Genomic DNA, 120,702 nt, shown 5'->3' on the forward strand with positions numbered 1-120,702 from the left:
TTCAATGATGCTGCTCCCAGAAGGCAGAGACAGAGAGAGAGCTGCCTGGTGCCTTTCTGATCGCTCGTGTTTCCTGAATGCATCTTGGAGTCTGACTGTTAAAATAAATTACACTGCTTTTTAATGTCAAAAATGCTGCTAGCAGAGGATGGTTTCGATCCATCGACCTCTGGGTTATGGGCCCAGCACGCTTCCGCTGCGCCACTCTGCTGCTCTTATTTCAGCTTTTGTGGATGAATAAAATGTACGTCAGCTGTATTTTGCTGTAAAGTTACACTTCTACTTTTTTTTTTTTTTTTTTAAATGATCTTGTTGATTTTGAAAGCAAAGTAGCCATGAAGGTCCACCTTCAGACATTTTTTCTCAACTTCTGTGTTTCATCATGATTTTGTATGAATCCAGACAGATGTTTGGAAACACTGTAAAAATCTCAGACAAGTGAGCAATTCCTCTCCCTTTACCATGACTGATCAGGAGATTCAAATAAACCATAGCAACAACTGTGTAACGTTTTGCAGAGAGTGTTATTGAGACATGATGAAAATATTTGAAAAATGGTATTTTACATTTCTTGATGCTAAGCCTAGTAAGATAAGTGCACTAAATGTAGTCCTTCAATAATTTTATTCAGACATGCGTAGCTGAATGTGATAGGGAAATGTATATCCAGTAGGAAAAGGAATGCTTCCTATTTATCCACATCTTTTTCTTACTAATCTAATTTCCTCCATAGGATGACTGTGTCTATATGAAGAAGAACCCTATTGAACAAGCAGGGAAATGGAAAGATGAAGATTGTAAAGCAAGCAAAAGTTACATATGCCAGAAAAATGCTGGTGAGTTTTCTGTAAGCACCTTCTAGAATGGTTTACGTGTTATGGTTATATAAAGCCCATGGTAAAAGTGATTTTCCCATAGTCAGTGTCATTTTAACTGAAATTAATTTGCAATTTTGAAATATCTCTTGTGTTAGGATCCTTTTCAACCAGCACGCATACTGTTTCCTGCAAGAAAAAATTCTTCCTGTTTTAAGGACCAGACCAGTAAATTAAAAATAATGATAGTAATAATGATAAACTATGGATCATCATGTATTTTACAGTCATGACTTCTACAGTACAGCAGCCAGGATGGAGATAGAGAGAACCATAAAGATTATTTCTGATATGAAAATTTTGTCAGAGAACATGAAAACATGGCCTCATCACTGCAGTGCTAACTGGGAATCTTAATTTGTTATTGCAATCTCTCTCAGTTACTTGATTACTCTGATACACTAGGTCCTCTTTCATTGTGATAATACGTCTAGCCAAGATAAAGCTTCCAACTTACATTTCTGCTTATTTGTTTGTTTGTTACAGACCCTAAATTGCAAAGTTCCCAAGCCGTGGTTCCAGTGTTTGGGTTTAACAACTATGGTGATGACCGCTATGCAGTCATCAACTATAAAATGAACTGGGAAGAAGCACAGAAGAATTGCAAAGACCAGTATGCAGATCTTGCCAGCATTTTAGATCCTTATGTTGAAGCTTACCTTTGGTTACAAATACTAAAGCATGGAGAGCCCGTATGGATTGGTCTTAACAGCAACATGGTAAGCCAATAAAATGCTTGTGATAAACACAGCTGTACTCCAGATCAGCATAGATTGACCATATTTCTTGCTCAGAGGTTGGCAGAATCCACTACTGTGACCCCCAAAGAGAGTGCTGTCTATGAGATCCATGAATGCTTGACAGACATCAAAGTCTTGCCAAGATACTTGATTTCCCTTCAATTCAGAAGTTTTAAACATCTACATTTTTGGCCATAACATAAGCAAGAAGTGCCACAGCCTACATTTCAGAGGCCACCAAGGCTGTAGCTGCAGTAGCTAGTGGCTTCAGAGGTAAAAGAGGTTATGAACTTCTGCTTCCTGCGCTCTTATATGCATGTGGGAGGGCACAGCTCTTTCTAAGAACACTCTGTGGAGCATACCACAGAAACAGCTTGGCTTAAAAGTAGTTTTTTTCTGTGTCGTAATTTTGAGCATTATTTCAAGTTAAAGCCTAGCATTTACTTCTGTCTCAGTAGAAGGGGAAATTGTAAGGTGCAGCATAAAGAAAGGAGCAGGCCCCTGGATGTGGGAATCCTGTAGGGTGGTTTTCAGAGCTGATGTCAGTGCCCTGCAAAAAAGCTGCCACCAGCTTCAAGTCAACAGAGAGTGTGAAGGGCTGAAATGAGAAGCATTTGCTAAGGACATATAAAAAGAATATAAAAAAAGATGATGCAGCTGGATATTTGTGGGAACAGAGTTATAAGGAAGTCAAGAGCAGAGTGTTAGAGCTGGAGCTTGGTGGGAGATTAAGGCACAGTTCCTGATGTGAGATGAACAGGAGCTAGATTTTGGTGAGAGCAGGCGTGGGGGAACCAGGATTAGATACAAGACTGGGATGGAACTTGGCCAAGGAGGTCAAAGGAAAATGGACAGGAAAGAAACTGGTATGAAGAACTAAAAGGGAGCCTGCCTCCAAAGACAACAGGAAGAAGGGATCAGGCTGCACACGGTGGGGTTAACAGAGCCATAAATTCAGCTGCTGCAAGTCATGGTCTGCAAATAGTGGTGAAATCCACTGAAAAAAGTACATGTTTAGAGAAAAAAATACTATATATAATATAGTATTATATATAGTATATATTATATATAATACTATTATATAATATATAATAATATTACATATATGGTGTGTATGTATATATATATAGATAGATAGATACTATATATATAGTATATATAAATATAGTATATATACATATATATATATACTATATAAAATGTTAAATAGCTGGTCCATGCAGTGGGTGGCAGAGGTCTGTGTATGTGTCCCATGAAAATTTAATCAGTATTTCTTGTTCCAATCGAACTGCTATTTTTTTTCTTTCTTTCTAAAAATATAGAAAAACTTGTGTTAGAAGAATGTTAAGAATTCTTTCTCTGCAATTTTTGTTTGATTTCTGTGTTTATTTGGACTCCTTTAATAAGATCTTCAGTTATATAATCACATTTGCTACCACAAGGCCCTTTGTCCATTATGCTATACAAACTGTATACTGTGAACTGAATAATGCAGGTTGAGTGTGAATGAATGTCTTTAGGACTACCATTCTATCTGCTGCATAGGGCTGAGGTTTGGTCATGACAGAGGAAAAACTAATTACTGTCACGGAGTTAACTAGATCATGATCTATGCCCCCCCCTTTCCCCCCGCCCTCCGGCCCTACAAAATGGGAAGGCAAAAGGAAAAGGGATAGGGAGATGGGACCTGGGCTCAAGGAAGGAAGAAAAAAACCCACAGCAAAGATCTATGGAGGAAAACTTATTTTACTAACTATGATATCAGAATTCAAGGTAACACAATATAATACAATCTAATTGAAATTGAGCTTAATAAATCAAATAAGATAGGAGAGAGAGAGTTCCTGGGACCGAGTAAAACCTCAAACACTTGGAACAGCTAGGAAAGCACCCTCTAGCACCCACTGCAAGGCAGTAAGAGACCGCCCCACCTAGAAGGGCCAGATCCTGTGATTTCCATAAATGTGTAGGGGAATAGGTACCTGGAATTGGAGCATTAACACTATAACTCCCAGGGCACTACATGATGTTATGATGCAGAATACTGAAAGCCAAAAAACATAAAACCATGACAATTACGTGTAAGTAACTGTGATTCTGACCTGTCCTAACTTTTACATACCTTCAAGTGCAGTCTTCATTTTCTTTTAATCTAATTCATGTATGTGACATGATCTTTACTGTCATTTGCTTTTAGACTCGTGGCGTTTACATGTGGTCGGATAGAAGGAGGAGCAGATATCATAACTGGGCCAGTGGAGAACCAAATAAGAATGCAGCCTGTGCCTATTTAGATTTGGATGGTTTTTGGAAGACAACATCTTGCAATGAAACATTTTTATCTCTCTGTAAACAATCTGATGGTAGGTCATGAATAGGAGAAGTGCATTTAGAAAGGCTGGAATTTCAAATCCTGTCTTTATTTCAGCATCAGCAGACCATGTTTTTCGTGGCTTTTAAAAACCCACTGAAAGTTGTACATCTCCTTAACAGAGTTAATTCCTACCGAATCGCCACAGCTTCCTGGAAAGTGTCCTGAACCAAAGCACGGTAGATCTTGGATTCCCTTTCGTGGCCATTGCTACTATGTTCACACCACTTCTGAAGTAAGCTGGCCAGATGCTTCCATGATGTGTATTCAGATGGGTAAGTGCCTTTTTATGAGAGCTGCTATGAAAGTAATGCCTTCTATTTTACCATGTCAACCCATGATGTCAGAGGTGGATATTGGTAGTATGTCAGTAGAGGTTGAACTTTCCTTTTGTTCAAGTTCACAAGTTCACATTTTGTTGTGAACTTGTGATCTAATAATTGAAAACTCTTGGGCTTTAAAGGATTCCTTCACTCCTTCTCCCTCCTTTCCCCCACCCCTCCCCATTTTCTTTTTTCATGATTGTTTACTGAAGTAAAAAAAATGTATAGTGAGAAATATTGCTGAAATTTTTGTACTGTTTATTTGATATGTTAGGTGCTTCTCTGGTTTCCATAGAAGATCCAGCTGAAATGAACTTCCTCTTACTTTACTTGTCTCCACTTGCAAGTGATTTCAGAAAATTTTGGATAGGATTGTTCAAAAATATTGAAGGTAATTATTTCATAATGGTCCAGAAGGGTTAATGTGTTGACTTCATCTGTGTACAGCTTGTGAGCATTTACATTTGACAAGTTCCCATCTAAACATCCCTATCTGTTAAAAGAGTGAAAACAGAATCTTCTGCAAAGGTAATTTATTTAATCAAATAATAAATTCCATATGCAATGTCCTTGGGCCTGGTAGACTAGAAATATTCTCCCACTTCATCCATTTCCTATTTAATACTTCTAATTTTAGGGGAATGGATGTGGACAGACAGAAGTGTGGTAGAATTTGTCAACTGGGAGAAAGGAGAGCCTACAATGATTTATGATGAACACTGTGTGGACATGGATGTCTCAAGTGGATCCTGGAGGAACTATTACTGCTCTGTTGACCGCAATTTCATTTGTAAAATCCCAAAGAGTGAGTTCTAAATTCTATCTACTGACTTATTTTGTAAGTAGTTGTTAACTTGCATCAGACTTAATTGTACATGCACTGGATACTCTTTGTGGATGGATCTCGATGCATGTGCTTCAAAGCTAGGAAAAATAATGCAGGAGAAGAATCTCAATCATATTTTTATCTTCTCAGTTTAAGAGCATTGTTTTTTTGCTATTTGCTGTGCCAAGAACAGATCAGTTGGTGAGAGCGTGGAGGAAGTTACATTAGGGTACAGGAGGCATTAGATGAAGAATAGATGACTAGATTAGTGATGAGAAGACAGACAGATGGCTAAGCTGAGAGGTGGCTGGGCAAATCACTGAGCTTCTGGAGGATGAAAGCAAGAGCTGCCAGTGGGATTAGTAGAAATGAAGTGTGCTCAGTTGAACTGAATGGCTAAGCAGAAAGTGTCAGTTGAGGGTGGGCAGTGGGGCCCAAATCATTTCTCTGCTGACCCAGGCATAATGAGACATGCCAAGACTGCCATAGAAAACAATACATTTTATTATTAATGGTAGCCTTGCGGTTTTTAGTTGAATATATCACAGCCTGAGATGACGTTCTCTGGCATGCACAGCAGTGTTTCATAAAGTGTGGAGGATGCAAATCTGCACATGCATACATGGAGTGTGCCACATTTTCTCACATCAGCTGGGAAGTGGTTTGAAAAGGCAAACAGATCCACTTCTCAAATAATTCACACAACTTGCAACTAATTGAATCTTCTTTTTTTGGATCTCCACATGTTGGCAGTAGAACCGTCCATGAGCTCTCAAGGGCTAGCCAGCCAGGCCTGCAGAGAATTTACTGTTTCCCAAGCAAAAGAGAAAGGAAAAAAGAAATGCCTAAAAATACAGCTTAAATACTTTTAAGTAAAAATGTGCTTTTCAGTTATTCAAGTGTAAAAAATTAAATTCTTCAGAATGAAGGCTGGGGACTGTGGAAGTATGAAAACTTTTAACATCTGCCTCCCAAAACAATAAAAGTGTTCGAAGCAATATAAAGTGAGACATCAGTTTGGAGTTTTTAGAACAAACACGTTTAACAAAAATCGTTGATAAAATCATCAAGAGTTTTCGATGACAGTTTTTTCATATATAGTTTTTCATCTCCGTTAAGTAAAATGTAATAGGAACACAAAATAACAATTATGTTTATAGTATGTATTTTGTATTTGAATGACTACTTGCAAACTATGTATAATATATGTATTTTTTAATTTTAAAGTTATTGAAGTTGAACCAACCCATGATTCATCTGTCAATCAAGGTAGGTTTTATAAGCACATTAAAAAGAAATTTCGATAAATTATAGACATTCATTATTTAGAAGTAAATGAGTTTCATTGAAATATCCATTTAACTATCAGTAGTGATTTCATTTTAAACCTGTTTAAAAGGAGAACTTTTATCTCAAACTGGATGGCTTATTGATATTTTTGTTGTTTTGTGAATAAACTGTGGTACGTTATAATGCTGCTTTTGAAAGAAATGTAGGAGAGATTGAGCACATTTTTGCTCTGTCTATCCAAAACGGGTGTCAATTTTAAGTATAATTGTTCAGTACTCTTCTAGTTTACCTGGCTGATTTACTTAGGGAAATGTTTGTTATATGCAGTAGTAATCTCTGGTCATTTGTAATAATTGTTCTGTTTCGTTTTTCTCAGCATCAAAAAGAGAAGCTACTGTTTCATCCTCACATAGTCGAGGTGTGATGATTGTTACGCTAATCTTCCTTCTGCTAGCAGGCACTGGCCTTATAGTATATTTTTTCTACAAGAAGAGACATGAACAGACAACTGTTACAGCGAGTTTTGGCAATGCCATATACTGTGGTAGTCCTGATCCTGGAACTCATGAATCAAAATGTCTTGTGACCAGTATTGAAGAAAATGAATAGGCAATGGGTAAATAGGTAAATGGGTAAATAGGGTAAACTTGGGCCTGATTGAAAAGGAACTAAGTACTGGAATACCAAAATTCTGAACTTAAACTGATTTTCTCCTATGGGAATTCTTGTTTGTTTTGCACAGGATACTTCTTGCTTATACTAGCAGGAACAAGCAATCTTGCAACATTCTAAATCTACTCACAAGCAGTAGTTCTTGGGAGGACTGTTGAACATACATAAAACCTGGAGCTACACTGTGTAAAGGAACACTCAGGATGTTTCAGTTGATGCATGGGTCCTGCATCACCCTTAGATACCAGGATAACTGTACTCATCACAGGAAACAGTCAGAGTAAGTGCCTTAGCGTTCTTCAAAAAGTACATCTAGGTCTGTAGGAGTCCTGGTGATGCCACGTCTGGTCTCCAGCGCAGACTGGCAGAATTGCATATATTGCATGTCAGCTCCGAGATCACTTGGTACACACTCATGCTCGAGTAGCCAGGTAGCCTGCTACAATGCTTATAAATGCTTCTTGGTAAAAATTCTTTTCTTTCTATCACATCTGAACATCCCTTGTCTTCCCACTTTTGTATAGCAGAAGTCTGCACACCTTTGTCAAGATTTTGGCTGCACATTTTCTATAAAGACCCATTTAGCTAATTGAATGTGACAGTCAGGTCTCTCATAAGCCTATTCGCCCCTTTGCTCTGAGACTCTTCTTATATATCAATACATCAAATCTCCCATCCCTCTCAGTGGCCCTTGGCTGGACTTCAGTTCTTTTCTATCCAGCTCCAGCACATACTGATTCATGGAGTCAGACCATCTTAGACAGAGCCTGGACTTTGAATCATTGATTGTTACCCTTTCAGCTCCCTATTACAAGCAATTTTTCACCAACATCGCAATACATGCACTATAGGATGAGAGGGGATTTTGAAAGTCCTGCTAAAATCAAGGTAAATCACATTCACTTTTCTCCCCTTCTTTGGGATTTGTGAGCCAGTTATCTTTTCATATGAAGTAATCAGTTCAGCCAGGCACAATTCACCCTTTGTAAATGTGTTCTGACCACTTCTTCTTTTTCTTGACTTATTTTGTTTCTGGAAATGGCTTCCAAGAGAATTGTTCCATAACCCTCCTAAGGACTGAGGTTACCTCCTTCAGTCACTGTACCTTGTCAGAGGTGGCACAGTGTAGACTCTCAGTGACCACAGCCAGTCCCCTCAGTGTCCTCAGATATAACCTTTCAGGTCTCATGGACTTCTTTATACGCAGCTAACATTAGTCCCTAACTTAATCCTTCTGTGCCATGCATAGCACTTTTCTCCACTAGCATCTCCTGCTAGCTATTAAAGACCTGTAGAGTGTGTGAGGGGTGATTGGTGGCTTTGGATACCTCAGTCATGAACTTTGTAGGACTCCTTTTCCTTTATCTATGGAACCATGTCTTCCTTTTGCTGCTGAAGTAAATACAGAAACCCTTTGTGTTGCCCTTCCTGGCTAGTCTCAACCCCAGCTGAGTTTTCATTTTCCTCAGCCTGTCTTGGTGTGCCCAGGACATGTCCATGTTTGTGTGGCTGAGTAGCTCATGCCTTTTTCACCTTCCATACACTATCCTTTGAGTTTCATCTCAATCAGAAATTTCCTATAAAGACAGGCTTGCTTTCTTCCCTGCCTACTTTGTGCCTTGTACATTGGGACAGGCTGTTCTTGAGCTTTAAGGAGGTTTTTCTTGAAGATACAAAAGCTATTCTGGGATCCTTGGCATTTCAATTACCACATCTGGACTTGATCTTCCTTTCAGTCACCACTGTGTAAATTCAGGTCAAAAACCTCCAAAATGCAGCTATTACATATTCTCATAGTGGGATTTGTACAGCACATATCTGTAATACAGGAGTGATACAATGCTTCAGAGTATTTCCTCAAATAAAGTGTTATTTAATCTTATTTTACTGGTCATTTGTAAAATGTCTGTCTTTCCTGAATTAACATATTTTCCTCTTCATATGACTAATATGAGGATTGAAAGGTCAGCTAAGTATGAATATATTGTGAATAGAAACATTTTCTCTTTTAAATAACATAACAGGAATTTCAAAGGTTTCCATGAAAGGAGAACAGACAGGATTCATTATACTAAACTCATAGATGACAAAATTATTTAAAATTTCTCATTGAAATTACTAATACCAGTGAAGATTTTATATCTTTTTAGTCCATTTCTTCAAAGTCTGAAGCTTGTTATTAGGAAGGCTTTCATAATTTCAAACCAAATTCTCCCTCTCAAAGTCTCTCAATTCTATGAGATTTGTTCAAGACTTCATGACCAAGCCTACATTTCATAGATGTGTACTGTCTGCTTTCAGAGAGTCTAAAAATATACATTATTCCCATATAGTCTTTTTTTTTTTTTTTTTAACTTTTCCCATGGATCTTATGCTAAATGTAAACAATCAAATGACTCGAAGCTCCTAGTTTCAAGAAGGTCTTTATTTAATTTTTTTTTTTTGATATTTCAATCTTTTGATAAACTTTAATCATGTTTAAGTTAAAATATTTTAGTTGTACATGAAATATATGTAAATATTTTTGTACTACTTTGATTCACTAAATAATCATTAAATGGCTGGTTGTAAGTAAAAGTTTGTGTCTTCTTAAATAGAGCAATTTATCATAAAAGTTAAAGTAACAGAAAAAAGGAGCAGGATTCTTGTAGTTCTACTGAAATAAGCATCTAATTTTCCCAATCTAACATGTTCTTAAACTCCAGTAATGATTTGTCTCTACCATCCCACGAAACAGTATGTCTCATTATTCTTTATTCCTGAAAGTTTACCCTAATAAATATCTGATATTCTTGTAATTTAAGACTATTCACTTAGTGTACTGCCTTAACAGTTTCTGAATAAGTTTCTTTCATATTTAATAGCTCTTATCATGTCTCCTCTCCATACTTTCTAATATTAACACCTGTTTTTCCCTTCTGACTTCACTGGCTATATCTTCTTCATCTTCAGTTCTTTTAATATTTCTACCTAGAGAAATGGTTACCAGAAATCAATAATCCAAAACCAGAAAATATATCTAATAAGAAATTAGATTGCGACAATTTACAGAGGTTGATAAGCTTCATAAGGTAATAGTCCTGTTGCATTTGTAAGAACTGATGAACTCATGACACCAAGAGTACGCTGTGACTGTAGAAGGCCACGAGTACACACAGGAACCAGCAGTGGATTGTAAAACCTGGACCACACCCAAGACAGCAGTGAGTGGTACCTGATTATGGAGTGGCACCTGATAATGAAGACTGTGATCCTCTAAAGGATGTTCCAGGCACTTTCTGAGAAGCCCCAGTATGGCCTCTGCATCTGAGACTATGGTTGGGATTAGTTGCCAAATATAACTTCAACCATGCAGCTGTGAGGGACCATCTGTGAGTGAATTGCTTAAATGAAGGGGTCACCAGTAATCTGCTATTCGTAACTTCTTGGTGAAAAATAAATCAAACTTGTTCTAAGATGCTGGTTATGATCTGCATTTCCTCCCAGATTGATTCTGTGTCAGTGAAAATGAACTTTACAAGAAACTTTGGTCTATAAAGTCAGTTACAATAGACAAAGAATTGTGAAATGAACTGATGCCTTCAGGCCAGATTCCAGTCGGCAAGAGCCAGAATTTCTGTGGTCAACAGGAAAGGTTTGAACTGCTCCATAAACATGAAGTTGTGATGTCACTGAATCTGGACACAGGAAAAGCTAAAGTTCCTACTGTCTCTCCTTTGTTGTGTCCTTATCTGACATATCCAGCTTTCTCTTGTGGAGAAGCCTCTGGGGTAATGGAAGAGAAAAATCTCCCATAGAGAGGTATAGAGAAAACTGCTTGCAACCTAAGAACTTATAGAGAGAAAGTTTAAAGGCAATCAGTTTCTCTGCAGATACCATGGACAGTGGAGAGATTTGTTTGTAGGCAGCCTGGTAGAGAATGAAGAAAAATCCACCTGCTGGATCTGGCCAGTTTGGATCTACCTGCTGGGTGTGGAGAAAGCATGACAAACAAGGAGGAAAGAGGGTATATTGAGCGTGTGATTCCTGTGATCAGTGGGGAGAAAAAGGGAGAGGAATCAGCCACAAAGAGGCAAGTGGAATAATAATGAGGATTGATTGCACATTCCCCAACCTCCCAAAGATATCTCCTGCACCCCATCTTGCAAGAAAATTGTTTTTTATTACCAGGCAGTGGGAACAGCTGCCTTTTCTCCTGGCGATACTACAACATGTGATGGTGATGGCTGTTAGCTTCCTGTCTGAAAACAAGTGTCTGATAATGTGTATGTGTACTGTGACTTAATGTTGCACTTAAAAACAAGCAACATTTAGGATCTATTCAGAGTGAAATCTGTTTACAACAAATTTTTAATAGGAAATGGGAAAACAGAAATATGCAATCTCCATACATTGCAAAAATAACAAATGTCTGGGAAAGAAGAGACTGACTTGCTTCTGGCTGATTATTTCCCTACATTTAAATTGCACAACATTAAAGGTGTTCATTCTTGTTGGATTAAAACTAAAATAGAATTGATTGTGCCACTAAAAGCTGTCTGCATTATAATTACTTTACTGAAGATGTGAAATTTAATTAGAAAAAAATGTAGCAGAGTGGAAAAGTAGGGAAGGGGATTTAAATAAAGGAAGCAAGAAATAAGATAAAAAGGAAGGACTTCTTTGCATGAAAGCTATTTTTATTCAGCTAAAGAGTCACAGAAGACAAGAATATTCTATGAATTGTTTTCCTTTATTTTCCATTGCTTTTTGTGCGCTTTCATACACTGACTAGAATTACAATGAATACTTGAATTATTTCAGTTCCAAAAGCTTAATGTTTAATCCCAGACATGCTAATTATTCATATGCTGCTTTTAATTGCTACCACAAGCAATGAAAGTGTCATATAAAGTCAATTTTGAAAATAGTCTGTGTGTGTTCTCATTTGATATCATTGTAGGTGAAATGGCCACAGGAATGCCATTCTTGGCAGTGGAATCTCCATCTGTGGGAATATTCAAAACTCAGCTGGAAAAGGTCACGAAGAAGCTCTGAGAAGGGACATAGCTTTGAGCAAGGCATTCAACCAAACAACTTCCAGTGGTCCCTTGCTGTATAGTTCTGCAGTGAGCAGAGGTTTGTACAGGACTGTCAAACAGGAGCCACTTCTGCACGTGGTGTGATCTGCACAGTGCTCCATCCACCTGGATTCTGGGACAGGGAATCACCCTGGAACTTATGTTGGATATGCTGTGTATGTTCCATGAACAGCCAAAGGCTTCTTGAAATGGCTGCAAACTAATGTCTATAGTGTGTCCCAAAAAGTGGCAGAAAGGGTTGATTGAAAGTATGGATATGATATGCAATGAATTATTGAGAATGTGGTGACAGTGTCTCACATAAAATAGCAAAGAAAACATATTCTTCATGGAAGATTTTCAGAACAGACTTGAGTTTGATAGACTGTGTTGCTGCCAAGAAAATGGGCAAGATTACTAAAAATGTAGGCAGGAGCCCAAATTGAGCTTGAATTCACATGGCATCATATATATAGAAATTCAGAGAAGTTAACAATACTCTGTACCTGCAGTGATAAGAACAGCATCTACAAAAGTATGCCCTGATGGACACTGTGCCCACTTAGGTGAATGTTTAGAGATGTTAGCTGGAGGCGTTGGCTGCAGAGGATGCTGCCTTGCGTAGTCCTGTAGTTGGGAACTGGCTGTGACTCAAATCTAAAGTTTTACCCAAGGCTTTCCAGCTATCTACAGATATCTCAGATAAATTGACCAGTTTTGCAATCCTGTGAGTCATGACATCAATAGCTGAAAACATTTTTACAAGTATCAGATTTTGTAACAACATCGTGTAGTTCAGGTGTGGGAATTAGAGGATGTGTAGTTTGCCTGGGATGGAGAAGAGCCTGACCTATTGCATAAGCTGGGAATGAAAGACTAACCTTTCACTTTTCCTATGTCCAGAAATCATAGGACCTTTGTGCAGCGTAGAATTTTCTAACTCAATACAGAGATTCTGGTTAGTCCACAGAAATCTGGCTGGAGACTGTTGGTTCCTTTCACAGGTGTCTGTCAAACTGATGGTTTTACACACTGCTTCTTAATTATTTTTCACTTTCTCTTCCATCCTCTTAACTTTCATTAGTTGCAGAGATGGGAATGGCAAGGTTCAACTCTGCAAATTTGCAAGTTTTCTCTGTCTCTAGTATGTGTATATATTAATGAAGAATTATCTAGTGTTTGGTTAATGATGCAAAAGAACACCTGGTTATTCTGTGTTAGATAACTCCATGAGATATTGACACTAGTAAGTGTAATACAGTCTTCCTGCCTGAAAAGTCCAGGTTGGGCACTTTTTCCTCAAACATATAGGTGCCTGGAGTAGGTTTAAAGTAGAAAACCCTGACAGAGATTGCCCTAACCTGTACGTTACAGTGGGGCCAATCTAGCCCTGGGGCCCTGGTCCCAGCTCCATACAGCTTGTGTGGATAGCAGTAAGCCTACACTGTGCAAATGAAATGAACTAAACTTGCCCTGAAAATCTGAGCCATATATCCTAAACATGAATGTCACCTGTGTAGCTTTTTTCAGGCTCATTACTAGAGAGCAGATGCCAAGCTGCCTAAATATGGACAGCTTTAGGTATGGATCCTAGGTTTGCTTCAGTCTCTTTCTCCCTAAAACAGACAGTTCTGCACAAATGGAGCAGACAAAGTTGCATGCCTAATACAAGTTCAGGCTAAGTAAGGTGGTATCTTCAGTAGAAAACAGTCTTGAAAAGCAGGTAAACTGTGCTGATTGATGGCCGAGCCTAAGGCAAACCAGCTCCTCTTCCCAGACAATTACAAGTTCAACCCCAAAAAGAAATCAAAGAAGAAAAACCTGCATAATGCCCAGACTATGCCTGGAAGGGCTGTGACAGATTTAGAAGCTCTTCATAACAAAGAAATCAGGAAACTATTTCAGACTGAAGTCGGTTCTTGAAGCAATTCACAGAGCATCTTTCACTCTCTGAGAACTACTGTGTGTAACTGCTCAGGAAAAAACTGAGGCATACAGATTTTTAAATCGTTTTTCAGTTAAAAGATTTCTTTAGTAACAGTCCATATGAACATTTGCTCTATCTCCTTCCGTGCTGTTAATTATGAATGGGACCTTGGTGTACGGATGGACAGTCAGCTGAATATGAGCTAGCAGTGTGCCCAGGTGGCTAAGAAGGCCAACGGCATGCTAGCTTGTATCAGGAATGGTGTGGTGAGCAGGGCTACAGAAGTCATCCTGCCCCTGTACTTGGCGCTCGTGAGGCCCCACCTTGAGTACAGTGTTCAGTTTTGGGCAGCTCAATACAGAAGGGACATTGAGGTGCTGGAGTAGGTCCGAATCACAGAATCACAGAATCACCCGGGTTGGAAGGGACCTCAAGGATCATGTAGTTCCAACCCCCCTGCCTAGCAGGGCCACCAAACACACACATTCAGATCAGGTTGCCCAGGACCCCGTCCAACCTGGCCTTAAACACATCCAAGGACGGGGCATCCACAACCTCCCTGGGCAGCAAGGTTTGTGAAGGGCTTAGAAAATAAGCCTTACAAGGAGAGACTGAAGGAACAGGGGCTGTTTAGTCTGGGGAAAAGGAGGCTGAGGGGAGACCTTACTGCTCTCTTCCAATATTTGAAAGGTGCTTACAGTGAGAGCGGGGTTGGTCTCTTCTCACTGGTGACAGGACGAGGGGAAATGGCCTCAAGCTATGCCAGGGTAAATCTCTACAGAAAGGGTTGTTAAGCACTGAAATAGGCTCCCTGGGGAGGTGGTTTAGTCACATCCCTGGATGTGTTTAAAATCCATTTGGATGTGGTACTCAAGGGCATGATTTAGCAGTGGGTTGTTAGAGTTGGGGAAGTATGGTTTGGTTGTGGTTGGACTTGGTGATCTTTAAGGTGTTTTCCAAATGGAGCAATTCTATGATTCTTTGATTCTATGAAATTTCTTTTCTCTACCAGAAAATAGATTTGATACAATAGCAGCTGACAGGTGTATGAAGAGGGGATGAAGACAAAGACTTCCTTCTAGGTTGATGAAGAAAGAAGAAACTTCAGTTTCTTCAGAAGGAAATCTTTCACCTTCATACAGACTGACAGACTGGTCAGGCCCCAAATATCAAATATAAAGTTTTTGGAGTTCATTAGTCTGCGGGGTGGGGGAGAGGAGAGAAATTTTTTTGCCAGCCTTTCTGCTTCAGTAAGTTTCTATTGCATCTTTAAGTCAAATCTCGCACTTGACTGTGGTAGAGAACATGAAGAAAGGGATTTAAGATTTATAGAAAATTGAAGTACTATTCCATGGAAAATATTTTGAAGCATTTTTTTCTGGAATGTGCTGAGGGTTTTTTTTTTTTTTTTTTTTTTTTTTTTTTTTAATAAGGAAGGAAAAAGTGATAAAGCAAAGGAAGAAAACAGTGACCATCATAGAAATAACATAAATTACAGTTATTTTTATAACTGCATACTGATATCGAGGAAGTATGACTGGACAAGTTATTTTATCTTACAGACGTCATGCATGTTAACAGCAGTCTAAATTTGTGTTTTGATTACTTACATCAGTTACTGAGGATCAGTTAATTAGGAGCAAATAAAACGTAGTACAAAATGTGGATGAGTGTAGCTTAAAATCAGCAGTTGCGGAGCATACATTGGCCTGTTGTACCTCAGCCAAAATACTGAGGTTCAAATGCTCTTGGATCATCTTGCCTAGGGAATGTTTGCAGCTGTGATATGACTTTCAGGTGCAAGCCTCCCAGATCGGCCCTTCATCTCCTGGAAACGTGGTGTCTGTGGCTCCACTGCTGGAAAACCTTGTGTTGTAGTTTAACCTGGCAGCAGCTCAGCACCACTCAGCTATACAATCACTCCCACACACCCCTCCAAGAGTTCAAAACAAAACGCCACCTAGAGACTGAGATTAAAAAAAACAAAAAAGAAAGAAAAGAGAGCTTACTGAGACAGAAGAGGAAAAATTTAAATAAACATGCAATTATCATCACCTACCAACCAATTCACAGCAACAATACTATGCCGCTTCCCTGGGCTTAATTCAGGCACTTGTCCTGTCCCCATCCCACCCTTGATTCCACACCATAGAGGCAGTGGCTCTTCTCCCACAGATCGGTCTGCTTCTGGATGTGTTCCCATCACTCAGCAGCGGTCTTAACAGCAGTGTGCTATTAATGGTGTTTTGGCTCTTATCAGAATATCCTGGAGATTAATTTTGCTGAAAGAGAGACAACTGAGTTTAGCTGACTTCTGATAACTGCTTATCTCTTTTGTTTTTATAAAGTGTTTCACTAAATAATCTGTCCAAGTACTTAATTCTCAATTATTTTTTCCCTGATGCTGAACTCTCCCTTGTTAAACAGTTTCCATTGTTTCTTTTTCCTGTACTTCCTGTCATTTCCTGAGTAGGAGAGTTTATGACCTTTCCCCATATAGTGATGATTTATATCTTTGAAGTTTGTTATTTGGCTCTTGTCTTCCCTCCTCTGGACAAAGTTCTTTCTGCATCTCCTCAGAGGCTATGTAATTATTCTGTATTTCTGGGCTTATAGTTTTCCTTTCAAGAAGAAAAATTAATAGCTTTAATGTTATTTCTACTTGAAAATTCTTCTCCCTCTATTATAGTTCTCTTATTATAAAAAGAAAGCAGATAGGTTTGTAAAAGGCTTTGTAGAACATGATAGAGTAATTTTAGTTTATATAACAGAAGTAAGGGAGGATTTTTGAAAACAGAAGACCATGTCTGATTTCATGGATAGGATAATAAAGTGGACATGCAGAGTGTTGAGCTGTTTAGAGTTTGCAGAGGCAAGTTGTAAAGATGGTTTAGCTTCAGAGGTTTTTTTTTTAAGTAGGCTAGGCTGGTAGTAAACATTTCAAGAAGTAAAGCTCTGATAATAGTCTGGTCACAACTTCTGTTGAACTTGCAAATATCAGCCACATGGGTCAGTAAAATAAGTTACTCAAAGCGTGGTTTGGGTTGTGTCTCCTTAAAGAGTTCAAAAAAGTAAGTAGATTAGATATTCCTATCAGATTAAGAGAACTTCTTAATTCTTGGAAACATTTCCTGCACAAGACAAGGTCACTGGCATTTGTTGCTTGTGCTTGACAAATCTAAGAAGAAGAACAAGGGGATTCTCAGGATTTGTATGTTAGTGAAATGCTAAGTGTAATTTTAAAATCTTGCTTCTTTGAAGCATACAGCATACGTAAGTCTAACAACTGTCTTGTTACTCATAATAACAAAGGCTAGAGAAGTAGATATTTAAGGAATATCTCCTTGTATCGGACAAAATCCTATGCTATTTCTCGTTATTCTTCTACTGAAATTAGTGTAATACAAAGTTTCTCCCTCTTTTAACAATTTAAACTTATTGTTAAATCTGATTTAGGCATTCTTCTCCAGAATTCACAGACCTTATGTGTCATATCTTGGATATTACTGTTAGTGATTTAATGTTACTACATGAAATATTTCACTTTAGTCTTAATACAAGTGTAGAAGGTAAGGCTTATTTAATTTCAGTATGCATCTTTTTTCTTTCTGTTCGTTGTTTTTCTTTCTTTCTTTTATTTTTTTATTTTTTTTATTTTTTTTGTTCTCAATATAGTTAACACCACTGATCGTTCTGTCACAAATCACTTTGCTTGTGAAGGTTCAAATAGTGAGAACTTGTATTTTTGGCTTCTCCGTGTCACTGCAGTACTTAATGGACCTCTATTTTGTTTGCATTTTTCACATCATATTCATGGAGCACAGGACTTTTCCTTAATTTGTAATAAATTTTAGATTTGAAAAGACTGAGGTTTTCTTATTATTAACTGCATTGTATTGCTGCTAGCATGATACAGGCCAGGTCATATGGACTAAGTAATCAATCTAACAACTGACTTTCACAGCATTTTTTTGTAGAAAATGTGAGGCAATTTCATGACAATAAGGTGGCTGATTTTTCACTACTCCAGAAAAATTTGCTGTCTTTTCAGAGCTTTGTCTACTGAATTTAATATTTCCTACTCTGGATAAAAATGAACCAAAAAACTTTTAATGATTTCACTTTCTAATTGGTGAAGATTTAACTTCACAATTCCATTTTAAATTTCATTTTTTATTTATGTATTGCTAAATGTATTTTTAAAATGTCTGTTGTCTGTGTAGTGCCCACACATGCAGTCTCCGGCTGTGCATAATGTACTTAAGATGAGAGGATGTTTCAGTTATTCTCTTCTGAGACATTTTGGTAACTATTTATATATATAATGACTCTTATTCAGAAAAAGCAGATACAGCTTTCTACTTCTTTAGAAAAAGTCAATAGTATTCTTTCTCAAACAATGTTTAAACTCATTTTTCCCCAAGGAAACTTCTGATTCTCTCATTCATGTTGACATTACCTTTCTGCTTTTTCTCTTCTTGCTTTGTTCTTGCTTTCACCAGATATGTACAAAAATAAAGAAAATGAATGCAATAGCAACAGTATTTTCAATCCAATGACTTTTTTCGCTTTGTTAGTTCTTATTTTGACCCATACAGATTTTATTGTTTGAATTACTGATAAAGAGCAGCTTTAAACTGATGCCTTTATAAGACTGAATGAAATGCCAGATAGCCACCTATCTTTCCTGCTATCTTCTACCCAGAAAAATAACAAGAAACAAAGGCTAATTTCATCTCATATGACGATTTACCTTGGGGTTAAGTGATCCTAAGGATGTTTGCTGTTGAAAGATCTCAGAGCATTCTATGGGATCAATATACAGGTCATTTTATAACACTGTAGCTTTCAGTGAACACCTGTCATCAGTGTTCAGCAGATCATTGTCTGCAAAATAACCACTAAGTTGCTTCAGCTATTTGTTTAGGTATAACAGATATGTTGAGATATAAAGTGCTGTTTATGCTGCACTGTTATTTTTCTCAACTTTTGAACGATGAAAAATTTAATGAACTTATTTGAGATTTCCAGATGAACATTTAGCAACTTGGCTTTTACACTATTAGTCAACAATCTGTTAAGGGACTGATGTCTAGGATGTAGGTCTAACAACTAATGTTGCAGCCTCCCTGAATTTGAGGGAAAAGGGAATTGACTAAATTCATGACAAGGGCTACAGCTTTGTTTTATAGGCTGGCTTCTGAACTTCTAGGTGAGGACTGGACAATCTGTGCCCTATGGACAGAAGCAGCTTGTTTGTAGACCAAGCACTGCTTTCGTGGTGGCGCTGCCCCATAAGATGAAGGCAACTGACTTTGGCAGATTGCAGAGGTGCCACGGGACAAGTACACAGTGCCACCTTCTGTACACCACTCCCCAAGGTGGGTTTCTGATGTCTGCAGTGAGCAGGAGCTGTCAGGTAAAGGTGACAAGACTCCTTTGGCTTTGTTCTTCCTCATAGTCTAGTCTCATGGATTTTGATGGCTCTGAGCAGCAATCTCACTCAAGAACCAGCGCAGCACCCTGTAATTCTCAATCCTGGACACAGTGGAAAAGACTCAGGAGTGCTCATTCCTCTCATGAACCAACGTTTGCTGTACTGCTGGGTGTCTGGCTGTGCTGATTAGAGGATCAACAGGGCTAAGTGAAGGGACAGTTCCCTTTTTGGTTTTATGTTTTTGCACAGTGTCCAACTGAGAAGAAGGAGGAATGCCTCTCGGTTTTGTGCCATACAAGCGCCTGAATTAAAAGAGGCTCCTGATAGAATAAATGATAACATCTTTTTATATAAATGGGCCATGAGGAAATACTGTCTGTCTGAGACATAACAGTTCAGGCTAAAGAAAGCTTTGTACTTTCTAGGCAAGATGTTTGGCAGCTGATTAAAAGACTTGGGAAAAAAGACTAGTGTCAAATACCTTTTCCAAAAAAAGGTGTTGGCTTTGTCGTTTGTAGTATATTTTGTCACCATCTGAAAAAGAAAATTCTGTTAACTTTGCCCTTAACTTCCTAATGTCCAAACCATTTCCTTGTAATTTCTAATTTTGTAATTCAATTTCTCCTTTTTATTTTAATCTCGCAAACCTGCTCAGAGAATTAATTCTCTTGCCTTGTCTTTCTGCTGAGAAGCCAAGTAGAAACAACTCTGTGTTCAGGAAATCTTGGCAGCAAAGAGAAGATGATGCCAAATTTCTTTGCTATCGCACTACTAACAGTTACAGAATAAGTATGCTACTACACTTCAAATAATATCTTCATGCAACAAATTCATTTTTTTTTTCATTTAACAGTTTTTCTAAACAAAATAAAATATTTACCTGATAAAAAACTACTGTGATAAAGTCAGGCGTTGATGTAACTAGAAAGATGTCTTCTGTGGTTTGGAGAGGAGCACTGCTTCTTCCAGATTTATGTACAGTCAGAAACCAGACTGCTGGGTGCTTGTTCTGTAATCTGAGCAAGATCAGGTATGTGGCATTTCTTGAAACTGATCAACACCTGACAAGATTTGCCTACTCCACAGGAAAAACAGGGACTGAATAGAAAGGGAGACATTCTTCAGGAAGATTTCAGTGTTGGCATCCAAGCTGCATTGCTGCAAAAATCAAAGTCAGTAGGTTAATGAGAAGGAGAGTCAGAAAGAAAGAAATTCTAGTAACTTTATACACAGTGAATTTCACTGAAATCCTGGTCCTTTAAAGTTCAGTCCTGTCACACATGAAAATGCAAGACTGGTGTATTTTCCTGATGGAATTTCTTTACTGTGTAATGAAAGCTGAGACTGCATTTCTCTGTGGTGTTTCAGTGTTGTTTAATCCCGTGAGCTCTGTGGATGTTTCTCCAGGAGAGAGAACAGTGAAGTACTGATATAACCTTGTCTATCACCTGCTTTCTCAAGGCAACACAGCGTGCCATCAAAGGCAAAATTAGTGCTGTGTGGTCTTTTTTTTTTTTTTTTTTTTTTTTTGAAATATAGCATGTGACAGAATATTTCCTCATTTAGCACTCAGGGCTTTCTCTCCAGCCTAAGAAACCGAGAAGCACTTCTCATTGTCCTTGCTTCAGCAAGGCTTCGTTATTAGCAGCACTCATTGTATGGCTTTTGGTGGAAGGAAGAAAAGAAAGCAACACTTGCAATGAGGTTCTCCAGGTTCTTGTTTGTTCTTACTCTCATTCACAGTGCTTTGCAGCTGGAAGGTAAGTGCCTTCCTCTTGTCTTCTGCAACGCTGTGTGTGAAAGGCTTTTGGGGAATTAATTAGTATGAGTAACACAAATGACATGAAATAGTTGGATTACATTTGGGAAGTTATGGAAGACAATATAGTTTCCATCACTTTTGTTGCACTTCTTTCACAGATGTTAAGCAATGAACTTTTGCAGGACCAGATGTCTCCTGAGTAAAATTGTTTGTTATGGATTGCCTCACAGTTCCTGTTCTTAACTGTATGTGGTATTACTGTAGGGGCTGATGCATTGTATATTATAAATTAAACTGATTTAATTTTTGCAAGCTTTTTAAATTAATTCACTTTTTTCTTAATACCTTTTTTAGTATGTATGATACTCAGTGATCAAAAGACGTATCATGGGTCCCAACTGGTTATGAATCCTATAACTCTGGAGTGCTACTTTCTCATGTTATGTTTGGTTTCCCAATGCCATTCCTAGTTGCCATGGCTCCCAGTAGATGCTGCAGGTCAGCAAGGCTCAGGAACCTTTAGTGAGGCCTGGAGTGGTTCACCCGTATCTATAGTGAAAAGGAGAAAAAAAATCTGGATTCTGTGGGGAAAATAAGTGGCTCAGCAAAAATGGCTGTGACAACTGTAAGATCTGGTAGCATGAGAAAAGTTTGTGGAGGTCAAAGATCAGCAGACTGTGCATCTGACGACACGTGGCAATGGGGTGATAGTGACAGCAGTTTGTGTGAGGGAATTCTCATGGTTAATATAAATAAATCCAACAAGATATACTTAGCTCTTCTGATGCTGCTGGCTACCCTAATCTGCAATATAGTGATATACAGTAAAGGAATGCAAATTCAGTTCTCTATTTTATTGTTAAAAAACGATAAAATTGGTGTTGAATTGGGCTTCATTGAAAAATGTTTTATTTGATAGGAAAGCAATGACTTCTACTTTGTGTGGATAGGAAGCAGAATATGCCACTTACATTAATTATACTATGCTTTCCATTGTTTTGTTTTACAGACACTGAAATATTTTTAATATATAATAAAGTCAGCAAACTCTGTCTTCAGGCTTCTATTGCACAATCAGTTAGAACTGCCACTTGCCATCAAGACAATGAATCGCAAAAATTCACTTGGATTACTGATCATCAGCTCATGAGTGTGAGACTGAACCTGTGCTTGGGTGTTCCACTGAAGGAAGATGAGGTTGCGATCACCCTGTTCCCATGTAACCAAACAAGTGAGCTGCAGTGGTGGGAATGTAGAAATGAAAGCCTTCTTGCAATCCAGGGAGAAGACTTGTTTTTCAATCCTGGCAAGGAAGAACATGATAATGTTGTATTAAAAGAGCGGTTGAGTCCAAAGAGTTATTGGAAGATCTATGGGGTCATTGATGTTTTATGTTCTCAGAGATACGAAGGTACCAGAAAATTGGGTCTTTACTCCATTACACTAATTTCTTTCTGAGTGTTAGAGTGTTTTAGATCTTTAGCTCTGAATATTCTGATTCCTTCAGAAACAATCAGTATTTTAAAAAATAGCTGTACTGGGAGAGTTATACTTGAATTTAATTTAATATCTTTTGCAGTGTATTATATGTGTTTTATATAATACATATATCTTGTACTATATACACTGTGATATTATAGTAGTGTTATAGTATTATAATATTGTAGCATATTATAGTCCATAATTAGCTTCACAGAATAATAAAACAGCTTAGATTGGAAGGGATCTTAAAGCCTACTCAGTTCCAATCCTCTGCCATGGGCAGGGCTGCTCCCCACTACATCAGGTTGCCCTGGACCCCAACCATCCCTGCCTTGAACACCCCAGAGCTGGGCTATTACAGCTTCTCTGGGCAGTCTGTGCCAGTGCCTCATCACCCTCTCAGTAAAGAATTTCTTCCTAACAGCTGACCTGTACTTACCTATCTTACCTGTACCCTCTGTTAGTTTAAAGCCATTCTCACTGTCACTGTCAGACTGTGTAAAAAGCTGGTCTCTTGCTTATAAACTCTCTTTTAAGTACTGAAAGGCCACATTAAGGTCCTCCCAGAGCCTTCTCTACTCCATTCTGAACAAGCCCGTCTCCATCAACCTTTCTTCATAGGAAAGTTTCTCCCGCCCTCTCGTTATCTTTGTGCCTCTCCTCTGGGCCCATTCCAACAGCTCTGATTACTCTAAATTGCTTTTCCACATAGCAATACATGGGAAAGCTAATATGGAAATAAGTTAGAGATGCAATTCAGCAATTAATATAGCATTTTTGACAGTTTACATTATCTTCTATACTACTGTTATGCTTTTGTCTTCTCAGAGACCTTTACGCTGCTAGGAAATGCTTTTGGGGCACCTTGTGTGTTCCCTTTCATGTACAAGAAGCAGTGGTATGCAGAGTGCACGAGTGCTGGCCGCTCAGACGGCTGGCTCTGGTGTGCAACGACTGCAGACTATGACACAGACCAGCGATACGGATTTTGCCCAATAAAAGGTAAGTTATCTGTTTCCCTGCAGTTCTCTTTAGCTAATCAGAGCTAGCAGAGTGTCAATATTTTTATAATGATGCATAGTTTACATCAACAAATTGCACTGCATTGCTCCATCCTACAGCACAACACAAGGAAGTAACATAATGTTGCATAAAGATTTGGAGAAAAGTGACTGAAGAGTAAAATAGCATGCAGTTCCCATTAACTGTGGTGGTTCTGCTGAGCAGCAGGATAACTTTGAGTTCCTTCTTTCCCTGTCGAGATACATTCTGTGATCATTGTACAACTCTTTTTGATGACCCCCATTGTGATGGATATGGGCATAAATATAAGTGCTTTAGGAAGCATCATGATTAAGCTAACATGTTTTTAATATGCATATATATATATATCTACGTATATATATGTATATATATATTTTCTTCAGTGGAAAGTGCTCTTTCGTTGATCCTAAAGAGTCCTCTTCATATAGTCTGGATATTTCTTTAAAAATGAAATTTTTCTGAAAATTGGCTTCCATTTCTGTGGTCACTTCTCTTTCCATCTCCCTTTCTGGCTGTATGATTGACAGGTAAGGCTTTGCAATTCTCCTGATCTTCTTAACAATCCCCTGCCTTTTTCCCCAGTGCTCTGCAGTCAAATGTGCTGTTGAGGTCACTACACAGATATCTATAACAGTAAGCCTAAATGGCATGTGACACAGGGATCAGTTAATACTTTTCAAAGCCTTTGAAAGCCAGTTCTCAATTCTTTTTTTTTTATTTATTCAGCTTTATACTGGCTTTGGGGAATAATCAAACGTCTAATCCAATTTTGTATTGTATTTTAATAGGCATGAATGGATCCTCACCAGATCAAAGAGGCAAAGATAATCAGAAGAGGGAGCAGCATGTGGTTCAGTACCATGGCAGTGCCCCAGCTCTCAGACTGTGGCAAGAGCCACAAGAGGCTTTTAGCAGAGGAAGGTTTCTCTAAAAACTGTCTGATGCTAAATTCAGACCTATAGCTGTATCTCAGAGCTCTCAGTGGAAACTGCTGCCAAGAAAGAGAAGAAGCTGGATATCTTTAAATAAATTCCAGCTAAGATTTCTGCCACCGCGCTTTATGTAATATACATTTTAATGCAATCACTTCCTTAAGAGTAATTCCTGGATTATGTATCTTTATGCAAGAGTGAGGACTATCTTTCTGCCTGTTGGGCCTTTACCTTCATCTTTCCTTATCCCGCTCCTAAAATTTTCAGTGCTCTTGGAAGAACAGAACCAACAGACATGAGAATGTCATGCGTAAGGAGAACCTTTAGAACCTAATTTTTCTGTGAGTGAACTACTGTCCCCCCATTATAGTTATTTTCTCCACAGACAGAGATACCACTTGGACTACAGATGTGTTAAGAAATGCCTACTACCAAATAAACTCTGAATCTGCTCTCACATGGCACCAAGCAAGGAAGAGCTGTCAGCAACAAAATGCAGAATTACTGAGTATCACAGATATTCATGAACAAATGTACCTTAAAGGTAAGGAAATAAAGAAAACCCTAATCTACTTACATTCAGGATCTTTTCAGTCTATCACTATAGCTATGGTCTACCTTCTATGGTCTCATGAGCCTAAATATATTTAAAAAATAAATAAATAAAATCTTTTATAATTTGCAAGTTCATATTAAACTCACTGAAGTTTAAATGAAATTCAGAGTATTTCAGCATGCTGTAAGAGTAGCAGTTTGACTTTCTGTTTAGAAATGTTATGTTGTTTAAAAAATTGGTAAAAAAATTGGTTGTTTTTTCTGTTTTAAGAAAAAGCATCCTTCTGAAAAATAAATGAAAATTTCATTTTTAGTAAAAAGTGATATTTAAAAAAAAATTGACATTGAGAGAAGACATTCACTTATGCCAGAGGAAAGACATGTTTTGTGTCAAAAGCTGTTTGGCATGTGTTTTGTTTTGTTTTGTTTTTCCATTCATTTAGCATTTAGAAGAATATTAATTATTCACACATCTGAAATCATGGCTCTGCCTACTGTAGTATATCTCAGGACTGAGATGGAAGAAAGTATCTCTTGCTTTAATGGTGAAATTAACATATAAGATTTTTAGCTTTAAAGTTTACTCTTACACTATACTGATACTTCCACTTGAATATTGCCAGTCTTGTATAGGTTTAGACTGTTCCACAAAAAACACTGATTCTGAATTTACTCTATGAGATGTCATTTTGCAATAAGAGATACAAAAAGTAAGAGAGTGTTTTGTTGCTGCTGACTGCATTTTTTGTTGATCAAAACTTCAATATTTAAATTTATCACAATATCTAAAGATATTCATAGTTACATATTTAAGAATGTCATGTCTTCCTACAGTAATTATTAACGACTTTTGCTAAATAAAAAGTGATTTGTGAATCTTTTGGTTATTTAGAATTAACAGAAAGTACAGATTCTGCACTGTGGATTGGACTCAATAGACTGGACTTGAAGAGCGGCTGGGAGTGGATTGGAGGCACTCCTTTCCAGTATTTAAACTGGGCTCCAGGTAGCTGTGGCTTTGCTCAAATTCTGTACTTCTGAAGACAAAGAATACATACTTCAAATTCGTCTTTAAAATATATTCTCAGATTATTTGGGCATGAGAAAAAGTAGTATGTTAGTGTTAAGCCTCCAAAACGACATGTATTTAGCCTTCTTTGTTAGCTTTAGAAAAGTTTGTTTGTTTGATTGTTTATTGGTCCATCGTTTTCTTTTTCTATAGCAATGTAAGTCAGAAACTTCTATGTATTGCAAAAATATTTTATTTCTGAAAACCACACTACTTCTCCCACAAATATTTAGTTTTCCATTTCTGGTCTCTAGCAACAAAAATAATATTAAAAATCAGAGGATTGAGCAAGTTGCATGTTTGCTTACACTTTAAGTTATATTGCAAATATGCTTGATTACATGGAGGCATTCCCACAAATGGAGATCTTCCTCAGTTCAAAAAATGTTTAGATGTTGTACTAAGGGGCATGGTTTAGTTGGGAAATATTGTGGACTGGGTGATCTTGGGGGTCTTTTCCAACCTTTATGATTTTATGATGTAGTTCTTGCTGAATCTGAAAAAGATGCAATCTTTGAGGCTGCTGCCACCTCAGCCAGGAGTGATTTCTCCTGCTTGTTTTTGAGCTTAGAATTATATTTGTCTTCAGAAATATTCACCTTTTTTCTTTTTTCTTTCTTTTTTTTATCTTTCCCGAAGGAAGTCCCTCTCCAGAATCTGGAAAACTCTGTGTGGTACTGAATCCTGAAACAGAAGCTAAATGGCAAAATTGGGAATGTGATCAGAAACTTGGCTATATCTGTAAAAAAAGAAACTTTACCTTGATACCCTCAGGTATGTGATCTGTGCTGATAATTAAAAATACGAGCTGTTGTCTGAATTGCCTGTTTTTCCCTTTGGCAAAAATGAGCAGGAGAATTTTATTAGAAAGAACTATTTTTAACCATTACTGTCACTTTCATTTTTTTCTCATTCACGATTTTTCAGCCGTTGCACCCTTTCTAGGATGGTCTCTAAGTCCCACCACACAGGGTGGAACTGCCAGGTCTCTTTTTGAAACCGCAGAGTACTGGGTGTGGAAAAGGAGAACAAATCAAAAGTTATTTTTCAGAAAAGAGAAGTTAGTAAATACAGTTAAAGAAAGAAAAACTGACACATAGCAAAGATAACAGATATTTTAAGTAAATATTTCCCTGCATGTGTTTTCCTGTGCATATGTCTAGTTTGAAATTTGTCTAGTTGATTTTTTATCTACAGATACACTTAATCTTTCAAAAAATCGTAAGTATTCCGTTAAATACAAATGATTTCTGATTTTTCTTAACTGATAAACAGCCTCTAAGTTACAGAGGGTGTTACCATTTATACATTAATGTGATTTTTTTACAGATATTTGATCATCATAAAAACTGTAGATTTTGTGCTAAATAATAGACATATTAAAAAGCTTGCATTTTCCTAGTTAAAACAGCAAGTTTTGAATCGTATTCATACCTAATGTTTGCTAGCCATCGTTTCATTATAGCGAGAATCCCCAAAGAAAATTCTTAGGTTATAGCCTTTGCAGAGGATGGGTGAAGTTATTTTCAGCCTCCTGTCATTTGCATAGCATTTAAACTCTCTGGAAGTACTGATATTTATTTCTAGGTGATATTGGGCCCATTGCTTGCCCAGATGGATGGGTATCATATGTAGATCACTGTTACAAGATCTTCAGGGAAACCAAAGGATGGCAAGAAGCTTTGACTTCCTGTCAGAATGAAGAGAGTCACCTGGCCAGCATCCAACACCTTGAGGAGCACAGCTTTATAGTGTCTGGGCTTGGGTACAGTGAGTATTTCCAGTTGATTTTTTTTCTTTTTCTTTTTTTTTTTTTCCCTTGTCTGTATGCAAGGAGTTACCAGCCAGCTGACTTGAGAAGTAGAAATCGCGTATTAGAATTAAATACCTCAGCCAAAGACATGCAAGGAACCAAAGGTCGAGCAGTGATAGATTGGTGAAGTACATTCTGTGTCAAAACTGTCCAACCATCATCACAAGAACCACTTACAGGAATGTATTTTGCTTTCTTTCAATTTTTGATTCTATTATCATCCCCTAATCTAGTGACTACTGATGAAATTGTGAGTATCCTTCCAGATCTTTGCCTAAAACCGTAGGATTGTGCACTGATTTATGCCAGAGTATATCTCAGAAGTCGTCTAGTTCAGCCCCAGCTTGCACAGCTAGCCTCAGATCAGGTTAGACAACAATTTTAAGATGGTCCTATGTGGAGAAGGCAGTTACACTTGATCCTTGTAAGTTGCTTCCAACCTGGGGCAATCTATGATTCTATGATTTCATTATAATCTAATTTTGAATATGTACTGTAAATATTGTAATATGTGTGAAACGTTTCACATATAAGATAATCATGCAACAAACTAAATAATGTTCTGCTTTATAAACAAAGGGATTTTGTGTTCTGGAGCTTGAGGTAGCTGGAAAAAGGATAAAGCACTATAAGATGTCTTTTCTAGTTCTGTGTTTCTCTGTTCTAGAGCCAACAGACAAGCTCTGGATTGGCCTGAACGATCACAAGTTTCAAATGTTTTTTGAATGGAGTGATGGTACGCCAGTGACATACATCAGATGGCATCTGGGAGAGCCATCCAGCACCAACACCAGGCCAGAAGACTGTGTTATGATCAAGGGCCAGGTAACATTATTCAGCATGCATCTGGTTTTAATATAAAAACTAAATTGTTAACAGAAGAATAATCTGGCCTCCTATTTCAACAATGGCGTAGGGCCAGAAAAGGGGTTGTGAGGACAAAAGCTGAGACTCAAATATTACCTTTCATTAAAACAAACAAACAAACAAAAAAAGCCATTGTGCTACTTAAGACATTTTCTCCTCAAGTTCATCAGAAAGCAATCGCTGAAATAAAGCAGGTCTTTCAATGTCATTTGGACACGTTCCCCATTCCCTCACTGTTTTTTTTCTGATGGCAGCAATATCATATGAGGATCTCTGCTGCTGCACTTGTGCCTGCTCCTTTGCCTATTGTTGAGTGGCACAACTGCCTGTTCTGGGCCCTGCAGAACAGCTGGGGACCAGCTATAGTTGAAAAGTGGCCAGAAAATCTGTCACCTTCATCGCCATTCATCACTACTGTAGCAGTACTACCATAGACCACTCTACCATTTCACTGAGTGTGAGCCGATTTAGTTTTGTTATCAACTCAGAGAATTGCCTATAAAAGTGTACATTTTTTTTTTCAAAATGGAAGGAGAAATGAAGATCTATTCAATTTCTTTCGATTATTCATGTTAATCTCATTGTTACTTATTTCTTTTTCCTGCCTCATAGGATGGCTATTTTGCAGACTCCGACTGTGAGAAGAAAGCTGGCTATATTTGTAAAAGAAAACCTATACCACAACTAGCTGGAGAAAAGAAAAATACCGATGTAGGTTGCAAAAAAGTAAGTGTATAAGACTGGAAAATTAATTTCTCAGATCAAAAAAAAGGTCCTTGTCTGAGAATAATCTAAAATTACTTGAATTAGTATTCATTTACAGAATTCTATTATTTGTTATGGAGTTTCTCTCTCTTACGTTACATTAAACTACTTACAGAAACCATTTAGAAGAAATCTGAAATTTCAGAGCAAAAGTTTGCTAAGTCATAGTATTTACAACTATTGTCCTTCATTCATTTTGAAATTATACAGCTCATTTAATACATGAAACCACAATTATTTAAAACTCATATGGAGGTTCTATAATTCTGCTACAGGGATGGAGAAGATACGGGACCTACTGCTATTTTACTGGACATGTAGCAGCAACATTTTCCGAAGCAAATGACACTTGTGAAGGAGAAAAAGGTTTCTTAGCCACAGTTGAAAGTAGGTATGATAATGAATTTTCTTTGTCTTTTGAAAAGGTAAAAGTTGTATGTTTCAAATTACTTAGGGAACTATTTCTCAGTTGTTACACAAGATCTATTAGTAAATTATCCAAGCTACAGATGAGGTTTGTAGCACAAAAAAAGTCGCTTTTTTGTTGATTTATATGGCACATGAAGCAAGAAAAAGGAGAAAAGAATTCATCATCAGATGTCTAATCTAATTAGATAAATTAGATACATTGAAATTAGATAAATTTGGATAAATGCTTATTTTTTTCACTTGTGTTACTGTGATCTTCCTTGCAGATATGAACAAGCCTATTTGACTAGTCTTGTAGGGCTGAGGCCTGAGAAGTATTTCTGGCTGGGTCTTTCTGACATGGAGGACCAAGGAACTTTCAGGTGGAGCAGTGGTGAAGATGTCTCCTTTACACACTGGGGTGCAGCAATGCCTGGTAGGTGCTGTGGCTGTGGATGGTAGAGCCCACAGTCCCTATTCAGATTTTTACTGACATCAGTAAAAATCAGTAAAAATTTCTTGTAATGTAATGTTATCATTTAGCCTTCCAATATATTTTACAGGAACAGGCAGTTCCTAAAATCTATTTTTTAATTTCAAAGGGACAATTTGAATTACAGTTTTATACCAGGGTGTCTGATATACTTAGTCATAATTTTGACTTTATGTCTCTTCTTCACAAAGATATATGTGTCTATTATGATAGATGATTAGAATCTTGAAAATTGCCTTCTTTTTGATAAACAGGTTACAGGCAGTTTCTGAGACTATTCTGCACTCATCTCTGGAGAAAAGAGTGTGAAACAGAGCAACTGTAATAAAGACTTAAAGTTAGAAGTGCAAAATGACAGAATCAAAACTGATTCTGCCATATTTTTTCACTTATGATGTTAAGAAGCCTACATTCACATGATAATACTGAAACTGCACAAAAGAACAGAAAGCACTGTTTTGAAACGCTATGAGGGAATCTGCTCTCCTCAAGATAGAATGCATCCTTCCTAGTGATAATTTGTCTAAAATTTTTCTCAAATCTTTCAATGAGGTTATGAAATCTTAAATAGAATGTAAACAGCACAGAGCTATGAAACTTCTAGAAATGCAATAGGAGAAAACATCTTGCCAGGTACTCTACAGTGCCAGCAGATGAACAGATGAAACTTCATCATATCTCTTCTACTTTAGGCTTAAGTAAGAATGAGATCCTCATTATAAGCACAGGTTTTCCCTGTGAAAAATAAAAACTGTCTATCCATATAATTCATTATGAAGAACATCCGAAATAGAAAGAAAAACAAGGAAAATCTTCAAACTGATTATGACCTGCTCAGACAGAAATCTCCTCTTCAGTTCTGTGGAAAACATGTATAATATTTCTCTTCTGTTCAAGTTCTTCTATTCAAGTGCTATTGTATGACAAAAAGGGAATGGGCACTTCTCAGAGTTTTTAAGCAAGATTCAAGTAATTTAGAGTGTATGATGAAATAGTCAACATGTTTTTTATTTCTCATAAAGGAAGTAAATCAGGGTGTGTTGCCATGAGATCTGGAATTGCAGCTGGATTATGGGATGTTCTTGACTGTGAATCTAAGCAAAAATATATCTGCAAACACTGGGCAGCTGGTGCAACAGCCCCACCTATTTCAACTACTGCTCCGAAACCCACATGTCCTGAAGGCTGGATATCAAATGACGATGCAAGCTCCTGTTATAAAGTAAGTGCTTAAATAGTTAAAAGAAATGCTTTGAAATGCTTTGTTTTTCACCTCTGTGTTAAATAATCAGACCACTCTATTGGAAAAATGTTATAAGCAGTATAATCCATTTCTCCTATATATTATTTTGCTTCTTTGAAAACTTCATTTATATTTAATAAAGAGCATATTTCTTCATTTTATATTTTATGTGTATTGTGTATACATGTATTATATTGTGTTATAGATATACATATATATCCTTATTTTATGTTACACACAGTGGTATGTTTTAAAGCAATTTCTTCACAGTACTTTTGCAGGTCAGATATTAAAGAGAAATCATGGATTGAAGCTCGAGATTTTTGTAGACAAATTGGAGGGGATCTGGCCACCATCAACGATGAGGAGGAGAAAAAAATGATATTAAGAGGAAACAGGTGAGTATCTGTGCATTTTTATCTTACTAGACTTTAAAGGTGCTTAAAATGAACTATTATAAGAACTCAGATAATTTCTGAAACAGAGATTCCTAAAAATCCAAAAACACTGAAAACTTTGAAATTTTATCTACTTATAAGTGTGAACTGTTTAATTAAAAAAAAAAAGACTATTTTTTTCATGGCTAATGGATATCATTTAGAAATACATGAAATTATAGGACGTGGTGTTCTCAGCGGGGTTGAAAATATTACCAATATATTTACTTTTGACACACTTCAGCATAGCCAAAGCTGAGACTATCTTCAAGAGCAACAGCCTCTTTAAATCAGCAAAGGCCTTTCCTAAGAAAACAGAGTAGAGAGGAAATAAAAGATCACTACTATCAATAATTTTGATAAATCAACCACTGATGCCAATCAAATGTAGAGTGACTGTTCGTATAGCAGTTAGCAGTGCTACTGTGTCAGCTATTCTTCCAGCTCCATTGCTATGGTATTGATGATTAGTTAGGGACTTGATATTCTTTAAGTTCTTTACCAACCTAAATGATTTTATAATTCTGTTATCTTGCTTTGTTCAAGAAGCATCCCTTGTCGAAAGTATGTAACGATTACTAATGTTTTTAAAAGCTTCAGTTACATTTCTAAGTTAATACAACAGTGTTTGTATAAGTTGTGAATGCAGGGCTAGTGCACTGTCAATTACATCTGTTGCATCAGCACATTCAAACTGTGAATCCCAGTGAGTATAATAAGCATTTGTAAACTGCAGGGAGATTGTGTCATAGATGCTGGTAAGGCAGGTAACAGGGAGAAAAATATTAGATATTTCTATGGAGAACATATACATAAGTATAGCCTTCACCAAAGCTGATAGGATAATTAATACTACTTCACTGCACTTTGGAAAATGCTTCAGAAATTTTAATGTGTTCCTGGATGTTGTTTGCATTAGTGTTTACAAACTGTTCTGTTTTATAATTTGTGTTTGAGTCAGATACTGTAGTTTTGAAACAGTTTGGCTTGGTATATTTTCCTTGAATCCAGATGAAGGATTTGCCTGGAGTGATGGCTCTCCTGTAAGTACTTCAATTTTTCATCAGATTTATTTGGTTAAGATGTGCTGGGGTTTGTACATGTGCTTTTTGACTTTTTACTGTTCTCCTCTTCAAAGAGAATGCTAATCCTGCAAATGTTTATATGGCTGTTAACCTTTATTACCATCAGTAAAATCACTGCAACACATTTGAACACATGGAAGTAATCTGCATCTCACTATGGCCTGCAGCTTTCTGCGCAGTCTTCCAGTATATTTTCTTTTCCAAAAATGTAGTATGAACACATAGCATCACAACATGAAACTTGGTCATACCGGATCTTGTATCCATTCTTTGGCCAGAAATATATAAAGAGCTAAGCATGCAACAGATGTATTTCTCAGTATCCTCCTGCATTTTTCAGTAAGCAGAGGATCAGGGTCTTTCAGAAACAGAGCTGAGATCTGTATTCCTACATGATGTTCCTACAGAATTCCACTTTTTATTATCTCCAAATGCTCTTATACTCTATTTCCTATTTTTTGATCCATGCAAGGACCTTTCCTCTTGTAATGCCTTAGTTTAAAGTTTTTGGAAAGAGAACTTTGTTCAAAATCCCAAGTAACTTTTATCAAACAGTTCTTCCTTCCTGTTTGGATGACACTTCCTTCAGAGCAAACTTCACCAGATTTGTAAGACATGGCTTCCCTCCCAGAAGCCATGTTCCTGTCCTCATTAACTGAGAGAGAGGAAACAGTGAGAATTGAATTGAAGAATGTTATGGTCACTGCTACCAGATGGCTGTTGCACAGTATCATTTTGAACCAGGTCACAATCAACGCAGTGAAAACTACAATGCCTATGTAGGAACAGTGAGAGTGGGTTGGGGTGAATTCTTCAGCTAGATGAAGTTTATTAGCAGCAGTGCATTTGCCCATTTTTATTCTGACTGTGTCTAGTGCTTGAGATATGAGCAAGAAGAAAAGTCCTCCACGGCAAGACAACCTGATCTCCAAATTACTGACATTGCCCCATTGTAAAAATATTTACACCTATTTCTTTTTCTATATTTGTACTCTTAATAAGACACAGAATCTTTGTTTCTTTTTGCCAGTGGATAGTATAACTGCTGAAACAGAGCAAAAGATTATTTCTTTCATAGGTTAGGTACACAGACTGGAGTGATCATCCAAGAAGTTCAGGAGGACACAAGTTCTGTGGTGTAATCAACGGTAAAACATTTTCTGGGCAATGGCTTCTTTCAGTATGTGAAGAGGAGCATGGCTGGGTTTGTCAAATTAAAAAAGGTAGATTTATTATTCTCTTTAATCAGGAAGCTTAAATAACTTTTTAAAGTATTTGCTTTCTGATCTAATTTGCTGGAGAAAGATACAAAATTTTGAAAACGATACTGTTTCCAAATGCATGTCAAGAAAATTAGATAACATAATGCAGGCCAGGATTTTTCAATGACAGATGATAAGAATAAATGAATTAATTTCTTCATGTAAATAATGGTATATAAATAATGGTGCTTCATAGATTGCAAATATTTTGTAAAATAATTTTTTGTTCGTGTGCTTTTGATGTTGGAAGTAAGGAGTTCCACCTTCGTTACAGCACTGATCATGGATAAAGCCAGAAACAAATCTAAAAAATGTTTGGTACAAAGGTATTTTTTTTTGAGATCTGGCTGGATTTACTGCTAGTTATAGGCCTCTAGAAGAGGTAACAGGAGATGGCTTTCCTAAGGGAAAGCTCCATTAGAAAAGTTTGTGCTAGAGTCACTTAGTAAAAGAAAAGTGTTCGGGATCACAGTTGGTGTGTTTGGCACTTGTTGCTGAAGCTAATCATAGCTATAGCAATACAGTTAAGGAAAATTGACAAAACAGGTCCAGAAACAGTACTCCATGTTCTCCTCTACAATTATGAAGAAAACAAACATCAGCTTTTGGAAAAGAAATTGTTCAAAGCAGTGGCATTTATTTTTCCATCTGAGGCAGAACAAATTTGCTCTTAGTATATACAGTTGTATTTCCTTTTGCCTATGAATATTTATGATTAAGAGAGTATTAGATAAAGTAAATCTGGAGTTAATTTTCATCCTATTTATGAGAAGACCCCTCTGGAAAATTTTACCATCAAGAAAATGGTACATTTAGTGGGGCATCAGTAAAGAGAATATAAAACTAAAGCTTAAAATGTTTCAGATAAATCTACTGTGCTTCATAGCTCAGGAGACTGTTTTAATTAATGCTGATCTCAACAGGTAAGCAATCCATCTATGACTTTGCTGAAATGAAGTGCAGCTTATGATATATAATTATAAGACCATGTATTTCTCATAATGCATAGTTGAAATTTGTGGCTAAGCCTGCTTCTTTCCTAGTCAATGGCAAAGGAGTGCAGAAGTCTGCTTTATTCTTGCTTGGTTCCTTGCAGTCACTCACAGAAACCATGCCACATTATAGCTTCTGTTCTGTTGTTTTGCAGGAGTGATGCCAAAACCTGAACCAATTGATACATATGGTAGGTTTTTGCATGCATTTATTCATTTTTTTCATCACTTTTGAAAATCAAAATTGTTACTCACAAATGAATTTTTATGTCCTACAAATGAAGAACTTAAGTCTACCTTACTTGTCTTCCAGAGTATAAAATCACTGCGGATGGATGGGTCATGTACAAAGATAAGCTGTACTACATCAGCAAAGAACAAGTTTCCATGGAAGAAGCCCGAGAGTTTTGCAGGATGAATTCTGCAGATCTTGCTGTAATTAGTAGCAATAGTGAAAGAAGGTTCATACAGAGAGCTCTGATAAAAAATGTAAGAACCAATACAGTGTAGAAATAATTTTGACAACCTTGAATTATCTTAGAAATAGAGCTAACGGTATTTTCACCAATTAAATGTAACTGAGACCAATGAAATCCCCAACAATATGCTATTTTTTGTTCTGTGTGATTTGTTTTCTCCCACTTGGCATGTGCTTTTCTACTTTTTTTACATCAAAGAATTTTTTTTGAAATTTGGTTCAAGTTGGAAATCATCTTAAAGATCATTTTGTCCCAACCCTCTGCCATGGGCAAGGCTGCCACCCATAGATCAGGCCCAGGGCCCCATCCACCCTGCCCTCAAACATTCCAGGAATGGAGTATTCATAGCTTCTCTGGGCAGCTGTGCCAGTGCCTTATTGCTCTCTGAGTAATTAATTTCTTCCTAATATCTAATCTAAATATCTCCCTTCTATTCTTTTAAAGCTATCCCCTCATGTTCTAACACTACTAGACCATGTAAAATATCAATCTCTCTCCTGCTTATAAGCTTGGTTAAAGTACTGTGGAAGGCTGCAATGAGGTCTCCCTGAAGACTTCTCCAAGCTAAACAAGCCCAGCTCACTTAAACCTTTTTCATAGGAATGGTGTTCCAGCCCTCAGAGCATCTTTGTGGCCTCCTCTGTATCTGTTGCAATACCCTTCTTGTACTCCAGATGAGGCCTCACAAGAGCGGAGTAGAGGGGGTGATCACCTCCCTTGCTCTGCTGCCCATCTCTCTGTTGATGCAGCTGAGGATACTATTGGCATTTTGGGCTGCGCATGCACACTGCTAGCTCATGTCCAGCTTTTTGTTCACTAGACACCCAAGTCCTTAAAATAGTTTCTTTCTGTTTTAGGATAAATACAGGACAGAGTCAGAACAATACTTCATTGGTTTAAAAATTAGTCTGGATAAAACATTTAGGTAAGTTAAGATAATCATATCGTCTGTTAATAAAAAAAAGAATGTAGTCAGAGGTACTAAATGTGGTTATCAAGGACAAGGACTGAAGGTGGTTGTATGTTTAACAAGTACAAAGCAGAAGCAAATAATCCTAGAACAGACTGATTTCCAGTAGTTTTCCTCAAAAAGAAAAATGGAAAGAGCATTTTTTCTTGAGTCAATATATGCCGAAAGGAAAACTTGGCAGCTGTGCTCTTATGCTTTCTGTTTCAAAGATTGGCCCCATGAACTGGAGGTATTTTTTGCATCTACAGAAACATCAAGAATACTCAGATTAAAGAATGTAATACTAAGTAGATGATTCAGTGTGAAGAAATTAAGACAAATTAAACTTCTAATATCCTCTGCATTGCTTATTATGGCTAACTGAATATTAGTTTCTGATATTAGATGATGGTTGACCACTCCTGCCTGCCAATGGAAAATATTCTCGATATTTTCTTTTTCTGTACTGCAACCAGCAATAGTTTACCCAAATTTCTTCAAATTTGAATAATTAAATTTGATTTGAAAATCAAAGAGAAAAAAATCTGTAACAGTTTTTGCCAGTTCCTATAAATGCTTATGGACTTTGTCTTCTTTGTGAAATGTTCATTAGGATTCTTATTTAATAACTGAAAAAGTATTAATTAATAATTATTTGTGTATCTTTTCTTTAAGCTGGATAGATGGGACTCCAGTAACATATGTGGCCTGGGCTCCTAATGAGCCTAACTTTGCAAATAATGAGGAACACTGTGTGGTAATGTTTTCAAAGCAAGGTAGATAATAAGATTAAACTGTTAGACTTAACTTCTCTCCTTTTGGATTATATTTGATTCTGACAAACTTCTGCTGTTAGTGGCCATACAATCTTACTGCTATTTGCTGCAGTTCTTTAAGAGGGACAAGCCAACAAGATACAATGACTGACATAAGCTCCAGCTATAGAAGAGTATTCAGTATGGGGAGACTTTAGTCCCATGTGTAATTTAATGCAGATACCTCTCTGGGTTCAAGAGATTGGCATTGCATATTACAGTGCTCTGCACTACTTCTCCGAGTAAAAAACTGATGGATGAGTGGAGCCTATCTTCACTCCTGTGTACTTAAGAAAGTATTTATGACTTAGCTGCAAAATAATGGGAGTTTAAGGTACAAGCCAGTAAGAAGATAGATGACAAACATTTTATAATGTTTGAACACTATGTTATGCTCTCAGATTGATCTGGAATGTTCTATCTCATGCATTTTGCATGTTTTCTTTATGTTGCATTATCTCTGCTCCCTGCAATGTAATGATGCCATGGCCTGAACAAATCATAAACAGGTATGGGCACTGTGGAGAGCCCTGGAAGAGGAGGAACAGCAGGATCAAGCAGTTCAAATTAAACACAAGGAGCTACAGCTGTGCTACTATGAGAGCTTTAACTGGCTCATTCAAAGCTGCCATCGTTTGCTCTCAGATAAAACTGCAGACTGAAATATAAAGAGAGTACATTGTGTTCTGATTTAAAAAAAATAAATCATAAGATGTTTATATTTTTTCTCATCCTCTGACTCCTGTAATTCTACTACTTTGACAACTTAACGTGAAATCAGAATGAAGTTAATCAGCAGCCAGGGCATTTGCTCTTTTTTTTCCTGTCTTTTGTTCTTTTTGCAATTGCAGAGCAAGGAGCTCACAAACTAATGGTGCTGAGTAGCTAAAGCACATAAACATCTTTCTTTTGTAAGCAATATTTAAGTTCATAAATGCAGTATGAGTCTCTTTTACTCATTCTGAAGGTCTGAAAAGTAGAGATTACACTGTTATGCAAAATAGGATGAGATTTTTACAAATGCTATAACAACTTGTTTATTCAATCTATTTTTAGGCTTGTGGAATGATGTAAACTGTGGTGTCACAAGTAGATTTGTATGTGAAAGACATAATAGTTCTATTAATTCAACACTTGCTTCTCCACTTCCTCCTGGAGGATGTCCAGAAAGTTGGCTTCTCTTTAACAACAAGGTATGTCAATAAGTATCTTAAGTGAATTCCATATGGCAACAGGACTAAAAAAAAGAACTGTAATCATAAAAGTATGCTCTTGTTATTATGAAATAAAGAAGTAATTATCCAGTCAATGTATGCTGACTATATACCAAGACTTCTCTGAAGGTAACTATAGACATCTAACTTCATAGACAAACACAGTATATTGTTACTGCATAATACTTCTGTTTCTCTCCTGTGTTATGTATTTATGTTGCAAAGTGAAATTTTTAATGATTGGACTTGGAAAAAAAGCCCTTCAAGTGGAATGATTTAGAAAGAATTCATTTGAGCAAATCTGCTTGCTTGTATAAGAGTTCCCAACACTTTCAGTTCAGACATATGATCCCAAACTGAAATTGTTTTGAGCATGATTTTACATACAGTCTTGGTCTGGAAGTCCTCACTGCTGTGACAAAAGTATTTGTACCAATTGGAGTTGAAAGCTGTTTTGCTTGATGTACATACTCTGCACTGCAATTGCATCCCAAGAATGTTAGGTGAAGATGGCAAATAGCATTTCACACAGTTTTGCACAATGAGCAGTCATTGTCACAGTCACTGGAAGCCCGACAAGGAGCAGTGGCAATCACTTTCTGCAACTATATTACCCAAAGCCACTGAACTTAAATGATCTTTCTCTCACAGCAGAGGGCAGGCGGAAGGAAATGTATAGCAGGATTATATACCTCACATTGTTATGAGTAACTCAGTTCCTGTATTACACCTTGTGCAAAGAAGGGACATGCAAGCTTAAAGACCTTGCACATCACTGACTTACTACTCTTGAAATGTGTCAATTATTCTAGCACCATTATTTTTCTAGAGAACTGTGCATCCTATAGCTAATTGATAGTATTTACAATCAACAGTTTCCATCCCCATTACTTTGAATGAATGGTTGCTTTTTTCCCACTTCCCCCAGTGTTTCAAAATATTTGCCTCCAATACAACAAGAAAGCTGGCGTGGCATGATGCACGAGAAGTTTGTATTCATCTGGGAGGAAACCTGGCTTCTATACCAAATCAGCAAGTGCAAGGTACATATACAGGCTCTCCTGAAACATGTAACCTCTCAAAAATATCAATATCCTACTAAGGAAAGTGCTAAACTCTTGAATACATATCACAAAATTATCTGCTGAGAATGGCTTATCTACCAGGTCAGCTTATGTTTGGTTTTAATTCTGAAGTGTGAAACATTTGCTAAATCATATTACATGTAAGAAATAACATGTGTGTTTCTAATTCTTTCCATTACCTGGTTTTTGAGAAACTTCCAGTCTGTTTTGAGTGAGGTTGTCCAAATTCCTGAGACTTACAAAAAACTATTTTTTTTCTCTCACTGTCAATACTATTTTTCTGATTTGCTACATATGCATACAGTGTAAGGAAAGGGACATTTTCTAACTTGCTCCAGAATTTTTTCTTTGGCTGCTTTTCCCAGCCTTACTGCTTGTTTAACATATGTTTCAGAGATGATTTTCTAAGCACTTAGTTAAAAGATGATGTGCTCTGTATAGGGAAATGTTATCCTTCTAATTTGGCTGCTGTTCTGGGCTTGTCCACATTTCTTCCTGGTTTGGATGAGTCATTATGAACTTTCCTTAATAAGAAGTTTTTGCTTCCCTCTAGCTTTTGTCTACTATCATTTAAAGGATGCTACAACCAAAGTTTGGATTGGGATGAACGATATCAACAGAGAGTCTACGTTTCTTTGGGCAGATGGGAGCACCGTTTCCTATACCAATTGGATTGAAGGTGCACCAGAAACCAAGCAAAGCTTCTTCGACTTTTATGAGTTCGAATTGCTGGATGATAACACTGTGGAGGTGTGGAAAATATAATCAGCCTCTATATCTTAGGCAACCAGATGATTTTCTTAAAAGGAAAGTTACAGAAAATAACAAAATGTTGAAACAGGTCCTTCAGCCAGCAGAATGGACTTTAGTAAAGCACCTGAATAGATATTCCAAATTTACCAAAAATATTTGGCAGAGATTCAGAAGGACAAAAGGTCTGAGCTATTGCAAAATAACAATTAAAAAAAAAAAAGTAGAAACAAACAAAAAAATTACATCAGTTCCCTTCAAAACTGCACCACCACTAGCATTAAAGTTGCAACACAAAATACAGAAAAGTTATTTAAAAAAAAACAAAATTAAGGTCCAAAACTAACTTGTCCATGTGTATTTCCCATTTCCTGGTTAATGTGATTTCAACTTGTTTTACTAGTTTCTGATGGTATAGAAGGATATCTTCAACTAAAGGGCATTTGTTCTGTTGAAGTTAAATCTCTTTTCTGAAGGAGTTTCTGCAGAAATATTAGGCAGCTGGTGGTCACTGGAGACTCTTAACATGTGCCATCAGTCAGCTTGTTTATGATTAAAACTCATTCAAGTCAGCATAGCAAATAAATTCAGATAAAATACAAAAAGTTGGGCAAGAACAATCCTGAAGGGGAACCATCTAGAGGAAATGTTGAAGTAATTAAAAATAAGGAAGTAAAGGGAAATTTTTGTTGCTCCTGAAGACATCTGATAGTGATATCTTTAGGCTACAAAAACTGATAGAGAGTGCATGCTTTCTGCAAGATAATCAACATATGATAAATCCAGAGCAGTGCTTTTAATAATAGTTCATATATGTTTCTTCATACGTGTAAATTCTCAGAAGTAAATCTAAATAATAATAATAATAATCAAAATTGAGAAGAATGGAATGATGGTCTTATTTTTATAGACTTTTCTTCTAGATTTTGGCATCACTGAGAGTCTGGTTCAAATGGGTCACTAATAAATATCAGGACAGATCATTTGTCAGGAATCTTTTCAAACTGATCCAGTGACATAGGTGCTCAGTAAGCTCTTCTCCTCTCCATCACAAGGCTTGCACTAGGAGCATGGGATTTTCATCTCACTGTATACTGTTTGCCTTTTCTGATGACTGTTTACATTGCCCTCTTTTTCAGACAGACTGTGTTTTCATGACAAAATTAGATGGCAAATGGAGAGACGATAGCTGTGACAATGAGAGAGGCTACATCTGCCAAATGAATTCATGTGAGTTCTGCTTTACCCAGTCTCCTAAATAGGTTAAGTATCTTGGTTATATAAGAACAATATAAAATTCACTGCAAACTGTTATCACTTTTTCTAGCTCTGAATGTCATTTTGAATCTCTCAGATTTTAAGAGCTCCTTGTCTTAAGACAAAACTTTTTTCTAATTTGTTCCGCAGAAATTATTGGAGAGGAAGCACTGTCTTAATTAGGATTTTGTACCTAAATCATGAATAATGCTAGAGAATAATACATGAAAATATTTCTTCTTAGTGAAATAGAAGATGCTTAGACATACTCTTAAAGCGCAGAGTAAAATGAGGGACTTGCAGTGAGACTTGCAGTGATATCCCTGTTACTCCTGGCTGTATCTAAGAAGATATAGTCCTCTTCTACTGAAACTATTCTGCCCAATGTTGTAGGAACTCTAATAAAATGTACTGTCTCTTGGTGGTGTCTTCATCTTCAAAGAATATTTTTATGTCAAAACAAGAAATGTATGTTTGTTTTCCTGCTATAGAATTGTAGTTACACAAATCATTGTAGCCCAGATATGCAATGGGAATGGAGCAAAAGCACAGATAACGAAACAGTTTTGCCTCACCTTTATCACACCACTGCCAAAAAAAAAAAAACCTAAAAAAAACCTGTCCTCTCTTCAGTCAACTGCTACAGCCTGCTTGCTCTCAGCACAGCTAACTTGTTTGTATGAACCCCATCTCCCTACACAGCAAACAGAGTTTCAAGAAGGCATTTTTGTCTCATTTTATTTCACAGGGCAGAAATAAACACTGTTTCACTCAGCCGTGCAGACAACATTCACACAGCCCTAATAGACAGGCTAATGACTTAGTCAACAGTGATCTGTTAACATAAAGTATCTCAAGTTGTGCTAACAGAGAACAACAGTAAATGTCTTAAAAGCCATCCCCAAACCCTCTCCTACCAGTGACCTGAAATAAGTGTGTATTCAGATATCCAGATGTAGTCAAAATATTTTGAATTACGGGAACACAAATACTCAATTTATAAGGGAAATTTCTACACTAGTCTGGCAGCCAGCAAGTATACTGTCTAGTTCACGGCACCCAGGATTTTAGTCTGTTTTTTACATTAGCAAATTTAGCTTTTGTTTTACAAAGTTTTTTTTTTGTTGTTTATTTGGTTTTATTTTACGTATTGTTCAGGAACTTAAATGAATAATTTAATTTATGGTTATTTTGAACCTTTTTTTTTTTTTTTTTTTTTAATTTCTTCTATGCTGGCTACCAGTGGTCTGTTTTAAATTCATGCATCCTATTTTTGTTCAGTAGTTACTGCACTATTTAACTTACCGTCAACAAATCCATCTTCTGACTTTGTCCACTATGGTGATAGCAGCTATCTAATTGTCTCATCTAAAATGCACTGGGAAGAGGCCAGAAGAAACTGCCAGGAGCAACATGCAGAACTTGCAAGCATTTTAGATGCCTACATCCATTCATTCCTTTGGATCCAGATACAGAAATATGGAAAACCTGTATGGATTGGCCTTAACAGCAATATTGTAAGTGTTGGACAGATGTGGGGTTAGGTGATCAGTGAACTCTTCTGCTTCTTTTGTTTCTGTTGGATGCTCAGCTTACAGCAATTCTGAAATAACCATCCTGTTGGTGGTTACACCGTGTGTGTACATGAATTTCTAATGGCCCTATGAAAACTTATTATAGGCTTTCATGCACCAAGTCCAGTGGAAAGAAATCACAAAAGAGGTTGAGCAGGTTGGAACTAATACAAAGAGAAAGCTCCAGAAATGATAAAAGAAATGGTAACAGAAATAATGTTACAGTCTGAGTGTCACAAACCAAGTTTAGCTACTATGCAGAAGCCATTAGCTGTTCTGAAAGCCATTGTAGCTCTCTGCCTTATATAGGGCTACTTGTAACTTTTGTTTATATCACAGTGGTTGCTATGAGTATTAGAGAGAGATTTTGTAGAAGATCTTGGCTGTTAAATATCAAGTAATCTTTACTCACCAAATTGCTCAGTCTAAATTTAAAGCAGAATACCAGGGGCGAGTTCATTGTAATTGCTTCTCTTATATAGGTAAATAATTTAAGATTGATTTATAGGAGTTTCTTACCATGTTTTATAAAATTGTTTTAATTTCAAAAAATCCTATTGACAGTAACGCATCATTGAATAAGATTCATTCTTAGTTCTTATGTAACTACAGCTTCCAGTGACATTGGTACTGTGAATAGTGTTTAAAACAACAGAGCAGCACCTGTTTGCTTTTTTATTGAAAATCTCAAATAAAAATGGAATGTTGTGTGCTTGAGCTTTGTCTGCTATAAACACCACACAACTTTATTATCAAAGCTTAACTGTTTTCAGACTAGGAGCTATTACAAATGGACTGATAACTGGAAAACCAGATTCACTAAGTGGGCAGCAGAGGAGCCAAAGAAGAAAAATGCTTGTGTCTATCTAGACCTTGATGGTACTTGGAAAACAGCGCCTTGCAAAGAAACATACTTCTCAGTTTGTAAGAAATCAAATGGTGAGTAAGTGAATGTAATCATTCAAAAGACACATTCTTAATTCCACTACTTTGCCGAAACCTAGAGGCTTTGTTATGGCTTAGGTTAAAATCCTCATAACGGTAAATTTCAAAATACTGTCTACCTCCATGCAGAATCTGCAAGTTTTCTACTAGATGATATATGAGCTAAAGCCTATGGCACATGAAAGCCTTTTGTATAAATGGATATGGCTATGGATAGAAATATGGATAAAGTAAGTGCTGGAGCTTGCACCACCTGCGTGGACAGCAACACCTGGATAAGTTCATGCTCTGTTGTCACATTGACAGCCAAAAATGCTAGCAAGAATTTTACTTCCATTTGCTATTGTTACAGCTAAAGCAGTTCTGATCTAGGCATAAGAGCCTTGGGAATGGGAATGATAGTTTAACTACTGGTAGAGGTATTCCAGAGTTATGTTTATTTGTAGGTTTTGCAGAAGCATGTTGTTTCCTTCCTTGATTAAGGAGGCTTGACTTTGAAGTTACACAATATAGTCTCTTCCATATGTAAGACTCAAGACAGGCTTAAACACACCTGAAAGGGACTACTGAGTTAAACTTTCTAGACATACCTTTGGTCTTCATATGCAGTGCAAGAACCAACAGAAGTGAGTTATACACATGATAAATAAACTGATTTTTCAGTGACATGCTAAACTGATGGCTCATTTGTATAAAGTGACTGCAGAAACCATAAAATATGGGACTGTGATATTGACAGTTTGTTAACTTACAACAACTTGCTGTAATGTGAGAATGCAAATTTAAGATATGAATCCTCATCGCTCAGGGTTTCTTTTCTTCACAATGCTGCCAAGCCAGATAGGCATTATAGGATGTGATTTGCTTCCATATCTTAGGGAATGTGGCTGGAGAGTAGATGTTTCACAATTCTGAATGCCTAGATCTCCTTGTTGTCTGAGCTGGGGCATAGAGGAATAGTCAAGAGTAGAGTTTGAGGTAGTTAACGCTTGCTGATATGAACTGTGCTCCATTTATTCGCATACCCCACTTCATGTGTTGCTCACAGTGCAATAACAATTTCAGACCTTCCGACCAATTTCAGTCTTCTTTAGTTGTAGCTCCAACTGAGCCTGTTCAGCTGTCTGGTGAATGCCCTGAAGCAGCTGACCTGCAAGCCTGGATCCCTTACCATGGGCACTGCTACTATATCGAGGCATCAGCAGCAACAGGGTGGGCCCAGGCCTCTCTCAAGTGCACTCATTTAGGTAAGAGACTTCTTTGTCAACTGACGTGATCTTTACTAAGGACTTCTACAAATTCTACACAGAAATGTAAAAACATTGATTTTAGAATAACATAAAAAATATTTATTTAAATTGAGGCAGTGATGGGGAACCATGGCTACCACCAACAGGGGTGCTGTCCTCATAAAAATCACTGAATCACACACTGCCCCAAATTGCAAGGGACACATAAGGAGTAAGTACAACTTCTGGAGAAGAAATGGGTGAAGCCAGCATGCATAAAACTTTCAAAAGTTATCATTTTTACAGCCTTAGAAGAGGAGATCATTCCAGTGGTTGTTTGCCTATATTGTGGTCATTTGCTTGTTAATGCTTTTCAGGTGCTACACTGGTTTCAGTAGAAAATGCGGATGAATCTGACTTTCTGATCCATACAATACAGCTACTTGGAAACAAAGTAGGAGGCTTCTGGATAGGTCTTTACAGAAATATGGATGGTAATACCTTACTTTCAATGTTTAATTTATTTGCAAGGCATTTTTATCTATGTTGCCTTTTTATGAAGTCTGTTTCAGAAACGTGAACTCATAATGGATGGTGCTTGAATTCTAGCAGTCTCTCTATTTTGATATTTAATTCTGTGGTGCTACTTTTGAAATATAGACAACTTTAACAATTTTCAGAACTCAAATGTTTTTTTTTTTTTTTTTTTTTCCAATTGTAATTTTAAGGAATTCTTTTCTACTCTGGCATTTCTCATTGTCTATAGCCATTCTGGATTCCAATTAATGAAATACAATTATCTCTGTAGTAATTTTCTGCAGTTTTATTGTAGCATTCCTACCTTTCTTCAATGATCTTCCAGTAAGAAAAAATGACAATGTCTCCTCCTGAAAAATGTGACATTTTTGAAGTAATTTTCTGTGGTATTAAAACATTTGTGTGGTACATTTTAAAATTTATTAGTATATATATTTCTCTTTAGAGAAGTGGTTGTGGTTGGATAATGCTGCAATGGACTTTGTCAACTGGGATTAGAAAGCGTCTGATGAGGAGCACCACTGTGTGGAAATGACTGCACATTCTGGTTACTGGGACAATGCTGATTGCTTTTCTGAAAAAGGATTTATCTGTAAGAAACCCAAAGGTAAGTGCTAGAAATAGAGCCCGTCACTTTACTACTAGCTTGCATACTTCTATATCACAAGTCTGGAAGTTATTTCTGGTGGTTTGATTTGACATATCCCACTTTTCCAGATATTTGTGATTATTTTAGCAGCAATGTCTGCTCTCATATGGAAATATGGTAACGTTCTGTGTATGCTCTAGGTTGAGAATGAGACTTTCAGAAAATTTTTAATATCTAATGAAGATTCTTGTGCAAACTTAGTTCCCAGAAAAGGTTTAAGTATTGTCATAGTTGTTATACTCTTGGAAGGAGGAATTCATCTGAATATTCAAGTTTTCTTTTCAAGTGTGCTGTACTCAAATACTACTTCAAAAAGTGTTGTAATATTGGGCCTGATTTAACAACTTCAAAAAACAAAAATGCCTGAGGAATATGAAAAGATCCATTGGTTGTGTTGCACTAGTAGTATCATGAGCACTATTATATGAAAATATATAGAAAGTCACTACAGAGCCTGTCTCATCAGAATTTCTGAAAAACTTTTGGGCAATAGTGGACAGTCAAATGTTCTGGGGGAAGAGGAATATGTAGTAACACTTTTTTCTTGTATTCCCAAGTGGAGATGTAAAACATATAGCTGCCTTAAAGAGAGCTTGCCTTTTGCTTCTCTTGGCTGCGTAGGGCCTATTCTGCATGGTGGAAAAGTAAAAGAAACAATAAAGTTCATTTCTCTTTCTTATTTTCTAGGCAGTGGGACCCAGTTTTTTTTAGCATAAATAAAACCAGCAATTTAGCACAGTCGTGAGTCTAGCCTCCGGCACAAGCAAAATGTAGTATGGAGAACATTGATCCCAAAATGATGGTAGCCAGCATAAATTCCTCAGTTAACTTTTAGCCTGCCTCAGTGTCTGCACTGATCTCCCTCCATCACCCTTCAGCCCTGTGGAGCTGAAATCTCACAAGCATCCATTTACTTGAGGCAACCTAAGGCCCACTTGGTCAAGAGTGTGACTGGCACTTCAGGGAGAAGAGGGAACCAAGCAGAAATTGTGTCCTCCAAGTACTTTCCCTCTCTCAGTGCTATTTTGTTTTGTGGTTTCAGATGTACACAGAATCACGAAATGTGGTTTTACCCAGTGAAGTCAATTTCTTTTTTTTTTTTTTTTTTTTTTTACACTGTTTGTGACCAGTCAGCTTCGCTTTTCTGGGTTGCTCTTGTATGCATGCTGACCCTAAGCTCTCGCTGAATCTCAACTGCAAACTTATTAAACAATTTACTGAGCTCCTACTTTAACTAAAGTCCGGCAACTTTTTTTTCTGAACAAGCTTTTGTTAGTACTTTTTAACTATCAAGTCAACCATTTTATGCATTAATTTTTCCTAACAATTTATAAATAAAAGCAAAGACAGTTGTTCCTCCTATGACATTCTACTTTGGTTTCTAGACCCTACTACATGTTGATTGAGTATTTCACTTATCACTTTTTTCACGATTTTTGTTACAACTTTGAATTTAACTGATGCTGATTTTGGAAGGAACTTAATCTTCAAAGAGAGTGATATTTCCAGTGTGCGTTAGAGTTATTTTGGAATGTCACATGACAGGATATGTCATGTGTACATCAGCACTTTGACAGAGAGAAGGATCTGTTACTATCCTCACTCAGAAGGCTTTTATACAATATTTTGATTGAGGGATGAAAGGAAAATTTGCAATGATTCTTGCCAGGTTCTTGGTTTTCCTTTGCCTTGTGTGTGGTACATTGCAATTACAGTCTCTGGGTAAGTTTCCTGCTGGTTTTGTGTTAAATTAGGTATGAAAATATTTTTCCCTTGAGCATATTTACAGTTTTAATGGACAAAGTGATTGTTTTATATTTGTAATCAGACTAGATATATGATGTGAAGAACGCATTATCCTGGTAGCTCCCAATTCACAGAATGAAAGAGGAGAGATGTGCAGATGTTAACGGAAAGTAAGGTAATAAGAGCAGGATACTTAAACTGGTGTTTCTTTCTGTGAAAATGCTAATTTAGATGGTACTGTAAATGAGGGCAATAAGAGGTGGGGTAGCATAGGGATCTCTCAATTTACTCTCCCCATCGTCTCCATAATGCAATGATGAAATTTTAGAGCCATATATTCATGTTAGCTGTAGTGATGACTGACCTGTATTCCTTTTGGTCAGCCTTTTTTGTTTTGTTTTATTTCATTTTGTATTGTTTTTATGTTTGTTTAATAAAAAAAGATGGAATAATGAAGTGAACCTACTGAGCTGCACAGAACAGTACAATGCAGTAAGATCCTTAATGTGCGAGATCTACTCAGGGTTTTTGTGTCTTCAGGAACCACAACTTATCAGTACAGGGCAGAATCAGATTTTCCTACAAGGTTAACATACCAGACTCTGAACAAAACATTTAAAGCTCAAACCATGCTATTACAATTTTTTTTATTTAAAAATTCTAGATGCAAAAAAATATAATAGTAATAAAATTAAAATGATAGTATGACCTCTCAGTTTAGGTAGGAAAACGGATTGATAAATAGTTCTATTAAGTCCTCATTAAATGTTGCTGAGAAAACAATTTATCAATCCATCAGTGAGGTTTGTTATCAGTTACAGTGTGCACATCCTTGTCAGAGTACAAGTGAATAAGTGAAAATAATCTGTCTGAACATTAGTCCCAGCAGCTGAGGGCTGCCTCTCTGCTGAGAGAAAGGAAGAAGAATCTCTGGAGCCTGGCTCAGCCCAGCCAGGTCCTGACTCACCTGCTGCAGGTGGCTGCTTTTCCTCATGGACCAGAGAACTGAAAAAGGCTCCTTCCTATATGTCTTAGGTGTGCAACTTAAGTGCATGTCATGACCAGACTGATTTTGGACTGCTATTTTTCTTTCCAAAATTATAATTACTCTTTATTCCTTAGATACCTCCTGTAGGTCAATTCTCATTTATACTGCTATACACTATTGCTTCTTGTTTCCCTATAACATCGACTTTTCTATCTTGCTCTTGTGTCTTCCTACCAGCCTCCATAACACGCTGCTGCAAAAATTACCTTCCTCTCCCGTCTTTGTAACAAACCTATGCTTGGCATTCCCCCACTGCTGGACACAGTCTGCAATCTGTTCTGCATTCCTTGCCAACTGCTTTCCCAACAGCGCAACAGTTTGACAAGGCGTTATGAGTTGTTCTGCAAAGATTGCAGCTGATCTGCACACTGGTGTTACACAGACAATTTTATAGCTCCTTGGGGCTGCCAGAGGCCAGGTTCAGCAACTTTGAACAAGCTACTTCTCTGGCTGATGCACTAAGAGGGAATTCTTTTCCCGGAGTTTCCAGGCCCATAGTTCAACTGCATGTTTGCTTTCTTCCTCTGAGTTTATCCAGGAATTATTTTTTTTTAATATACAGATTTGCCTGGTTTATGTAGTATTACTATCCCTTTTGTGGATTAAAAACAAGTACTGAGTAATATTGGCTATCATCTCACTTCATTTTAAAAACAAATTTAAAAGGATGTTTTAAATTTTTTAAAAAGTACATTTTTAAATGGATGATTGATCCAATTTCAAACTTTCCGGTGCTTTAGATTTGATCATAGAATCATTAAGGTTGGAAAAGGCCACTAAGAAAATTTAGTCCAACCATCAACCTGTCCCCACCATGCCTAATAACCACATCCCTCAATGCCACATCTACATGTCTCTTGAACTCTTCCAGGTGTGGTTACTCCACCACCCCTCTGGGCAGCCTGTGCCACTGCCTCACTGCTCTTTTAGAAAAAAAATAATTCCTGATATCCAACTGAATCTTCCCTGGTGCAGTGTAAGGCCATGACCTCTTGTACGTGTGGCTGATGCTGTGCATTCTTACAGGTTTTGCATCATTACGTACTTCATTTTCTTTTAGCTGATGCGATGCTAATACCCTAACAGTAGCACTCCATTTCACTTCTTTCAGATGACACAGAGAGATTTTGGACAGAAGATGCTTCTACTGGTGTTTGCTATCAAATAAACTCAGAATCAGCTCTGACATGGCATCAAGCAAGAAAAAGCTGTCAGGAGCAAAATGCAGAACTATTAAGCATCACGGAGATACATGAACAAGAATATGTAGGAGGTAAAAGAATAGAAAACAAGATCATCAAATATGCTGGGGAATTGCGCTGCTCCAGAGCTTTAGAGGATGCAGTTGGCTACCTTATCTCTTGGCTCAATGAAGAAGATGAGGTGTTCACTAGGAGCCTCAAGGAAGGTGCTCTGAGCAGCTTTTCCATTAGCTGGTATTTCTTTGTGATTGCTCCTGAACCAGTGCAGGGAGAAAAGTCGCCCCATCCCACTGTTGTATTCCAGGTAAGGGCTGCCATGTCTGCAGCCTGCTTCAGTTGGAGGATTCCCTCCACTTGCCTTACCTACTGGTATGCTCATTTCCAACCAGGACTGAAGCCTGGTCCTCAAATTTACCTCTTTCCTCTGTGCTTCAAGGACTACTATTAACCATGTGGGGGTTATAAATGGGAACAGATGATGAATAAACTGTTATTGAAATAGTAAAATCAGATGATTTGCCATTTTTACTAGCAATAGGAGATCTCTGCTATCTTTACGATTATTCATTTACACATCTTACTATTTAAATCTGTTTATTAATGTAAAAAGCAGTATTTGTGGGCAGGTTTAAACAAAAAAGGTAAATTACTTTTGACTTTATTTCTTTTACGTGAGCTTGCTAATAATTAGAATAGGAAGGCACCACTGACTTTCTTTTCTAATTTAGAGCTAATTAAAAAATTCAGTCTTGCATTGTGGATTGGATTGAACACTTTGAATTTCAACAGTGGATGGCAATGGGCTGGGGGCAGTCCTTTCAGATATTTAAACTGGGCTCCAGGTAAGAACTGCATTTACTTTATAATCTTGGAATGGATTCTGATAAGACACCAACGAATTAAGCTACCTCAGTTGCTTCTATTTCAGAGAAGCCTGTGTTAATTTACAATAGCCAATGACTTTTTATTTTCTCGCATAAGCAAAGAGTTTATTTATGAATGGAGAGTCTCTTTTGAAGTGATGTTTAACCTTGCAAATCAGAGGTCAGAATGTTTCCATAACGTTATCTAAGAGTATAAATTTAAATCAAACCTTCAAAAAGTAGCAAAATATTTAGAAAATAATGGCACTGTGTTGTCTGGAGAAATTCCAAATATTATGGAGAGACTCACAGAGCAAGCTCATAATTCCTCAATACTATATGCAAAACCGTATGGAATGATGTGTAGGAAGAGAGACTCGGGAACTGGTGGTGCACCTCACACACGGGCAGAGGGACAGCCCAGAGAGGAGGGAAAGCAGCCCAGAGTGATGGGAGAGGGGTGGGAGTGGGGTTTGCTGGTGTCAGGGCAGTAAGGGCCGCAGGCTGGCTGTAGGAAGTGGCCACCATCCAGCAAGCAGTCATGTCCCCTTGCTTACCTTCTTGTTCCTCAGCACTGGCAGGTCTGGTACTAGGCCACCACTCTTCTGTTCTTTTCAGAGGCTCTTTTACAACAAAACAGAAAAAAGAAAACCTCTTTTGTAGGAAAGAAGAACTGCAAAATTCTTGAGACATGCAAGTATGATTATTCTGCCTATGAGTACCAGTGTATCAGGAAAAGAACTAGAACTTTCCCCATACTATCCTGAGACAAAATCTAAGGAGAATCATTTGTCTCACTCAGTGTATAAAGATAAAAAGCACCACTCTGAAAACTGCAACAGCAATTATCCTGTGGGGAGGGCTTCTTCACGTTAAGCACTGAAAAAATCACTATAAGACAATCGTTCTACTGATGCAATCCATTTATTGATCTTTATGTAAGAGAATCTGTTTTCTCTCTTATTCAAAGGAAGTCCTTCCCCAGATCCTGGTAAAATCTGTGGCACAATGAACCCCAGACAGAATGCTAAATGGGAAAACCAAGCATGCAACCAGAGATTTGGCTACATCTGTAAAAAGAGAAAAATAAATTCAAAATTTGACAATATAACCGGAGGTATGTATAGAAAGAAAGATTTTTCTCTGGTTTCCAGAGAATGCTATCCCTAATTTACAAAAGAGAAGGGAATGCAACATTATTTTTTAACCAACGTTTCCAAAAGCAAAGCAATATATGCACACACAGGCTTTCATACAAGATGAGAGGACAAAGATGTAATATATTTATCATCCATAGGAGAATATTGTTATTTTGTTCCATCATTGCTATTCATTTTATCAAAACAGATAGAAGCTGTTTTGCCAATGTAACAGTGATAGCAATCGCATTTTGCATGCAAACAGTAGGAAGTTTATGGTTCTCCTTTGCTCCAAATGAGTAATTACAAGGATTGATTTTTATATTGATTTATATTATCAATATAAAAAATCATTTCCAACAACTATATGCAGCTGACTGAGTTCATATGTACAGAGCAGGAGGAACAGCAGCATTCACGCAGGCTGTGTTTCATCTGTTGCCTGCTGAGACCTAAGACTTCAGTAACACATCAGTGTAACTGTGTACATGGACATGCCCCATACAGGAGGGATCTGCCAGAGGCTGCTGTCTGGGAATGTTATAAAAGCTGCTTTTATAGTAGAAGACAGGAGAGACAGACCTCTGCCTTGGTCTCTCTTCTGCAGAGTAAAATTTTAAATTGTATCTCTGATACAATGTGGGCATTTTTATTGGTGCTTTACTTGACATGGAAAGACTAATCATTCTATTTGCATATTGAGCAAACTGTGCCTTAATGACATTTGCTTCTTATTTGATTATATTTGCATTTCTACCTGCCATTTTGTGTTTATTCATACAGTACTACTACTTGTAAAGAATGCTTATTTTACTCTTTATAAAATTGCTCTGAAAATTTTTGCTTCTATTTTAGAGGAAATGAGACCTACTAAATGCACAGAAGGTTGGTGGCCATATGCAGGCCACTGCTACAGCGTTCAAAGAGAATCCAAAGCATGGAAGGATGCCCTGACTTCATGTAAGAGGCAGGATGGAGACTTGGCCAGTGTCCACACCATTGCTGAATACAGCTTTCTGGTGTCACAGCTTGGTTACAGTGAGTATATAAGTGGGCCTCTATTCTGTTTGGCACATCTGCAATGCAAAAGCTGAGCTTCATTAAATATTAATGCTTTCTCTGAAATATCACAAGCTGAAGGCTGTATCTAACTTATGGTGTTGTCTGTTACTGATGCACAAACATAAGCATATATTTATTAAGAAAATCTACATTTTAAAGTATTTTGAAATAAGAAAGCATCTTATTATCAACAAATTTAGGTAACAGAATTTCCACGTAAAGATCTTTTAATATTTGCAGGTTTTGTGGGTTTTTTTTTCTACATTTTATAGTTCCAGAACTGAGCTTCAAATCTGAAAGAAATTTAACTTCCTGCTGAGAGTAAACCCTCTTGTTGAGGTTAACCTCTCAAAAATATTTCCTTCTAAGAAAATAATGCTTTTTCTTTTATGACTCTCCTCGAATCTGTCATCACCAGTCCTGACACTTGCCTCGCATGCTGGACTTGGTGACCACTCTTGACAGACCCTCTAAGGATCCCCAGTTAAGGAAATGTATTGGCAAATGTCTTTGTACCTCGGACTTCATCTCATCTCCTGATCAGTGGGGCACACTGAGAAACTCACTGCTTTATATCCATGCTGGGGGTGTTTTGTTCTTCTAAGCCACAGGTGCTCAGTTTGCAAAACATTTCTGTCAGCCATAAGGAGCTATATGTCCATTAATTTATGGGTGGCATCTGAAGTCTCTTCTCTACCAACTAAATCATCCCTTACTAGAGATCTGAACAGAAACCAGCACTTTGATTAGAGCATGAAGGCTGCCTCTTGTGCACCACATCCCAACTTTTATCTGTCCCTCTTCGTGCTGGATTTGGAAATGTTTGTTGTATTACATAGCAGACAATAAGCAAGTCTTTTTCTTTCCATGCTTTAGAGCCAACAGAAGAGCTATGGCTGGGCCTAAATGACCTGAAGGCTCATTTCTACTTTGAGTGGAGTGATGGGACTCCTGTGACGTTCACCACATGGCAGCGCAGACATCCCACCTATAGGAACGGTTTAGAGGACTGTGTTGTTATGAAGGGACAGGTAAAACTTGGCAGCTATTTTGTAGAAATGCAAACTAATAACTGCCTCAAACTGAAATCATGTACCAACCATCTACTTATTCAGCAGTCTTCTATATCTTATCTAAGAAACAAATTTGGCATCAGTCAAATGAAACTTGAGAGAACAGAGAAGATCAGAACTGGAGAGGCATCATAGTTGTAATGCAACATTTTGAAATTTCTTTCTTGGTGCAAAGCCAGATCCATGAGTTTTACATTAGAATTTACTTGTATTCTGCTGGTTACAACAATGGAAAAAAAGTTGTAGCTCTGGAGTGAAAGAAAGATGAGCTAGTAATATGATTGGTTATCAAAGATACTGTTAGCATACCTTATTTTCCTGTCTGGTAGACCATTAAGTTCATCCATATCACTTCATTGGGGCATGAAGACATGGCACTAGCGCATAGTTCTCCTCTGTAACACATATCTGCCAAATAACCTAATCTAAAGCCCTGTAGACTTTATTTTTGTTGCCATCATGATTGTTTGGGGTTTTGTACTCATTTACACATATATGCATACACATATAGAAAGTATTATGGAAAAAAAACAAACACAAAAGAATTTGAAAATGCACAAGTGCTATGATGTAGAAAAATATTTATGTCTGTCAGTATTAGACATTAACCACATTTCATGAATAAAAAGGTCTTATTTCAATTTTATTTTTTAACATAATTCCTTCTTTAATAGAAACCAGTCGTTTTCAGTCTTCTCCTTGATGGATGAAATAATTGGGTGTGTTATGACACATTTAGGTGTACATTATTTCTGCTTCATTGATCTCTTTGCCGTAAGCATAATGAAATATCACGACTATAAATGCGCATCCTTTGGCTTTGGATGAGAGGTCTTTTACTAACTCTCTCTTGAAATAGGTAGTTGAAATAGCCAATAAAGTCAAAACTTCAAAATTTAATTTATTTCATTCTTTCATCTCAAAACAGCATCAAATGAACCTCAAACCAATCCTCAAAGGTCTTTTTTTTTTCTGTTGATGGAGATTTCTTAAAAAATCCTATCGTTTTCTTACGTAAAATACATCAGTGGATCTTGTAGTGAAGAAGAAAAATAATTATTTTCTTATGCTTACAAATGCCCCTATTTTTACACTTGTTTATTCTCTCTGCACTTCTAGGATGGGTACTGGGCAACTGATGTTTGTGATAGGCAACTTGGTTACATCTGTAAAAAGAAGCCCTCATCAAAGTCTCCTGAAGAAAAGATCAAGGACCCAGGCTGCCAAGAAGTAAATGGTGTCTCATAAATGATTCATGTTGGGGAAAATCAACATTAATTATTTTATTTGCTCTTCATACTTTTAGAGACTTGGTGTTTGTTTATTTGAGGAAACCTAGTCTTTTTCTCACAAACAATTATTATATGCATATACTTCATTTTTGCTCTGAAAATATTCAAGAATGTAAGCAGTTACTTAAATGTAAATGATAACGTAAATGTAACAAGATACATCTTTTACATGAGTTCATTATCGTTCTACTTATACTCACAGCCAAACATGCAAAATTGCCCAAAGTCACTTTGTTCTGTCTCTCAGATCTGTTATTTAAAGTTTTCACAGCAAAATCTTTACTATTGAAAGAACTTTAAAAGAAACAAAGTAATTTCCAAAAAAAAGAAGATCGGGTTTTCTGTACCGTATGACTACTGGTGGGTTACTTATTTGGTCTTTTAATGATATTAGTGGGTTATTTCTTCCAAAATTCACTTTTTTAGAGCATCATTAAATCTATTCTAGTCAGCAGTAATCTCTCTAATAACAGAAAGAAGCAGGGGTGTTTTAGTGAGGTTCCTCCTTTCCACTCAGCCCAAACAAGCACTGGCTGAGTTCCTCTTGGCACAGAAAGTCTCCTTGCTATTCCTTCAAGGCTGGCAGACACAGCTTTGAAGCACTGTGCTTATACAGTTATATAATTGTATCCTTACAATTATAAGAATTAATTTCAGAACTGGAATACTTTTGTATTTCATCATGTCAGATCCTGCAACTAGAGAATGTGTGGCCACAGCTCCCCCTGAATGAATCACTGCCTTATTATGGTGATGTTTGCACAAATCCAGCCTTATAGAGAACTGAAATGTGATAACAGTCATTTTCTTTGAAAATTCATGTACACATAAAAGAAATGAAGAGTTTAATATCATCATTTAAGTAAAAAGGCCTTCTGTAGGAGAAGAGACAACAAAAATCTCATAGTTTTTGTTTATTAACAAATTTGCCTAATCTCATCTTGTTTTTAATCCCAGCTGCAACAAATTAAATATATTTACATATAAAAGAGCGCAGCTAATTTCTATACTGAAGTATCTTTACAATTCACATTAAGGTCATCCTTTTCTTCTTCACAGGGTTGGAAAAGATTTAATTTTCACTGTTATTTGGTGGGTTCTGCACTTGCAACCTTCTCAGATGCAAATAAGACATGTGAGAAGAGCAAAGCTTATCTAGCTACAGTGGAAACCAGGTAGGAAATTATCATTCTTCTACTTTAAAATTAGTGCTTCTACTTCAGAAACCTTCAAAATATTTGTCCCATTTTTTGAAAGCTTTGGAAAGCACTTCAGTAACACTTTTAAATTGTTCAGTAATAGGAAAGAAAAAAGACTTCATGTTTTACGGATTTCTATTTAATTAAAATTGCTTTCAAATTTTGAGGGTTCTTGAGTTCCATTTTCTCCTAGTATTAAATTTGTGATCAAGGCAGCCCCTATTTTATTTTTTATTTTCTTTTGGAAATTGGTTACTACTGTTTTCCTTTATTTACTGAGGAGCGCTATCTCATCAAATGTAGGAAATTTAATAAATAAATAAATAAATTCCTAAGCATCTTCTACATCAAATTCTGAACAAATGTAGGAATTCTCCCAGTATATTTCTACCATAACCAGAATGTATTATGGCACCTATCTCCATCTCAGATGGGCTTTGCACTTCATGGCCTCTGAGGAACACCACTGCTTTCAGAGGTGATGTGTAGCAAATCTGGCTGCAGCTTAGTTCTCACCTGCTGGTAGATTTGAGGCATCACACATTGTGACATTTGCAGTGGTGATTTGGTGATTTTTGACATTTCACAGAACCGGGTAGTAAGGAGAGGATGCCTTCAGCTGAAAAGAGAAAGCTGTCCCTCACCAAGTTCTTTCAACCACACTAAAGCTTGCTGAGGTTTTGCTTGAACTTCTCTGAGGACTCGTTCTCCTGGGGTCATGTTAGCATGATAGCCTTACTTGTACCAATTGGATCAGCACTGGGAGGCAATATGTTGTGTTTCAATGATGTTTTCCACCTCAGGAATGAGCAAGCTTTCCTGATTAGTCTGACTGGGCTGAGGTCTGAAAAGTATTTCTGGCTTGGTCTCTCTGACATAGAAGAACAAGGGATGTTCAGGTGGACCAGTGGTGAAACTCCTTCCTTCACACACTGGAATTCAGCAATGCCAGGTAAGTTGTGCATGAGCTCAACCCTTGTAATCAGAGTCCAGCTGAAATTCAAGCAGACTTCTGCTTTCTATCCCCTAGTACTGGAAATAAGAGAAGGTCCTTTTGTGTTTACAGCTGTAGGTGACCAATATCAACAGACCTTGTTTTTGGCCCCAGTGTAAAACACATCCACAGCAGAGTGTCAGGTGCTGTGTAACTCAGTTACCTGTAAATCTGTATAGAAACATATTTAATGGGCTACACTGAATGCAATAGTAGCTGACAAGATCCATAGTCTCTTTTTTTTTTTTTTTTTTTTTTTTTTTTTTTTTTTTTACATTTTTAACAGCTGTTAACAACAACTCATCACTTTGAGGAAATTGATTATGGGCAGTGCATGGGGCCCACAGGTGAGAAATGGAGAGCAGGTGTCCAGCTGTTCTGCATTTCAACAAAAGGTGACCGGAGGCTCTTGTCTTCATAGTAGCGAGTTGTGTGTTGAAGCAAACTTCTCGTACTTGATATCATCCTTTCTGAAATTGAATTACCTGGATTCTGAGAACTGCAAAGCAGTTGACAGGCCATCTGTTACAGATGAAAATAAAATCAAGTGTTATGTGCCCTGTGATTTCCCTGGGGTGGCAAGATAAGGAACATTTGTATCCTAAATCTGCAATCTCCAGTTTTAGGACAGGTGTGTCTCTGAGGTTCATTGACCGATCTCTGTGCTGTGGCAAGAGATATTCAGAATAATTTCATAGCTATGGTGGCTTAAAATCTGCATAATATGCAGCTTTATATCATAATTTTGTATGAATACAAAGATCTAATTTCCTAGAAAGCAATTAGACTTTGATTTTGTTTATTTCTTTTATGTATCACAAAGGGAAAGAGCAAGGCTGCGTTGCCATGGGAACTGGAGCCAATGCTGGATTATGGGATGTCATTAGCTGCCGGGAGACAGCAAATTTCTTTTGCAAGCAGAGGGCAGTGGAAGTGCTACCGCCAGCTCCTCCTGCCCAGGTCCCAGCAGCATCCTGTGCCCAGGGTTGGGATGGAGCCCCACAGGCAGACTCCTGCTTCAAGGTCAGTGCATCGCTGCCCTGCCAGCCTGAGGGCCTGGCCTGACATGAAGGGACCCAAGTGCTGAGCATTTCTGGAGAATTATCTCCTTTAGGGAATTCAAGTGCATAAAAATAAAAAAGAAACCCATGAGACAAGTCCATCAAATATAACAAAGCACAACAATGAAAGAGCTTACAGCAGTGAGAATGAGAAGCTAAAAATAAGCTTCATTTTACAGAAATGAGAGGTGGGAACCTTTCCACATTTATCTCCTTCCAAGAATTTGGAACTTCAGACAAGTGTAGTACTAAATCTCAAGAGCTGACTGCGTCACTTGAATAAAACCATATATCCTAAGAGAAAGATGATGGGAGTCTGGCCTTCTGACAGCTTTCTTTCACAGAAGTAATGTTTTTAGTGATACTTTTAGATCCAGATTTAGTTTGCCATTGGTGACACTTCAGCAAGAAAAAGCTTTGTATGTTCTTTTGATTGAGCTAAAAATTTCTGAAAAGGAAAAAGTAAAGAGAAAGTAAAATAAATGAAGTAAAATGTCAATAATATGTAACATTGCTCTTCCAAGTCTTTATGTAAGCATCCTTCCCCTTTCTCTCCTGAGATTCTGCCTGCTAGAAGGACACATGATTTTAGCCTTTTATTTACAAGGGTATCAACTTTTATGTCACAGCCAGTTAATTGTTGTTACTCATTATTGATTTTTCTGTGTATCTGCTTGCTGCTTATCCTTGCCCCAAAATGTCAAGCATCATTCTTCAAGGCCATGTGTACTTCGTATTAGGATGCAGAGCTTGCAGTGCTGTATAAAAGCTCTTCCTCAGCCCCTTTCAAAATGTCTGCCTCCATCCATATTATCTTTCCTATTTCAACATATTGATTTACCTGCCTCCCATTTCTCAATAATCTCCTGCTTTCTACTACACAGTACTAAGACTAGTCAATTCTATTTTTCTTTGAGCCCTTCGGTGTTCAAAGCTCTAATTAAGTTATAAACCATTGTGACACTTTTTGTTCTTCCCTGAAACCTAGGCTAATCTTCCCTCGCTATTTTAAAATAGAAGAGAAAAATATAGTTACAATCTACATGACTGATGTTTAATACTATAGGTCTTGAAAGACGTTGTCTAAGTTTTAAGGGGATTCTAAAATAATATTGATCTCAATTACACAGCAAATCACATTTTTACATCAAACTTTATATTTATATTTTGTAACTTATCACAATTTTTTTCTCAATAGTTCTTTGTGAGGGACAAAAACCTAAAGAAGAATTGGTTTGAAGCTGAAGAATTCTGTAGAGAAATAGGAGGAAATCTGGTCACAATCAATTCAAAAGAAGATCAAGTTTTTATATGGCAGTTAGCATTGTGAGTACTTGCACAGTCATTCTTTTTTATGTTCATATTATGCTAAATAATAAGATACATTAGGAGCTGAGTATTAAGTGAATAAAAATGATAAACTTTAAAAGAAAATAGCTTTCATTTGGAAATACAATTCAGTGTGATATTTTAAATATACATATTTCAAATTGAATATTTTCATGTAGCTTTGAAATTCTGAAGTTTTCATCACAGTTTCTTGTTAAGGCTGTTCTCCAGATCTGATCAACGTTGTACATGTGAACCACTTCTTCCAAAAAGGAGGCACTAAAATGTTCAGCTCTAATTGTGTGGGTTTTTTAATGGTTACTATTCATATTTTAATACATACATTCAAAAAAACTTAAACACAAAAAAATCCTTGTGGAAATTACTAGCCTATAAATTGAAGACTCCTCAAATCAAATGAATAAATTTTCATTCATTTATATTAACATTGTAGATGCCATATTGCCATCAAGTGCCATCACAAGAAGTGCCATGGAGGAAATCAGAGAAGTTGAAAAAGAAATTACTTTTTCATTTATTAGATTGCATCATAGCTCTCTAGTCACAGTTTACTTTTATTAAAAGCTGTTTCTATGAATTCCTGCTAGGAACTAGGAACTGTACTTCAGCCACAAGTATGGGACCTGAGCTAGCACAGTGCTACACTGCTTCTCCTCCAAATTAACTTCAACATGTCCCATGCCAGCACAGAACTTTGGGAACTCCACGTCAAAGAGTGCAGTTAATGAGCTTGGCTGTGGGCTGGCAGGGAAGGAGTAGCTCCTGCTTCAGATGTGACTCAAAGCTGCATGTTTTTATGCTTTCCAGCATTTATATGGCTCCTCTTCTGCATTGATGTACCAATATTGTATGATTTCTTTCAGGGAAAAAGGACTGCAAACTCAGGGTTTCTGGATGGGTTTGTTTCTCTTAAATCCTGACGAAGGATTTACCTGGATTGATGGTTCTCCTGTGAGTACTTATTTGCTGGATACTATTTTTTTTTCACAGTTTTTATAACATGTAGATTTTCATGGTTTTAGTGCTTTTTTCCAACCTCTTTAAGCTGTTGTAGGGCAGCAGTTCACCATCAGCTGAACAGCTGCAGCAGTTGTCTCAGCAATGGCACTGTCTCAGCACTCTGGAAGCACATCACTCATAACTATCCTCATCACTCACACCATGCTATATCCCATATTCCACTGCATGTGCTCTTAGGTCTTCATCACACCCATACCCCTGCTGTGTGACAGAACTGGGGAAGTCAGCTCGCCATCTCTTACAGAGTCAGATTAATGTCACTCCCTCCATGCGTCTATTTTTCCTCCATGCTTTCTAGAAAGTGTAATCTTTTCACCTCTGGGAAGTGATAGAAAGTGAACATATTAGTAAGACCTCCCCAGCCTGATCAGAGATTTCTGAACTCCTTCTGATTGTATAAATGAGCTGCTTGGGCTGATGAGACCATGACACTGAGAGACAAAAATCTCAATTACTTCCACTCCGTTCAAAGCACGTAGTGAATGAGCTGTGTTTCCCACACAGGTAATTTATGAGAACTGGGATGAAGATGAACCTAATAATGATAAAGGAATTGAGCACTGTGTTATGCTTAATAGATCACCACAAATGCGCTGGAATGACTTGTACTGTGAACATTTGCTTAATTGGATTTGTGAAACTAAAAAAGGTACGACTACTTCACCATTTAATTGGAGTGATAAGCACAATTCAAAAAGAAATTATATGGATGTCAGCAAATTTAAAGAAGAAACATATTGGGAATTTTTCATTGTAAAACTAGAGCGGTGAAGGTAACACTTAAAGCAAGAGGAACAAACTGAGATATTTCAGTTGTACTCAGATGTGGGAAGTTCAAGAAATTGCTTTATATCCGGCTTTATCTCTTTTAGATGTGGGTTGAATAAATTTGCAAGGCAAAGATGCTTAATCTCCTTACAAAGACAAGGAGAAGATAAAAGTAGATAAAAATCTCCTTATCTTGCTATCTTCTATGGGTTCACAGAGGAGACCTGAAGATGCAGGAGACTGAGTTCCCCACGCAAAAGATTAAAAAAAAAAAAAAAAAAAAAAAGGTTTGGTTCCCATTGTAAGACAGATAATGGGAACTAGAGAGAGGGTTAAGTTGCTATGGGAACTAGAATATTGAAAAGCTGATCAAAAATAGAATTACTGTAGCCCTGAAGGACTCCTAGATCTACTTTAAAAGCTCCCAGAAGTTAAAAGGAAGGTGGATGCACATGGGGAAATTGTGAGAGGAAGGATAGGGAGGGGAAAGGAAAAGCAGCTGCGCAAACATCACTGAGTATATCTAATGGACCTCTGCCAACAAATAGCCAGAAATGCACCATATTACCATTGGAAAATTACTTACCTGAACTGGAAGAATCCCTGTTCCATTGTGGGTTGATTAGTTCTCACACACACTGGCAGAACACTGCTGCTCACCAGCACATCCTGCACAGCCCTGCAGACGTGCTGAGCCTGCTGCACTGCACAGAAGGCTTTGTGAGATGCTCAGGAGGAATTCGCAAACTGTGGCAGAGATACTCCAGTCAGCTCATCTTGACTCTAGGGTACTTGACTACTACTCTCAGTAGTAAAAATAAATAAATAAAATTAAATAAAGGAAATAATTAGACCTTGTTATTATGTGTATCAATTAGATGAGATCCCAATGAAAGGGGAGATGGAGTGAAGTTAATTATCTCATTTTTTTTAGCATGCAACGTTATTATTTAGCCTGGTGCACCTGGAGATCCATGTATAACATTACAAATCAAATCTATCCGGCTTGTGACTTCCCCATTGTTTGTTTTGTGTTTGGAACATTGCTCATAATTACGTTTTGTTTTACAGGTACTCTGCTCAAACCTGAACCAAACAACAAACATGGTAGGATTTTTCCCTCTTTCAGTGGAAGTTTTACTGTATAGTTTTTGGACTTTGTACAGATATGATATGATGTCAAATATGTTTTTCTTTATCTTCCAGAATATCGAGCTGTACAAACTGCTGATGGGTGGATTATATACAAAGATAAGCAGTACTATTTCAGCAGAGAACGTGTCCCTATGGAAAAAGCACGGAGAATTTGCCAGAGGAACTTTGCAGATCTCGTTGTCATTGAGGATGAAAATGAAAGACAGCTTATTTGGAAATATGTAAGCACTGAACCTTCTGATTATCTATTATTATTTACATAGTAATTACAATTTTTATTTATATATATGTACTAATTATTAACTGAGCACATTGGTTGTGGGCACTTTTGAATCCATTAACAATTTCACTGTTTTTTATTTTAACTGCTTGGTAAAATCATTGCATTGGTCTTGAAGCATCCAGCACAAAACAGGAAACTGAGCTTCATCCTCACTGGCAGGCAGTGGGCATTGGGACTTTCCAGCCTTCCTGAAGGTTTGAGATCAGCAGCCAAGAATGCTGATGAGGGACGTTTCAATTCTGATGCAGAGCAGATGAAAAAATAAAAAGATTTTAGCTGTTTATCCAGGCTAAAATCCTGAGTTTCTGTCCTATATTACGTATTTGTATTATGGTATATTTTTCCAGTAATTTCCACTGTCTTTAGACATTACTACTGTCTTTAGTAGGAAGAGAAAAAATGCATGTGAATGTTATAGGTGTAGCAAAGAATAGTTCAGAGATCCTGCATCTGTTGCCTTCTTGCAGCCCAGGTTTGGGACTGTGAAACAACCGAAAATACAGCTGCAGAACTGTCCAGTTGTTAACTGTGCCAATCACTTTTGTTTTAGATTAACAGAAAACTGAGTGGTGTATTTCTCCAAGAGGAATCATATTTCATTGGCTTATTTGTCAGTTCTGATCGGAAGCTCAGGTGGGTAAAAGAAGAGTACTAAAGCTGTTAATGGACAGCAAACAGTAATTTAATCTCGCTCTATGGGTGCGGGTACTTGTGTGTTCTTTAGTTAATAACACTTGTGTGACAGAACTCTGGTAGGTTTCAGAAGTCTGAGATGAGGATATTATTTTTTTTCTATACTTTAGCAAAACAGTGTGTGTTCCTTCCAAATCAAGGTGAGCAAATGTAAAATTTCATGGGTAACGCTCATTTCACTTGATGTCTGACACTGAGAGATGTGAATTTGAGACCCAGGCATGCCTTCACAGGCAATGAACATAAACAGCAAGGTTTGTGGTGTTAGACATCCACCTTATGATGGGTTTAACTCAGACTTAGATCTCTAATAGTTATGTAGAAACTCTGGAGGTTCACACAGAAACATTTAACCAGAGAAATCCCACTGGCTCAAGTTATGTGAGCCTGAAGCTTGTGCATCTCACAGCTCTCTGAAATTCCTGTTAGGTAACCTTTTTAGAAATCTGTTTGTAGAAGACTTTCATGAGGATACCTTTCTAAAATGAAAGGCAAGTCCATGCTCTGGTGTTACAGCCTCATCCAGACTGTTAGAAGCTGCCGAGTCCAACACTATTTATCCAGCCTTTGGTCAAACGGGACACTGATGGGACTTCAGTGCGACAGCACTGAACAGGTGAGAGGCAGCACTAATGCTGTGGATCTGTCCTCTCAGTATATGTAGAGCCTTTGTTCTTTGGTCACTAATCATACCTTGCTCAGCCCTTCTGCTAAACACTCATAACTCAAATTGGCTGCTGGAGATGTCTGTATGGCAACCATCTGTTGTTTTGTTTTTTTTTCAGCTGGCTGGGTAAAACCCCTGTGAACTATGTTGCCTGGGCTCCGGGAGAACCCATTTATTCACATAATGATGAAAACTGTGTGGTAATAAGAAAAGATTTTGGTGAGTAAAACAGCAACAAGAAACATTTGGTCAAATATCTTAATGGGCTTATTCATCAAAAGCTAAAGGTTTTGCCACCTGTTTAAACCTAAGGCTCCCCATTGGCTGCTGAACAATGGGAACTATTTTTCATAACAAGTACATTAAGGTTTAAATGTATGCCAGTGCTCATAGAAGACAAATGTATTGCAGTGGGAAGAGGGCTCTATTTGGGCTGCCAGTGTAAATGTCGACTGTCTCGACTGTTATATGTCTCTGGAAGGTAATGTTTGTCAGTTATGAATGTTGGCTGGGTTAGCCTCTGCAATGGCAGTAGGAGTGTTTGACAGACTGATTGCATTTCTTCTATTTACAGGCTTTTGGAACGGTGTAAACTGTGGTTTGAAAAATGCCTTCATCTGTGAAAGGCACAATTCAACTTACTCAGGATTTGTTCCCACTGTACTTCCGCCTTTGGGAGGATGTCCTGAAATGTGGATTTTGTTTCAAAATAAGGTACGTATACACAATAAGTAACAAATATCAGCAGCTTTTAGAAGACTAGCTATAAATAACTGCATAAGTGCTCCCATTTTATACACTACTCTCTTAAGTGGCATTCTAACTAGCAGTGGAGTCAACTTTTGTGGTTTTTTTTTTTTTCCTGTTTCTGAACTTACATTTATTAAATTATAATTTCTGAGTGCTCAAATGCAGTTAGCCATTGTTACTTCTTTGGTTTCTGTAACTTTCTTTTTATTTTAGACATCTTTATTGCACGGAATAACCTTGGACAGCAATGGGTCTGAGCCCTGCACACACAAAGTTGTGATTAGCTGTGTCTACTCCTCATTGGCTGAATGTATGGCATTTCAGCAGCTCCCTCAACTGCTGCTCTTTGTATGCAGGGACTGATGAATCAAATCAAATATAATTCTCCTTGACACCTGAAATTTTGCTTAATTATTTACTCTCCCTACAGTGTTATAAAATAGTTGGGTCCAGGGAAGAAGAGAGACTGACTTGGTACTCAGCAAGAAGTGCTTGTATAGAACTAGGGGGAAATTTGGCCTCTATACACAATGCTCAAGTACAAGGTATGGTATCTCAACTTTTGGTGCTAGCTGCAAAGCCAGTAAATCTCACCAAAGAGGTTATAATTGTTAGTTAAAACTGTAGCTGTGGATGTTGTGGCCAAGTGAATTCTTTCTTGTGATTTCTAAATATGTGAGCACTTCAAAATGACGTAACTATTTTGCACTGGATCAAAACATTCAGGTTCTGTATGTATTGATGACACTACACAGAACCTGCTGGCATTGCTAGTCATGGGGAAATTGTAGAATAATCATGTAATGACTGTAAAGATGAATACTCATGTGATCCCACTGTACGATAAACCCATCACCACCTTTCTCATAGTTCCCCTTTTACAAGGTCAGAAGTATCTTCAGAAAACTATGCATTGGTCACCAGTAGTTCTCCAGGGTGAGGGCAGAAAACGTTATTCCAAAAAAACTCCTGACTGTTGTAATATTCAGTATCTCTTTTTAACCATTTCAACAAGTGATACATATGTCACCTTTTCAGGTGATGTAGTGGCATGATAGAGTTCAGGATTAGAATTTGAAACATTCTTGACAAGATTTTTGTTTTTTGGATGGGGAAGGGATGGAGAAGGGAAGGAAGTAATTGAATGAGTTTAAGTGCAAACAACTATATCAACATACCAGTAATCTTTTGCATGAAAACAAAATGTCAGTAGCCCCAATAAGATCTGAAGCTGAACTGCAAACTAAACATGAATCAGCATTGTTAGAGGATAGAAGGAGAAGAAGGAGGCAACGCTGGAAGAAACCTATTGTCCATAGACATCCAAATCTTCTGCTTCCTTCTCATCCATCACCCCCCGAATCCCTTTGGCCTTTCCCAGCACCTCTTCTTTTCTCCAAAACTCATTCTTTGCTTCCACTAACTGTAATTTTGGCTGTTTTACAACAGCCAAAATAGTCTCCAATTCTAAATAGTACCTATCTAAGCAGTCCCAACTATGTAGCCCCTGTGAAGGAAAATCCAAAGCTGCTTGATCCAGAGCACAGATTGGAGTGAGTTATTGATGCTTCTCATCTCTTGGCAACAGTATAGGGTGGAAAGACAAAAATAATCTGTTCCCTATCGCCTTGGAAAATGTGATAAATAGCAATGTTTGAACTGCCCTCAGAAATTCAAAATGTACAAATTTCCACTGGAAATGACATATGTAAAGTTAGCTGATGCTAACTTTAGGAAGACTAATTAATTCTTTCAAACTTCCTTCTAGCCCTAATTTTGATAATATTTACAGGAGTTCTCTGAGTAACATTTTTATATTAAAAACTGCTTATTTTATATTTTTAATATAATGAAACTACTTCAGTTAAAATATTCATTTTAAAATTTATTTTCTTTTAGCATTCCTCACTTTCCATCTAAAGGATGTCACGGATGAGGCTTGGATAGGATTAAATGATAAGCATTCATATGTTTGGACAGATGGAAGCCCTTATGATTATGCATATTGGGCAAGAGGATTCCCCTTGGGTAAATACAGTAGAGTTGGCTGGAAGGTATGAGACAATACGGGTAAACAGAAAATAAAATCTGTACATGCATAACTTAGACTCAAACCAAGTAGAAGTTTTAAAAGTTGACCCAGAGATTAATAGTTCTGTTAAGTGCATGTAGTTATCTTCATTCCTTTGCACAAGACCATAACTGTAGAAAAGGACTGCTGTAGTTTATTACAGTTAGAGTTATTAGACCTATTAGATTTTACTGAAAATAATTAGCATTGTTGTTTCTTACTTCATTTTATTATTCTCTTTGTACAGCATGAATGCAAATTAAAGATTCAGCAAATTAAGTATAGATTAACATCAACTATATTAAAAATATCTTTTCTGCACTCAAAAAATTTAAGAAACTGACAACATTCTTATAGTAATATGCCAAGGAAAGTACTCAAGATATAAACCAAGACGCATTTATTTTTCCAAGAAGTGATAAGTAAAACAAAAAGAAAAGAAAAGGAAAAGGAAAAAAAAAAAAAAAAAAAAAAAAAAAAGGCCTCCTTTTTTATCACCTATAAGTTTCTTTTCTATTTTTTCCCCTAGACTGACTGTATTGCGATGACGGTAAGATCTGTAAATGAAGCAGGGAAGTGGGAAAACACAGACTGCCATCACAACAAAAGCTATATTTGCCAGATGGACAGCAGTAAGTTCTATTTTTCATGCTCTTTGTTGGAAGACTGGTACTGGATAATATGAGCACACATGTCTTCCACTACAGTTGCCTTCTTATGTCTACTGAAATTGAGGTGAAGCAAGCAAGGCTCCTTTCCTAGCTCAAGAATTCCAGATATGAAGCCTGCTCTTGGATAAGAATTACAGAAGAATTTGTGTTTTACAGCCCCTCCCCTCACATCTTTCAGGGGAGCTGAATGCACCCACTCTGCAGAACAGACATGCACATACAGGCTGGTTGCCCACACATAGTGGACTCTTTGGAGGCAGGATACATCTGATCCTGACAGAAGTGCCCAACACAAGTTAGGTGATCTGTGCCTTCAAAATCCTGTTTCTCTCATTTCACAAAAGGAATTTAGCTGTCTATGACCTAATTAACAGGCACAGATAAGGATATATAAATAAGGTTAGCTGGCAAAGGCAAACCCTCTTACCAAAACCCCTCACGTGCCTCTCTTGGAGGGGTTAATTAAGGTCAGTAAAACTGGTTATGTTGCCCATCAGTCTCTTGCAATGCTTTTATATCTTAAGACTAAGGATCAGAAGGACAAAAGTTCTTATCGTCTTCATATATCCTCAGGGTGGGAGACATAACCAAAGAACAGCTATGCTGCAGAGTCTGCAGGAAGAGAAACAGGAACTGCTGAGTAGTGAGCCAAGTTCTGTGGCTAAAAATACAAGGGGAAGCCACAGCTGGGCCAGGTGCTATACCCCATGCAGTGGCAGAGAGATGCACAAGTGCATCCCTAATGACACCACTTTAGGGTGTTTTCAGCATTGTATGAACATGAATGCCCTTTTACTGTACTCAGCACCACCTTTTCTACTTCCATATATACCATTTAAGGTGCAAATACAATTTCTTTTTTCGATTTATCCTGCACAGAAAAGAAGGAGAGTCACAAACTGATATTAGAATGAAATTTACCCTTTTTGAAACTCAGAGGGCATGGAGATCCTGCTCCATACTTTTCTGAGAGGAATTTCACTTGCACTGCAGTAGGGGAAGAATCCAGGAGAGAAGTGGATAGTGAATAGCTTTGTCACCCATATTCGTAAGTTTTCAAAAAAATCATTAACGTTGGGAAAGACCACTAAGATCTCCTAGTCCAGTCATTATCTGGTGGCAGTGTATGTCTGCAGAATCTGCTTCTCGCTAATCCCTGAGTACTCTATGTAAATTATAGTTACAAACAATTCTAAGTTACTTTTGTTAAATATTTCCTGCATCTTAAATGATAAATGGTTTTATTCAATGCCTGTAACAAAATATCAAAATATCTGTGTACTACACTATGTTAATCACTACTGAGAAGTTATACTGCTTTTTAGGCAGCTAGGAACTATCAATGTTTTCTCTTCCTCCTCTCAAATCTTTTTGCAGAGCCTGAACTATTCCATTCCACAACTGCTCCAGATTCTGACTTCTTCCATTATGGTAACAGTAGCTATTTAATCATTCCTTCTAAAATGAGTTGGGAAGAAGCAAGAAAAGCCTGCAGGGTGAAATCTTCAGAGCTTGCCAGCGTTTCAGATTATTACAGTAATATATTTCTCCTGCTCCAGGCAGCACAGTATGGCGAGCCCTTATGGATTGGACTCAATAGCAATATGGTAAGATTGATAAGTTGATGATTGCCGTGGTTAAATGCTGTTATTTGATTATATTGTTACGAAAAGAGGGAGATCTGTAGCATGAATAGGTTTTGGGAGCCTAGAAATGGTGGACAACACTCACTTCATTTAGCTTTATCATCTTAAAAATGTTAAACTTCATCCCAGGCAATGGAGAGGAATGGAAGCCTCTGACAGCATTGATCTCTTTACTAACAGTATGGGAATCTTGGGTACACACACGTCAAACTACCTGGTAAATTTTTAGATGTCTGCTTTTAGGAGAGATGAATACTACTCAAGGGGACCACCAAGGTCATTAATGATAGAGCCTTGTGATCGTTGGCAGCTGTGTTTTCATCACTAATTTTAGATCAGAAGGTCTCATAGAGACCTCATATGCTTCTGACCACCTTCATTGTTACACACACCAAGTCCATAAGGTTAAGAGCAGTAAGAGTAAAATACATACAAACAAACAAAAAACTGCATCCAAAAAAGTAAATCACAAAGAAGTGAAGAATGATGCAGGTCCATTGCTGTCTAGAGAAACACTGGAGTAAGCATTAGCTCTGTAACTGTGTGCCAAAGTAAGTGTCAGCTTCTCAGATAAATATGTCATTCCTCAATTCATTTACATTATCAACATGCTTTTCTTGCATCTTTATTTGAGCTAAGTAAACCACACTGATATTAAAGATTAGTTCTCTCATGAGTAATAATTTTCTTCACTTGCCATTGTTTTCACTGATTGTGATTCCACACTGACATATAACTAAGTAAAATGTTTGAACCTACAGTATCCCTAGGGAGATCTTGCAATTAATGTTGTGTAATGATGACATTTCTGATTATATGATGCAGTCGCACTAATAAAAGGCCACAGTGCATGAGACAGTGCAGCTGTTGCTGAAAAAAATGTATCTTATGGCCTCTGACAGTGCCTTTCCATACTAGACAGAATCTCAGAATGTCTTTGTGTTTGCTATGTGACTGCATCACTGAGCTTGACACAGATCTCCACATTTGCAGAACACCACAGAAGACCTCTTTCCAAAACAAATGCTGGTGTTTAAGTCCACTTAATATCAAAGCTGGGTGATAATCACAGAAATGTGTTAGAAAGGTGTTAATAATTATGAACAAGTCTGGCAGGAAGATATGTGATGATCCAAACATCTGTAAAGAATCTGACCTTGCTCTTGTAGGGTGAAATTCTGAGGTTCTTCCTGTTCCCCAGGCAGTGACCTTGCCCAAGTTGTGCTGAGCTCAAGAGGAGCTTGTGTATTTGATTTAAACGCTTCTGCTCCCTTGTGTTTATCTTTCACTTTTAAGAAACTTCTAATTTTCTCAGGTTTTCATGGTAGTAGCTGCATTTACTCCTGAATGTTTCTTCTCAGAGCTGCACTTGAGCTCAAGAGTCCTTGTCTGACAGCTACCTTCATAGCCCTGATTCCTCCTCATGGTTCTGCAGGCTTTGAGTTTCTCATGGTCACCTTGGTCTTTGTGCTTACCTGCCTCCTCAGATCATCCAACAAGGGACTGTCACCAAGAGAACCTTGGAAGCACCATCTAGCCTTCAAAACACCTTCATGGGCTGTGAATTGGAGGCATTCTGCTGTGTCTTAAATTTGTGCTGCTGTGTTTTGATTTAGTTAACATTCTAATAGTGCAAGCACAGATAGACTGGGTTCTACACCTTACTGCAAAATTGTGCGTTTGTGTGGAAATCTGCTTATCTGCAATGGAAGATGAGGACGTGGAAAAACTATATTAAAAAGTGTGTTTCAATTCTAGAGTTATGGGTACTACAGATGGAGTGATAAAAGGAAAATTGATTTTTCTAATTGGAACTATGAAGAACCAAAAGAGAAAATAGCATGTGTCTTCCTAGATCTCAGTGGGGAATGGAAAACAGCACCTTGTAATGAAAAACACTTTTCTGCCTGCAAAAAATCAGAGGGTAAGTTTGATGCTATTTGGTTTTAAGGCAGAAACCTTCCTGAATCTGCCTTGACTTACCTACATATTTCTAAGTATATATTAAGGAATAATACCTTTGTTCTGCAAGAAAAATATTTTATTTTGATGAACTCATCATTCAGCAGGAGAATGCTACAAATTAAAATGCTTCTGTCATACTGTGGGGCGGGATCAAACTTTCTGTTTTCTCACTTGTCCCACTTGTCCTAGATCAAGTGATGTTAGCCCTAGTGATGTTAGCTCTAAAGCAGCGTTAATGGAAATTGAGTTTCTTCTGAGCTGTTTTTCTGTAGTGTGGCTATGATTTCTTTTCTATGCCAAACATTTTCAATTTTCTTTTTAATTAAAAATGTACGTATTAACTGAAAATGTCACTGTTTCACTCTATAATATTATTGCCTGTGGGAAAATGGGGGCAACTACACAAAAATTCAGTGAGTTTCTGATCATTCCATGCATTGTCTGCAGTAAAACTATGTAAGAATTATCATATCAAGGAAAACATTAGATTAAAAACTTCAGTTGTAACTTACAGTTTAGTAGGCGTCTCATTTAAAATCAAATGGTTAGGTTTTCTACCTTATGTTTTTTTTAATCCGCTTTTTACTGTATCTCTTATTTGTATGAAGCTGACACTCATAACAAGTAACTGGAATTTTAAAAAGCCCTGAACACACAGATATCCTTTGAGCATTCAGCTGGTAACGCTGAAGGTTGCAGGTGCACTGTTTAGCTGTGACTGTTCAGTTCTGCTTCTCACTGTCACTTTCAGCGTAGTCACTGGGAATTCTAGCAGCGTGTACTGAAGTAGATTGTCACTACTTTTATGAATTTTTTTAAATTTTTTTTTTAATCTTAATTTTTTTTTTTTCCATATCCAAAGAACTGCAATATCTAATCAGTGAAAGCATCCATAATGTTTCATTTCTTTCAGATATAGTTTCTTCTGATCCTCCACAGGATATTGGAAGATGTCCTCAGTCAGGTCACATAGCTTGGATTCCTTTCCGTAGCTACTGCTACTACTTTAATGCCAATGAAATGAGCTGGGTTCAGGCTGTGACTCGATGCATTCAGTCAGGTAGTAATTGCTTTCATTTGAAGTTGGGATCTCAATATTGACATTAAAAAAAAAAATGAAGATAAAAAAAAAAAAAAAAAAAATTCACTTTTGAAAAATCTTGACAATGTTGCAAAATCTGTGTATATTAAAAAAAAAAAAAGACATTAATGTCATGGTTCATCATTGATGCCGTTCACTTATCACTTATGTTGAAATTAAGGTGATTAGTTGCCTTTGGTTTATTGGTTATTTATTTTTCTTACCAGCTGTGCTTATTCCTGACTCTGGCTTTTTTAGTCCATTCACAGAACTTCTATTTTTAGTGAGGTGTAGAAATGGATTAACTTATCTCTATCCCTATCTCTACTTTTTCTGTATCTCTCCCTACACAAGAGTAGAAGCAAATACTATAATAGCAATTACTTATTTCTAAGATGTGTAATCTGAAGGGGATTGCAAGAACTGCTTGAGAGCCCTCACTTCACAGATGGGTTTCCTGGCAGTTTGTAGAGCCAGGTTAGGGCAAATGTCTCCCTCCATCCTTTTGGGGGGGAGTTTGGCCCTGGCCAAGACCATGAACTGCTGCTTGGCCATGTGCCGCCTGCAGTGCTGAACTGCTTTATACCCAGGTACCTCATCCTTACTTCAGGCAGCTGTGAAGGAGAGAGGGAAGCACTGTTCTGCCCAAAATAACAGGTCCTTTGGTTTCACATCCTATTAGATCCTCTTAGTTTTCTCCTCCTCCACTTACAGTTTGCCTCCTCTGCCAAAAAATTAATCTTGCAGTTTGAATTGCAAATTTGTTTGCTGAGTATTTTTATCTGCTATGTATCAGCCTGTCAAATCCATTAAGAATAAATAATCACTCATAATATCTATGAAAAATATTATCCAAACACTTGAAAAATATTATGTTGTTTTTTTGCCTGATGTTTCGAATTCATCATCCTTTTGTCCTCACCCATCATGCTTTTCATATCTTTCATTTCAAACAATATTTCTGCTAGCCTGTGCTGTTCACCTGTACTACTTTCTAGTCTCTACATTAACCCTTCCTTACTCCCTGCCTTCAGGGAGGGGATTTACTATTCAAGTTGGCCTATATCTGAGCCTCCAATTTTCGCTGACTTCTATCTTAGGGAATACCTCCAACTGTCTTCTCCTTTCTTTCTTATAAGTGATAGGTGGAATGCTGACTTCTGTAGAAGACTTGGCTGAATCCAACTTCCTGTCAGAACATGCAGACTTATACACAAGCAAGACAAGTGGCTTTTGGATAGGATTATACAGAAATATAAGTGGTAACTATTCTAATTTCTACATATGGTCATAAATAGTATTCATTAAGTACAGTAAATGGAAGTATGATTTGGATATATTTTTGCTTTCAGTGAACTAATTCTAGGTAAAGACAAAAAATATATTTAAAAATTACTGGTAGTTTGTTATTTTAAACAATATCTGTGACAGTCTGTAGGAAAAAAAAAAAAGTTTGCTTGGCTCCAGTGAAGGATCTTGGCTATTGCCTGGACAAAGGGTATATGCCTTCCTGCCAGCACAGCGCTGCCAGGTCTATTGGAAGGAATATTCTCACCGGCTTTCTTTGTGTCTGGTTGGGAATGTCCTCCACACTCCAGCCTGCTCTTGACTGGGCAGTGCCTGCACTGCTGGTGTCTGGCTGGAGTTCTGTCAGGCTTCACGAGTAGAGAAAATTAAATAATTATACTGAAAAGCAATTATGCTGTTTTTAAGGAGAATAAGAAAAAATACATTATAAAATAGCCACAAAATGGTGGAAGTGGTATCACTTTATTAGGCTGAGTAAATTAATTAATAGAGAAAAAATAAACATAAGTGAAGATCTTTGATATGTAATGCCTGGTACTGCTAAAATATCTGCAACACCAGGGCAGCTGCTCTGGCAAGACAACAGTGCATTGGACTTTGTCAACTGGGGTGAAGCAGAGCCCTTGGAAGAGCAGCGTGAGAACGAGTACTGTGTGCAGCTCTCTGCCTCCTCTGGGTCCAGGAATAGCATCCCTTGCTCCTCCAGAAAGGGTTTTATCTGTAAGACACCAAAGAGTAAGTAACTGATTCAATATATGCTTTTGATGTTATGGCATTCTGTTAGCAGTAGCAACGCGCAATATCTTTATTATAAAAAGCACACGAAAAATCCCATAAAATGGTTTATGGACTTTTCTCTATTGCTTATTTCAACATTCAGAAAAAAAGTGTTACAAACAAATAGACACCTCATCATGTTTTATTGCATTGTAACTTCAGATTTTCTCACATTCTGTAATGAGTTTTCAGTTCCCAACTAAAGAGGTTCAGTGTTTCCTGTAAAATTGTTAAACTCTTTGTGGCTTTGCTCCCCTCTGATAAACACACATTTCTTCCTTCTAACATCAAACCTTTGCTACAGAACAAGACTTGTATCAATAATTTGCTTTTCTTCCTCTTTCTGTACTGTTACACGCTGTTCCAGCAACAGATAGATGAAGCAATTCCATTTCAATAATAACAGAACGGAAGCAAAATCCAGAAGATGTATAGTGACCTTTAAAAATAGTAGAAGTGTTTTGGTTAGCATTTACTTTTTAATGTTGTGTTTCTATGTAATTGAGCACCATCTGTTTTGGTCAGGAAGCAGAAATATCAGAATACAGTGAGCCAAGAGCCATGTGGTATTTTTGACTTTAACTGCTAATTCCACAGGATAAAAAAAAAAAAAAGAAAAAGAAGAAGAAAAAACAACAGTATTATTTCCTGCTCTGTTTTGCAAACCGAGGGTTTGGGGTGTTTCCGAGGTTCTGCCCTTTCTCCTAGCAGAGCAGAGCTGCATCTGGTGAGGAAGGCAGCTGTACACACTGGTAGTGATGGCAGAGCATTTTCAGAAAAGGAAAATTCCTCTTTTGAGGCAACTCCTTGTATTCTTTGAGCAACTAGAGGAAAAGTCACTTCAGAAAGTTAATTCCTAGTTACCAGCCGTGGCAGAAAACACACACTCAGCACCTACACTTATTCTGTTGTCTGGGTTTGTTAGTGAATGGCCCTTAAGTGCAATACCAAAACAATGCCAGCACATATCCCTGCTGCCAGGCTCTCCAGCAGAGTGGTTTATCAGAACAAGGCAAATATTCCACTACAGAGAGCTCAGCATCCTTCCAAGAGATGATTTAACAATTGCTTTTCTCCTGCCTGCCAACAGCCTGGAGCTCAACGTGCACAGTGCTCAGCTCCTCATGCCTTTTGCACTGACACCACCCCGCTACCACTGGCATCTCTTTCCCATGGTGCCCTCTTAGCACAGCTGGGAACAACTGCACAGGAAAGCCTGAGCTGATAAATGTGGCTGCAGATGCAAATGAGTTGTGGTACATCAGAATGTGCAGGGTCTCATAGGAACTGCTTGCTGTCTGGGAGAGTTTTCGAATATCAATGATCAAGCTGTTTTTTGGCCTGCTGGCATGCAGACCTAGTAAAGAGGACAAGATGGATCGACCAAAGGAGAGCCTGCCTGACAGTCAGAAGGTACCTGCGGATATTGAAAAAGAGGCAGGAAGGCTTATAATGCAAAACATTGTAGTTTCATTACAGTGTATATCAGGTTAAAATCATTCATGCGCTTTCATCTTCATTTAGCAAACGTGGAGAAGTAGTGAACTGCTGAGCTTGGAATTGTCTGGATAGAAATGTGCTTTTGACTAAACATCTGTCTTTCTCTTTGACAGCTGCTCCTGAAGCAGTTGCAAATGTGAAAGGTAGGCCGTATTTTTCCTTCCCAATAGTTTCAAGGAGATGTAAAAATAAATACTTGCTTTTTAATGAATGGGCACGTATAATTTACTTGACTTCTGTATCTTTATTTATGTGGGCTTAATTTACTGTTGCCATTGAATTCACTACTAGCAACACTTAGCAGTACCTGGGAGACATACAGTATCTCAGGAAAAATAAATGCTTATGTAAAATGATCTTCCTCTGTTTTGTCCTTCTTTTGTATGCTAAAGTAACTGACGCAGTAACACTACACTGGATTTTCTAATGTAATTGTTATCATGAAAAAGCATACAATAGTATTTACATTGTAATGACCAAAGCTTCTTTACCTAAGAGAACAGTGGAAGTAGGCCACGGATGTTGAAATTAACTTCTACTTTCTTCATAAGCTTGGGTTCCTAATTAACACCACAGTTAACACCACGGGAAAAATTAGACCTGTATTTTTTTAGAAGTTTACATATTTATTTATGCATGTAAGTAGACCTACTTCTACTTGCTTTACATTTATTTACAGGTGGCCAAAAGGACAAGGATCAGAGCACTGTTTGGATACTCCTTATTCTGGTTCTCGTAATTTTAGTAGGCATGGGCATCATGGTTTATTTCTTCTTCAAGATCAAAATCCAGAGTGAGGCTGAACGAGCAGTGGGGCAGCACAGCATGCTGGTGGAGTACAGCAGTGCCCTGGCCAGAGAGAACAACGAAAATGATTCTGCCAGCAGCGAAGGAGGAAGTGAACGCAGTGCTGTGTAATGTGATAACAGCTACTCTATAAATCCAAGCTTTAAAAGTAATCTAGCTAGAACAAATAAATCTTAGTAAAAGTTACATGTACCAACATGCAACTTGAACTAAAGCGGCAATTATTCCTTTGGTATGGGTTAGGCACTATAGAGCATCTGTGAGTGAGATATCTGTCCTTCATTCATGGCTTCAACTTAGATTAGACATACCCTGCAACTTTGAATATTTTGCATTAACTATGAGACTGTAAAGGATCTGTCTATCTGTAAATAAAAGATCTATATCTTATGTAATGGTACTTAAGTGTTGTCGAATTAGCACATGGAGATGTTATATGATTGGTGATTCAGTGTGTCATTAACCTTGAGAGGCTAACAGGAAGAAACATGAAAGCAAGTCATATAACTAAGAAGAAATATAAGTAAGCCGTAAAATAACATAAGTGACAAATAAAGCTGGTAGAATATATTCCTGTTTTTACTTCACTTTGGCAGCTCATTTTTGGATGTCTTCTCTTATTATCCTCCAGCTCCCTGAGTGAGCTGAAGACAGGACACTGTGTCCATGCCTCTCCTGAGAAAACAGTCCAGCAAGGAGCAGAGCATAGAGCATAAACATGCTGCCTTACAGCATTACTGTGCTGTTTGTTTTCTCTAAATTCTATGTGTGTGGCTAACTGCAAAATGAAACAAAAAAGATTTCAAGGATTTCAGGGGAAAACAGACCCTTGAAAAGTTCGTAAGAACTGTACAAGAGAAGTCAGTGGGAAGGAATGTCCATGCATACCCATGACATTAGACTCATCGCTGGCAGATATTGCTGTCAAACAAAAAATATTGCAGAGGTCAGGGAATGAAGGGTGTTCTGTGTTTGAGATATTTTTACTGAGTCCCCTTCATCTTGCACATTTTTTTTCTTTGTATAAATTACGATGTACCCATGTTTATCTTTTTTTAAGTACTGACACTGATTTCAGTCAAGTGCTGCTTGATGGCCACTGATATACCATAAGCAAACAATAAGAGTAAGCAAATGAATAAAACCCCCATAGATATAACAAATAATGTCATTATAATTGTCATATTTTTATAGCTGATATTGGTAGACTATATCTCTGTAACTGGTTTTCTTCTCATACATTAAGTGACACTTTAGCTTTGCGGAATATATTGTGAATTTGTCTTAATAACAAAGCTGCAAAAAGTATGAGAAATTCTGAAGGCAATTTCTGCTGAATATTTTTCCTTCAAAACAAAGGATTTTATTTTTCCTTACACCATGGCTAAATTTCATTTCCTCTTAATAAAGGGTTACAGCTCATTTCTTTGAGATTATTTCTCTTTGTCTCACACTTGGTGCAAGAAACAAATTATTTAGAGTTAAAATGCATTCATACTTTATGTATTAAATACTTTTGAAAGATTGCTTCCTGTATGGGAACTGTTGAGTCGTGGCCTGAACCACTGATTGATCCCCTGAGGCAAGCACTGAGTAAGTCATGGGAGCACAGGTGAAGGCAATTCAGCTGCATGACTGGAAAGGGTGGAGCCTGGCTGCACCTCTCTTAGATCCCATTTAAGGGCTGACTGCCACTGGGGAAGGATCTCTTTCTGGAGAGACTCCTTTTGGAGTTTTCTACTGCTGGCCTCAGATGTGGGTGAGCGTTTCGTTTTTGATGTGTCTTTCCAGCATGATAAACCTATGATATACTATTCTAACCATGCTACTCTTCTAACTGTACATTTGTGTTCTGTACATTTTCAAACTATTTTGTTGTTAAAATCTCTAGTTAACAGAAAGATTTGTAAAGATTTGTCTAATTTCTATTGGTTCTCCTGAGTCAAATTTGCGTGAAATTATGGCTCTGTATTTTTACCTGTTTGTCACTGAAAATGAAGTTTCAGATGCAAATCTGAATTCTGTGATTATTTATATATTTCAAAAATATCACATGTGACAGGATGTTTCCTTATTTAGCGTCAAGTTTTCTCTGTCAAACAAAATTCTCCAAAGCTGAGGAGGACCCAGCACCAATTATTCCTTTAAGATTTCTACTGCAGCAATTAAGCTTATCTCTTTGTGATTAAGAAGAAAGTAATGAAATACTTGACTTCTGCAATCTTAATTTTCTTCTCTTTTGTTACTACTGCTTTTCTGGCACTTGGTGAGTACTTGTCTTCTATCTCCTGCAAAAATAGATGTGAAAGTGAGAGTTTTTGTTCTCTTGCTCTTTTCTCAAGTTCTTAAAGATTTTCTTATACAGCTATTCTGCATGTCACATTCATCCTAACTGGAGTGGTTCTCAAAAGTTTAAGAAATATGCAGTTAAAGACATTGGTTCATTTTTAAGATGTAAAGAAGATCAGAATAGGGCAAAGTTGGAAGTTAGGAGTCAGGACAATGGGGGCAATAGCTGAAATTAAGTACACTATGCTATGCTCTGTAGTAGTTAGATGTAATAATTAAAAGATTTAATCCAACTTACAGCTTTCTGCTTAAATGGATAAGGTAAGAACTATGTCTTAGTTCTTAATTTAGATTTGAATAAGTGAAACTTCAATAAACTACTAAACTGTTATAAGTTACACTGGACCTTAGGAGAGCTAGAGCATTAAATGCAAATATAATAATAATAAAAAAATCATCAAAAGTTCATGAATCAGAAGTTCTTAAGACACTTTCTGTTCTATTCTCTACTCAATACCAACAGTATTCTAATATCTTTTCCCATCTTAGGAATTTGCTTTTGTTCCCTATGCAGTTACTGTCTTGGACAAATAGCAGAGGGATGTTACATCTCTCTTCAGGAATTAAAGATGTGAAGTACTGAAGGGCAAACCTTTGCCCTCCTGTCCCATAAGTCCTAGGGCTGTCCCTGTAGATGAAACTTATCTCCCTTGTGAACCAAAACTAGTGAGAGTTATATGAAATCATGAAAAGCAGTTGTGCACAGAATGATGGCAAACTTCTGAATCTTCCATGAGGTTTCTTTTGGAAATCACAACAGGCATATATATTTCATATATATTTCAGGATGCATATGGAAAAATAAAATCTATTATACTTATGAAAATTCCATTATACTGATGACATTTTGGAAACAATGTCATGATATAATTTAATTTCTCTTGTTCCCATGTACTGTATTTACATGAGTTGCATGCATTTTTCTCTCTTGGAAGAAAACCTCTTGAGAACGCTGTGTGACTTTTGTGAAAGTGATTCAGAACTCCAAGTCATATGACATGAGTCAGGCGACCAGTGTAGAAACAGCAGCAGAACATGCCCCTTTCCTCATAATCTCCCCTTGCTATTTCTGTACACATTAATTCTTATTATTTTCTTTTACAGACAATGAAATATTTTTAATGTATAATGAGGATAGTAAACTGTGCCTAATTGCTCAGAGTTCTCATGCAGTCACAATAGCTGCTTGCAAAAAAACCAGTGAATTACAGAAATTCAGGTGGGTGTCCGACCACCAGGTGATGAGTGTGGCATTTGCACAATGTTTGGGAGTGCGCTACAAGCAAGATCAGGCTAAAATTTCTTTGTATCCCTGCAACGAAGAAAGTGAATTCCAAAAATGGGGCTGCAGAAACTCAACCTTGGTAATCCATGGAGAGAACTTATTTCTCAGTGTTGGTAAAAGAAAGAAAGATAATATTGTACTGGACTCAGGATCAGATACAATGAACAAATGGAAGATCTATGGAACCATGGATGACTTGTGTTCTCAAGGCCATGAAGGTAAATTTTGAAGATTAATCCTAACAGTGACTTGTGCTCATTTGCCATAGCAGGTAGTGCCCTTTTATTTCTGCTCCTGGTAATCTAACAGCAGCTGCTCCCCTTGAAGCAATGGTGGGCTGGAAGACAATCAGTTCACACAAGTCACATTCCTCCATCCTGAGATATAACGATACTTGGCTTCAGACGGAAGACAGTATATGTGCAAAAAATTGCAGTTTTTTATTTACTTTCAAAACAAATCAATCTAGTATCTAGCATATGTTTTGTTATTAGCTCTAAACTAAGCATTTCAGTTTATTTAATTGGCTGGTACTAAAATACTAGTTTAGGTGTTGTTGTTGTTGTTTTTTCCAATACTAGTAAAATATTATTAACAATGTTGGATAAAAGACAAAAAACTTTTTAAGATTAATTCTCCAATAGTAAGTGCAAATAAATAATCCCATACACACTACCATTCTGTTCTTCCACAAGGTTTCAGATGATTGGTTTTTTTTTTTGTTTTGTTTCGTTTTTTTAAATACATGACTAATTTATATGGGATGGCAGGAAATTAACATACTTGAAGAAAGAAATAATTTTCTAAAAATAGCATTTTATGTGACAAAATTTTATAGTACAAAATTTTTATAGTACAAAATTGTCTCATTTCCAGTTGTTACAGCTGGTGATTTCACGAGATGATGGTAAATTGCAAGATCTATGCAGAGGTTTTGTGAAAGACTGCTGATAGCAGTAGGTGTCCAGTTACACTAACATAACATGTGGAATACTTCCTCTGCAAAATTTTTAGGGAGTAGTGATGGGTAGAGATTCTCTCACTCATACTATCATTTGTTTTATCCCTGTAGATCTATTTACACTGCTAGGAAACTCCCATGGAGCTCCGTGCACCTTTCCTTTTCAGCTGAATGGGAAGTGGTACGCAGGGTGCACAGATGCTGGCCGGTTGGACGGCTTGCTGTGGTGTGCAACGACCCCCAACTTTGACATCGATCACTTGTATGGGTTCTGTCCCATTGGCAGTAAGTCCTAAATGCTGATGTAGGTGCTGTAATGCAACACCATTAGGTAAATATAACAATATGGGGGTAATGTTACTAACATGGAAGGGAAAACTATGGTAGTTGCATTATTTTACTAAGAAATGTCTATGCCATATCATAATCTTCCTTACAGGGGAAAAAAAAAGTCACGCTGGAATTGCTGGGGTATGTCACTAAGTAGCTAACAGCTGGGAGAAGGCCAGTAGGCTTTAGATGTGGCTGTATTTAGCTAAAGCATTTGAAAATTGAGAAGCTGTTCAGAGTGTAATTATCCTAGTGTCATTGCTACTTGTGATATCATCATTCCTGTTCTGCGTCACAAAATTGATAAACAGTTCACGGGAAGAGGCAGGTTTTTTTCTAAAAAGCAAAAAGGAAGAACTGTCTCACAGATCTTCCTAGAATGGCCATTGACAGCTTTCTCCTGTCATGCTTCCTAACTGGCGACATCTCCGGGTTCTACCTCGTGATCTACTGGAAGCCGTAAGTAAATGTACGTGCATCTGAGAGCAGAATGAAGGGCATTAAAATATGTAGTTACTGAAAGTGCTGCCTCATTTTGCAGTGCTCTACCATAGACCCACGTTTGCCATTTGGTAGATGGGAAAAATCCAATTCTATTCATTATCAACTGCCAACCACCACCGTGTTTTTCCCTGACAGTACTGAAAATAATTTCCTGTTGCAATTTTGCATGCAGTTTCCGTAGTTGGAAATACTTTCATTTCAGTCACATTTTAACCAATAATTCGTTCAGATATAGCTTATGAGCTGCTGAAAAGTTTTTAAGAGCAGATAATGACCAAGCCAGTTTTGTTGTGTTTTTTTTTTTTTTTTTTTTTTTTTTAATTGAGGTTTATTTACCCAAAATGTTCAAATTTCATGAGAAATCTTGTAGTTAAATGTTATTATAACATTTTGTAAGATGTTTTTAACAAGCTGCAGTATTAAGTCGTCTTTTTCTCACATAGGCAGTGACAATGACAAATTTTGGAGTACAGATCCCCTGACAGGAACCTTCTACCAGATAAACTTCCAGTCAGCTCTCAAGTGGCACCAAGCAAGGCAGAGCTGCAAGCAGCAGAACGCAGAGTTATTAAGTGTCACAGAGATGCATGAACAGACGTATCTGAGAGGTGAATAAAAGAACAGTAAAAAGAGCATCAAATAGTAGAAAGAGTTTTAAGACTTCTTGATTAATTGCAAATATTTTGGTGCTTTGGGCACATTACAATGAGTAGATAATGTAACATTAGTATCTCTACTGGCAGAGAAGTATCAAAATTACTGTAAATTATGTTTTTAAAAAGTGAGACTTACAAAAGGTGTGGAATTCTTGTTTTAAATTATTTCCACTTTTTTATAACAAGTTAAGAATTTTCATTTAGTTAAGTAAGACTTGGATCAAGCTCAGAAAACTTTTTAATGTAGCAGTTTGAGAGAAGGGCCTTACAAAAGGATAGTTATTATAGTGAGCAATAAGTATATGGTTTTTGTGTTAAGAAATCAGTATTCTTCATGAAGACCTAATGGAATAGATTTTTTTAAAATTACACACGAATTTTATACAAAACATTAATGAAAAACTAAAGACTGTTTCTTCATGCACAGACTGTGGAGGAAGAAGGCTCTGTATTAATTGCTCTGTATTAATTGCACTGAACTTAAATGAACTTGTGAAGTAAATATGAACAACTGCAGTTAAATCTTCTAGTTTTTAAAGATTACTGTTTATGCATAACAGTGGAATAGCATTAAATTCAGATAAAGTAATATGCAACCTAGCCTTTTGCGTGTCAACTGCAGAATGGAGTCTCTGAATGTATTACTTTTAAGCACAAATTCTGCACTGAACTTTGAAACTTCTAAGCATGTATTTATTGTCCTCCTGCACAATTTGACACTGCAGAACATTTAATAATGAATGTCATTAGAATTCCAGTTCTTTTTGTTCCCTAGATCTGATTGATAGCAACAGATCACCACTCTGGATTGGATTGAACAGTCTGAATCTCCACAGTGGGTGGCAATGGAGTGGTGGTAGTCCTTTCAGATACATTAACTGGGCACCAGGTAGTAATCACTTGTTTGGTTGTTCTGTTGGTTTTTTTCCAATTAGTTTTTAGAATTAATCTTTCCTGAAAGAATGTTGAATGTATATTAATTACAGTCCTTTCACATGTAGTGAAAGTCTAGGAAAGCACTAGCTGTGTGGAAGCTGTAGGGGAACCATTAGGTCACTGCCTGAACCAGTGATAGAGCACCTGGTGAAGGGACGTTGCCAGCCCTGGGAACATAGGTGGAAGCAATTCACCCTAGGTCCTCCCCTCCCTGACTTCATTTAAGGGCTGGCAGCCACAAGAGATGCATCTCTATTCTGAGATTGCTTTTTCTGCAGTGTTTGGTGAGTCCTGATCCTTGGAAAAGGGTAGGCAATTCCTATTTTATTGCTGGATTGTGACCATTGTCTGTGTTGTGCAATCCAAGATAACTTTAAAGCAGTTATATCTTCTATTTCCTGTCCTCACAGTAGCATACCAGGACTGCCTTCAAGTCAGCTGAAATCTGCATTTCCAGCTCTTGTAGGGCACTTAGTTCCTGTATCAGGCACTTAGCCTGCAAGGACTCAGCTGTCAGTGAGGTCAGTCCTCAACTTCTACACTTGTTCTGCTTTCTTCTCTCCACTTTAAAATTTGAGAGAGACTGTAAATAGAGTTCACAGCATTGGCAGTTCATCTTGGAAGATCTCCTAATGATTGTCATGGTAACATTTGAAGCAAATGCTGAATAAATGTGCATATATTCTAATTCTAGCCTTTCAAAGGTTCCTTGTATCTTCTAGTTTTGTCTGGCACGGCAGATGTGAGGAAAGCCCAGCATTAAGTCTAGTAGAGGGCCTTCTGCTCAGCTAGTGCAATGCTTCAAGCCTTGCAGAGAAGAGGAACAGTTGGCTCTCGAGCCAAGCATCCCACGCTTCTGGAGTTCTTATATTCTCTCTATACATCTACAACATTCATTACCGGATATCTTTTCTTAAAAGATACTGGCATACTGTGTTTCTGCTCCAAAAAATTAGCTCAGAATTTGCTCTCTGATTTCATGAATGTATCTGAGGTCTTTAAGCTTGTTACCATGTAGTCCTGTTAATGTAACTGTGTCTTTACTTCAAACTGGGTACAAAACAGAGTATCAGAGCTCCCAGTGTTTCATAGGTTGTGAAACTATGATCTGTGTACAGCATCACTACTGCAGCAGGTCAGATATCACTTCAGTCACAGACTTGCAGAATGGCTTGCATGGGGGGGGGGGGGGGGGGCGGACGGACGGACTTCTGAGCTTTCCCAGTCCCAACCTCCTGCTGTGGGCAGGGCTGACACTATCAGATCAGGCTGCCTGGGGCCTGACCATCCCAGCATTGAGCACCTCTGGGGATGGGATGGGGTGATCACAGCTTTCTGGATGAGCCAGAGTCTTATCACGCTCTACGTAAAAAATATCTTCCTAATATCTAAGCTAAATCTCACATCTTTTAGTTTAAAGCCACTCTCCCTTGTGCTGTTGGTATCAAACCATGTGAAGAGTCTCCTTCCTGCTTGCAAGCTCCTTTCAAATACTGGGAGGTTGCAATGAGGTTTCCCCAGACCTTTTCCAAGGCCAGCTCACTCAAGCTTTTCTCATAGGCTCCAGCCCTCTGATCATCTTCATAGCCCCCTCTGGATCTGTGCCAAAAGCTCCACATCTTTTTTTATACCAGGGGTCCCAGGCCTGGATGTAATGCTCCAGATGGGGGCCTTATAGGGACAGAATAGGGGGAAATTACCACCTTTCTCACTCTGCTGGCCACCGCTCAGTGTCAAGAATCTTCTGCCCACTGTTTACTGACTGCACAAGAACATCAGTTGTGCTGCAGCTGGTTGTAAGCAGTGTATTTCTTAACAGATATATGACTGACACCTTTGAACAGGCTGATAGAACAGTTGGGGTGAAAGGAGAGGGAGGACTAGCTGCAAATTTTCCATCAGTTGGGATATCCTGTCTCTTATATGTAAGTTGACCACTCTCACAAAACTCATGGGACTGCCTTACTTCTGAGGCTGTAGTTCTGCAACAAAATATGGCAAAAAATGCGAATCATGCAACAAACATAAAAAGAAATGTTTTGATAGGTTATTTTAAATGACATTTCCTTATCTGCGGTAGGAAAATAGTTGTAATGAAATCATGCACCCGTAATTGACACATGAAAAAGCTGAAGGTAAGTTGTTCTTTCAGCTGCTGGTGTAAAAACTGTGATATGTAAAAGTAATTTGTTTTCAATTTTATGAAGGAAACCCTTCTCCTGAACCTGAGAAACTCTGTGCAGTACTAAATCCCAGAATACATGCTAAATGGGAAAACTGGCCGTGTGAGCAGAAAGCTGGCTATATCTGTAAAAAGGAAAACTCCACACTGGGTCCTTCCAGTCTTCAATTAGGTATGTCAAGCAACCAAAAACAAATTTGATAAAGGTATAATTTTGTTGAGTAGATGGGTTAAACATGTTTTATATCTTAAATCAAATATATTTAAATATTGGAGATGTTCCTGGAACTTAGCAACCACATAAACATTTTTTAATTAATGTTAATATTCATTATTCCAGAGGACCATTATTATTGAAGTCTGTGATACTACAGCAGTAGGCTCATGCCATCTTCTTAGTGGGATTGCACATGACCTATAAAAATGACGAACATCGACTTCTTACGGACCACTTTTCTACCATGCTTTTCCCCCTACATTTTTCTCCTCTGGTGATTTATTTAATGAGGCTTATTACAGAAAATTACGTGCAGGTAAAATTATTGTGCTGCGGTAGTAATACTTCTGAGAAATGTGTAAAGCATCTTAGGATGTGTGTGAAAACGTGTGCTTTTTCAAAATGATTCCCTGCCTACAAGTGAACATTTCACACAAATGAAGTCCAGTTGTCACTGTCTCACTTACTGTCTTCTTTTATTTAAATAGAGGATATTTTCTTTAAAAGCACAGTGTGCTGTCTAAAATGCTTTATACACTAAAAGAATGAATAGAAAGAGTGTTTATTTATAATCAACAAGTTTTCATCCTAATTAATTAGTTGATTTAAAATGTCTTTGTGGCTATCTTACATCATTTAAAAATATGAAATGTGTTTTTCTTTGGAGAGGATGCAGAACCTGTTAAATGCCCAGAAGGATGGTTGCCCTATGCAGGTCGTTGTTACGTGATTCATAGAGAGCCCAAGGCATGGAAAGATGCCTTAATGTCCTGCAATGAGAGCAAGGGCAATCTGGCCAGTATCCACAACCCTGAAGAGCATGCCTTCATACTGTCTCAGCTTGGTTACAGTGAGTATTTCTATGGGATGATGCTTGGGAGAAATGGAAAACTATATAATAGATTTTACAAAGTTTCTTATCTGTTTTATATGAATATTTACACAGAAACTCACAGTTTAGAGCTAAGAAAAAAACCCAAACCACAACAACAAACCCACAGAAACAAGAGGAATCTTTAGCACTTTTATTTTTCGTTGTTTTCAGTTTGATTTGCATTTGTTTTTCACAGCATGAAGACACTTGAAGGAAACAACATCTCTAGCTCCTGCAGTATTTGCACTGATTGTCTGCCTCAGACACAGTGTAGCTACAGATAGCTTTATCATTAAAAGCCCATTATACTCCAAGGGATCTCATTTCCTGCTGGTATCTCACATTTTGGCTTCTTGGGCGAAGAATGTGCATTAGGTCTTAAAATAAATTCCATTGTTGTTTAATCTAGATGAACTCATATTTCAGCTCATCTCCATAAAACCTCTCCTATAAGACTGTCACGCTCACGCAGGTGGATTTCTGTTTTTAGAAGCCATAGATGAGCTCTGGCTTGGAATGAATGACTTCAGCACTCAGATGTATTTTGAGTGGAGTGATGAGACTCCTGTGACATATACCAAATGGTTGCCTGGAGAACCAACCCATGCAGTCAATGGGCAAGAAGATTGTGTTGCCATGGCAGGGGAGGTAAAATCATCACACCTGTACTGCCTAATTTTTATTTCTAATCACTTTATGAATGCATTAGATCAGGGAATGGTCAGGGATGTCTGTTCTAAATTGAATTTAAAGTCAAATTTGCGATAATGGGGTGAAGAGTGGGGATAAATGTTGGTATCTGGTTGAGGTTGGGCATTAGATGCTACGTGAACCTTAACAGCCTGACAGTGACATTTGACATAACCTCAAATTTAAGCAAGAACTTGAAATTCATTCAGAGAACACAGATTCTTGTTTTCCCTTTGCAGCAATACTGTAAAAAAAAAAAAAAAAAAAAAAAAAACTGATTCTGCCTGACCATGTTTCACTTCTTCTCAAACTGCATATAGGATGGATATTGGGCGGACAGTGCCTGTGATAGGAAGTTAGGCTACATCTGCAGAAGAGGGCCACTACAGGGAGTTTCAGGAGCAATGAAGACTGATCCTGCTTGTACAAAGGTAAGACGAAAACAGAAGCAACATCTGCTTAACAAAAATCCATTCTCTTCACATGCTCCATTTGATGCTAAGGTTCCTGCTGAAGTGTGATTGTAAATCAAGATTGTAAATTTTCACTATGTTGCTTTATTTTTAACAAAGTTATTTTGACATGTGTGTTAATGAGTCAACCCTGTTATCTGTAAAAACTTCCCATGAAGGAGTCAAGTCATTTTTGTGGTTCTGTGCATACTTTTTATTTTGTTCTACCATCTGTGGTTATCAAATACATAATAGAGACTGGAAAACGTTTCTCCACGTGATGTAGACCATATTAATGAAGCCAAATCAGCACAATGAACTTTTATGAACTGATTTTAATTTTAGGATATGTTTTTCATCATACTGCTTTCCTCTCTTTCTTTTATTTCTCCAGTTTACTACTGCTCAATATTTGGTAGCATTTCCCATCACCCTACACAGGGAAGAGCTGATGTTCATTGCTGGAACAAGGCAGATGCCAAACATTGAGCACAGATATTATTATTACTATTTTTAACTTTTCTTGGGTGAAGCAAGCACACCTTCATTCACACACCATAATTCAGCTGTAATTTTGAATATTTTATCTTCCAGTAATTTTTCTGCTGCCTCTTCAGTCAGACTTTTTTAGGTGAACTGTTGAGTGAAATTAGTAAATTAGTTTAGTTGCAGATCTTTTAGCCTAGAAACATAAGGAATTTTGAGTGTTTCATTACAAAAGGCTATTCTCTTTGATTCTCAGTAAGGAATATTTTGTTCAACTGTTTCTGAATACTTATTCTCTGCCTCTGACTTTCCCATGAGTTAGAAATAATGATTTACTAGTTGATAAAGAGAGGAATTTATATGCATTAAATCTTTCTGCATGCTCACTAAGCTCCAATTATTAAGAGCCTACTGGGTTTCAAATGATATATTATTGCATTATTTTATATTAAAATACTTAGATTTAGAGCAGACAGTACAATTCAAGCACTAAAACACATGTTTTTTGCAAGCGTACTATTACACATTCTTCTTCACAGGGCTGGACAAGACATGGTTCTTATTGCTATCTAGTTGGACATGCACCTGTAACATTTTCAGAAGCAGTGAAAACCTGTGAAAGGATTGGTAGCTATTTAACAACTGTAGAAGACAGGTATGAAAGATTCTAAAAACTATAGTTGTGATGGAATAATCTTGGCATTCTATAAAATAGTTGAGAACCCTTTTGAGGAGAAAAAAAAAAAAAAAAAAGTGAAACCAGAAGAAAAGAATGTCCATCTTGGAGAGAAGTACTCAATAAATACAGTATGTCTTTTCTGTTGAAATATGTTATCTTTTCATGCTTTCCAGTACTCTGGAAGAAAAGACCATAGTTGCTTCTGTCCCACAAAGAGCAGCTTTTCAATGTAGCTCAGCCTCCAATGTTTTCAGAGCTAATACCTCTGATATTCAATCCAATATTTCCTTGAAAGATTAAACCTAAAGGAGTCTTTATTCTTTCCAGTCTTGTGTAGTTTAGGATTCTGAAAAAGTGCTAAGGGAGATTTAATCTTCATCTAACTCATTTCAGGTATGAGCAAGCCTACCTGACCAGCTTTGTTGGTCTGAGCTCTGAGAAGTGCTTCTGGATTGGTCTCTCCAACACAGAAGAGCAAGAAATCTTCAAGTGGGAGACTGGTGAAGGCGTTTTCTACACAAATTGGAACTCAGCAATGCCTGGTACTCCTTCATATGTGCAGTCTCTGTAGTTTGTGTTTAAAAGTTGGATCTTAAAAGCCCCAGGCTAAGGAAGAGATATGTACAGCAATTCTTACGCTTTCAAATGCCATCATGGTTAGGCATTCAGTTATACCTTTGCATTCCTGTTCCCAAGATGTCATGCTGTATGTATTTGCAAGTTTGGAATGGATCTTCCCAGTTTTTCTGTTGCCTTGCCATGTATGCTGGCACCTGGCTGTGCTTCCTTCTCTCAGCATCTACAGTCACTCAGGCATGTTTCATCTCAGAGTGAGAGATATAAAGGAAAAGAATGTGTATACCTTTTCCCTTCACATTGGCTTTTCAGCAAAGAGATGTAGGTGCTTCAGACATTCACTGAGACCCCAGATCTTATTCTGGTCTTGATAGTATCTATTCCCCACTGACAACCCTTACTATCACCCTGCAGCGTTTCCTTTCTGTGATGCTGCGTTTAGCTCTCTCTGGCCTTTAGGGTTGTGAAACTAACTGCAAGTGGCCAGGTTTTGGGTTTTCCTCCTGATACTCCAGATATCTGTCTGACTTAGTCTAGCAAATGAAAATATTTCGGTAGTTGATTCAACAGAGTCATAAATTACAGTAAGATCATTAGAAATATGCTCCAGCTGGTGTCATTTCCAGCTCTGGGATTACTTCTGGGCTCCCCAGGGCTGCTTCCTGGTGACAGGAGTTTAGTCTGCTATGGCAGGGCCTGGAGGCAGCTGGAGCTTGGTGGTGTTCTGCCAGCACCTCTGCGTAAGCACTTCTAGCACCACAGGGTTAGTTTCCTTGTTTCCTTTTAATCATTGCAGCTAGTTCTACTTAATGTGCACTATAAGAACCGATTTTAAAAACAAAATGCAGAATAAGCAGGGCAGCTTGGCAGCCAGACATCCTCCTTCTCCCCATGCACAAGCAAGCAGCTTGCTTCTCTCTGACTCTGAATTCAGCACTGTAAGGACTTTCTCAATTGCAACTAATTCTATGCTACCAGCTCCCTAAAAAGCTCTTTGTTTTTATAACACCTAAACAAATGGCTAATACGTCTGTTTCACTGTTGACATGGCAGACTTGAGCAGCTGCTGACTCTGAGGTCTACCTGCCCCTTTCTCTACCTCCCAACCCATTGAACTCCCTGCTGCAAGTGGCCAGTCTATATATGACGGAACAATTTCCTCTGCATTTCAGCAGCCTTACACAAATTTCTGCGCAGAAGCCAGCATGTAGTAATCAGGCAGCTTTCTTCCCTTCCACCTGGGCATCACAGAGGTGATGCCATCTTTTTTACCTACTGTTCCAACATTGAGACCATCAGAACTCAGTATCTTAAATGCTCTCCCAGTGTTATTGAGCAAGTAATGCAAATCACTAGGACTTCCTGCCAATTATATTTTCCACAATTTACTCTGATGGCAAGTGAATATTGAATACTCAGTTTCTGATGTGGCAGAATTTCACACCTGTTTCTCATAAATAGGAAGAAAAATGCTCTTTTGAATCACTTGCTGTGGTTGTCAGAGTGACTCTTCACAAGTCTTTATAGGGCTATTTTCTGAAATGATTTGTGCTACTGAGGAAATTTGTGTTGTAATACTAAACTCTTTCCCAATTAGCCATTATTTTTAAAACACATCTAGGATGACATATATGAACATTCTGCCTTTGAAATACTAACTAGAAGTGTCTATGGAATATGACACTGTAGAAATAGTTATTTCCTGGCTCCTCATTGCTTACAAGAGCAAAATCAAACTGAGTGTAAAAGATTAAAATGATAGAATTGAGGGAAAAAAACACATAAGAAACAATACAGTAAGAGTTTTTAGACTCTAAGGTTTTCAGCCTCAGGTTGCAAAGAGCTTTTTGCCACTCCAATGTAACCTCTATTTTTTTCCTTCTATTTTTTAAAACTTGTCTTCATTGTTAACTGAGGAGGAGTTGATACTGTGCAGTGCAGCACTATGCTGGAAGTACCTGAGTTAGCTCCCTGGGAGCCATTGGGGTTGCAGTGTAGCATCACACTTAGATAAAGTGCCTGGGTCTTGACAGTGAAGGACTGTGTAAATGAAATGCAAAGCTCAGACTCGTTTGGTCCTTTCAGCTTTGTACTGGCACAGCTGTGCTACTTATGCTACAGAAGGCAATTCCTTTAGAATTGCTCAGAAATCTCTGCAGTTTTTCAGTTCACAGTTTAGGCATATCCTTAAAGACTTAGGATGGGATTTGTCTTATTAAAGTTAAGCTAAAAAGAAGTTTAATATCTTCTTTATAACAGTGGTCAAGACTACACAAAGAAAAAAAAATAGACAGCCAGAACAAAACTTCAACAAAACAGTGGGATGAGTTCTCAGAATGTGAACACTTGGGTACCTCGCAGGCAGGGAATCTAGAATTTTGGCTAGGCTAAAAGCTTAGAAGCTAAGATTGCCTTTAAGTAATAGACAGAAGTTGCTTTTGATAGAGTCATAGACCATTGTCCCACTGGTTTCAGAAGCAGAGAATGAGGTGTTGAAGATTGCATTTCAAAAGGATGCACGTTCCTTGGTGCTCCTCATCTCTCCTGGGTGACAGGCTGCTAAATGCTTGCTGTGAGTGGTGTAGGAAAGAGCTAGCTAGGTGTGGGGAGGTTAATGCACTTAAGCTATAATGCTTTTCAAAGGGGAAAAGCAGTGCTCTTTGTTTTCCTCTTTTTAGAAAGCTTCTCCACTGAGCAGACACTACAGATAATATTTCAAACAGTCTTTTGTAAATGAATTGCATGAACAATTCATTTACAAAAAAAAAAAAAAAAAAAAAAAAAAAAAAAGGAAAAAGCAGGGGAACTACTTGAAAACATTTTAATTTTCTTTTATATTTCACAAAGGGAAAGAAGTAGGTTGTGTTGCCCTGAGGACTGGAAGTGCAGCTGGACTATGGGATGTTCAGAACTGTGAACTAAAGGCAAAATTTCTCTGCAAAAAAACAGCTGAAAAAATAACTCGTCCACTTGCTCCTGGAAAAAATTCCAATTTCAAATGTCCTTTGGGTTGGAATACAAGTAATAGCACTAATTCTTGCTTCAGAGTAAGTGTTATTTTTTTCCTATAATACTTCTCATGAGACAAAAGAGTTTCTAACTGATAAAAAGTCTAAGCTTCAGAGAATGACACCTCATTGTATGAATGTAATGAGCTTTTGTTCAGACTGCCCAAGGGAATCACAGCAATGATCTCTGTATCAGTGATACTTAGAGTTATCCGAGTAGTGTGTTCTTTAATCTGTGTTATACATGATAATCTTAATGTAATGTTTTCCTATTTTGATTGTACAAGGCAGTCAGTGGACTTATTTTTATACTTAAAACACAGTTTTCTACTTTAAAATTTATTTACAGACCTTTGTGAGAGAAAAAAACCATAAGAAAACATGGTTTGAAGCCAGAGATTTCTGCAGAGAAATAGGAGGAGATCTCGCTGCTATTAATAGTGAAGAAGAGCAAAGAGTGATAGAAAACTTAATAACGTAAGTAAAATAAACATTTAATAACCATTTAGTCTTTGAATCCTCTGAAGCACTTATACCTACCTCACTATTACAGACCAAGTACCTCCTAGCCCGTCCTTGCAGCTGTTACATACACTTACATCATTGGTTTCAAAGCATTGGGTAGTCCTCAAATCCTTCAGTAAGTGTGAGAGCGACAGTTCCATGTGAACTACGTAACTAAACACAGCTAATGTGTCCTTTTCTTCACAACATATCTTTTCATGTTCTAGGAAGAAACTGCCATCATCTCAGCTTTTCTGGATAGGTTTGCAGCGTTTGGATCCTGATGGTGGGCTGTCCTGGAGTGACAGATCCCCGGTGAGAACTCAACATTCCTAGTTTATTTCAGTTCTGACTCTTTCACTGTTAAAGTTATTTTCATGACTGGCACTGATGAAAGTTGTATTGAGAATTACCAGGAATCATTGCCTTACCATTGGGTAACCCTAAATCAGTGTTCTTCGTACTCATTTGAAAAGAAAAAGGTTATAAACCACGAAATTAAACCATCAAAGCAGTGATAACATGAAGTTTCAGAAAGGAGATAAATAGGTGGTAAGTAGATGAGAATCATCTCTCCTAATTTTGTGTGGTTGTGGTGATATATTGCCGCATTCCTTTCCCTGCTATTGATTTATAACTTCATTTGATTCCAAACCAGAGCAAAAAGGTTTAATGTGACTGCTGGAGTCCGCTGAATGCTGTGTAAGATGAGAGCTTTTTTTTTTTCCTTACAAAATGCTATATTGCTTTGACAGCCCACATGGACTGTGCAACCACACAAAGAAAATGAGAGGTTTGCAACTTTGGAGCTACCTCTCTTTTCTTCCAGAGTTCAGCTATTTTCCCTGTTATTGCTATGATTTTTATTCATATCTGTTTCTACTGTAGGTGAGTTACATGAAAGCAATTTCTTTTTACGACGCTCCATTAGAAAATTGCGGAGCAATCAACAAAGAGCATTCCATCTCCTGGATTAACATGCACTGTGAATACAGTCAGGACTGGATTTGTGAAATAAAGGAAGGTAAGATAAATTTTACTCCAAGATCCCTCTAGAAAACCATTTCTGTTGCAGATTTTCATATTTTAGGATAGTGTTATGCAAGTTACGTGCTCAAAGAAAATCTGGTTGATTTATAGGATGTCTGTATGTGGAACAATAGGTCAAAACATATTCATTCAGAATGCAATGCTTCAACTGAAAATTATCAATCTTGTTTTGCCTTATTTTTAAAACTTTATGTTGTATGATAATTTTTGTTTGTTTGTTTTCCAAAATGTAACTACTGCAACTACAGAGAAATAAGAGAAGAATCTGTTATGGCTTTCTACTGAGTTGCACATTTCAGAACATTTACTTTGGTGGCTGTCTTTAGGCTCCTTCACGCAATGTGTGAGAAGCAGTGTTCAAAGTGATACCTCTCCATTGCAGACTATTTTTGTGCTTGTTAATTTTTCAAAATAATCTGATTCCCATTTATTCATTCTGTCTCATCTTCTCATGCTTAAAAAGTAGCAGCCATGGATATCTATCTGAAAGAGATGCTGTGCAGATGTCTTTGCTAGTTACTTTGCAATTCTTCAACTGAATTATCAGTACAACTATCTCTAAAAGCGTCAATGGTAGTTGTCTATTTTATTAGTTACTATCAGTGTATGAATGGCACCAGTTACAGTCCGAAGAAATCATCATCATTAGTCAGTAGTACATAATGTCACAATGAAGCAGTCCTAATGTTTTGTGCTTGCAGAACTTATGTAATTTTTTATCTTTTACATCTTTCAACCAAACATGGAAGTAATTATTTTTTTAAAAGATGGCAAACTTTTTTTGTTTTTTTTTAACAAAGCTTATATGTTGCACAATTTATTTAATGCAATTATACAGAAATACAAATATTATGTTGAACTCCTGTGGGGGAAAAAAAAAATAAAGATGGCACTTGTCTTGTATTTTTATAGCTTGGTCTTGCAAATTTAGATACATTATTCCGATTTTCCACTTAGTGTTACATCTTTTTTTCTTTATTTAAATTTTCTTGATAGTTGGTGGCCTTTCAGTTAAATGTGATTCTTCACAAGGTAATGTCACAGAAAAAATTTACCCAATAAATGAATAGTAAATATATATGCTGTTTTAAGAAGAAATTTATTTATAATCTGAATTTCTTGCTCAGATTGGACAACGTCTGTATAATCTCTTATTACTGTGCAAAGTATATCAACATCCAAGTATAGTATTTTCATTCTTTCAATTTATTGCAGAAAAATTATGGAACTTTGATTGTCACTAAGATCATTTCTGCTAACTGAACACCTACATTGGTTCAACAATTGGAGAATATTTTACATCTTTTTTTCTTCATTTCATTACAGGAACACTCTTGAAGCCAGAACCTGTCAGCCCTTCTGCCAGTAAGCTCCTGTTTATCTCCTCACACTCAAAGGATGCTGTCATGTAACAACAGCAGTTTTCACAGGGTCTGTGCAGAATGCAGACTCCTCTCCTGTGTTGCAGTGTATGAAGTCACAGAAGATGGCTGGATTATAAAAGAGGACAAACAGTATTTTTTCAGCACAGAAAGTACATCTATGGAAAAAGCCAGAATGTTCTGCAGAAACCACCGTGGAGATCTTGCTATTATTGGAGATAATAATAAAAGAATTTTTCTGTGGAAATATGTAAGAGGAAATTTGATTACAATTTACTACATACAGCATATATATTCTGCTGCATATGCTTGTGAAGTAGAGGAAGGCATGCTTGTTGCATAGTATTGATACATTTTATCAGCAGTAATTTCAATATTCAATGAAAAAAATATATAACTAAATGTACAGGGAGCAATGAACAGAAATCTACTTTTTAGCCATGTTTTACATGGTGGTGTTGTACAAAGATTTGAGGCTACTGCAAGGGTAGCTCTGACACACCACATCATGGTGCTTGCTGCCCTAAACAACTTTTCAAAGAGAGGTTTAGCCTGTTCCAGGTCAGGGATTAAAGAACAATCAAGACCTTCATGAATTAATTTTGCTGCAAAACGTCTCAAAACTAGCCATGTATTTCAAAAGTACTGCTCAGACATCTCCTGGTGAGTAAATGCCCATGCTAGGGGCACGCCTACTGTTAAATAGCATGGATGTTGGCTCAGACCTCTGCCATAACACTATTTGTTTTATTAATGTTAAAGCTGCCATGCAGCCTACTGTCTGTGTTACAGTATTTTAGATGTTTGCTTTTGTGTGGAAAAGGATATGAAAGGAATAGTGAACAGACAGCTTGAGATACAGAAATCACACTGCAGCTTAAGAAGAAAATAAAGATTTATTTACTGAGTAGAACTAAAATATTTTGTTATTTTCATTTCACAACTCTTGTATCTTTCAAAATCAACTTTGACAGCTTTCTTTATACCAGTAAGGCAGTCTAATGTAGTGAAGCAGCAATAAAGTTACAAAACAGAATTGTGTGATTTCTGCTATTTAGTTCAAGAGGAGTTCTGTCTGGTGCCTATGCACGATCATTCAAACAATATGTATTCGTCTCGTTGCATCAATAGCACAAAAATACACTTTTTTTCTTTTAGAAAACTAGTAAGTAACAGAAAGCATTAACTGAAAGTTTTTTTGTTTTGTTTTGTTTTTTTTTTAAATGTGTTTAGATCTTAAAAAATGGCAAACTGCATTCATATCTCATAGGATTAATCCTGAATGCTGACCAACAGTTTAGGTAGGTAAATGTGCTATATGATCCATTTAAAAAAACAGAGCAGAAGTTTTGCACAGCCAGAGTTCCTTCTGGATGTATCCTGCAAGGACCTCATAAGCAATATTGGAGTTATGTTGAAATGTATGCTCCTGCTGGTTTAACTACAGTGCAAAATCACTGGTTTAAATTATGTTTTAATGCTTCCAATACATAGGTAGCATCTATTAAAAATGAAGGTTTTTTTTCTTTTTGATTTGTTATGCATCTCATTATCTAAAATCTTTTAATCTTTTTTAAGTCTAATTACAGACAGACTCAGCTGTAAATACATAAAAATATATATTTTTAGCATAGTTTTTTTTTTTTTTTCTGAACTGTTGAATGAACACAGTCTGTTTAACAGCTGCTATATTACTTTCATGTTTTTCAGATGGATAGATGGAAGTACTTTACGCTGTGCACCTTGGGCAGAGGGGGAACCCAACTTTGCTTCTGCTCAAGAACATTGTGTGGTCTTAGATAAAAAATATGGTGAGTTGCGCTTTTTAAGAAAAATATTTTTTTTAGTTATTACTCTTCCCCCATTTATTAAATCTTGCTAACTGTAAATCTTTTTTTTCTTTTTTGCCAGTAATCTGGGGGAAAACATATGTAAAACATATGGTCTTTATATCTGATGTTAGTTAAGGGACAGTGTTAGCTATAAGAGTGGAATATATGAAATTGACTTTGTTAGAGAATGCAGGGACAAATGGGTCATTAATTTTTCATCTGTGTGGGCAGTATGTTCCATTCAAGCAAAGGGAGAATTGTTCTTTCAAAAAATAATCAGGAAATAGTGAGTAAAGGAATAATATAAATAACCAAGGGCCTAATGAGCATATGAAGTATCATATTCAATTGTTCTTTCACTGAAAAAGTGTTACTTTACATTTGCAGGCTTGAGTATAACAATGCTGTTAGTGGGCTTTACTCAGAGGCAAGGGAGTTGTCATGTCTGCCACATCATGTGGGCAGTAATCCCACAGTCACAGCAGGACTAAAGCCCTCCTGCAAGTGGTGATAGGATGTAGTGTCCAGCTGAAATACACTCTGACATTCCTCAGCAGAGTGTTTTCAAAACTACAATTATATAGAAATACAAAGGTACTTTTCCTCAAATTTTAGTCTTTTATGTAATGTCTTATTATCTGCGTTTAAACTTCAGGTTTGTGGAATGATGTTAGCTGTGGTCATTCACATGGCTTTATCTGTGAGAGGCATGGGAGTTTTGTGAATGCCACACTTTCTCCAGCAGCAACTTCACCTCCAGGAGGATGTCCTGAAGACTGGCTTTTATTTAAAAATCAGGTTTGGTAGTGTGCATCTATACACAGTGATACCAGACCTTGGGGAATGTACCTATAGCCATACAGTGGGACCTTTTATCTCTTGACAGTGATTTTTCTGAAGTCATGTTTACAATTTAACCAGTTAGCTAACTCTTAAAAATAATGATATTTGTAGTCATATATATTTTTATTATTTTTCAGAAAAGTGGTAATCTAAACTACCATGGAACAAATCTTAATAGTATGTACTTAAAAAAGATAGAACTTAATTCAACTGACAGTCAACATTAGTGTACAGTCAGTCATTTGAGTAGGAGAGAATCAGAAATAATGCTCAATTAGAACATCTTATATGTCTAAAATATTTCTCAAAAAGTGCACGTGATTTCAAATGGAATCCTGGGCTTGGCTTTTTATGTATTTATTGGTAGCACTTCTTTGTCTGATGATGGAGTGTGGCTTTTCCAGCACAGCTAGTTGACACATTAGGTTTTGTGAATTATAAATGTGAGTTATAAATGAAAAGATTTTCTTCTGCCATTCACAGTTCCTTCCAGAACGTTAGGGAATACATTTTAAAGACATGAAAAGTTCTGCCTTGGCTCTAGCGCTGAGTCCCTGCCAGCTCTTTTCTGGTCTGATGGGGTTATTTTCTGCTTTATCAGGTGTCATACATGCCTAAATTCCTTTTGCTGTCAATCTCTGATAACCTAGCTTATTTTTCCCCAGTGTTACAAATTTTTTGGTTCTCAATTTCAATATTGGTATACTGCAAATACAGACTGTATCAGCCTTGGAGGACATCTGGCTACCATACAAAATGAACAAGTACAAGGTATAGTACAATGGCCCTTTAGATAATAGCACTTATTCTGTAAACATTGTTCATTTCCAGAAAAGAAGCACGGCAAGAAGAGAGACAGTATGTCGATATATTTATTTCACAATACATATACTCAGTATGGGTTATATGGTCATGGCATCAAACATTTCTGGAAAAACTGGAGCTGTTTCATGCTGGTCATACTAAGGCTTGCTTGCTCTTTCATTCCATGCAAGCTACTTTACATTATTCATAGAATTTGAATTGGCATAGAATAGTAAATTCCAACCTGGTGCTTGTAGAATTTGACAGAGGGAATGAAGAACCACCCATGGTCTACTTTTGCCATAAATATAAATGACTATGTTATTAGACCTCTCAAATGACTGTCTAAATTCTGCAAAGTAATTTAGGAATACATTGTTAAATACACATTTCCATCTGGACTATATTTTTAGGCTTCCATTTATAGATCCATCAATCAACTCATCCTGAAGTTTGAAATAAATGAATTCTTATGACAAATGGTCAAGTGGCTTTTTTCTGTACTACCTTATTTCTAATCTATCCTTATAGTTCTAAGTGCTTTCGTTCATTGAGATGTTTCGTAATCAAAGGCTTGGTAAAATTCTGACATAATAAACTTAACAGAATCAAACTGGGTACATTCCTGATTAAAATATATTTTCAAGATTTTAATAAAGCAAGCAAAATAATTACAGAACTTGTTTATTACCTGATGTCTTGATTGGTGTTTTGACTGATTACGTGACGTGTTCAGTTTCTTTTCTATTGTGTTTTTTTTTTTTTTCCCCCTAGCTTTTCTCACTTACCATTTGAAGAATGTTTTATACAATCCCTGGATTGGCTTGAATGACATAATCAGTGAACTCAACTTTGTTTGGGCTGATGGAAGTGCTGTTTCCTATACAAACTGGGCTCCAGATTCCCCAAAACTTTATGAACCTATTTTATTTGACAGCCTCCGTCCAGAAGATGATGGCAATCGGATGCAGGTAAATATTGCTCAGAGTTTACTGTAAGATGAAATATGGAGAGCAGCACTTCAATTAAACATCTCAGTTTTCCTCAGCTTTTCTCCAACTTACTCATCTATAAACTGGGATGACCATTACAATGCCTTAATGTTGAAATATACTGATACCTAGCACAAGAGAATGTTATTGCTGCAAATTTGCCTAAGAATTTGGGAATATTCTGGGACAAATTGACTAAACGAAGTTTTCTTTTTCAAACTAGTTTGCTCTCTATTTTGGAGAAAATGCAGATACAGCATTCAAATTTTAGAAACTAGCACATGGGAAACACTTTCACGTGTTTGGTAAATTAAATCATGTTGGAAAATGAAGGAAGAGACCATGCAACAGTTGAATTTTTTTCTATTTCTTCCATATTTAAAATTATAGCTAAACTACTAAGGGCTGACAGATGCCAACTGCTTTCTAAACCAACAAAACACTCTTACTAGGTCTGAAATAAAATGCCATGATGTTGTAAATACAATAGCCTTCCACGTACGCAAACCACCTTCTCCCATTTATTTCCCTATCTTCTTTTCAGAACTTACCCTTCATTTTCAGTGTGACTACTTTACTTGTGTCCAACCTCCCCTCATTTTATATCTCGCTCCCCCAAAGAATCCAGAGAGCTTAATCTTCACCTCAGCTAATTCACTGTGCTTTTGCCCATTTTGCTCTGGTCCCTGTCTGAGGTGTGTAGGAAGACAAACAGGATGCAGCACAACACGTGTCTCAATTTCACTACAGTTCTGATAATGCTTCAGGGAAACATCCTGAAACAAACAAAACAAAAACCAGAAGGCAGAAAGGTACATTCTAATTCTCTCCTTCACCTTGAACATACTGTTACTCTCTGAGTATCCTTTCCTTCAACTCCCCAGGACAGTGGTCACAGCCCCAAACCTGTCTTGAAGAAACATTTGGACAACACTCTCATAGCTACGGTTAGAATTTGGAGTGCTCCTGTGTGGAACCAGAATTAGCATGATCCTTCTGGTTCAATTCCAGGGTCTCTTCTCAGGATATTCTATTATTCCATGATTTTCAAAGGAGTGAAATATCACTGAAAAATTGCTGTACTATTGGAAGCAATTGCCCATCTGCCCTACTCCTATATCATTATCATCTTCTGCTTCTTCAGAGTAAGCTCTGTGGAGCTACCACCACAGAGAAGGCCTGAGATGACAGAAAAAGAAAAGAGAAAGGTGTTTCTTCAGTTGTAATGCGAGCCCCAGAACTAAAACAAAGAAAGAAGGCATGAAACTTCCCATAGCTGCTTTACTTAGTTTTATAACTTCTAATACTAAACTAATATTAACGTGCTGACTGTCATATTCCTTCCCTTTCTCCAACAGTATGACTGTGTTTCTCTGAAGAGAGATTATACTGATATAGGAAAATGGAGTGATGAGCCATGTTATAAATCCAGTGGGTATATATGCCAGAAGAACAGTGGTGAGTTCTGTATCACTAATCCTGGAATTCATAATGACAACATTAAAATCACTTTTCTTTTTAACACAATTTAGATCACACTTATCATCTTATAGTTGGTTAGTTATAGATAAAATATCAATAAAGCTTAAGAGACCATCTTGCATTACGTTGTTACTTGGAAATGTTTTGAAGTAAAGAATTTATAAAAGCAAAATGTTTTTATTTAAAATCATTTAATAGCTAAAAATCTTAAGCATTTTTTTTACAGAAGTTCATAATAATCTAGAAATTACTGTAATTGGTAAGTGAATTTTACATGTATCCAAATAAACTTGACAGAGTTGTGAAGATACTAAGCCACAAAGAGAATATTGAAAATGTACAGAGTATGTGTGCTATTTTTGACTCCCTGCTATGTAAAATTCAGTGAATTTACAGATTTGAAGTCCCTAGTGGCTGTAAGTGTATTTATTTAATCTGAAAATTGCACTGTTATTTTGAAGTTATCTGTTACTTATTAAAAAATGAATGAGAACATATTCCATTTAAATTATCACAGAATTACAGAATGGCCAGGGTTGGAAGGGACCTCAAGGATCATGAATCTCCAACCTCCTTGCTACATGCAGGGCCATCAACCTCCACGTTTAATACTAGACCAGGCTGCCTAAAGCCCCATACAATCTGATCTTGAACACCTCTAGGGATGGGGCATCCACAACCTCTCTGGGCAGCCTGTTCCAGCACCTCACCACTCTCACAGTAAAGAACTTCCTCCTGACACATTCAACCTAAATCTCCCCTCCCTCAACTTAAAACCATTTCCCCTTGTCCTCAGTTATCAACCCTTTCAAAGAGTTGATTCCCCTCCTGTTTTTAGGCTCCCTTTAGATAACTGAAAGGCTGCAATGAGGTCACCCTGCAGCCTTCTTTTCTCTAGGCTGAACAAGCCCACCTCCCTCAGCCTGTCTTATTAGCAATTAAAAAAGAATTCAAAAAAAAAAAAAAAACAAACAAAAAACAAACAAAAAAAAAACACTAGCAATTTTCTAGTACGTCTGTAAATAATAGTGATGTCATTCAGTTGCTCAAGCCAAATGTGTGTCCTCCAGATTTGTGTTCTTCTGTTTGGCATTGTTATTTTTATTCCCACAGACCCTAAACTCTATAGGTCATCGGCAACAGTGTTGGAATTTGCTTTTGACCATTCTGATGGCATTAGCTACTCTGTCACCCATTCCAAAATGAATTGGGAAGAAGCACAACAATCCTGCAAGAGCAATTCCTCAGAACTTGCTAGCATTTTAGACCCATATAGCCAGTCACTACTGTTCTTAATTGCACAGGAATATGGGCAGCCTATGTGGATTGGTCTTAACAGCTACATGGTAAGAGCATGTGCATTATAGACAGTTAAGCTTGCATGCACAGGTCTTACTGAATGCTCTCAGCTTGAAATCTGTCAGCAATTTCTGACAGCATATTTCTTAAAGCAGCATGTTATGTCAGTGCATTACCTGTCTATTATGATGTTCATCAAAAAGGACTCAGAGGAGATTCTAATGAACTATGAAATCTTGAAGGTGCTTTAGCACAAGGAAATACTCCTGCAAGCCAGTACCTAACAAAGTTGTGTATGGAGTCATTAAAATGTCTAAGTGATAAACTGTGAAATCTCCCCCATCATAAACTTATTTTAATCTAATAGGCATACCAGAAATGATATGCAGGGGTACACCCTGCCCTCCTCTCGTGTTTTTATCTATCTCAGACATTTGTGACGTGGTATCTCTAGTTGTATATCAGAAATCTATGAATGATGATTTTTTTTTTTAATGTATGTGTTTATGTTCACAAATAATTATCTTAGACGATAACTATTTGTGGTTAGCAGTAAAAAAATTCAATCCTGAAAAGAATGAAGGGCAAAAATTGTAGAAAGGAATCTGTAGCCCGTATAATATGGTATAGCCCGTATAATTGCACATACTGAGCAATGAAAGTATTCTTCCTGGTGTAATTTTTCTCATTAAAAATTTAGAATATTATAGGGAAAAAAACTAATCTCTGTCTTTGAGATGTATGTGCCAACTATATGACGTAGGAGGGTGAACATTTGGAGGTAGGTGCATTTTGACATGGTGCACTCTTCTACATGAATCACAGTCACGATACCACAACCAAAGTGATAGCAATCAGCATTGCTTATTAAGAACACATCCACCCACAACATGCAGATGTTTTGGGTGGAGATACCAACTTTATGTCTTATGTAATTCTCAGTTTTTCTGTCTTCACTCATGTTTCCCTTCCTTTTTTTTTCATTCCATATCTCCATACTCAAAAAAATATTCTGAATTAATGTTAGATACTTTTTGGATGACTGTGTCATGGTTCTATGTTTTTGTTTTTTGTTTTTTGTTTTTTTTTGGTTTCAGTATTCCACATCAAAACATCATGTAGTGTACGGGGCATTAAAGTGTCACTGCCCCAATTCCAAGTACCTATCCCTGTACATTACAGCAGTCACGGGATCTGGCCCTTCCGGGTGGGGGGGGTGCTCTCTTGCTGCCTTGCAGTGGGTGCTGGAGGGTGCTTTCCTAGCCGTTCCAAGCTTTTCAGGTTTGAATCAGTCCCGGGAACTCTCTCTCTCATCTTGTCTGATTTATTAATCCCAATTTCAATTAAATTGTATATATTGTGTTATCTTGTATTCCAATATTATAGTAAAATAAGTTTTCCTCCATAGATTGTTGCCGCTGCTCTTTTCCTCCCTTCCTTCCTTCCCATTTTTTTTGTGGGACCGGGGTGGGGGGGGAGGGCAGAGGCCTGCCGCCCCTGTCACGGACATAGATTGATCTGATCAACTCCGTGACAGACTGAAAGAAAATTACCCTGCAATCATGTCTGTGTGTAACAGATACTGCACATCTTGTTGCAGTTAGCAAGAACAAAAAAGTGGTAATTGTAAGCATTTGAATCCATACTGGTTACATGAGAGTCCTCTATGGACTCTGTGTAGTAGGTTTATGAGTCTCAGTATCCTTGAAATTACTGCATGCATTTTGCTTCCAGACAGAGGGCAAGTATCATTGGATTGACAGATGGAGATTAGTTTACAGCAAGTGGTCCAGCAGGGAACCAAAACAGACATTAGCATGTGTCTACTTAGATACTGATGGAACCTGGAAGACAGCTTCATGTGAGGAGAAACACTTTTCCATCTGTAAGAAGTCAGATGGTGAGTGATTTAATATGTTTTAGCTAGAGGGTGTGAGGATCTACCAACTGTGCTAATATAACAAACCACCTTGTTTTATGCACTTGTATATCAGAATACATAAGCAGCTAACTAACACACTGTGGTGGAAATACTGAGTCATGTTCTGAAACAGTGATTGAGCACCTGGTGGGAAGGCAGGGCCAGCCCAGAGGAGCTCAGGTGTATGCAATGCACCTGAGTGATTGGAAAGGGTGCAGCCAGGATCCACCCCCTCCCCAGACCTCATTTAAGGGTTGGCAGTAGAGGTGAGGGCATCTCTTGCCAGAAATCCCTACCTGAGGCCTTCCAATGGTAAGCAGCTCTTTTTTCCCTTCATTTCTGTATCTCCGGGTGGTGCGTTTGGGCTCATTACTGTTTATTGTAGCCGAAGAATTTGCCATCCTGCTATTATCATCCCATTATAGTATTACACACATTAAGTGTTGTTGGGAATTCTTTCCAGAAATAAATAAATTCATAATAGTCATTACCAGAACCCTAAGAGTACTCATTGATTTCTTAGCCACTCAGAAGCTTCATTCATGAAGTTCTGTACACAGTTTGGGGCATCAGAGATTGAAAACGCTGCTGTTCAAATAGGATATTCAGATTACCAGAAAACAAGAATTAATAAAGGAAGATTATAATTGAGGTTCTGCAAATGACTAAAACAAAATGCTAAGAGAAATGCATTAATTAATTAAAAAATGGTGGGAATAATTTATCTAAATGGATGATCAAATTTAAATATTGAAAACCAACCCTAAAGAAACTGAATTTAATTATTCTTATATATGATGTGAGTTGGAAAAGGAGTAACAGAAATACAGGAAGAAAAACTTGATTTTAACAAATACAAAGCCTTTACCAAACACAGGATAAAATACAGAAAACACAAATTAAAAATGGGTCAGAGAATTTCTATCACTGGAAATGCCTAGGAATAGCAATGACAAACATCTGTTCTAAGTGAGATGTAATTATATATCAACTTGTCAGCTGTGAGCATACGGACAAAGTACATAACTCACTGAAGAAACTTCTAATTTTATGGTTCAGCTAAATATTCTTGTTTTCTTCAATATTACGGAAGATATTGAAGTATTAGAAAATGAAAAATTGCATGCCAAATCACATCTCCTGATGCTGTAATTTGACCAAAAAAAAACAAACAAACAAAAAAAAAATCCTTGAAGTTTATATATAATATCCCTTTTCACTTCAATGCTATGGAAATCTAATTTGAGAGTTGAATGTTCCTTAACAAGGGGAGAAGTAGACTGTGGAAGACTCACAGGAAGAAAATGTGATTTGGCAGAGCATTTAATTTTCTTTCCATGTGAATTTATCTTCTCATCCAAAATCTTCCTAATGTATTGATCACTATGGAATTTATTTAGTATGCAGTTTAATAAAAAACTCTGCAAGCTGTGTTAAGTTATAACCCTTTCATTCACAACTACAATTTCTAGTAGAAGGTTTTGATCCTGTCAAGAGCTGAGGAAGTCAGAAACTATTTTTAAAATAACAGTTTTAACTAATCAGGCAGACATTTATGCCAGAAAACCAGTTGGATATTTATTGACTTATTCACAACAAAAATGTTAATTACAGATAATTCATGCTGCTTATACTGTATCTTCTTCATCACCTTGACAAATAAAAGAAGTCAAGTAAGCTCTCAAACAAAGCCATACTCAAGCTCTTATTAGAACATGCTTCAGTTCTCTGATGACAAACCTAATATAGGATTTTTAAAAAATATTTTCTTACTTGTGCAACGGGGAAAAAAAAATAACAACTTCCAGTACCCATCTCTTACTAGTAACGGCCCCTACTGAGCCCCCTCAGCTTCCTGGAAAATGCCCTGAATCAAAAGGACACAAATCTTGGATACCTTTCCATGGTCACTGCTACTACTTTGAGGCTGTCAGGAAAAAAAGCTGGTCTCAAGCTCGTCGGGAATGTGCCCAACTAGGTGAGTGTTGTGTTTTAGAAAGAATGAAGATGCAGTGAAATTCATAGAATAATGGGTGATAATGATATGAATGCCTTACATTACTTCAAAACTTCAAGTGATCATTTTAGATTGCTTTTTGAAGAAAACAAGATTCGTGACATTTCATAATATAATTGATATCTCAATTACCAGGAGAAACATTCTTATCTCCAAAAAAAAAAAAAAGTTCCTACTAGTTTTATGGAAATCAGTAATTGAGGAAAATAGAAAAACACTTTTAGTTCACAACATGAACTAGGACACTTATAGGGAAGGTGTTTTCATTTGTTTGTTTTTGATGTTATTGTTAGTGCCATGGCACTGTTTAATAGTTTAATTTGAATGTCTGCACAATAAATGAGATTGAGGAGTCACCTGGATTCGTGAGTCAGTAAAACATACTCACTGTGTCCTGCTCTGCAAGTACTCCATGCTGACAGCTGTAGCGTGGGGAAAAGAGCTCTGTGTGGAGTAGCGTCAATGTTTTATTCCACATCTCAGATTTCTTTTCACTTTTAACTGAGCATTGTTGTGAAACAGCTTACATTTCAGTGTAAGTAAGAATAGGAGACATCGTGCATTGACATCGTATTTCTGAGTGGTATTCTTTTTAATTGCAAGTTGCCTAGTAGCCAGAAGGAAAAATTGCATTGAACATTTGTGCATACTGTAGGTTCCTACACTTCTGCAGCACATACTACCCATGGCAAAGTCAGGTAGGTGATTTCCTGGTGAGCATAACACACATGTCTGAATTAGTACTGCTAGGGGCTTTGTAACAACTTCTGGACGCAGAATCATACAATCATCAAGATTTGAAAAGACCTCCAAGATCATCTAGTCCAACTGAACACCTTCACAATTCAAGTACTGCTAAAATCACTGCCCAGCCACTGGCAAGTGGCAGAGCTGTAGTGACAGGATGCGTGGCGCTGAAAACATCCCACAAATCGCTTTCAGCCTACCTGCAGTCCGGAGCGTGGTTGGATCTATCCAAAAGTGTTGAAAGAGAGCAACTTGTCTTCTCTAAATTGCAGAAGGCTAAACAAAAAACCTCTGTCTTACTGACTTGCAGCCACAGATAACTCATGCTCAATATACAATATAGTGTTACAATAACCATAACAAGACTTGTGAATGTTACTTGAATCAGTAATATCTTCCAATACCTTCTTTTTTTTCCTTAAGCTGTAAAAAAAGGAGATGTGATGTATGCATTAATACTTTTCAGCTGCTGACTTGGTATCTGTAGGAGACTATACCGAAGCAAACTTTCTGGCAGAAACCATTAAGATACTTCATGGAAAATCTCCAAACTTTTGGATAGGTCTAAAGAGAGATGACAGAGGTAACATCTTCATTTTTTAATCATGTATTACAATATAATACAAAATTATTATACATTGTTAAGAAGAAAGCAAAAATCCATATTAGAAAACTACATAAAAATCAAATATGTTTATTTCGTGTTTACATCGCGTGTTTACATACACTTGGAACTGTAGCAGAAACAATTATCCATGTTAAAATTTGCTGTTTTCCCTGTCACAACCTGTTCTATGTCATTGTTTTATACATATACACTTATTTTAAACATCAGAACAATGGGTATGGACAGACAAGTCAGAATTGGATTTTGTCAACTGGCAAATTGGGGAGCCTACAAACAGAATGCATAAAGACTGTGGAGAAGTATGTGCATTGACTGGATTCTGGAACACCAACGTCTGTTCTTTCAGAAAAGGATATATCTGTAAAAAAGCAAAAAGTAAGTAACAGTTCTAACGTATTGAGGCTAATAATGTCTCAAAATGTATTTAAATTACACCTTGTAAAACATGTAAAAATGTAAAATATTACAAGCTCAAGTGTAAAACCAGCAAACAACAATAGCAGCACTCTGTTGCCAAAATATTGAGGCCTCAGGGATAGCAGGATATTCCATGTGGTTTCCGACTGCCTCATCATAAGGCTGAAGCTCCAAGTCCTGTAAAACTGCCATTAGCAGCTCTATGCAGCTCTCAAGAATACTTCAGATACCTGTGTTTAACCAAAAGAAAAAAGACTTCTCATTTTTTAATAAAAAGGTAGTTTTCCTTAGATCTTTCCATCAAATATCACACCATCTAAGTTCAAAGGCAGCAATTCTTGTTTCATTTCAATGGACTACTTTCTCAAAAAATCTTGTTCTGATGAATGCAATACAGACTCTGTCTGATGCTGGATTTGGTGATTACTTTCATTGCTGTCCTTTGAACTGATGATTTGAGGACTGAGTGACATGGGAATCTATGTCGTCAATCTTTAGCATTGTGAAGTCACGTTTAATAAAATGCTGATTGTGTCTTGATGCAAGAATGATCACCTGCTAGAAAATTCAAAAGTCTGATAGCTGAATGACACTAAACGAAAGTGGTAAATAACAAGGCCATTTGGTGTTGCAGACTTCATACTTCTGTTCACCTTTCACTTACCTGATAAGTTTGGGAAATGCGATTACAGTAGGGACTACATCCACAAGGAACAGCTGTCTCCAGCAGAAAGAGGCTAAGCTGGCAGATCACATTCAGCTCAATATCCTCATTATATGTTTCTAACTTACAAGATCTCCATTCATGAAATGTTTCTGCTTCTGAAAATGCCTAAAAAAGAATACAGATCGTGTGGGCAGTTTCTCAGAAACAAACACATTTGAAAATCCTTGTGGAAGTAGAATAAATTCAGCTATGATCTCATTTCTTGTTGGCTAGTATCAGATGCTCTTAGTGGAATGCTTGATATTTCCCCGTCCTTGGATGTGTTTAAGGCCAGGTTGGACGGGGTCCTGGGCAACCTGATCTGAATGTGTATGTTTGGTGGCCCTGCTAGGCAGGGGGGTTGGAACTACATGATCCTTGAGGTCCCTTCCAACCCGGGTGATTCTGTGATTTCTTCTAGAGGTTGCATGTGCTTAGTTCTATCTCCCTGAGAGGGCAGGTGGGTTTGGGGCAAATTCTCAGGAACATCTGGTCTTAGAAAGTTTAAATTTCTTCCCTTTTTTTGAGCATTCAGAATAATTGTTTTCTTTTCCTTTTGAAAGCTGCGGAAAAGATAGAGATGTCACCTGAAAATAGGGGTAAGTTGACTTACTTTTCAGTGAGAGATATTCAAATAGAACATGAAAATAATAAAATAGTTTCCAAATACTAATTTTGAGAGTGCCTAAAAATAAAAGTTCTGTAAATTTAATTCATATCTAGAGGCAGGAACTAAGGTAATTCTGAATTAAGCTCTTTTTTTGGTCAAACTTGTCTAATTGTAATTTATTCAGTTGTGTGAATGGAGAAACCCAATGTGTTGAACAGAAAATATACATCTGTATCCATTTTTCTGACTTTTTGTTAAAGAAATTTTGTTTATGATTGGATTCTGAAATCTCTTAAGATTGAAAGTTCTGATTCTATTTCACTAATTTCCAGGACAGAAAATGGAGACAGTGCTTTCTACCGGCATCATATGGCTGTTTGTTTTATTAGCCCTTTTTATAGTTGGAGCTGTAAGTGCAGTTTACTTCTATTTGAGGAACAAGGGACAAAACCAAGTAAGTATTTCAGCCAGAATGAGTGGATCAGAAGCAGCAGTGGATATCCAAGGAAATGATGCATACACCAACAAGTAGTCTGACAAAATACCCATAAGTTCCAGAAAAAAACCAATCTATGCAACTATTAGTCAAATCTCATGGCAGCTTCATGTTTTTCCACACAAATAATAGTCTTATCCCTTCACAAATACAAAGCTAATGGATTTATGTAAACATGCACACACATATAGATATGTTTGCCAAAATGTTTCAGTTTGTTGTTTAGTATGAAGAGTACACCTGTTTTTCACATAAATGAGTGTGGCTGAGAAGAGTCGGGGCAAACCTATGATGTTTACTATATGAAATTTTTTATTTAACTCATTTCTCTTTTTGTTTTTGCATATGAAGGAAATAATTACTCCTATCTTTTTATAACTTTTCCTGTTGTACTGCTTCGGTGTTATTTAGACTATGAAGGAAAATGCTGCTTATTCAGAATTGCAGTTTCACAGTTTATTACACTATCTTTTCATTAATGTAAAACCTACTACCATACTTGTCTCTGTGAGTTACATATTGTCTCCTTACGAATAAGTAAATACATAGATGAAATGTAATTGAAAAGATTCCTGTAGAAAGATTCCTGGTCTAACTAAAAAGATTCCTGATCAGAACTTTGGGAACAATTGTGTCATTCTCTACAACCTTGCACTTCTGGATAATTCTGTAAATATTACAATTTTTCCACAAGGTTCAAATTAATACAACAAGAGGTGATCTTTCTGTTGGGTTTTACTTCAGTAACTATGTTTTCAGAATGCAATATTGATGCCTCTTTTAAAAAAATCTACACAGGTGTGATAAATAGCTACATTATATTGCATAAAGTTATCTTATAATTCATTAACTAACTTTCCAGTTTAGACCACTTCTATGCTTTTGAAACAAAATTCTTCCACCCCTATTGTAATTTCATTTGTTAACATACTCCATTAGATTCCTTTTCAGAGATTTTTTTCAGCTGTATGCAGTAGCAGTGTTTTCTTCCAGGCAGTCAATCATTCTGCATGTTTCTCATTCCCACTGAGTTATGGAGACATCTTGCTCCAAGCTTCTGTAGGGCACCTGGCAAACAGAAGGAGTCAAGAAAAGAAGTGTATGAAGAAGCTAGAGCAAAGGAGCTTCTACCAAGTATCTGGAAGGAGAAACAGATGCTCTCTCAGAACTGTCTGTAAGAACTGTAGTCAGGATTTCCTGTGTTTTAGATGACTGATAAAAATGTTAAAATTCTTATTTAAACGGATTAAGTTGTACATGTGGAATAGGTTTTGGCACCAGAATATACGTGTTTTTGTCTGACTGGCTTGAGAACACATTTGTATTATCCTTATAATTGGCCTTGTATTATCCTTATAATTGGCCTCTTCTCTAGGTAGCTAGTAAACAATAAAGTAAAAATACTATTGTTAGCGACTTAGAATGGAAGTAGCTCCTTGCTTCAGTTGTTTTATCAAGGCATCGCATATTTGGTATCAGACGTTTTTGCCTGAGCTTTCATTTCTTCTCTTACACTCCTTTGTTGGATGGATGCCTTATTCTACAGCTTTGGCTGAGTTTGTAGGGAAGGCTCTCCAATCACAGATATCGAAGGACATATCTAGATTGTAAGACTTTTCCCTTTCTAGTATGTCTGTGTGACTGTATTTAATGAAGAGAAGTGGTAAAAACACCCACCACCAAAAATTACAGATTATTTAGAGAGATTAAAAATGCAGTAAATCAAAAGTAAATTCTATAATTAATGCCCTTTAAATACAGAGGAAAGCCCTGAAATAAAAACACATAAGAAAAAATTCCTAAATTGATATAGTGAATCCTATAATCCCATCACTCCTGTGATGAAAAAGAAGTCACAGTTATTCTCGAGAGGAAATAGGAAATAACTGAGGACTTTGGATAAAAATGGAAGGAGAAAAACACCACCTGTTTCCCACTGAGACGACTAAAGATTAAATTGTTTCCGGATACGTGCTACAGGAATCTGGGAATAAACAGTTACACTTGTCTTTTTGGATGAGCAAAGAATGAAAGTGCTTTTCCTGTTTTATTCTTACATGCAATTCAGGCTGCAGAGTCTTACAGTATATATGTCCATGTCAGACAGCCCTATAAATTGAAATTATTTTCCCAAAAGGAATAATGCTTTTTTAGGAAATGCATGATAGAAAAGACTTATTTTTTTTCTGTTAAAGTTATTTGCAAGTTTTATGGTCTGTACCCATAAAAACTGAGCTCATAGCATAAGTGTTCTAGTCAAACTCAGCACCACCTGTGAGCTCCTAGGAAGAACCATGGCTGGTACTGCATCTGTGCTAGAAGTAAGAAGAGCTCAATGATCAGGCTGCTTTGCATGCCAAGCACCAGGATTATCTTTAGAAAATTATTTGGTATAGATCTTTACAACTATTTTGTGGTTGAATTGAACATCACATCTCAACAAGACATGGATATAATCATGCGCTAGGTATAAATTATGTTGTTGATCCCCAGCAAGAAACAGAGAAGCTGCAAAGTCTTGCTCCTGACTCAGAAAAGGGAAAGAGAAAAGCATCCTGGTGAGAAAAGCAGTGAAAATGGATGTGGGCAGAATGAGCTTGTGCAGCAGGTCTGTGTCCATCCAAGGGACTGCGAAAAAGGCCAAAGCCCTGCCCAGAGCTGCTCATGTTAAATAGATAGTCATCATTTACTGGCAGCATGGAATGGCATTGCCGTAGTAAGGACGGCCTATTCATTCAAGCAAGAACAGACACTGGGACAGGGATCTGTGTGTCAGGAATACTCCAATTCCCCTACACCTCTTTTTTGAACTATTTATTGTTTGAACTGACACCTTACTGAAAACCTCATCCATAGTTCAGACACAAAAGATTATTGCATAAGATTATTGCACACTTGGTTAAACTACATAGGACAGAGTCACTCCTTCCTGTGCATTATCTCACTTTCCAAAACAGATGGTCTGCCTGTTTCTCTTCAAAAAGGCCTATATATGCAGTTCTGTGCCTGGGACATGAAAAAATATTGCTTACTATGAATATCTCAGTTAAAATTAGCTTTGTCATGGGGGAGAGAAGACATACTGCCCCTGCTGTTAAACATAAGCATTTATACTGGAGCATGTGTGTGTGTGTATGCATAACTACTCCCCTTGCTTTTATAGATAATTCTTGGTTTTCCTTACCAGTTTTTGCAGGATACCTTCTCTGGAAGTACACTATGATCTATTTGTGGCAGGAAAATATCACTCAGCAATGGAAATAGAGAACTCTTAATCTTCCTGTAGAAGGTAGTATATGGTATTAAAGATGATCATAATATTCCTTTCTGGAAAACAGGAAGTTGAGACATGCTGCAGCTGCTGCATTCTTGACTGCTTTAACATAAGACAAAAACATGCCCACAAAAGAAGAATACAGAAGATGGAGTATACAAATATTACTGCATGTAATTACTGCAGCTATTGCAGTTATACCATCCAGCAATTTAAATCTGCTTCTGCTTTCCTTACAGCAGTGCTGTAGAGATGTTGTATATGCAGTATATATGTATGTGCATATGTTGTATATTCATTCAAGCAGATTCCTTTTTAAACAAGTTGATTGTTTCAATATTAGGAAAGAGAAGAAACATGACAAGAAAGAAAAAAAGGCACAAGAGGAAGAAGATGGTATTAAGAGCAGTAATTTCACTTTCCCAGTTACTTTGAGCTGAGAGCAGTAGAGACAGATGCACTCATACCTTCCCAGAGGTAGACACACAGTAGCATCACAGTGAATCACAAGTCTTTGGAGATTGTAAATACAGCACCAAGGATGCCAGGATGATGAAATTTAGCTCTCTCCTACTTGGTATCTTTCAAACAGAAGACCATAAAATGAGTAATCAAACAATTCATCTTGTTATTTTTTTCCTTGTTATCAATTATGCATGCAGTAATTTTAATTAATTCTTTTTTTATTCTGCTACCTGTTTGTTTACAGTTATTGTCAGGAAGCATCAGTGGAACAATAATTTTTGCTGATCTGTATAAACTGCTGTATATAACAGGCTGAATCAATGAAATCAATTTGTAAAATGCAAGTTCGTTTATTACAATTCTTAAAAAAAAAAAAATTAAATCATCCTTTTGCACATTTTAAACAGTCTTCATTATCTTAATGCCAGATTAGAAGATCACTATTTTTGGTGAACAAGTACATAAACTCTTGTAAGAAATTTTCAATTTTTACTTCTGCTAAATCTGGACAGAAATTATTTTTAATTTATGTAGCATTGTCTGTACAGTATCATAGCTCTAGCTATAGATAAATCATAAAAAATGACCATCAGGGAGTGTATTTTCAGCACACAGAAAGCAGCCTGATTTGTTTGTGCCTTGAAGACTTCCTCTGGCTGCCCATAGAGGCTGTGAAGTCTCCAGGGTGGGAGACACTCGAAGCTCATGTGGATGCAAGTCCAGGCCACGATTCTGTAGATGTCAGAAGGAAGAGGTCGGGGAGGCACTGGTAGTGCTGCCCGGAGCTGCGGATGCCCCATCTCTGGAGGCACTCATGGCGAGTTTTGATGGGGCCCTGGGCAGCCTGAGCTGGTGGGGGGCAGCCCTGCTCGCGGCACGGGATGGGAGCTGGGTGGGTGTTAAGGTCCTTACAACCCACGCCATTTGGTGATACAGTTCCACGATATCAGAAGCCTGCTTGGCACCAGGGGTGGGCAGATGGCGGCCATGCCAGCAGAGCAAGAGGCAGAATGCCCGACCAAGCGCAGGTCCCGGACAGCGGCCCGACTCGGGATGTTCCGCGGCAGCCGGCGGCGACACCTAGCGAGCGAGCGACAGGCTGCGGCCTCGGAGAGAGCCCAACTTGGGCTCTCAACTTTGTGTTCGCTGCAGTAAAAGCTGACAGAAGCGTCGAGGACACCTGTGACGTGACAGCCGACTTCCTTCTCTGCCAGGGACCGGTCTGAGCTGTCCCAGGACTCGCTGCCCAGTCGGGCTGCGCTGCGAAGGGCTGCGGCGGGGAGGGCGCGCGGTGCGCTCAGCACGGGCTGCGTGGAGCCTTGAGCATCACTGCAGAGCCTTGAGGCACATAAATGAGCTGCAGGGAGACCAGATGAAAGGAGAACTGATTCCGATTTCATAATTAACTTTTTAGCTGGTGAATGAGATAACGTGCTGGTTATTTCTCCAGATGGAATGCTCTTTTACTGGTCTAATGAGGGTCATAGGGTTTTGTGTTTTTTTTTTTTTTTTTTTTTTTTTTTTTTTTTTTTTTTTTTTTTTTCTCATAGCTGTTACGTTTGACTTTCAAATAAAGCAAATGTAGTAAAATGTTAATTGTTTTCTTCTGCTTTTCTTTTTTCTTCCCTTGCAGGCCCTGTGGGATCACCACTTCGGTATCCCAGGTAGGCATCTGTGCACTATGTGACGAATCAAAAACCATTTGCTCTGCTTCTCCCCCAGCGATAAACGGAGAATAATGTGTGCTTATCTCACAGAAGCATGTTAGATTTCAGTTAATTGCTTTTCAATCTTAAAACTGGAAAGTCTCCAAAAATGCCAAGTATATTAACTTATTAGTGGCATAGAACTGACAGGAATTCTCATGGCTCAATTTCAGAAACTTGTTTACACTCCAAATTTCTTCCTCTTGAGAATATTTAATAGCCATTTTTATTTCCAACTTTACTTTCTTGTTACTGTCAGGATGAAATTATCTCTCTTTATCACCATTCTTCCAGTAATTGTCCATTTACTCTCTTTCAGTAAGTGCTCATTTTGTTGCTTTCACATTTTTCCAGACTTTCATTAGGTGCATTTGTTTGCTAATTTTCCAAAAAGATGAAATGGAATTGCACTTAGAGACCATACAACACTGATACATCAGATGTCATCAGTATGGTTGCTTACAGTATTTCTCTCAATTTTTTCCTGTTTTTCCTTTAAACACAGAAGGAAGAAATGGAAGACTTCGGATACCTGTGAACAGATTTGTCCTATGAACTATTACAAGACATGCATAAGATTTCAGAAAAAAATCTGGTTTTCGAAATGAAAACTCAGATTAATCCCAAGAACACGAGACCTTGTCAGAAAATGCTGGAGAAACATCACTGTCATAGTGACAGTGTCAGAAAAAAGGAACCTTGAAGTTCCTGTTTGCTCTAGTGCATAATCCGTTCCTGAATAGATCTTCAGTGCCAAAGGAATATAAAGTGACAAATACCATTTCAGTCTGTGAAACAATCTCTGTGTTTCCTGAGCTCTAAAAACAGATCTAACTTTCTCAGAGGTAAACTGAAATTCTCTGAGGTAAATATACAAAAGGAATTAGGAAATACATATGATAGTTTATAGAAGACTAAATGTGGGATTTTTTGTATTACAAACCATGCCTCACACTCTGCTAGAATTGTAAGGGTCTAGTATACACGTGGCTAGCATAGTTCATATGCTATTGCAGATCACCTAGAATAAAGATAATTATGATGTTTAGCAATAACCCAAAGTTATGCATAATTGTCAAAAGTAGTACTTGACAGTAAAGACTTAAAGATTTGTATACTGCTAAGATGACAAAATGGGAACTACAAACACTGCTATTTATGTGGGAAAAATGAAAATATAAAAAAGCATGTGCAGCAACAGTTTTTAACTGAGAAAACATTTCTGACAGCCTACTGAAAAGCATTTGGTCAGTCCTCTGTAACATTCAAAAAACACGTAAGAATATTAGGAAAAATGTGGCTATGATGTGTAGAGCTGTGACTGAAAAAGATACATGGAGTCTAGAAGAGTACAGGAAAAGGTTATCAAAGCAATCAGTTCTGTGATTGATTGGGTCACAGTGTACAATGAGGTTAAATACACTAGGAGTTTTCAGTAATAAGACACAGTGATTAAAGGACAAATATTATGGAAGTATAGAAAATCGTAAGCATTTTAATTGCCATGGGATAGCACAGTGATAAAAATGGATTTACCATATCTCTGGAGAATGAGTCTGCAATGATCTGTTGAATATAATTATCCAAGTGTGACCTCTGGCTCTGGAGGGCTATCGGATATGCTTTTCCCTCTTCCTTGTCTGCTGATTCGATTCCTTCAACAGCTTTTTTTTTTACTGCCTAAAATAATCAACTTTCATTTGTCTGCCACTGAGGTATTATGAAAGCTTGCAGCAACATTTAATTTTGCCTTGGAAATGAAAATATCTCTTTTTACAAGAACTTGCATGTTTGCTTATTTAATGGTTTTCCTGTATTTGAAGCACAAATATAAAATGTGATCTCTTTATTTGTATGAAACATTCATGGAGCTCAGAACACGAGTAGAAAAGTCAACAGACAGGTGTTCTGAAAGATGCTGGGCTTTTGATTTTATTATACTCTAAAGATGTTGCTTTGTTATTGATTCAGGAGATTAGCAAGTATGTAGGGCCATGACACACTATTGTATTCGAAGAAGTGTTTGTATAGCACTAGCAATGCATGCATTGCAAGGCCAGAAAACATTGTGGTAACTGCCTGCTTTAATCAGAGCCCAGATGTAGTAAAGTTTAACTTTTGTCAAGCTATTCTTGTACCATGTCTTTTACTTATTTTATGAAGAGTTTACGTATTTTCCAACAACCACCAAGCAATAGAAACAAATATTTAATACTCTCCTAACATTGCCTTTGTAGCGTCAGCTTTGTTTCAGAAATATGCTGTCTTGTTTCCTGCAGAATTTCCTTTCTGTGCCCTTTATTGCTTCTCAGTTGCTTTAATAACATCCTTTAATCTTTGCCTTTGGGACTAAATAATGAATGTTCAACACCATCTTTACTTTTAAATGATGCTTGAAATGCAGAGCAGCATAGTTTATTTTTCCTTCAAATCTAATGATACTTAGAATTCTCAATGGTTAAGCTGTAAAGACTAAGTATAGAGCAACAAATAATGTGTTTCTGCGTAGCAGCCTTTATGGCAGCCATTTAGATGTCTCACCAGTTATTCAGATATGTGTTTTTTGATTAGTTGAACTGCTGATTTTTTTTTTCTTTCCATTTTTCTGCTGTTCTGCCAGCTCTGCTGTTTGTCAGGCTTTGCAGGAGAAAGCCAGCTGTCCTGTTAAATTACCAGTCTTCAAGAGGAAGTCAACCTCAGCTTTCTTTTAACTGATAGATAAACCTACACTGCCTGAAATAAAATAATAAAAAAAAAAAAACAAACCACAACTGTACTCAGTATCTGCCTTCATGACTACAGATGCTCTCGTACTGATGTGGGAATGAGAAATATGTAAAATTTGTCTGTATCATCATAAATATTGTCAGCTGATTGCTACTGTTTGTTTCCTTTTTTCCCAATATCTGCAGTTACAGAGCAGTGAGGACCTGAAGAA

General features: G+C 37.3%; 3 protein-coding genes and 1 non-coding gene across 6 annotated transcripts in view; 3 read left to right on the forward strand and 1 right to left on the reverse strand.

Moving 5' to 3' along the window:
* The window catches only part of LOC122159473 (macrophage mannose receptor 1-like), a 33,604-nt gene extending 21,097 nt beyond the window's left edge, over positions 1-12,507 (forward strand). The window contains exons 23-31 of one of the 3 annotated variants that reach the window (XR_006168528.1): positions 734-836; positions 1,362-1,594; positions 3,813-3,978; positions 4,109-4,261; positions 4,584-4,700; positions 4,947-5,114; positions 6,363-6,404; positions 6,802-7,377; positions 12,040-12,507. Coding sequence is in view for 1 of the 3 variants with exons in the window: in XM_042817083.1 (XP_042673017.1) it covers positions 734-836; positions 1,362-1,594; positions 3,813-3,978; positions 4,109-4,261; positions 4,584-4,700; positions 4,947-5,114; positions 6,363-6,404; positions 6,802-7,034 (1,215 nt within the window). In the remaining 2 variants the exon portion in view is untranslated. Of the gene's footprint in view, positions 1-733; positions 837-1,361; positions 1,595-3,812; positions 3,979-4,108; positions 4,262-4,583; positions 4,701-4,946; positions 5,115-6,362; positions 6,405-6,801; positions 12,007-12,039 lie in introns of those variants that run through there. The other 2 variants (XR_006168527.1, XM_042817083.1) reach the window with 2 other exon arrangements.
* Positions 140-211, reverse strand: TRNAM-CAU. The gene has a single exon. It is a non-coding gene; the product is annotated as a tRNA-Met (tRNA).
* An 8,713-nt stretch (positions 12,508-21,220) lies between the features above and the next one.
* On the forward strand, positions 21,221-78,743 carry LOC122159475 (macrophage mannose receptor 1-like). The gene is given in 55 exon segments (XM_042817085.1): positions 21,221-21,281; positions 22,293-22,694; positions 23,594-23,767; positions 25,127-25,285; positions 26,189-26,302; positions 27,005-27,139; positions 27,953-28,135; positions 28,846-29,003; positions 29,658-29,771; positions 30,086-30,201; positions 30,506-30,654; positions 31,734-31,933; positions 32,225-32,352; positions 33,353-33,434; positions 34,555-34,699; positions 35,886-35,921; positions 36,044-36,219; positions 37,067-37,134; positions 37,834-37,934; positions 39,030-39,166; positions 40,116-40,230; positions 40,826-41,022; positions 42,162-42,252; positions 43,564-43,796; positions 44,627-44,792; positions 45,893-46,045; positions 46,405-46,521; positions 47,010-47,171; positions 51,119-51,280; positions 51,938-52,051; positions 53,043-53,189; positions 54,067-54,249; positions 55,150-55,304; positions 56,466-56,576; positions 57,698-57,813; positions 58,641-58,789; positions 59,655-59,854; positions 61,091-61,218; positions 62,106-62,193; positions 62,767-62,911; positions 64,102-64,137; positions 64,237-64,406; positions 65,019-65,101; positions 65,947-66,047; positions 66,403-66,542; positions 67,009-67,123; positions 68,478-68,632; positions 69,179-69,281; positions 70,698-70,927; positions 72,725-72,890; positions 73,845-73,991; positions 75,152-75,274; positions 75,882-76,055; positions 77,711-77,740; positions 78,277-78,743. Coding segments are annotated over 55 exon segments (7,782 nt in total). The 3' UTR covers positions 78,516-78,743.
* Positions 78,744-80,603: 1,860 nt separating this feature from the next.
* Positions 80,604-113,609, forward strand: LOC122159474 (macrophage mannose receptor 1-like). The gene is made up of 30 exons (XM_042817084.1): positions 80,604-80,670; positions 81,858-82,256; positions 83,111-83,284; positions 84,277-84,441; positions 85,265-85,378; positions 87,633-87,779; positions 88,492-88,674; positions 89,189-89,346; positions 89,709-89,819; positions 90,866-90,981; positions 91,399-91,547; positions 94,429-94,628; positions 94,939-95,066; positions 95,321-95,408; positions 95,982-96,117; positions 97,470-97,508; positions 97,612-97,775; positions 98,759-98,826; positions 99,236-99,336; positions 100,013-100,155; positions 100,866-100,971; positions 101,779-101,975; positions 103,355-103,454; positions 104,592-104,824; positions 106,512-106,677; positions 108,524-108,676; positions 109,929-110,045; positions 110,298-110,465; positions 111,777-111,812; positions 112,156-113,609. Exons 1-30 carry the CDS (start codon positions 80,604-80,606, stop codon positions 112,353-112,355), a joined length of 4,326 nt encoding a protein of 1,441 aa, XP_042673018.1. The 3' UTR covers positions 112,356-113,609.
* Positions 113,610-120,702: the final 7,093 nt, after the last annotated feature.

Source organism: Centrocercus urophasianus, unplaced genomic scaffold (genome assembly GCF_019232065.1).
Source record: "Centrocercus urophasianus isolate 14NV4802_14NV808 unplaced genomic scaffold, USGS_Curo_1.0 seq_16, whole genome shotgun sequence".
Taxonomy (NCBI): domain Eukaryota; kingdom Metazoa; phylum Chordata; class Aves; order Galliformes; family Phasianidae; genus Centrocercus; species Centrocercus urophasianus.

What these genes read in the sequence shown, in the direction of transcription:
- LOC122159474 (XM_042817084.1), top strand. Translation starts at nt 80,604, where the DNA reads ATGAAATACTTGACTTCTGCAATCTTAATTTTCTTCTCTTTTGTTACT. An exon ending in TTAACAACTGTAGAAGACAG is followed by an intron (nt 90,982 to 91,398) that starts GTATGAAAGATT and finishes AACTCATTTCAG; the next exon opens with GTATGAGCAAGCCTACCTGA. An exon ending in ACAAAATGAACAAGTACAAG is followed by an intron (nt 100,972 to 101,778) that starts GTATAGTACAAT and finishes TTTTCCCCCTAG; the next exon opens with CTTTTCTCACTTACCATTTG.